The sequence below is a fragment of the Hemitrygon akajei genome, chromosome 2 (assembly GCF_048418815.1).
Source record: "Hemitrygon akajei chromosome 2, sHemAka1.3, whole genome shotgun sequence".
NCBI lineage: Eukaryota > Metazoa > Chordata > Chondrichthyes > Myliobatiformes > Dasyatidae > Hemitrygon > Hemitrygon akajei.
This window is the reverse complement of record NC_133125.1, coordinates 161,419,441-161,563,619: the sequence shown is the minus strand read 5'-3', so window position 1 is coordinate 161,563,619 and position 144,179 is coordinate 161,419,441. Positions and strand designations below refer to the sequence as shown.

The window sequence follows — 144,179 nt, the reverse complement described above, 5'->3', positions numbered from 1 at the left end:
TTCTTGTATATATATATATATTGTACTGCCTAATACTCTTTTAATTTTAGTAAACTCTTTAAAGTGTATGTCATACCGGTATTTGTTGTGAGTTTGATACTGCCGGCGGGGGCGCGAGGCATAAACTCGATTCTCACAGCACCTGCGTGAACGGGAGGCGGGGTTGGTGTGTGGCTGGATTTCTTTTTCCCCTAGACATATACCAGCCTGTTGGGTAAGTGTTACATTTGTGGGGTGCTCGTCCGGGATTGGATTGTCAGGGGGCTGTGGAATCGCGCAGGTAGTGAGGGAAATGGAGAGAGAGAAAATTGTTCGCTGGTGCCGATTTGAAGGTGTACCGGTACAGTACGCATGCGTAGTGAGCGGAGTGGATTTTCGAGTTTCGGGAGATGCGGTAGTGCAGGGGTTAAGTTTGGTGAAGGGTATGGGGCAGGTAGAATTGGTAGCTAGACGGTGTGGTAAAGTGATGGAGTCTAGTTGGGTGTTGGTTAGTACGAGTGCTGACGTCAGGACGTTGGAACTGCCGGCGACGGTCAGTGTACCGGGGGAGGAGGGGCCGTGGGGGCTCCACACCCTCTCCGAGGATGAGGATGAGGAGACATTGGAGGAGGAGCTAGAGCTAGAGGAAAACCCCGGAGAGGTGGCAGGCACTAGCAAAGGGAGGAGGGAGGAGGGGGTCGTGACTAGGCCCCGCTCCCCAGGTAGGGTGGAAGCCTCCGAGCTGGCAGCTGCACTTAACTCCCTGGTGGGGGTGGCCGAGAGGCCACGGCTGAAGCTGGGGGTGTACTCCGGAGCCAAGCCTACGCCGGACGGGGAGGTGGACTATGAGACCTGGATCGAGCATACGTCTTTGATGTTAGAGAAGTGGCCAGGCTCGGAGGAGGAGAAGAGGCAGCGATTGGTGGGAAGTTTGAGGGGTTTAGCAGCCAAAACAGTTCGGGAGTTGAAAGCTGAAAAGTCTGGGGCCTCAGTGGAGGAATGTATAGAAGTTTTGGAGGGAGCGTTTGGGTTGTCAGGGGAACCCTGGCTGCTTTTAGCAGAGTTCCAACGCCTGGAACAATGGAGAGGGGAAAAGCTCTCCGAGTACATATTTAGGATGGAGGGGATGCTCTCGGGGCTGCGGCGCCGGGGGGTAGTGAAGGCACCGGACGTGGCTAGCGTGAGGATGAGTCAGTTATTCAGTGGCTCTCTGGAGGAGGACAAGGTGGCGTGGACTATCCGGCAGGCTTATAGGAAAGGCCCCCCTCCATCGTTCGGGCAACTGATTAGAGAGGTGCGGGAGGAGGAGAGAGCGTTGGGGCGGAAAAGGGGCGCGGGCCTACGGGAGCGACCCTCGGTGATACAGGAAGTGGTGGCTGGGTGGAGGAATGACAACCCACTGAGGGGTAGAGAATCCCCTCTGGAGGGGAGGGACAGGGGAGGTACCCACTCTCAGGGGCGACCAGTGCCGTGGGTTGGGAGTGGGAGTCGTCCTGAGAGAGGAGGGGCAGCAGGCAGCGTGTGCTTTAACTGTGGGAAAGTGGGGCATTTCAGGCAGGACTGTGGGCGGCCGAGGGTGTGCTATAGTTGTGGAGAGGAGGGACACTTTAGGTGGGATTGTGAGAGACAAGCAGTTCCGCGGAGGACAAGCCCCCCAGCGACTAAGAAGGGGGAGGTGTCGGGAAACTTAGGAGAGGCTCAGTGAGGGAACGGACTGGAACCTCTGGAGGAACACGTTCCCAGAGATCAGCCAGGGGACCACCGGGTGCCCACCCCTCTATTCCAGATGGGCTGGTAGGACCCCGTGCCAGTGTGGGTCTACGGATAGAGGGAGTTTACGCAAAAGCCGTTCTGGATACGGGATCGCAGGTGACCTTATTGTACCGGTCTTTCTACAACCAATATCTAAAGCATTTGCCCATAACCCCATTTGACGCCCTGCAGATTTGGGGTGTGAGCGAGGGTGACTACCCGTACGATGGGTACCTATCGGTGAGATTGGAGTTCTCGGAGGGCCAATGTGGGAGTGTCCGAAGCTATTGAGACGTTGGTGTTGGTGTGTCCTGACCCGGTGGAAACTGGTGGTGCTGCCCTCCTGGTGGGGACTAATTCCTCCGTTGTGCGACGGCTCCTGGGAGCTTGTAAGGAGAAAGCGGGGGAAGACTTTCTGGAGACCCTCTCGGTGCATCCAGTGTTTCGAGCAGTGTTCGAAGAAGGGGTTGCCTCACTAGGACTGGACCCGGAGTGTAAACGCGGGACGGTGTGGTGTACGCAGGTGAGACCCAAGGTGATCCGACCCGGGGAGGTAGCACTAGTGATGGGGACCCCCAGATTCCCAGGAGTGCCGACGGGCGAAGCCCTGTTAGTAGACGCCCCGGACGATCTTGAAGGGGAGACACGATTTCCGGCGGGGGCGCTGGTGAGGCCCGAAGTGCAGAGACCAGGGGTGGTACATGCGAGGCGTATAGCTATAAGTGTCAGGAACACCACGGCAAGAGAAATCACCTTTAAGAGGGGAATGCCGCTGGCACATCTGTTCCCGGTGACGGTAATGTCTAGCGCACCGGTGAGGACCCCTAACGTGGAGGGATCGGAGCATCAAAGGAAGCTGACCGCTGAAGACTTTAACTTCGGGGATTCCCCTGTGTCGCCGGAGTGGAAACACAGGCTAGTGGAGAAGATGCTGAAGATGGAAGCTGTTTTTACTCAGGGCGAGTTTGATGTTGGCTGCTCCAAAAGCACTCGCCACACCATCCGGGTGACGGAGGACATCCCGTTTCGAGAGAGATCCCGGCGGCTGGCTCCGTCAGATGTTGAGGACGTGCGGCAGCACTTGTGCATGTTGAAGGAAGCCGGAATCATAGCTGAGTCCCGAAGTCCTTATGCGTCCCCAATAGTGGTGGCACGGATGAAGAATGGGCGAGTGCGCATGTGTGTTGACTACAGGACGTTGAATCGGCGAACTGTCCCTGATCAATATACCGTCCCAAGAGTGGAGGATGCGCTGGCCTGCCTGAGTGGTGCGAAGTGGTTCAGTGTGCTGGATTTAAGAAGTGGGTATTACCAGATCCCAATGAGTGCGGCCGATAAAGAGAAGACCGCTTTTATCTGCCCGCTGGGGTTCTTTCAGTTCGAACGAATGCCCCAAGGCATATCGGGAGCCCCAGCCACCTTCCAGAGGCTCATGGAGAGAACTGTGGGGGATATGAATCTGTTAGAGGTGCTGGTGTACCTGGACGATTTGATAGTGTTTGGATCGACTCTGGAGGAACATGAGGAGAGGCTGTTGAAGGTGTTGGGCCGGCTTAATGAAGAAGGGTTGAAGCTTTCCCTGGACAAATGCCAGTTCTGCAAGTCGTCGGTTAACTACGTTGGTCATATCATTTCGCGAGAGGGAGTGGCTACTGATCCAACCAAGATAGAGGCCGTGACCACCTGGCCGAGACCCCAGAAAGTGGGTGCTCTGCGCTCATTTTTGGGGTTCTGTGGGTATTACCGGCGATTTGTGAAAGGATACGCCAAAGTGTGTCATCCGTTGACTCAGCTGTTGTGTGGCTATCCCCCGGTGGGAAAGAAACGGACGGGGGACCAGAGGCAGGACGCTGGAGGATACTGGAACCCGGCGGAACCTTTTGGCTCGAGATGGGATGATCAATGTGAAGAGGCGTTCCAATTTTTGAAAAGGGCACTGACCCAGGCCCCGGTGTTGGCTTTTGCCGATCCCCAGAAGCCATATGTGCTGCACACGGATGCCAGTCGAGAGGGTCTCGGGGCTGTTCTGTACCAGGAGCATGGCAAAGCATTGAGACCGGTAGCCTTTGTCAGCCGAAGCTTGTCGCCATCGGAGAGAAACTATCCCACTCACAAGTTGGAGTTTCTGGCGCTGAAGTGGGCGGTGGTGGACAAGTTGGGCGATTACCTGTACGGAGCCAAGTTTGAGGTGCGAACGGATAACAATCCGCTCACTTATATTTTGACTTCGGCAAAGCTGGATGCCACAGGACATCGGTGGCTGGCGGCCTTGTCGGTATATGATTTCAGCCTGAGGTACCGGCCCGGAAGCAAGAATGTCGATGCGGATGCTTTGTCTCGTCGGGAGCCGGGGGAACAGGAGAGGGATGAGGAGTGGGAGAGTGTCCCTGCCCCTGGAGTGAAGGCGATGTGCCAGTTTGCTATCACCGTGAAGGCCGAGGGAAGAGGGAGGCTGGAACGAGCCGTGGACCATTTGGGGGGTTTTGACGACGCCATACCCCTAGCTTACTGTGACCTGACCGCACTACGGACTAAACAGTTGCCGGAACTGAGTCCGGGGGAAGTGGCAGCTGCTCAGCAAAATGACCCGGGCATTGGCACAGTGTGGAGAGCAGTCGAGAGGGGGGATGGGGCGTTGGCTGAGAAGGCGAAACACCCATTCGTGCCCCTGTTGTTGAAGGAGTGGTCTCGGTTGAAGTTAAAGAATAAAATCTTGTACCGGGTAACGGCGCCTCCGGACCAACCCCACTGTTGGCAACTGGTTCTGCCGGAGGAGTATCGGCAGGTTGTACTCCAGGCCCTACATGATGATTCTGGACACTTGGGGGTGGAAAAGACCTATGGATTACTCAAAGCCCGGTTCTACTGGCCCCGGATGAGGGGGGAAGTCGAAGAATACTGTAGGGGCTGCAGTCGTTGCATCCGGAGGAAGACCCTGCCCGCGTTGGCGGCTCCACTGTCGCACTTGCAGAGTGCGGGACCTCTGGACCTGGTATGTATGGATTTTCTGTCGATTGAACCTGACACCAGCAACACCGCGAATGTCTTAGTTATCACCGATCATTACACTCGCTATGCTCAGGCATTTCCCACTAAGGATCAGAAGGCGACGACAGTGGCGAAGGTGTTATGGGAGAAGTATTTTGTTCATTACGGCCTTCCCAGGCGAATCCATAGCGATCAGGGGCGGGACTTTGAGAGCCGCCTTATCCATGAATTACTGACTATGCTTGGGGTTGAGAAATCCAGGACTACCCCGTATCACCCATAGGGAGATCCGCAGCCAGAGAGGTTCAACCGGACCCTGTTGGATATGCTCAGGACGCTGGAGATTGGGCAGAAAAGCAGGTGGAGTCGTCATATTGGACAATTGGTTCACTGTTACAATTGTACTCGCAATGATGCTACAGGATATTCGCCCTATTATCTAATGTTCGGGCGGGAAGCGAGGTTGCCCATTGACTTGTGTTTTGGGGGTGAAGTGGGTGAATTACCCGGGAAGTCCCATCTAAAGTATGTGTCTGACATGAAGAGGGAGTTACAGCGGGCGTACGAGTTGGCCGAGGCGGCGGCTACCAAACAAAACCAGAGGAATAAGATGCGGTATGATCGAAAGGTGAAGTTTGCTCAATTATTGCCGGGCGACCGGGTCCTTTTACGGAATTTGGGACTCCCTGGTAAGCACAAGTTGGCAGACCGATGGGCGGCCAGCCCCTGTGTAATAGAGAGCCAGATGCCGAACCTGCCAGTTTACCGGGTGAAACCTGAGGATGGGAAAGGGCCTATCAAGGTACTCCATCGGAATCACCTGCTGCCGCTGGGTCAAGCAGTGCAGGTGGATACGGAGCCAGAGTGGGAGGTTACGCCCAGTACAAGGACTCTGCGCGGGTGCAGAGAGAGGGAAGAGACCGCTGCTGAAGAGCGGGGACGGGTCCCTCGCCCGGAAATGGCTACTGATTCGGAAGAGGACGACTCAGATGAGTGGCCCCTGTTCCCATTCGCTGGTGTTCCAGTACCAGGAGAGGAGGCTCCTGGCCCTTCCCATACTGAATTGGGTGAGAGGAGGGAAGGTCTTGAGGGCCAGATGGAGAGGCAGCCAACAGTGGTGGGAGAGAGGGTGGAGCCTGAGCGTGAGCCGGAGAGATCTCAGGTGAGGGAGGACCCCCGTGAGGAAGGGGGTGAGGGTCTGTCAGGAAGACCTGGGGTGTCCGAGACAGTGGGTTCGCAGGTGGAGAGGGAGCCCAGGGGGGCAGAAGGGGTATGGAGATCTCAGAGGATTAGGCGCCCCCCAGAGAGGTTGACATATGTGGTACCAGGAGAACCGAGTGTGATTTCTACTGCTCTGGGTAGTTATGTCACTGCTTTCTGCACCTGGGTTGGGTTTTGGGTGTTGCAAGAAGCTTTGGGGAACTCTAGTAATGCCATGAGGGCATGACATTTGCTGGTGGGGAGAGAATGTACAATGTCCTGTGTATGTTACTAAAAAGGGCTTCTTTGGTTTGTTACGAGTAGGAATGCTTCTTTGTCTGTTAAAAGTTTCTCTCGCCGTTGTTTCACTTTAGAATGGCTGATATGGTAATTGTATTCACTTGTTAATCAATGGGGAATGTTATTGTGTTTTGTGAGGCTGGGACCTTGGGGGAGGGGTTGCGCGGGCTTGAGGAGTCCGGAGGGAGACGCCGAGGAAGGAGGACGTGCGCTCGGGAGACCACCGGGGAGTCCGAAGTGGGAGTTTCGGGAGGACGACCACCTAGGAGTCGAATGGTTCGCTGGATGAGCTCTACCGATGTGCACTAAACTGACTGAACTTTGATAAGTTGGCGCCTTTTGTTTTTTCTTGTGTATATATATATATATATTGTACTGCCTAATACTCTTTTAATTTTAGTAAACTCTTTAAAGTGTATGTCATACCGGTATTTGTTGTGAGTTTGATACTGCCGGCGGGGGCGCGAGGCATAAACTCGATTCTCACAGCACCTGCGTGAACGGGAGGCGGGGTTGGTGTGTGGCTGGATTTCTTTTTCCCCTAGACATATACCAGCCTGTTGGGTAAGTGTTACACAGTGAAACTTGAACCAGAGTCACCCGAACTGTAATGTGTTGTGCTAGCCTTTGCACCACCCCAAAGCAGGAGGGCAAAGAGTGGGTGTGAGATAGATCTGGCAAGTAAGGTTAAGGAAAATTCCCGAGTTCATTAGAGATAGGGAAAAAGTCGCTGCCCTTAGAGATTAGCAGGCTGCAGGAAACAGTTGGTATTTTTAACCAATACTTCCTGTTGGTATTTACTGAAGAGAATATCATGATTGCTTAAGAGATAAGGGATAAAAGTGAACATGTTCTGGAGAAAATTTATATTTCCAATGAAGAGGTATTTGAAGCCTTGTAGAGCTTTAATGTAGATAAATCCTCGGGGTCTGTCCGAGTATATCCTCAGACTTCACAGGAAGCAAAAGAAGAAATTTTGGAAGCCCATACAGAGATGTTTGCTTGATTATTAGCCATCAGTGCAATTCCAAAATGACTGGGAGGTGGCTAATGCCATTCCACTGTTTAAGAAGTGTAGCAAGGCGAAGCTGGGGAATTATAGTCTTGTCAGCCTGACATCAATAGTGGAGAAGACTTCTGAGGTTCAGGATCTCCCAGGATTTGGGTGGACAGAGTCCAAACGAGGAGGGGTCAACATGGCTTTGTGAGTGGCAAGTTGTATTTGACAAATATACAACTCTGTATACAGAGTTACAAATATATTTGACAGAGTTCCATGAAGAAGTAACCAAAATGTATATGAGAGTAGGGCAGTGGATATTATCTACTTTGACCTTTGCAAAAGCTTCAAACTCCTGCATGGTGGGCACATCTGGAAGGTATGTGCCATGGAATCTGGGGAGAGCTAGTTGGGTGGATTCACAATTTGTTTGGAGGTGCTTAAAGGTCATCTTGGAATGGAGACCAGTGAGTAGTGGTGTGCTCTAGGGGTCAGTATGGGAAACGTCATTATTTGAGAATGATTTGTATGTGAATACACAAGGCTTGGTCAACAGATATGCAGATGACACAAAATGAGGAGATGTTGATAGTGAAGAAGGTTATCGTGGATTACACAGTGATGTCGATCATTTGGGGAAGTGGGGCGCAAAGTGGTAAATAGATTTCAAGCAGATAAGTATAAGGTATTGGATACATTTTGGAAAGTCAAACCAGGGTGGGTCTGTTACTCTGAATTGTTCGGCACAAGGGAAGGTAATGGAACAGAGAGACCTCGGAGTGCAAGTACATCATTCACTGAAAGTGGTCTCACAGGTAGACAGGGTAGTGAAAAGGGTATTTAGCATGCTGACCATCTTCAGTCAGGACATTTTGAGTAGAGGAGTTGGGACATTATGCTGCAGTTGTATAAGTCATTGGTAAGGCCACACTTGGAGTGCTGTGTACAGTTTTGTTCAGCCTGTTATAGGAAAGATGTAATTAAACTAAAACAAGTGTAGAAAAGATTTACGAGGATATTGCCAAGACTAGAGTTATAGGGAGAGGTTGGCCAGGCTAAGTCTTTATGGATTGGAACATGGGGAATGAGGCCTTATAGAAATGATTAAAATAATGAGACACATAGACAAGGTGGATGGAATCAGCCTTCCCCAGGGAGGGGAGCTGAAAACTAGGGGGCAGAGATTTAGGGTGAGAGGGGAAAGATTTAACAGAGATCTGAGGAGCAACTTTTTCACACAGAGGTTGGTGAGTAGATGGAATGTACTGCCAGAGGAAGTGGTTGTGGGAAGTACAATCTTTCCATGTGGGAAATACTTGGATCGGTACATTCAGGGACAGTGCTTGGAGGGATATGGGACAAATACAGTAAATTGTTACGAGCTGGGAGAACAATGTGGTCAGCATGGACTGGTTGGGCTGAAGGGCCTGTACCCGTGCTGTATTCTCTATGATTCTACATTGCAACTTTACAAACACTGGATAGGCCACACTGGGAGTACTGTGTGTAGTTCTGGTCACAACACTACAGGAAGGATGTGGTTGCACTGGAGAGAGTACAGAGGAGATTTGCCAGGATGTTGCTGGATTGGAGGAGTTTGGTTCTGGGGAGAGATTGCATCGGCTGGGCTTGGTTTCCCTGGAGTGAAGGCAGCTGAGGAGTGACCTTTATAAGTATACAAGGTTGTGAACGGCATAGATGGGGTAGAGAGAGAAAATCATTTCCCATGGTATGGCAGGGGTATCAAAAACAACTTTTGGGTTTAAGGTGAGAGGAAGGAGTTTTGAAGGAGATGTGTGGGATTAGTTTTTTTAAACAGAGAGTGATTGATATCTGGAACACTCTGACACAGGAGGTCATGTTATGTTTAATATTACAAGAAGGATTTAGAAAGGCATTTAAATAGACATGGTTTAGAAGGGTATGGACATCATGTGGACAAATGGGATTGGAGTCAATGGGCAAAATACACACCATGATGAGATGGGCCAAATGGCCTGTCTCTATGCTGTACAAATCTGTGACTCAGCTGTGAATAAATGGTAGGTTAAAATAGCAACGAGACTCAGCGGGAGACGCTCATGGAGTGAGTACTGTTTCAGATCCGCTCCATAATCTTTACTTATTGTAACCTTTGATCACCCTTATTCAACTTATTGTTACCTACACCAAAAGACTTTTGCTACTTTCTCGGGCTTATTGTTAAGATTTTATCGTGAATTTTGGAAGATATGCAAACAGAAATGGCTCTTAGATCCAAAGGACGAGAACCGGGGCGAAACCCGAACGGTAATGGAAAGAAGTCAGCTCAACCTCAACGCACTGAGTTAACTTATGAACTGCTTATGGAGCTTTTGGATAAAAAATTTGAGGAACAACGTCAGGCTCTTCAACGAGACATAAAGGTTTTTCAAGATTATATGGTTAAGACGGATTCAGTAATTAACCAGCAGCAAGCGCTTATCTCATTGCTGCAAGAGGAAGCGCGGAAACGAGATTCGACAATTGAAAAATTGCAACAGGATTTAATTTCGACTATTAAATTGGTGGAGACACTTAAAGCCAAGAGTGTCGATTTGGAGAATCGGTCCAGAAGACAGAACCTATGCATACTTGGTCTCCCAGACGGCATAGAACAAGGCGATCCTTCGAAATACTTTGCTCAATTTCTAAAAGATGCGTTTCCGTCGGTTTTTCCAGTAAACCCTCCGCTACTTGACCGAGCACATAGAATTTGGAGTCGATCACCGACGGTTTCAGATAAGCCCCCGGTGGTAATCGTCCGATTTCATTACGTACACGATAAAGAACAACTCATTCGTGAAGCTCGAAGGGCTGGGATGATTAAATTTCGTGATTATTGTTTTCGCTTGGTCCAGGATTTTAGCCCAGAAATCATGAGAAAAAGGCTGCTTTTTAAACCTCTGATGTCTGAATGTTATGAGAAAAATCTAAAACCTGCGCTCTTATACCCGGCGAAGCTCAGGATCTCCCCCCCGAATGCTCCGCGTAAAGTATTTTTGTCTACCTTTGAAGCGAAAAAGTATTTGGAAGAGAACTTCCCTACTGATACAGTTACTACTCTCCAGTAAATGAGTGATTCTGATCGTGAAAGATGGTTTTTGATTTTTTAAATCAGGGTTAGTCTCTGGTTATTGGTGTAGGTTTATCCTATACTTCATATTTAAGTTAAAGTGTGTTTTCGTTATATTAATCGCTCTGTCTTATACACTTTAACTACTATACTATATTTTTGTCTACTATTTTTGTTCCCTTGAAGGTATATTTTTAACCTTTCGAAGTGAATTTTTTGTTTAATATCAAGATAATGGTTTTTTGTAAAGTATTGGTTTAGTTTAAGATGGCGTTATTGCTTCTTTTTTCGTCTTCTTCCTATAATGCATCGCTTATCATTGTTTAAATACTTCTTGATTTGTTTGGGTTATAACCCGATTTATAAACTTTTAATGATTTTATTCCCTTTTTCTTTACAACTCAGCATATTAAGAAGCGTAGTTTTTAGTATTGTGATCATAATTCTTAAAGTTCGGGTGGTTTTTTATATATATCCGTTAATCACGGAGTGATCTGCCGCTGATATGGGGTTAGAGTTAGTTTCATTTTTTCTTTTTTCTAGCCATATTTTGGCTTTTTTTCCTTTTCATATGGGGGTGGAGGTTGGTCTGTTCTCTTTTTTAATTTCTTTCTTATCAATTTGTTTTAGTTTTTTTACTTGGGCTGTTCATGAACTACAAATATGTCTACGATGTTGTCACTTCCGGGTCCGCTCTTTATTTTTGTCCCTCTTCCGGATGCATGAGTTTATAACATGGTTAACCCTTTATATACCAAAGGGATGACTTTGGAAACATGGTTCAAACCATTAACTTTGTGTCTTGGAATACTAATGGATTAAACCATCCGATTAAACGAAAGAAGATTTTCAAAGTATTCCAAAGACTTAATGCTCATATTATTTTTGTACAAGAAACTCATGTGAGGAAGGAGGACAAATATCGCTTTTTTAGGTCTTGGCGGGGTCAACAATATCATTCGAATTCGAATGCCAAAGTTAAGGGAGTTTCAATTTTTATTGACTCCTCTATTACATTTGTTCAACACGATATTCTTTCGGATCCGAATGGTAGATTTTTGTTAATTACGGGTTTACTCGGTAATAAAAAGGTTGCTATGGTTAATGCTTATGCCCCAAATGTGGATTGTCCTGACTTTTTTAAGTCCTTATTTACTTCTTTACCTAATTTAAATGAATATAAATTAATAATGGGTGGTGACTTTAATTGTTGTTTAATTCCTTTGATGGACAAATCTACAACTATTCAGACTCTACCCAATAAGTCGGCCACTTGTATTAACTCCTTTTTGACTGATAATGGAGTTTTTGATATTTGGAGATTTCGTCATCCTAATGACAAAGAGTTTTCTTTTTTCTCACATGTTTATCACTCCTATTCGAGAATTGATTATTTTTTTATTGACTCTTGTTTTATTCCATCGGTAATTGGTTGTAATTATGATATTATAGCTATTTCTGACCATGCTCCTTTAAAACTTTCTATTAATTTTACGGATACAGCTTTAAATGCTAGACAATGGCGATTTGACTCTACCTTATTGCAAGAACCGGACTTTATTAAATTTATGAAGGAACAGATTGATTTCTTCTTTTCAACTAATTCCACGGAGGATATCACATGCGGAACACTTTGGGACACTTTAAAAGCGTATATACGTGGACAGATTATCTCGTATTCTGCTGGTCTGAGAAAACGTATTAAGAAGGAAACTCTTTTACTGGTTGATAAAATTAAAGAGATTGACAAGAAATATTCGACTACTCCTAGCATGGAACTTTATAAACAAAGGGTTGAACTTCAAATGGAACATAGTTTATTACTTACATCTCCGATAGAAAATCAATTAATGAAAACCAAATCTGATTTCTATATACATAGTGATAAATCAGGAAAACTGTTAGCTAGTCAGCTGAAGAATGTTTCAGTTAAACGCCAGATTACTAAGGTTCGACAGCAGAATGGGGATTTGACAGTTAACCATGATGACATAAATAAGTCTTTTCAAGACTTTTATACCTCCCTGTATAAATCTGAATTCCCTCAGGATCATAATACCATGTGTGATTTTCTCGGGAAATTGAATTTTCCAAAACTATCATCTGATGATATTTCAGTAATAGATACTCCGTTTACAGATGCGGAAATTAAAGGGGTTATTTCCTCAATGAACTCTGGGAAAGCACCAGGTCCAGATGGGTTTACAGTAGAATTTTTTAAATGTTTTTCTGATACTCTATCTCCTTGGATATGCAAGGTGTTTGAAGAAGCAATTAGATTGGGGAAGTTGCCACAATCTTTTTATAGAGCTTCCATTTCTTTAATACTGAAGAAAGATAAAGACCCTACTGATTGTGCATCCTACAGACCAATATCTTTATTGAATGTGGATTCTAAGATTTTTTCCAAGTTGCTGGCTTCTAGGTTGGAGAAGGTATTACCCCAAATTATTTCGGAAGATCAAACCGGTTTTATTAAAAATCGCTATTCTTTTTTCAATGTTAGGAGATTATTGAATATTGTTTATACTCCTTCACATAATACTTCAGAATGTGTTATATCATTAGATGCGGAAAAAGCATTTGATAGAGTTGAATGGCCCTACTTATTTTATGTGTTGGAGAAGTTTAATTTTAGTCCGACCTTCATTTCTTGGATTAAACTGATATATCAAACTCCAGTAGCCTCGGTGTTTACTAATAATCAAAGATCTCCATTTTTTCATTTATTTCGGGGCACTAGACAAGGTTGTCCTCTTAGTCCATTACTATTTAACATCGCCTTAGAACCTTTGGCAATTGCCATCAGAGAATCACATGATATTTTGGGTATTAATCGTGGAACAGATATTCATAAGGTATCTTTATATGCAGACGATTTATTATTATTCATCTCTAATCCTGAAAAATCTATTCCAGCAGTCTTATCATTGTTGGCTCAATTTAGTGAGTTTTCTGGGTATAAGTTAAATCTTAATAAGAGTGAATTGTTTCCTTTGAATAAACAGGTCCCAAATTATGGTATTTTACCTTTTAAATTAGCTAACGATTCTTTTACTTATTTAGGGATTAAAATTACCAAAAACCATAAAGAATTATTTCGGTTAAATTTTTTACCCTTAATTGATCAGATTAAAGGTTTGTTTACTAAGTGGTCACCATTATCTTTATCTCTGATAGGTAGGATTAATGCTATTAAGATGGTTATTTTACCTAAATTTTTATATGTTTTTCAAGCGGTACCAATTTTTATTCCGAAATCCTTTTTTACTAATGTTGATTCAAAAATTTCTTCATATATATGGCAGAATAAAAATCCCAGGTTAGGTAAAATATACTTACAGAAGACAAAGAAGGATGGTGGGTTGGCATTACCCAATTTCAGATTTTATTATTGGGCAGTTAATATTAGATATTTGATATGTTGGTTGAAAGAATGGGAGGGTCCTTTTGGCCCTCATTGGGTGAGTTTGGAAACCAAATCGGTTTCTGCTTATGCTCTGGGTTCTATCTTAGGGACATCTCTCCCTTTTGCTCTTTCTAAATTGCCGAAGCGAATTGACAACCCGATAGTTAAATATACCTTACGTATATGGTTTCAATTTCGGAAATTTTTCGGGTTGACTCAATTCATGTTAAATAGTCCTATTGTATCTAATTGTTTTTTCCACCCCTCAATTATAGATCATGCTTTTTTGGCTTGGAAAACTAAGGGATTATTAAGATTTTCCGACTTATTTTTGGACAACTGTTTTATGTCCTTTGAGCAACTAGCTAATAAATATAATTTGCCTAGATCTCATTTTTTTAGATACTTACAGGTTAGGCATTTTTTAAGTACGGTACTTCCTTCGTTCCCAAATTCTCTGTCTTCAGATACTTTGGAAAGTTTGTTTGAACTAAACCCTTTTCAAAAAGGGCTTATATCAAAACTTTATAATATAATTATGAAGATACGTTCAGTGCCCTTTGATAAGACCAAAAATGATTGGGAAAGAGAACTTAATCTTATTATTCCTATTGAGAATTGGGATAGAATTCTTAAATTAGTTAATACATCATCTATATGTGCCAAACATTCATTATTACAATTTAAGGTTGTACATAGGGCCCATATGTCCAAGGATAAATTAGCTCAATTTTTATTCTCATATAAACCCTATTTGTGACAGATGTCATTTAGAAATCGCTTCTTTAACTCATATGTTTTGGTCATGTCCACTTTTGAGAAAATATTGGAAAGATATTTTTGATATTATTTCGGCGGTATTGAACATTGATTTACAACCCCATCCTATTACCGCAATTTTTGGTTTACCGATGATGGACTTACTTCACTTATCTCCGTCCGCCTGTCGAATGATTGCTTTTCTCACTTTGATGGCTAGAAGATCTATTCTGTTGAATTGGAAGGAAATTAATCCTCCCACGGTATTTCATTGGCTTTCTCAAACTATGTTATGTTTAAATTTAGAAAAAATTAGAAGTGCTGTATTTGATACTTCTATTAAATTTGAAAAGATATGGAGACCATTTATTCAATATTTTCATATGATGTAATGGCCCTGTGCCGGGCTTATTGGTTTTTTTTCAGCTTTAATCGTATGTATGTTGAGAGGATCGGAGTTGACGTCATTGATGTTTATGTATACTCGTGAGATACTATGAACAGCCCTTTTTTTTTCTCTTTTTAAAAGTTTTTTTTTATTTTTTTTTCTTTTTGTTTTTTTTTCTTTTTCTTGATACTAGATTAGTAGATTAGCTAACTTCCTTAGATAGATTTTTTTTTTCTCTTTTTTACATTATATATTATGAAATATCTAAACTTACCTTGTTCATATATATACTATACGGTTTATGTTTTGGGAAACTTACTTATGCTCTATTCATTGTTTATGTAATACTTTATGTATAATGGGAGTCTATATATTTGTAATCCCTTACCATTATTTGAATTGTATCTCATTCATAATATTTTAAATATTAATAAAAAGATTGAAAGAGAGAGAGAGTAAAATAGCAACAAATTATCTTCAACAATGTATATCATTCATGTAGAATTTTTAAGGGATTATTTCATTCATTACAGGCAGAAACAAAGGAACTAATGAGAACAACCATGCTGAAATAGAACAGGTATTTTGTTCATATAAATTCCTGCAGTTTTCTTGTGTTTAAACAGTTTGTAAATTCACTGTTATTTCTCCCTCTCTCAATTCACACATGTATAAACTCATTGGAATCTTCCTGCTGTATTTATAACGCCACTCTCTCTCATTTATTGACACATGGGTTAGCGGGAATCATGACCTCTGTTACTGTCGATAATATCTGGTTAAATTTAATTTAATGGACAGTATCTCTCAGTGTTACATTACATTCTTGTTTGGACGCTATTATGGATATTTACCATTTCTCCCAGTCTGTGTCTGGTTCTGCAGAAAGTGGTTGTCTCTGTCTGACCCCTTTGTAACATCAGTTATGTCCAATTAGTCACCTCTGCCTCTCCCTCGTCCCACTCCTCCCCTGCCCTCTTACACCCCCTCCCCCCACTCTGCCTGTCACTCTGTCCCATCTTCATCTCAGTGAGCAAAGTGAAGATTTGTCATCATCTATAACAAACACGTTCCATCCATTTTAGGATCGTGGAGAAATGCAGGAATTACAAACTCTCAGCCCAGGTCATGAAGCTGAAGCTGAAAATCATCCGGTCAGTTAGAAGGGACACGGCAGCCTTCAGTTCCAGAGGTGACTGTGAGGGCAGGTTCTGTGTCCCTGCTGTAGACTGGAGCCTGGAAAATCCTTCCCTCCAACAGTGGGGAACATGGTGCTCTGCAGCTGTAACTTGTCTCACCCTGAGTGAGAACAACACTGCACTCATTTCAGCTCTCAGCTTCCGGTGAGAAATTTAATCCTTGATAATCTGGCAAAATTCTCACTGGCACCGGAGTCCCCTGTTTGTGTGCCTGCTGCATGATTTGTTATCCTGTTACAAATCAGTACCATGAAATAACAGACAGAATACCACATACAGGTGTCAGGCACACAGCACGAAAACACTCTCCTGTCCTTGGACAGCTCACATTCTAAAGCACCCGATATCTCCAACCGTAACCCAAGCACTGCTTCTACAGAACGACCATTATATTAGCAGTGAAACCTTTCCCAGGGTGTTACATTATTTATATATATTTACTGTAATTCATGGTTTTTTCTATTATTGCATGGTATTGCTGCTGCAAAGGCAACAAATTTCACAACTGGGTTGAATCGGTGGTGGGGGGGGGGGGGGGGGGGGCATTTGCTGGGTTGAGTGGTTCAAAGAGCCAAAGGGCCTATTGCTGTATCTCAGTGAATAAATAACATGTAATGCTGAGGCTTCATAAGGCATTGGTCAGATTGCACTTGTACTATTCTGAGCAGTTTTGGACCCCTTATTTAAAGAAGGATGAGCTGGTATTGGAGAGGTTCCTGAGGAGCATCACGAGAATTATCCCAGGAATGAAAGGGTCAATGTATGAGGAGTGTTTGATGGCTCAGGGCTGTACTCATTGGAGTTTAGAAGAACGGTGGGGGGTGTGTCTCATTGAAACCTTTCAAATATTGAAAAGCCAAAATAGAATGGATGTGGAGAGGATGTTTCCAAGAGTGGTGGAGTCTAGGAATGGAGGGCACAGCCTCAGATACAAGGACACCCCTTTAGAACAGAGATGAGGAGGAACTTCTTAAGCCAGAGGGTGGTGAGTCTGTGGAATTCATTGCCACAGATGTTATTGAGGCCAAGTCATTGTGTAGTTCTAAAACAAAGGTTGATAGATTCTTGATTTGTAAGGGTGTCAAAGGTTACAGGGAGGAGGCAAGAGGATGGGGTTCAGAGGGCTATCGAATCAGGCATGATAGAATGGTGGAGCAAACCTGATGGGCTGAGTAGCCTAACTCTGTTCCTATGTCTTCAATCGGTACAAATGTATACAATATACGTCTCAAAATTCTTTTTCTTCACCAGCCTCCATGAAAACAGAGCAGTGCCCCAAAGAATGAATGACAGTTCAATGTTAGAACCCCAAGCCCCCCAGGTTCCCCCTCCCACACACAAGCAGCAGCAAGGCAATGACCAAACCCCTCCCTCACCAGCAAAAAAGCATCAGCGCCCTCCACTGAGCACTTCGTATGCAGCAAAGCATCAATAAAGAAACAGACTTGCAGTATTCCAAAGACTTCTCATTCAGCCAGTAATTTGACGTAGCACATGCTCTCTCTCTTTCTAATAAGATGTTAAAAGTCTGTTGCATTGCTTTTTCCGAGCTCTGCGCCGAGAGAATCATCCCCGGAGAGTCTCAGTCTCTGGACATAGCCAGCAGCTGACCCACGGCTCCTGATGTTCCGTGTTCTCTTGCAACACCTCAGTCAGGGGTACTGGCTTTGAATCAGCCCATCTCCAAAGCTACAAAAATCCACATGCTGAAGGCATGCTAGTCCTCTAGGCCGTGTCCTTGGGATATCAAAAAGTGGCTGATCGTGAAGCCCTGAGAGCGGGTCCCATTCCCACTAAGAATAGAAGTCAGAGTGTAACTCCAAGTCAGGGTCCTGCCTCAATGACTACCGTCTCGTTGCACTTACACCCATCATCATGAAGTGTTTTGAGAGGCTTGTCATGAGGCACATCAAGATCCTGCTGCCCCCCTCACTGGACCCCCTGCAGTTTGCGTACTGTCCCAACCACTCAACAGACGACGCCATTGCCACCACCCTCCACCTGGCCCTAACCCACCCAGACAAAAAGGACACGTACGTTCGAATGCTGTTCATAGACTTCAGTTCAGCATTCAACACAATCACCCCTCAGAAACTGATTGGAAAGCTGAGCCTACTGGGCCTGAACACCTCCCTCTGCAATTGGATCCTAGACTTCCTGACTGGGAGACCTCAGTCAGTCCGGATCGGGAGCAGCATCTCCAACACCATCACACTGAGCACGGGGGCCCCCCAGGGCTGTGTGCTCAGTCCACTGCTGTTCACTCTGCTGACTCACGACTGTGCTGCAACACACAGCTTGTCCCACATCATTAGGTTCGCCGATGACACGACCGTGGTGGGTCTCATCAGCAAGAATGACGAGTCAGCTTACAGAGAGGAAGTGCAGCGGCTAACGGACCTGTGCAGAGCCAACAACCTGTCTCTGAATGTGAACAAAAGAGATGGTTGTTGACTTCGGGAGGGCACGAAGCGACCACTCCCCGCTGAACATTGACGGCTCCTCAGTAGAGATCGTTAAGAGCACCAAATTTCTTGGTGTTCACCTGGCGGAGAATCTCACCTGGTCCCTCAACACCATTGGTTCAATGGAGAATTTGGGGGCTGCTCCCATGGAGAGAGAAGATTAAGAAAGAATTTGATGGAGATGTTCTAACTCTCAAAGGATTTCATGTGAAGTAACAGTATTTAGGAAAAATGAAGTTTCCAGGTCAAGAGGTAAGAGTAGGTGAAAAGGACAAATTGGAAAGTGTTACCAAGCACAAATGGGAAAGAACAAATTTCATAATTGTAGCTCTTTCCCAACTTCCCAAAGCACCTTCCTCTATGGCTCATCAATGGGTCAGAGGCCTTCACGGTGCATCAACTGCTGGACGTTCGTCACCGGGGCCATGGACTCCAGTACCTTGTGGACTGGGAGGGCTACAGTCCTGAGGAGAGGTGGTGGTCCCCACCCATAACATCCTGGATCCCTCTCTCATCAGGGACTTTCATCGCTGCACCCAGCTCTACATGCTGTGATGCCAGGTGGTGTCTGTAGAGGGGGCTGCTGTCAGTATCTCCAGTTGAACTTTGTCTTTTTGTGCGTTTTCCCATGGTCATCAATCTGTGGTTTTGTATTGCCATGTGCTCTTATTTGTTTTCATGCCCCATGTGCTCGTCCCCACTCCTGCTCTACTCCAGCCCTTGTATTACTGAGTACTCCACCTCTTGCCTGTTTCTCATTATTACCTGTTTTGCTGCCACTTCTGTCTCATTGTGTTCCACCTACCAAATGCCTCTCTGTTTATTGCTCAGTGTATTTTAGTCCTGTGTTTTCACCTGTTTTTTGCCAGATTGTGCCAGTGAATTTTGCTGAGCCTTCCCAGCAATTGTCCCTGAACTCTGTTTGTCTGAATATTGACACTGCCTGTTTCCTGATTCTGGATTTCTCTGGATGCTTTGATCTTGGCCTGAACTTTGATGCCAACTTTGTTTGCACCTCAGGATTTGTTACTCAATTAATATCACTGTGAGCACAGTAATGTGTCTGCGATTGGATCCCTGCTCCAGCACCTTGACATGCCCTTTGTTTCTTTGAAATTCAACATAGTGAATCAATAAATTCTTCAATTATAAACAGTATAAATGCCAGTTCTAAAATCTGCAAACAAATAGAACACAGAAACCCAACAGCACAATGTAGGCCCTTGGGCCCACAAAGCTGTGCCAAACATGCCCTTAACTTAGAAACTACCTAGAGATACCAATTGCCCTCCATTTTCTTTTTTTTTCCTGAAGCTCCATGTGCCTATCCAGGAGTCTTGTAAAAGACCCTATCATACCTGCCTCCACCACTGTCGCCAGCAGCCCATTCCTCACACTCACCGCTCTCCATGAAAAAAATACTTACCCCTGACATCTCCTCAGTACCTATTTCCAAGCACCTTAAAACTGTGCCCTCTTGTGCTAACTATTTCAGCCTTGGGAATAAGCCTCTGACTATCCACACGGTCAATGCCTCTCATCATCCTATACACCTCTATCAGGTCACCTCTCATCCTCTGTTGCTGCAAGGAGAAAAGGCCAAGTTCACTCAACCCATTCTCATAAGGCATGCTCCCCAATCCAGGCAACATCCTTGTAAATCTCAGCTGCACCCTTTCTATGGCTTCCACATCCTTCCTGTATTGAGGTGACCAGAACTGAGCACAGTACTCCAAGTGGGGTCTGACCAGGGTCCTATATAGCTGCAACATTACCTGTCGGCTCCTAAATTCAATTCTACAATTGATGAAGGCCAATGCACTGTATGCCTTCTAAACCACAGGGTCAACCTGCACAGCTGCTTTGAGTGTCCTATGGATTTGGACCCCGAGATCCCTCTGATCCTCCACACTGCCAAGAGTCTTACCATTAATACTATATTCTGCCATAATTTTTGACTTACCAAAATGAACCACCTCACACTTATCTGGGTTGAACTCCATCTGCCACCTCTCAGCCCAGTTTTGCATCCTAGCAATGTCTTGTTGTAACTCTGATAGTGCTCCACACGATCCACAACACCACCAACCTTTGTGTTATCAGCAAATTTACTAACCCATCCCTCCTCTTCCTCATCCAGATCATTTATAAAAATCATGAAGAGTAGGGGTCCAAGAACAAATCCCTGAGGCACACCACTGGTCAACGACCTCCATGCAGAGTATGACCCGTCTGCAGCCACTCTTTGCCTTCTGTGGGCAAGGCAGTTCTGGATCCACAAAGCAATGTCACTTTGAATCCCATGCCGCTTTACTTTCTCAATAAGCCTTGCATGGGTTACCTTGTCAAATACCTTGCTGAAATCCATATACACTACATCTATTGCTCTACCTTCATCAATGTGTTTAGTCATTTCCTCACAAAATTTAATCAAGCTCATAAGGCACAACCTGCCTTTCACAAAGCCATGCTGACTATTCCTAATCATATTATGCCTCTCCAAATGTTCATAAATCCTGCCTCTCAGGATCTTCTCCATCAAATTACCAACCGCACTGAAGTAAAACTCACTGGTCTATAATTTTCTGGGTTATCTCTACTCACCTTATTGAATAAAGGAATAATATCCGCAACCCTCCAATCCTCCGGAATCTCTCCTGTCCCCATTGATAATGCAAATATCATTGCCAGAGGTTCAGCAATCTCCTCACTAGCCTTCCACTGTAGACCGAGGTACATTTCATCTGGGCCCGGTGACTTATCCAACCTGATGCTTTCTAAAAGCTCCAGCACATCCTCTTCCGTAATATCTACATGCTCAAGCATTTCAGTCCACTGTACGTCATCCCTACAATCACCAAGATCCTTTTCCATAGTGAATACTGAAGCAAAGTATTCATGAAGTAACCCTGCAATCCCCTCTGGTTCCATACACATTTTTCCACTGTCACACTAAATTGGTCCTATTCTCTCACGCCTTATACTCTTGATCTTCACTTCCTTGTTGAATACCCTGGGGTTTTCCTTAAGCCTGTCTGCCAAGGTCTTCTCATGGCCCCTTCTGGCTCTCCTAATTTCATTCTTAAGCTCCTTCCTGCTAGCCTTATAATCTTCTAGATCTATATCATTACCTAGTATTTTGAATCTTTCATAAGCTCTTCTTTCCTTCTTGCCTAGGTTTTCAACAGCCTTTGTACACCACGGTTCCTGTTCTCTACCATCCTTTCCATGTCTCATTGGAATATACCTATGCAGAACCCCACACAAATAATCCATGAACATTTGCCACACTTTTTCCATGTTTCCTTGGGAACATTTGTTTCCAACTTATGCTTCCAAGTTCCTGCCTGATAGCCTCGTAGTTCGCCTTACTCCAATTAAATTTCAAACTCGTCTGTTCATATCCCTCTCCAAAGCTATGGTAAAGGAGATAGAATTATGATCAGTATCTCCAAAATGTTCCCCCACAGAGATATGACACCTGACCAAGTTCATTTACCAATACCGGATCAAGTACAGCCTCTGCCTGACGAAGGATCTCGGCCCGAAACGTTGACAGTGCTTCTCCTTTTAGATGCTGCCTGACCTGATGTGTTGCACCAGCATTTTGTGTGTGTTGTTTGCAGGAAACAATGTTGTGATAGTAGGGAATTTTAATTTTCCACATATTGATTGGGACTCCCATACTGTTAAAGATCTAGATGGTTGAGAGTTTGTAAAATATGCTCAGGAAACTTTTCTAGATCAATATATAGAGGTATCGACTACAGAGGTTGCAATATTAGATTTCCTATCAGGAAACAAGTTAGGACAGCTGACAGAAGTGTGTTTAGGGGAACACTTTGGTTCCAGTGATCATAACACCATTAGTTTCAACTTGATCATGGATAGATAGATCTGGTCCTCGGGCTGAGGTTCTAAACTGGCAAAAAGGCTGATTTTGAAGAAATGAGAAAGGTTCTAAAAAGTGTGGATTGGGACAGGTTGTTCTCTGGCAAGGACGTCGTTGGTAAATGGGAGCCCTTCAAAGGAGAAATTTTGAGAGTGCAGACTTTGTATGTTCTTGTAAGGATTAAACGCAAAGTGAATAACAATAAGGAACCTTAGTTCTCTAGGGATATTGGAACCCTAATAAAGAAGAGAGAGATGTATGACATGTATTAGGAAACGGGAGCAAATAAGGTGTTTGAGGAGTATAAAAATTGCAAAAAAAAAATTAAGAAATCAGGAGGGCTAAAAGACATGAGGTAGCTTTGCCAGTCAAGGTGAAGGATAATCCAAAGAACTTCTACAGGTATATTAATAGCAAAAGGATAGTACGGGATAAAATTGGTCCTCTTGAAGATCAGAGTGGTCGGCTATGTATGGAACCAAAAGAAATGGGGGAGATCTTAAATGACTTTTTTGTGTCTATATTTCCTAATGAAACTAGCATGGAGTCAATGGAAATAAGGCAAACAAGTAGTGAGGTCATGGAACCTATACAGATTGAAGAGGAGGAGATGCTTGCTATCTTGAAGCACATCAGAGCAGATAAATCCACAGGACTTGACAGGGTATTCCCTCGGACCTTGAAGGAGACTAGTGTAGAAATTGCAGGGGCCCTGGCAGATATATTTAAAATGTCAGTATCTATGGGTGAGGTGCAGGAGGATAGTTCATGTTGTTATGTTATTTGTAAAAGGCTTTAAAAGTAATCCAGGAAATTATAGGCTGGCATGTTTGACATCAGTAGTAGGCAAACTACTGGAAGGAGTACTAAGAGATAGGATCTATAAGCATTTAGATAGACAGGGACTTATTAGGGAGAGTCAACACAGCTTTGTGCGTGGTAGGTCATGTTTAACCAATCTATTATAGTTTTGAGGAGGTTACATGGAAAGTGCATGAAGGGAAGGCTGTGGATGTTGTCTACATTAATTTCAATAAGGCCTTTGACAAGGTCCCACATGGGAGGTTAGTTAGGGAGATTTGGTCGCTAGGTGTATGTGTTGAGGTAGTAAATTGGATTAGAAATTGGCTGAATGGGAGAAGCCAGTGAGTGGTAGTGGAGGATTGCTTCTCCGAGTGGAGGCCTGTGACTAGTGGTGTGCCACAGGGATCAGTGCTGGGTCCATTGTCATTTGTCATCTATATCAATGATCTGGATGATAATGTGGCAAATTGGATCAGCAAATTTGCTGATGATACAAAGATTGGAGGTGTAGTGGACAGTGAGGAAGGTTTTCAAAGCTTGCAGAGGGATCTGGACCAGCTGGAAAAATGACAAATGGAGTTTAATACAGACAAGTGAGGTATTGCACTTTGGAAGGAAAAACCAAGGTAGAAAATGCAAGGTAAATGGTAGGGCACTGAGGAGTGCTGTAGAACAGAGGGATCTAGGAATACAGACACAAAACTCCCTATAAGTGGCAGCACAGGTAGATGGGGTAGAAAAGAGAACTTTTGGTACATTGGCCTTTATAAATCAAAGTATTGAGTACGAGAGTTGGAATGTTATGGTGAGGTTGTATAAGGCATTGGTGAGGCCGAATTTGGAGTATTGTGTGCAATTTTGGTCACCTAATTACAGGAAGGATATTAATAAGGTGGAAAGAATGCAGAGAAGGTTTACAAGAATATTACCATGACTTGAGAAACTGAGTTACAGAGAAAGCGTAGAAGAATGAGAGGAGACTTGATAGGAGGTATATAAAATTAAGATGGGTATAGATACAGTGAATGCAAGCAGTCTTTTTTCACTGAGGCTATTTGAGAGAAAAAAAAACACAGGACATGGGTTAAGGATGAAGGGGAAAAGTTTAAAGGGAACATGGGGGGGCTTCTTCAGAGTGGTGGGAGTGTGGAATGAGCTGCCAGATGCAGTGGTAAATGCAGGCTCACTTTTAACCTTTAAGAAAAACTTGGACAGGTACATGGATGAGAGGTGTATGGAGGGATATGGTCCAGGTGCAGATCAGTAGGACGAGGCAGAAAAATGGTTCGGCACAGCCAAGAAGGGCCAAAAGGCCTGTTTCTGTGCTGTAATGTTCTATGGAGCCCATTTTGCCATGCCACCTGTCTGCAGTCACCTCCATCCCCTGGGGAGGCTACCGTGACCTCACCTGTCTTGGAACCCCTCGACTTGTCTGGAGTCCTCGCAGAATACCATGACCTGGGACAGGTATTCAGCAAACAACCCGCTCTTCCCCTGCCTCTGCACCGCCCATATGATTGTACTATTGACCTTCTCCCCAGGGCCTCGTTACCCACCAGTCATCTTTATAACTTATCCCAACCAGAGAGAGAGGCCATAGAATACATTAGTGAGTCCCTCGCGGCAGGCATTATTCGACCTTCATCCTCCCCGGCGGACGCCAGTTTCTTCTTTGCAGAGAAGGATGGGTCGCTTTGTCCCTGTATTGATTACCAAGGCCTAAACAATATAACAGTTAAAAATAAGTACCCACTACCAGTCATTAACTCTGCATTTGAACCACTTCACAGAGCCATCATTTTCTCGAAGTTGGACCTTCGTAGCGCCTACCATCTAGTCAGGATGAGGGAGGGAGATTAATTGCTTCATGTTCGTCTACCTATATATCTTAATATTTTCTAGCAGCCCCCGGAAACACATTCACCATGTCAGTCTAGTCCTCCAGAGACTGTGGGAGAACAAGTTATTTGTGAAGGCGGAGAAATGCGAGTTCCACGTCCCTTTGGTCACCTTCCTGGGCTACATCATCGAGAGCGGGCAGGTGAGGGCAGATTCTGAGAAGATCCGGACGGTGGAAGAATAGCCCAGACCCATGACCCACAAGCAACTTCAGCAGTTTTTGGGGTTTGCAAAATTTTTATTGTCCATTTATCAGGGATTACAGTTGGGTGGTGGCACCCCTTACCCAACTTACCTCGCCTGCCCTGCAACACCTTTTTGCTGGGACCCCGAGGCTGATTCGGCATTCACTGACCTGAAGAGGTGGTTCACAACCATTCCCATCCTGGTCCAACCGGACCCCGACTGTCAATTCAGTGTTGAGATTGACACCTCCGACTCCAGGGTAGGAGCAGTCCTGTCCCAACGATCAAGTGTGGACATAAAGCTTCATCGCTGTGCCTTCTTTTCTCGCCGACTGTCCCCCACTGAGTGGAATTACGATGTGGAGAATCGAGAACTACCTGCAGTCAAGCCAGCATTGGAGGAGTGGAGACATTGGCTAGAGGAGACAGAACATCTGTTCATTGTTTAGACTGATCATAAGAACCTGGGATAAATTCAGACTGCCATATATTTGAACTCCCGCCAGGCCCGTTGGGCATTATTTTTTTTGGACGGTTCAAATTTTCCCTCACATTCCATCCAGGGTCCAAGAATGGGAAGCCGGACACGCTATCCCGCTAATACAACTCCAAGGAGGACACTTTCAGCCCAGAGACTATCCCCCCACCATCCTGTGTGGTGGCAACCCTCACTTGGGAGATTGAGTCCATAGTAAAGGAAGCCCAACTGGATGGCCCTGACCCCGGCAATGGACCCGCCGATCGCCTTTTTGTGCCTGATTCCGTCAGATCTCAGGTTCTCCGGTAGAGGCACACATCTCGGTTCGCCTACCACCCCAGGAGTGATCGGATACTGGCGCCCCTGAAAAGACACTTTTGGTGGCCTTCCGTGGAGGTGGATATCCGTTCCTATGTCTCTGCATGTTCCGTCTGTGCCCGTGGAAAAGCCTCCTGTGGGATTGCTTCATCTCCTACCTCTCCCTGGTCATCCTTAGTCACACATCACCCTAGATTTCGTCACCGGTCTACCCCCTTCACATGGAAACACTACCGTGGTAGACTGGTTCTCCAAGAGGGTGCACTTTGTAGCCTTCCCTAAACACCCTTCTGCTCAGGAAGCCGCAGACCTTCTCATCCACCACATCTTCTGCCTCCACGGAATCCCCGCGGACATCGTCTCTGATCAAGGTCCCCAATTCATCTCGTAGGTATGGAAGGCCTTCGGTCAAGCTTTGGGTGCCTCGGTCAACCTGTCATCCAGCTTCCACCCCCCAGACGAACAGGCAAACGGAAAGGGTCAACCAGAACTTGGAGGCGACACTACGTTGTATAACAACCAACAACCCGTCTACCTGGAGTGATCACCCCACATGGGTTGAGTACGCCCATAACTCTCTGGTTAGTACTGCCATTGGGAGGTCTCCCTTGAGTGCTCCCTTGGGTACCAACCCCCGCTGTTCCCTGCGCAAGAGGAGATTGCGTTGCCGTCTGTTCAGGCCCATATCAATCGGTGCCGCAAGGTTTGGGAGGACACACACACTGCCCTGCTCTGATCAGCCGATCACAATAGGAGGATTGCTGATCGACACTGGACTCCTGTGCATGAGTATCGACCTGAGCAGAAGGTGTGGCTTTTATCTAGACATCCCTCTCAAAAACGAGCCCAAGAAACTCGCCCCTTTGCTTCCAGGGACCTTTTGAGGTCGAAAGTATCATCAACTGCACAGCAGTTCGACTTAAACTACCAAGATCTCTGCACGTCCACCCTACTTTCCATATCTCCCAATTAAAACCACTTTCCGTCAGCCCCTTGTGTCCTCCGACCGAAACCACTCCACCTGCCTGGATCATCGACAACCATCCAACATACACCTTCGGGCAGCTACTAGATGCGCGCCGTTGGTGCAGGGGCCTCCAACACCTGATCGACTGGGAAGGGTACGGCCCAGAGGAGCGTTCCTGGGTTTCCCGCTGCTTCATCCTGGACCCCCCCCCCCCCCAATCCAAGACTTCCATATGGACCATCTGGGCAAGCCTGGAGGATCACATTTAGGGAGGGGGGGGGGGGGGTTACTACCACGGTCCTGTCTGGCAATTCCCCATCTTGCTATTACCTCCTTAATTGGGCCTTATTCCCCTCCTCTGATTTCCAATCATTCCCAGTTCCACCAATTACATCACACTTGGTTCCCACTAGTGAACAAAGGATAAAATAATGGAGACGGTGATGATCTTTCCACTCCACTGAGGTGAAAGGCCTGAAGACAAAAACTGTAATAAAGGAAGAATGAAGCCACTAACTAAAGGTCAATCAACCAAACTGTCTCATCTGTTGAGGAAATGTACTGACCACGCTTTAGCTGATTATGGGCTATCACATCACCCACCTCCTCTTAAGCAACAAAGATCCAAACCTGTTGAGTGGGTCCTCGGAAAATGACCTCCCTGTTTGATAAAGCTGATGGCTCAGAGCTCCAGTGACCAAGATTCAAACCTGAACTCTGGTACTATCTGTCATTGTCCCGTCTGGCAATTCCCCCATCCTGCTATTGCCTCCTTAATTGGGCCTTAATCCCCTCGTCTGATTTCCAATCATTCCCAGTTCCACTAATTACAGCACACCTGGTTCCTATTAGCGAACACAGGCTAAAACTCGGGCATCAGAGCCATGCTTAGCCAGTTTGTTGGTCAACTCCAGTGTGAGTAAACCTCATTTCCTGGATACTCTATGTAATCCTTGTCTCCGTGTAAAGACTCTCCTGGATACTGGTTCCCCGTTCACGACGGTAATAACGCCTCACGTCTCAGCCTCCGCGCCCGTGTCCTGCAGTTGGGTTCGTCCACAGCCTCATTCTTGCAACACAGATTCTGTAGACAATCCCTCCTTTTCAGCAGCATCTCTTATCAACAGTGCATCGCACCCACCTCTTTTGCCTCCCTCCCTTATCCTTTCTGAAACATCTAAAGCCTGGCACTCGAAGTAACCATTCCTGCCCTTGAGCCATCTAAGTCTCTGTAATGGCCATCATAGCTCCAAGTACTGATCCATGCTCTACACTCATACACTTTGTTCATAATAATCCTCACATTAAAATAGACACATCTCAAACCATCGGTCTGAGCGCATCCCCTCTGTCACCTGCCTATCCTCCCTCTTGCACTGTCTACAAGCTTTCTCTATTTGTGAGCCAGCTGCCTCTTTCTCTGTCTCTTCAGTTCAGTTCCCACCCCCCAGTAATTCAGGTTTAAATCCTCCCCAATAGCCTTTGCAAACTTCCCAGCCAGGATATTGGTCTGCCTGGGATTCAAGTGCAACCTGTCCTTTTTCTATAGGTCATGCCTGCCCCAAAAGAGGTCCCAATGATCCAGAAATCTGAATTCCTGCCCCCTGCTCCAATCCCTCAGCCACGCATTTATCCTCCTATATTCCTATACTCACTGTCGGTTAGTACAGGCAGTAGTCCCATGATTACTACCTTTGAGGTTCTGTTTCTCAACTTCTTTCCTAACTCCCCATAGTCTGTTTTCAGGACCTCCTCCCTTTTCCTACTTATTTGTATCAACGACATATGTACTACGACATCTGGCTGTTCTCCTTCCCACTTCAGGATATTGTGGACGTGATCAGAAACATTTTGGACCCTGGCACCTGTGAGGCAAGCTACCATCCATGTTTCTTTCCTGCGACCACAGTGTCACCTGTCTAAACCCTAACTATCGAGTCCCCTATTACTGCTGCCATCATCTTCCTTTCCCTACCCTTCTGAGCCACATGGACAGACTCTGTGCCAGAGGCACGACCACTGTTGCTTCCCCCATTACAAACTTCATGTTGTCAACAGCGTCCTCATCAGAAACTGGGAAAGGAAATGTGATCGTGAAATTCTTTTTCCCCTTTTTATTTTTACTGAACACAAACAAAAACACTAAACATATACTAACAAAGCCAGGGAATCACACATAAGCAGCAACAAATATGTAACTATTAACTTTAAATACACAAATAAACAAGAAAATCCACTCTAAATACTGTTGGACAGAAGGAACTATATCAAAAAGGGAGTCACAAAGCAGAAACATTTACAGAGATAACCCAAAACATTGACAGATTTGTACAGTCCTTATAGCTTTCTGGTTATGAGAAGTTTTCAGAGTATTAATATAGAGTTTGAAGTCAGACATAAAAAATATAAATGAAGTTTGTTTATTTCTGTATTTGCATTTATGGATATAAAATTTGCTGTAAATTAACAAAAGATTTATGATAAATAAATGATCCCTATGAGATTTGGTATTATTAGTAAACCCAAATAAGACATTTTCAAAACAAAAAGTAAAATCCACATTAATATATTGATCTACAAATTGACAAAGATCAACCCAAAATGTTTTAACATGTTCACAATCCCAAAACAGATGAAATAAATCCTCTGGGTAAAAACCACAAAAACAGTTAGTTTCAATATCAGAATTAAACCTTGTCAAATAAACATTGGTTGGATAATATCTATGTCTAATTTTAAATGAAATTTCTTTGAATTTATTCCTCAATAAAAATTGATTAAATAAGCCCCAAATATTCCTCCACCTCAAATTCCCCAAGCGACTATTCCAAAAACTAACAGCTGTAATAGAATAGAATGGAATAGAAGTAACGTCTTTTTGAAACAAACTTCTAATACCTTTTTTTTTTATAAAAAAGATGGATGAAAGCAAATCTTTCCCACAGCTGTACTGGATGGATCCAAGTTGGGTAATTCAACTACCAAATATGATGCATTTCTGAACAACATAAATACACCAGAGGGAATTGCATCCATCCATAATGAGTGCCAATTCTTTTGGAGTCACAGGAAATTCAAAGGTGGATAAAAACTCAGTACTGTATAACTCAATAAAGTACCGCTTGAATTAAATAACTGTTAACTAAAATATTATTGTTAAACCAATCTTCATAAAACAAAGATTCATTCTTATAAGTTATGTTGTGGTTATTCCAGCTAAAGTAACTATGTGGAGAAAAATTGTGTTTGTAAATCAAAGACCAAGATAAAAGTATCTTTTTATGAAACTGAGATAAACAGAGGAACTTTGTCTATTTTGTAATTACATAAAAGAAAAAAATTTCAATCCACCAACCTGGATACAATCCTGGAAAGACCTTCTGCTTTACAAAGCAAAACCGGGCCTCTCAAAGTCCCTTTGAAGCCACTGGTGTAATCTTATTTTTGGTTTTGACTAAGAGGTTGAAAATTATCCACACACCTTAAGTATTTGTTTTTAACAATAGTTATCCCAAATATGTAACTTTGTCTTTTACTGGAATATTATTAATTATAGATTGAGTGCAACCTTAAGGGGAAACAATTCACATTTGTAAATATTTAAATAGAGGCCTGAGGCCTTGCAAAAAAACAGAAATACAGTTTAAAGCCAATGAGATTTCCAAAAACTTCATTTAAGAAGAGTCGTATCATCTGCAACCTGACTAATCAGAAAATTGGAATTTGCACAAGAAATGCCTTTTAAAGGACAAGACTTGGTGGAATAGGTGAGCAGCTGAACACATAAAAAGGAATAAATAGGTGAGATAGGAAAACCTTGTCTCACCCCCCTATTCAAATCAAACCTCGGTGAAGTCCCCAACTTCAACTTTATAGAACTATTAGCATGTGTACAAAGCCTTAACAGCCTTACAAAATAATGGACCAAATCCAAATTTACCAAGAGCAGAGAAGACAAACTGATGCTCAATAGTATCCAAAGCTTTGTAGAAACCTAAAAACTGTATAAAACTATCATTTTGAACAAGATGAGAATAATCAATACAAGATCTAAAACTAATCTGATATTAGAGATATAAAAACCCTTCATGAAACCTGACTGTGTTTTATCAATAATAAAACTACTTTCATTCTGTTAGCAAAGATTTGGGCCAGAATTTTATAATCACTATTGAGAAGGCAAATAGGACGCCAATTATCAATAATTAACATCTTTTCTTGGTTTAGGAATTAAAGTAATAAGGCCCTGTGAAGAAAATTTTTATTAATACATTCTAAAAACAATTTTAGTAAAAAGGGAGCTAGGGTATCCAAAAATATTTTATAAAATTCTGCAGTCAGACTGACCACACCTGGTAACTTATTACTTTTTAAATTTAAAATGACAGCCTTAACCACTCAAGGTAATAAGAGCATCACACAGGTCTTTCTGATCATTGGAAGGTTCCTAAGAATATTAATATCATTCATGAAATGCAGTGTAGATGCTTCACAATATTTTCAGCTATAGTTTACTATAAAAAGCAGAACAATATTTTGCTATTTTTTTGGGGTCCTCTGTAATCACACCATCAATATTAAGCTGATTAACTTCCCATGAGGCGGTGCGGCACGGCAGCAGCGGCCTTTCAGACCTGGTGTTACTTTAATTTAATTTTTCTATTGTAAGTTTGATACACAATTTTTTGTGCTTGCTGAGGGGGAACAGGCCTACAATCTTCGGACTTGCCTGATGTTGGGAGCCGGAGATGGAGACGTTGAAAGCGATGTGCGAGGAAGCAGAAGCGAGGCAAACGGTCAGGGGTCCATGCCAGGCTAAAAGCAAACCCTAGTCGGCCGGCTCTCCCGTCCATTCTGCTCTCCAATGTCCGCTCCCTGGACAATAAAATGGACTACATCCGACTCCAACGTAATACTTGGCGGGAGCATAGAGTTTGCTCCGCGTTTGTCCTCACAGAGACGTGGCTCACTGATGGGATTTCGGATGCTGCCATCCAGCTAGACGGGCGCGCTTTGTTTCGTTCGGACAGAGATGCAGTTGTCTCCGGTAAGACTTGCGGTGGCGGTGTCTGTGTTTACATCGACACAGAATGGTGTAAGAACTCTGTGCTGGTTTCCAGACACTGCTCATCGTTAGTGGAGTTTGTGGCAGTTCGATGCAGACCATTTTACTTGCCACGGGAATTCACCTCTGTCCTTATATTCGGTGTCTACATTTCCCCCAGCGCTAATGCTAAGGAGGCGCTCTGTGAACTGTACGGGGCTATTAGCAAACTGCAGAACGCACATCCTGATGGTCTGTTTATTGTCGCCGGTGATTTTAACCACGCGAACCTTAAGTCAGTGCTCCCCAAATTCCATCAGTATGTGGACATCGCAACGAGGGGGGAGAACGTGTTGGACCTGGTTTACACAAACATCCCCGACGCGTACCGGGCAGAGCCTCGTCCTCACCTCGGATACTCAAACCACATCTCTGTTATGCTAATCCCAGCATACAGACCGCTCGTCAGGCGCTCCAGACCAGTTCAGAAGCAGGTGAAAACCTGGACAGCAGAAGCCATCTCTGCTCTTCAAGACTGCTTTGAGCACACTGACTGGCACATGTTCAGGGAGGCTGCAACCAATGGCGACTCTACCAACTTAGAGGAGTACACAGCATCAGTGATCAGCTACATCAGCAAGTGCATTGATGATGTTACTCTGTCCAAAACCATCACTATACGTGACAACCAGAAGCCATGGATGACTGCGGAGGTGCCTGCGCTGCTGAGGTCCCGCGACTCCGCCTTCAGAGCAGGCGACAAGGCAGCTCTAACAACAGCAAGGGCCAAACTGTCCCGAGCCATCAGAGGGGCAAAGCGTGCACATGCCCAGCTAATCCACAGTTATTTCCAGGACAGCGGCGACACGCGGCGCATGTGGTAGGGCATCCAGGACATCACCAATTACAAGACAATATCACCTGACTGTGCAGGTGATGCCTCCCTCCCAAATGCGCTGAATAACTTCTACGCCCGGTTTGAGGTGGAAAATCACGTGGTGGTGAGGAAGTCCACCCCTCCTGCGAATGACCAGGTGCTGTGTCTCTCCGTGGCCAACGTGAGAAGAACCCTGTGCAGGGTCAATCCATGGAAGGCTGCTGGACCAGACAACATCCCTGGTAGAGTGCTCAGAGGATGTGCAGACCAGCTAGCAGATGTTCTCACTGACATCTTCAACATCTCCCTGAGCAGCGCCACCATTCCAACGTGCTTCAAGGCTGCCACCATCGTCCCCGTGATGAAGGAGTCTTCAGTGTTCTGCCTCAATGACTACCGTCCCGTTGCACTTACATCCATCATCATGAAGTGTTTCGAGAGGCTCGTCATGAGGCATATCAAGACCCTGCTGCCCCCCTCACTGGACCCCCTGCAGTTTGCGTACCGTCCCAACTGCTCAACAGATGACGCCATTGCCACCACACTCCACCTGGACAAAAAAGACACATACGTTAGGATGCTGTTCATAGACTTTAGTTCAGCATTCAACACAATCATCCCTCAGAAACTGATTGGAAAGCTGAGCCTACTGGGCCTGAACACCTCCCTCGGCAACTGGATCCTAGACTTCCTGACTGGGAGACCTCAGTCAGTCCGGATCGGGAGCAGCATCTCCAACATCATCACACTGAGCACGGGGGCCCCCCAGGGCTGTGTGCTCAGTCCACTGCTGTTCACTCTGCTGACCCATGACTATGCTGCAACACACAGCTCGAACCACATCATCAAGTTCGCCAATGACACCACCGTGGTGAGTCTCATCAGCAAGAACAATGAGTCAGCTTACAGAGAGAAGGTGCAGCGGCTAACGGACTGGTGCAGAGCCAACAACCTGTCTCTTAATGAGAGCAAAAGAGATGGTTGTTGACTTCAGGAGGGCACGGAGCGACCACTCCCTGCTGAACATCGACGGCTCCTCGGTAGAGATTGTAAAGAGCACCAAATTTCTTGGTGTTCACCTGACGGAGAATCTCACCTGGTCCCTCAACACCAGCTCCATAGCAAAGAAAGCCCAGCAGCGTCTCTACTTTTTGCGAAGGCCGAGGAAAGTCCATCTCCCACCCCCCATCCTCATCACATTCTATAGGGGTTGTATTGAGAGCATCCAGAGCAGCTGCATCACTTCCTTGTTTTTGAAATTGCACCATCTCGGATCGCAAGGCCCTGCAGCAGATAGTGAAGTCAGGTGAGAAGATCATCGGGGTCTCTCTTCCCGCCATTACGGACATTTACACTACACGCTGCATCCAAAAAGGAAACAGCATTATGAAGGACCCCATGCACCCCTCATACAATCTCTTCTCCCTCCTGCCGTCTGAGAAAAGGCTCTGAAGCATTTGGGCTCTTACGACCAGACTACATAACAGTTTCTTCCCCCAAGCTATCAGACTCCTCAATACCCGAAGCCTGGACTGACACCTTGCCCTATTGTCCTGTTTATTATTTATTGTAATGCCTGCACTGTTTTTGTGCACTTTATGCAGTCCAGTGTAGGTCTGTAGTCTAGTATAGCTTTCTCTGTGTTTTTTGTATTACGTAGTTCAGTCTAGTTTTTTGTACTGTCAAGTAAACCATGGTCCTGAAAAACATTCTCATTTTTACTATGCACTGTACCAGCAGTTATGGTCGAAATGACAATAAAAGTTGACTTGACTTGAATGGAATTGAATTGGGCACGCTGCTTTTCTAAATGAAAGAAATAAGCTGTACTCTGTTCACCCTCTTCCAACCATTGTTTTCTAGATCTCACATATTCACCTACTGCCTTTATAAGATAAAGATGGTTTAACTTATCCTTTAGCAAAGCCAGCTCCTCTCTATCTTTCCCTGAAAGGATATCTGGAAACAATTCACATAAATTTACAATATTTGAGATCAATGATTGTGCTTCCAATTTTCTTTCCTTTACTAAATCACTACTGTATTTCCTAAAGAATTTGGCAGATTCAAATTTAAAAAGTTCCCATTTTGTAGAAATTATTCTCTACCATCGCTTTGTCAAAAGTAGGTTGCCAGCTTTTTAAATGTGCAAATAGACAACTTCATGCCCCAAAAATGGAATTAATTTTCAATAAGATTTAAAATTGGATTCAGCTGAACATAATGCAATTTGTATATGGATAGCTTTATGATCCATTAAAGGTGAGGGAAAAAAATTAAAAGTGACATTATTATTTCTTAAGGTATCAGATAGTAACCAGTAATCTAGTCTAGACATGCATGTAATAGATTTATTAGTCCAAGTATAGTTTCTAACTCTAGGAAAGTGCTCTCTCCAAATATCTATGATATTAAACTTCTGAACAAAGCTAAAGTTATAATAAGTAGAGTGTTGCGTTGGTGGCCATCAATCAATATTTTCATCTAATACCATATTAAAAGTCTCCTCCTATAACAATAAATACATAAGGAAATTTAGAGAGCCAATAGTCAAAACGTTTTCCAAAATCTCAAGTAATCTATCATTATCATTTCTAATATTATAACCATAAATATTAGCAATCAGAGACATTTTACCACAATATTGAACAATAAGAACCAGAAAATCTGCCTGAGAGTGTAAAACATCTCCTTTAAAGTTAAACATCAGAATAAGAACACCTGCAGAATGTTCAGAACCATGTGAAAACCAAACATCGTCCCCCCACTGGGATTTCCACAGTTTAGTGTCTTCAGTCCCAGTGTGTGACTCCTGGATTAAAAATAAATCCACATGTTTATGCTGCTTTAAGAATAAAGCCTTATGTTTAACAGTGTCCAAGTCCCCTAGCATTAAGAGAAAAAAGTGAAAAAGACAGTCTTATGAGAGACACTGTGTGTGTGTGTGTGTGTGTGTGTGTCACATACACACACACACACACACACAAAGAATTCTTCATCTCTAATAATGAAAATAAATACTATCCCAGTCCTATATAAACAAAGGCCAGACTCAAATATTAGTAGAGGTAGATCAGGTCCCACACCAACATGTTACCATTCTGCTCGTATCTCTTTTCCATCACTGAAAGCTCGGGTCCCAGTAAAGAAAGCACACTTTCCATCTTTTCTAGGAGCCTTGCCCAGCGGCCACAGCTTCTGTCGGGCCAACCAGCAGCTGCAGTCAGGTCCTTGGCGATCCTCAGGCTCTGCGAGATCAAGTATTCATTTTTTCTTCGTGGTTCTGTTTGAAAAATCGAACAATGGTCACCTAAGGCTTCTTACCCCCTTTTATTCGACCGAGACGATGTACAACATCCATGTGTAGCAGAATCTCCTCCTTGGCCTCCGGAATTACTGCTTGATATATTTGAGTTACTTTATTCTTAATATTTTCATCCGTTTGCTCTGGAATGCCATGGATTCTCAGATTCCTTCTCTGTTTGCCCATCTTTATTTCTCATTGATACTATTTTGTTTCTTTGTATCTACTGTGAATACCGTCAAGGAAATGAATCTCAAGGTAGAACATTGTGACATAGAACACAGAACATAGAAATTTACAGCACTTTACAGGCCCTTCAGCCCACAATGTTGTGCCAACCATGCAACCTACTCTAGAACCTATCTAGAATTTCCCTAGTGCATAGCCCACTATTTTTCTAAGCTCCATGTACCCATCTAAGAGTCTCTTAAGAGACCCTGTTGTATCCGTTTCCACTATCGCTGCTGGCAGTGCCATCCGTGCACCCACCAGTGAAAAACTGGCCCCTGACAACCCCTCAGTACCTATTTCCAAATACCTTAAAACTATGCCACCTCATGTTACCCACTTCAACCCTGGGGAAAAGCCTCTGGCTATCCACACGATCAATGACCCTCATCATTTTATACACCTCTATCAAGTCACCTCTCATCCTCCATTACTCCAAGGAGAAAAAGCCAAGTTCACTCAACCTATTCTATTGCGGTACACCCTCCAATCCAGGCAACATCCTTGTAAGTATATGTACTTTGATAATATAGAAACTTGGAAATTCAACTTACCATTGGGTGTGGTGTTTAATGTCTCAGACAGGCTTGTGAACAAGTTTACAGCTCATTGGAATTGTGAGGAATGAGGATTCACAAATGATATTCAGAATCATCTCTGACCTCTGTTAACTAACTCTTAATCTACATAAAATAAAGAAATTGATGTTTAATACACAAGGGAAAACCCAGGGGATTGCAAATATTTGGAATTCGCTGTTTCTTACATTAAACATTGAGAATTTTCTCGATATTAAAGGGAAGCAAGCGATTTGTGGGCCACGGGTACAACAGGCATGGTCTAACGGAATGACAGAGCAGCATCGAAATATTATTTATCGCGAATATACAGAATATCATCCCAATTAGAGTGAATTCAGTAACTTTCAGTTTCACATTTAACGTGAACCACACTGCGAGTTTGATAGTCACCACTTCCTGTTGCTGTTGGTTCCTTCCTCCGGGGTCCAGTCCGCTCGGTGCTCGCCAGTCAGTGTCCCGGTCCAGGCGGGCTGAGGATCCCGGCGAGTCCGAGGTGCCGGTCGGCGGAACCTGAGACTCCGGGACCATCACTCAACACACTGGGAGTTTCGGCACTCGGACATGTTGTCACTCGTTCTCCAGTTCGTGCTTGCTGCGGCTCACGCGAAAGGTAAAGGTGAGGGGCCGGGGCGGTTCACAGAGACCCGGAAAACCGGGGACTCGGCAGCGATTCGCTGATCCCCCCACTCGGTACCGCGCTCCCCTCCCCCAGGGCAAATTTAAATCGGCAATCGTCGGCGCCGCGCGCATGCTCCAGATCGAAGGCGGCTGCCTTCGTGTTGTCACGTGACCTCGGAGAGAGCGAGAGAGAGAGAGAGAGAGAGAGAGAGAGAGAGAGAGAGAGAGAGAGAGGGGGGAGAGAGAGGGGGGAGAGAGAGGGAGGGAGGGAGGGGGGGGGGAGAGGGAGGAGGGAGGGAGGGGGGGGGGAGAGGGAGGGAGGGAGAGGGAGGGAGGGAGGGGGGGGGAGAGGGAGGGAGGGGGGGGGGAGAGGGAGGGAGGGGGGGGGAGAGGGAGGGAGGGGGGGGGGAGAGGGGAGGGAGGGAGGGTGGGGGGAGAGGGAGGGAGGGAGGGGGGGGGGAGAGGGAGGGAGGGGGGGGGGGGAGGGAGGGGAGGGAGGGGGGGGGGAGAGGGAGGGAGGGGGGGGGGGGAGAGGGAGGGAGGGAGGGGGGGGAGAGAGAGGGAGGGAGGGAGGGAGGGAGGGAGGGGGGGGAGAGGGAGGGAGGGAGGGGGGGGAGAGGGAGGGAGGGAGGGGGGGGGAGAGGGAGGGAGGGAGGGGGGGGGAGAGGGAGGGAGGGAGGGAGGGGTGGAGAGGGAGGAGAGAGGAGGGAAGAGAGAGAGAGAGAGATTTGGTTTATCGCCTCCTCTTATGCCACAATGAGACCATTCAGGGTGGAGAATAAACCTCATATTCTGTCTGGATAGTCTCCTGCTCCTCCCCTTTCTCCCATGGTCCACTCTCCTTTCCTATCAGTTTCCTTCTTCATCCCTTTAGCTTTTCCACACACCTGGTTTACCTGTCACCTTCTAGGTAGTCCTCCTTCCCCTCCCCCCCCTTATAATTCTGGTATGTTTCCCCTTCCTTTCCAGCCCTGAAGAAGAGTCTCAGCCTGAGACGGTGACTCTTTATTTTCCACGGCTGTGGCATTCCTCCAGCATTTTGTGTGTGTTGCTCTGGATTTCCAGCCTCTGCAGAATCTCTTGTGTGTATAGATTGAGGTGTGTGTCTGCAGAGAAGGAATGGGTGGGAGCTGAGTGTGTGGATGAAGATAAGAAATTGCAAAAAGCTGAAAACATTCACGAGGACGTGAAAAGATAAGGGAGTTGGAATTGGCCACTCAGCCCTTCAGTCTTGCCCTGTTATTCAGTATACACTGGAAATGCTGGAGGAACTCAGCATCTCAGCCCTCTATGGCAGGAATAGACAGCTGACATTTCAGGCCAAGGTCCTTAATCAGGACTGGAAAGGAAGGGGAAAGAGTACAACCTGGCAGGTGATTGGTGAAGCCACATGAACAGGAAGGGGGATCAAGTGAGAAGCTGGGAGGGGATAGGTGAAGGCAGGTAAGAGGGAAGGTGGATGGATGAAGGGGGATGAAGTGAGCTGGGAAGTAATAGGTGGAAGTGGTAAAGGACTAAAGAAGAAGGAATATGAGAGGACAGTGGACCATGGGAGGAAGAGCACCAGAGGGAGGTAATGGGCAGGTCAGGAGCAGATCAGGGGTAAGACGAAGCCAGAATGGGGAATGGAAAAATGGAGAAGGTGGTGAAACTACTGTAAGTTGAAGAAATTGATGTTCATGCTGCCAGGTTGGAGGTTACCCAGATGGAATGTCAGGTGCTGCTCCTACAACCTCACAGTGGTCTTGTCATGGCAGTAGAGGAAAGCATGGACCATTCATTTCAATTCCATTTCCCATTCTCATTCCGATATGTCAGTCCATGGCCTCTCCTGCTGCAAGGAGGTCAAACTCAGGTTGGAAGATCAACACTTTATATTCTGTCTGGATAGCCTTCAGCCTGATGGCATGAACATTGATTTCTCGAACTACCAGTAATGCCCCCCCCCCCCCCCTCACCATCTCCATTCTCATTTTCCTCTTTGACCTCATCTCCGTACCTGCCCATCATCTCCCTCTGGTGTTTTCCCTCCCTCCCCTTCTTCAATGGCCTTCTGTCCTCTCCAATCAGATTTCCCCTTCTCCAGTCCTTTAAGCCCTTCATCAATTGACTTTATTTCACCAGCTCTTTACTTCACCCCTTCCCCCACCCCCATGTCACCTCTCACCTACCACCTTGTAGTTCTTCCTCCCCTCACCCAACTTTCTTACTCTGACTTCTCATCTCTTTTTCCAGTGCTGATGAAGGGTTTTGGCCTGAAATGATGACTGTTTACCCTTTTCCACAGATGTTGCCTGGCCTGCTGAGCTCCCCCAGCATTTTGTGTGTATTAAGTAAAAATTACCGACCTCCATCTGCTGTGAGTTATGGTCAGGAATGTGTTTCTAGAAGAGTGTGAATGTTCTGTTTGATCTACACATGCCCTTAATATTAAGTTGGTAGAGTTGAAGAGCTGAACTGATTAATGATCTCAGAAGGGACCCTTGATTGGCATTTTGGGTGGCATTTACAGTAGAGGTACACCATTTCTGGGTGTTCTTTCTTATGACTAGCTGAGAAGTTCTCAGTGAAACAGCATATGCAGGCAAACCAGGTGGGCCATGGCCGGCTCTCCATTGCCACATCTTTTTTAATGATGCATTGGCTCATAATGAACGTCCATCTTGTACAGTGTGATCCTTTTCAGTGTTTGAAAACGATTCTGAGCTGATTTGGCTGGTTTGAGGAGAAGCTTTGTTAAGAAATCACTCCAGGAAAGTCCTGAAAAATATAGGCAAAGAGGAGATGTGAGTAAATTAAGGCTGAGGGTCGAAGACTGTTAAGTACCTTGAGCATTCAGTCAAGCTGACAGCCATTTTCTGAGAACTCAAATATAATCACTATAAAAGATCCCTCTTCTGTACATTTTCTTTCTTACATTTATTTCTTAGCCATCAGCTCTCTTATCTCAGTCATTATACTTGTAATAGTATCCAGAATCAGGTTTAATATCTCCAGTATATGTCGTGAAATTTGTTAATTTTGCAGCAGCAGTACAATGCAATACATGATAAATATAGAAATAATCTGTAAAATATGGTAAGTATATCGATGTCTATTAAAGAGTTAAGTTAAAATAAGTAGTGCAAAAAACAAAATATGGAAGTAGTGAGGTGGTGTTCATGGGTTCAATGTCCATCGAGAAATTGGATTGCAGAGGGGAAGAAGCTGTTCCTGAATTGTTGAGTGTGTGCCTTCATGGTTCTGTACCTCCGTCCTGATGGTAACAATGAGAAGAGGGCATGTCCTGGGTGGCAGGGATCCTTAATGATGGATGCCACCTTTTTGAGGCTCTGCACCTTGTAGATGTCTTGGATACTACAGAGGCTCAACCCATGAAGGAGTTGACTAATTTTACAATTTTCTGCAACTCCCCCCCCCCCCCCACCATACTAGATGGTGATGCAGCCTGTCAAAATGCTCTCCAGGATACATCTGCAGTAGTTGTTGAATGTTTTAGGTGACAAACCAAATGTCCTCAACCTTGCTAATGAAATGCAGTCACTGTCTTGCCTTTTTTATAGCTGCATCAAAAACAGGTTAGGTCCTCACCCAGGAACTTGAAATTGCTCACTCTCTCCACTTCTGACCCTTCTATGAGGATTGATTTGTGTTCCCTCATTTTACCCTTCATGAAGTCCAAATCAGCTCTTTGGTCTTGCTAACATTGAGTGCAAGGTTGCTGCTATGACACCACTCAATCATCTGCTATGTCTCGCTACTGTACACCTTTTCTTGACCATCTGGGATTCTGCCAACAGTGGCTGTATCATCAGCAAATGTACAGATAGCACTTGAGCAATGCCGAGCCACACTGTCATGGGTGTAGAGAGAATAGAGCAGTGAGCTAAGCACACATCCCTAAGGTGTACCAGTGTTGATTGTCTGTGAGGTGGAGATGTTATTTCCAATCTGCCACAGATTGTGGTCTTCCAATTAGGAAGTGGAGGGTTCACCCTTTTGAAAGACAGCCTGACGTCAGCCTCTGTCTCGAGACAGAGATCACAGGGTCACTGGATGCTGCAGGGATCCTCATAGCTATAGTTTTATTCTCCCTTTCAATGCAAGCATAAAAGCCATTGAGCTCATTTAGTGGTGAAGCATCACGACCATTGGGTTTTTGCTTTGTAGGAATTAATATCCAGCAAACCCTGCCAGAGTTGGTGTGCAGCCGACGTTGCCTCCATCTCTTTCAGTATTGTTTCTTAGCTCTTGAAAAGGCCCTCCGCAAGTCATACCTGCACAGACCTGGGTCACCAGACCTAAATGCCACTGATCTAGCCCTCAGCTGACTACGAAACTCTTGGTTCATCCACAGCTTTTGGTTTGGGAACATACAGTAAATTTTCGTAGGCACACAATCATCCACACAGGATTTAAAGAAGTTGATGACAACCGTGGCATACTCATCGGGACTCGAAGATGACTCCCTGAATACTGTTCAGACCACCAATTCAAAACAGTCCTGTAAGCGCTCCTCTGCCTTCCCAGTTCATACTTTCTTGGTCTTCACTACTGGTGCTGAAGTCTTCAGTGGCTGCCAATACTCGGGGCAGAAGTACAGCCAGGTGATCTGACTTACCGAAGTGCGGGTGTGCAATATCACAGCAGGCATTCTTGATGGTGGTGTAATAGTGGTCTGGTGTTATTTCCTCAGGTACAGCAAGTGAATTGTTGATAATAATTTTGTAGTGACTTTATCAAACTGGCCTGGTTAAAATCTCCCAGAATGATAGGGAAGGTACCAGGATGTGCTGCTCATGCATGTTGATTACATCACTAAGTTCGTCAATGTCTGTTTGACATTGGCCTGAGGTGGAATGTATATTGCTAACAAAATGATCGCTGAAATCTCTGTGCATGTAAAATGGACGACACTTCATTGCGAAGTATTCCAGGTCTGGTGAACAGGATTAGGTCATCACTAACACATTTGTACACGACGGGGAGTTGATCATTCCTCCTCTGCTTCAGGCCTGTCCTGATGTTGTATCGAGACCCGCTTATACGAATCGCTGTGTCCAGTACGGAAGGAGTTAACCAAGATTACGTAACCGAAGGATGCAAACGACGCTAATGACCCTCTGATACAGCACCCTAACTCTGAGATCTTAAATTTTGTTTGCCAGCAGAATCATTGGTATCTGAAGCAGAAAACCTCTTTTTTGTGTGAATCGCACTATTAAGACTGTGTGGCGATCCCGTTTCCATCGGCTTCTTAAAAGGACAGTCCGCTGGCCACAATTCGATCTAGTACTGTTGAGTTTGAGCAGTGGTAGATTATTCAGTCGCATTAAAACATCTTTATTGACTGTACATATCTTAGATCAGTGTTGTTACTTGTCATTACTAATTGTTTTATTTACCATTTCCACAATTTGGGTAATTTTCATTACACTCTCAAAGGTTAGATTTATTTCTGATTAAAAACTGCCCCTGACTGTGGTTATTATTGATTCCACATGCTGATCTCACCCTTAGCATCTTTGACAGTGTGTTGCTATTATCACAGTCTCGTGGTAACATCATCCACTTGGGGACAGTCTTAGTGAATCAAACTTCAAATTTGCAGGATCTCATTTGGCTTTGGATCACAATCACAGCAATTCTTCAACATATCCAACAATTCTTTAATTTATTTTATTACAGAGTTTCTCCAGCCTCAGTGATCTCTCATTAAAATATAATGGAAGAGTTTCATCTACAACAGAATCAAGATCTGTTTGTTTTCATCATTGAAGTTGTTTATAGCAAAGAAATGCAACAGTTCATCTCAATATTCCTGCTCTGTATGAAACGAGAGTTGAAAGTTGCATTTGGTTCTGTTGTTGTGTCTGTTTCCCTTTCACACTTATTTAATGCAGAAACTTGTTGGGTTTTCTTTCTCTCCCTTGTTTTCTTCTTGGAAAAGAGCTTTGTCTTTAGTCCTGTCTAATTTTGGGCACAATTTGTCTTTCTGATAGTGTGTTATATCTTAAAATACTGAGAGGATACTGAGTTAGGAGATTTGTTTTTATTTTCCCACAGAGAATAATTAATATCAGGAATGTGCTGCTAGATAAGGTGTTGGAGGCAGAAACAGTAATAATATCTAAGGCACCTTGACAGGTACTTAAATGAGCAAGGGGTATGAAATTAATACAGGAACGTCAGATTAAATATAATAGTATCAATAGGTCTGATGTTTGACAGAGATTCAGTAGGCTCAAAGGCCTGTTTCTATGCTTTCACAACCCTGACTCTAAATGTTGCAGTTTCAGAAATAATATGCATTTGGAGGTCCACTAGTGGTAGAAAGGTGGTAAAATGGGCTAACAAACCTATTAATAATGTAAGGAGGATCCCAGGATTTATATGTAAAATACAAAAGCAAAGAAGTTATGTTAAGCCAAAGTAAAATTTCAGGCCAGCTGGAGTATTATGTCCAATTGTGAGCTCAATTGAAAGGATGTGAAGGCTTTGGAGAGGGATACAGAGGAGATTTATCAGAATAGTTCCATGGATGAGGATTACTAATCCACATTCAGAGAAAAGAAAATAGGCTTTGCAATTTGGCACAGAGATGTTCACCTAAATTTCTGGTAGAGATTGCTAGGGAATTGTCAGCCATAGAATATCTTTTTGGATTTACTGAGTAGGATTAGTGGGTAATAATACAGACAAGAACCAACCAGTCTAACCAAACAAAATACACTTGAATGTAAATTAACAGCAGTAATCAGTTTTGAATTAAGAGATTTCTGCAAAGCTGGAGCTGCTGTTCCATAGCAGGGAGCTGGCTTTTCAAGATTGATTCTATTACGGTTATTATTCTGTTATGGATTTATTGAGCATGCCCTCTAGAAAATTAAACCCAGAATTGTATAGGGTGACAGATATGTACTTTGCTAATAAATTTACTTTAATCTTTTAATTTTGAAGATATAGTTTGTGAAGTGATGTGGCTATGGGACAATCTTGTCTGCATCAGCCATGCATAACAGCCAAGGTCTTTGTCAAACAAGGCAGATACGGCTTGATATTTTCCACCCTTCTTGTAGAGATCAAGGAGGACTGCCGGATCAGACTAAATTTTGTCACTGAACTTATAACCATGGTCATATGGTTATTTCCATCAGCAATAACCAGGATATTTGTGCACCAAGAGCCAGTCCTCAAAACACTAATCTTGGGCATCTGGTTCTCTGTCCACAGAAGCTTTGAGGCAATTTTGTGAATTAGTTTGTCCCAACAAGGTGTTTGAATCTTCAGAGGTGTCTTATCAATTATTCTGTGAATATGTATTCCACTGCCAAAGGGAACCATTTATCAGAAACAAAATAACGAAGTAAACAATGTTATTGTAACGATTTGGAAATTGTATTAAATCATCCGCTGTTACCTTTGAACTTAAGGGTAGAAGAATGTGATAGACTTTGAGTTTGGGAGACTCCACCTAGAGATTTTCCAAGAGAATGCCCGTTTGTCATCATCAGTAATGACTTTTATATCCAACAGCTTCATCTGGTTTAGTCACAGTCACAGCAGAGGTGTTTACTTTTAGCAGAAACTGATTGGGGAAAACAGAATCTTGATCCATGTGTAGTGTGAATGAAAGCAGGAAGAAGGGTAGTTCTTGCTGTTACTCATTTGTATTTAAACTCCCCTGTCCTTTTTGCACTTGCTCACATAATTTTCTGAATGAAATGGATAGGATCAATTACTGAACAAGTAGTTGGTCTTACCCATATCATTTAGAGAAAACATGTTGTAGCCATGTGCCTGAGTTCCAGTAAGTAATCCCATAATATGTAATGGACTGCATGCTTATGTCCTGTAATTGTCTCATTTCTTGCTCTGGTTTTGTGTTTTTCTACCTCTATAGTTTAAATGATTGTTTTCTTTTTTTCTAATCAGCTGAAAGGGAAGAAGTGGTTGGTGTCCTTGGTTCATCAGTTTTACTGGATCCTGAAATCACCGTTGATTCCAGCAAGAATGAAATCCTTTGGACTTTCAAAGCCAGCAACAAAAGCCATGATGTTATTTTGGATCACATCCCAGGTGTCGCCACATTGGAACCAAGTGAACAGTTCAAGGACCGTTTACAATTCAATGCTGCTAATGGGGCACTGATGATAAATCATTTGGAAGCCAGTGATGAAGGAAATTACACTTATTCTGTGGATAGCAAAGAGTTGAAAATAATACAACTGCTTGTCATTGGTAAGAAATTTTGCTTATTTATGATGAAGCATGTGAAATGCTGCAGAATGTGCCAGAATCTGTATTTGTTGTTTCCACTAAAGGCTAAGTGGAAACCTCAGCTGGTAAAATAAACTCTGTAATATTAGGTATTGAATGCAGCATGTCATCAATCTCCGTGGTTCTCATCTTTCTACCATCTTATGGAGGAATCCACAGGATTTGATTGAACGCCCATAGCTACACTTGTGAGATAGAGATTGTTGAAGAGATAGTGGAGAGGGAGGGGTTGGACAGAGGGAATTTCTGAAAGAGTGAGGCCGGAGTTGCCTTTGTGATAAAATGTTGATGATGTCATTTGATGAAAGGTTCAAGAGGGTAGTTGAGAGAGAGAAACAAGCAAAGGAATAGAAAATCTGTGAAATACTTGGGAAAGGAAGTTTCCAGTGTGTTAGGCCATGTTGGTATATAAAGAATGATTAAGCCTATATTATGGATGGAAATTCTACAGTGGATGTAGCTCACCTACATTAGAACTGTCATAGTTAGCTTGTATACTTCCTTCACTGAGTGCAAAAGTTAATCAGAGAAATAGTTATGGAACTCCAGTACTTTCTTTGCCACCATTCCTGGTATTACCTGAAAAGATTTATTTGTTGTGTGTAATGAAAATCTACAGAGAATTGAGTCATTTGTGTCAAAGCAAATCAACAAGGATTGTACTGGCGGCCAACAAATGTCAGCATACTTCTGGCACTAATATACATGCCCACAACTCACTGTCCTTTGTCATATATCTTCAGAATATGAGAGGAAACACATGCAGTCACAGGGAGATTGTACAAACTCCTTATGGACAGCATGGGAATTGAACCCCATTCTTGCAGCGGAGACTGTGTTACGCTAACCACTATGCTACTGTGCCACACTTTAAATTCTACAACTGCCAAGTCAGGTTCCAATCTATTAGTTCAGGCTTCTAGATATCAATTCAATAGCAATTCAAGATGGTTTAATTTTTATTTTAAAAATTCTCTTTAGTCTTCTTTCTGAAGTTAACTAATGATCTATTTCTACATTTTTGCCCCTCTTGCTTCTTTTTGTTCAAAGCTCAAAGTGAATATATTATTAAATTACATTTATGTCACCATTTACATAGGACCATAAGATATAAGAGCAGAATTAGGCCATTTGCCCCATCAAATCTGCCCTGTCATTCAATCATAGCTGATCCTTTTTTTCCCTTCTTCAGCCCCACTCCCCGGCTGCCTCCCCATAGCCTTTGGTGCGGTGTCCAATCAAAAACCTATCAAGCTGTGTCTTAAGTACATACAGCAACCTGGCCTTCACATTTGCCTGTGGTAACAAATTCCACAAATTCACTGCCCCATGGCTACAGAAATTTCTCCACATCTCTTTAATATGGATGCCCCTCTAGCCTGAGGCTGTGCCTCTACTCCCCCACCATGGGAAACATCCTTTCCAGATCTATTCTATCTAGGCATTTCAACATTCAAAAGTTTTCAATGAAATCCCCCCTCAACTTTCTAAATTCCAGTGAGTACAGACCCAGAGCCATTATATGTTCCTCATTTGATAAACCTTTCATTCCCAGAATCATCTTGTGAACTTCTAAACCATCTCCAATATCAGCACACCTTTTCTTGAGGCGCCCAAAACTCAAAGTGAAGCCTCACCAGTGCCCTTTAAAGCCTCAGCATTCCCTTCTCTTGTGTTCTAGTCCTCTTGAAATGAATGTTAACATTGGATTTGCCTTCCCCACCACAGACTCAACCTGCAAGTTAACCTTCAGGGTATTCTGCACAAAGAGTCCCAAGTCCCTCTGCATCTCAGATTCCTGTATTTTCTCCCCGTTTAGAAAATAGTCCGCACATTTCTACTACCAAAGTGCATCACCATGCATTTCCAACATTGTATTTCATTTGCCATTTTCTTGCCTATTCTCCTAAACTGTCTAAGTCCTTCTGCATCCTACCCTAACTACGTCAAAGCTACCTGCCCTCCACCAATCTTTCGTATCATCTGTAAACTTGGCAACAAAGCCATCTATTCCATCATCTAAATCATTGATATACAGCATAAAAAGAAGTGGTCCCAACACTGACCCATGCAGAACACCATTTGTCACTAGCATCCAAACAGAAAAGGATCCTTTTATTTCCACTCACTGCCTCCTACAAATCAGCCAGTGCTTTAACCATGCCAGTAACTTTTGTGTAATACCATGGGCTCTTAACTTGGTAAGGAGTCTCATGTGCGGCATCTTGTCAAGGGCTTTCTGAAAGTCCAAATATACAACTTCCACTGCATCCCCTTTATCTATCCTACTTGCATTCTCCTCAATGAATTCCAACGGATTAATCAGGCAAGATTTTTCCTTAAGGAAACCATGCTGACTTTGTCCTATGTTGTCCCATGTCACCAAGAACTCCATAATCTCATCCTTAACAATTGTCTCCAACACTTTCTAACCACTGAGGTCAAGCTAACTGGTCTATAATTTCCTTTCTTCTGCCTCCCTCCTTTGTTAAAGAGTGGGGTGACTTCTACAATTTTCCAGTCCTCTGGAACCTTGCCACAGTCCAAAGATTTTTGAAAAGCCTTTACAATCTCTGATGCTATCTCTTTCTGAACCCTAGGATGCAGTTCATCTGGTCTGGGTGACTTATGTATCCTTAAGTCTTTCAGATTTTTGAGCACCTTCTCCCTTGTAATAGTAACTGCACTCACTCCTTTTCCCTCACACCCTTCAACTTCCGGCACACAGCTTGTGTCTTCCACAGTGAGGACTGATGCAAAATACTCATTTAGTTCATCCGCCATCTTCTTGTACCTCACTATTATTTCTATGGCCTCATTTTCGACAGTTCTGAAGTTCATATTCTTTTGGTATTCTCAATGAATCCATAATAGAATAATAGCTATAATAAAATCAGTGAATGACCACGCCAACTGGGTGTTCAACCAGTGTGCAAAAGACAACAAACTGTGCAAATACAAAAAGAAAACAAATAATAATAATAAATGCATAACCAATAAATATCAGGAATACAAGATGAAGTGTCTTTCAAAGTTAATCCATGGGTTGTGGGAGTATTTCAATGATGGGGCAAGTGAAGCTATTCCTTTTGGTTCAAGAGCCTGATGGATGTGGGATAATAACTATTCTTGAACCTGGTGGTGTGAGTCCTGAGGCTCCTGTACCATCTTCCTGATGGCAGCAGTGAGAAGAGAGTATGGCCTGGGTGGTGAGGGCCCCTGATGATGGATGCTGCTTTCCTGCAACAACACTCCATGTGGATGTGCTCAGTGGTGGAGAGGGCATCACTGGCATAACTAACTGAAAGTTGTGTCACAGGTTGATAGGTGGTTAAATAAAGCTTCTGGTAATTTGCCCTTCTTAAATTGAAGTATTGAGTATAGGAGATGGGATGTTATGTTGAAGTTGTATAAGATATTAGTGAGGCCTAATTTGGAGTATTGTGTGTAGTTTGGTCAACTACCTACTGGAAAGATGTAAGTGAAGTTAAAAGAGTACAGAGAAAATTTACAAGGATGTTAATGGAGGACCTGAGTTATAAGGAAAGATTGAATAGGTTAGAACTTTATTTCTTGGAGGGTAGAAGATTGAGGGAAGGTATGAATGTATAAAAAATTATGAGGGGTACAGATAGGGAAAACAGACTTTTTCCGCTGAGCTTGGGTGGGACTACAACTAGATGTCATAGGTTAGGGGTGAAAGGTAAAAATCTTAACAGGAGCATGAGGGGAAACTTCATCATTCAGAGGTTCGTAAGAGTATGGAATGAGCTACCAGCACAAATGGTGCACGCAGGCTCGATTTCAACATTTAAGCGAAGTTTGGAAAGGTACATGGATGATAGTGGTATGGAAAGCTACGGTCTGGGTGTTGGTCAATGGGACTAGGCAGCTTAAATGGTTCAGCATCGACCACATGGGCCAAAGGGCCTGTTTGTGTGCTGTATTTTCCTATGATTCTGTGACTCTATTCCATCCTTCTAATGTGCCAATCATCTCAGCTATATTCCATTTCATCTGATGTTCCAGGTCTAGACAAAGTGCCTCCAGAAAGTGGGAATAAAGTGTATCCAAAATTGACCTCATCCTGATGGTTGTTTTTGTGTGTGGCTATATCAAGCTGTGCATAGAATCAGAGTATGCAAATACTACTTGCCCCAGTTTTACAAAGGATGGTCTTGTCCTTGGTGCTGCACAATGTTCTATTCATTTGGACTTTGACACACCACTGTATCTCTCATATATTAGAACAACTCTGCAGAGAAACAGTTGAATGTTAATCTATTTGATTCTATTCAGTATGGAACAATAAGGACACAATATATTCTGTGGGATGCAGGTTATCAAACATTTGGCAGAATGTGTCATTGCTAGAATTTGCAAACAAGTACCAACAGTTTGTTGGGTTAACAGTGAAAGGGTCCTCCTCCATTCACGCTGCCCTCAAGACAGATGTGATGATATGACACAATTGTCCATCACTTTGTGAGCCGTGTGTTCACAAAGAAGGTCTGTTAAAGGATGCAAGGGTCCTTGTCAAGGTTTGTCTCAAACATCTGCTTATCAGAGGACTCTGAACTATGGGCTGATCCCCAGGTACATGTAAGAAGACATAGATCAGCTCTGTCTGAAACCGAAGGGATTCAGCCGGAAATGTCGACTATGCTTTCTTTCCTATTGATACTGCCTGGCCTGCTGGGTTGCAGAAGCATTTTGTGTGTGTTACATGAATAGCATTGGTGATTTGTGTTAGAATGTGTCAAGTTAATTAATCTGTTGAGCTAATAACACTAGAATATGCTGACTTAATTAGAATACGCTAATATAATTATTGTATTACCTGTATATGTTTTCTGGAATTATGTTTATTTTTAGAAAAAGTAACTCAGAGTTCTCAGCAGACATTCTGAAGTTGAGTTATCAGAGAGTGATCAAAAGATTTTTGGGACGGACAGCAGAGTTCAGATATGGGATTTTAAAGGCCAAGAGCACAGAGAAAAACTGGAAAGGAAATAAAGTTTAGGAATGCCTAGGAGGCCAGAATGGAAGAAATTGGAGTTCATGGGTTTCTGAGTGCAGAAAAAGGGAGAAATGAAAATGAGATGATGAATTGAATTTTTTGAAGCCACTACACATCCAAACTAGGAACCAATGTAGTGTAATAAGCATTGAGACCTGGCCAGTTCAGGTATAACATTAGAGTCTTGGGTCAGCTTAAGTTGATGAAGGGTTTGAGGTAGAGGTTAAGGAGGAATGCATTTTAACAGAAACAGAAGCAGGGAAGTTGCATAAATCCAATTAGTTCTCAACTGGAGTATTGTCCAGTACTAGGCATTGTACTCTGAGGGCAACACACACAAAATGCTGGAAGATCTCAGCAAGTCAGGCAGCATCTATGGAAATGAGTAGATGGTCTGTTTCGGGCTAAGACCCTTCTATAGGCGTTCCTGCTGAGTTACTCCAGCATTCTGTGTGTGTTGCTTTGAATTTCCAGCATCTGCAGAATTTCTTGTGTTTATATGTTGTACTCTGGAAGCTGTGTTCATGCCTTTGAGAAGGTGTCCAATGGATTTACCAGAATTTGGTCCAGTTTTATCTGAATTTAGCAGAGAACATGAAAAGGATAATTAATGGAGAGTTTCTGAATTTATGTGATATTCATTGCTTAAGGGAAAAGTGCTTCCACAGGTAGGGAATTTAACTTTCAGTAAGCTTGGAGACTTTTCTTGGACGTTCCTTGTGTTTTAAGTGTTTCCTTAGTGGGCTGCTTAAGGAACAGGAGACATGATGGCTGCCAGGACTTAAGAACTTTTTTTAAAGCTATTATTAATGCTTTTTGAGTTAGTGATTTAGATGCATATCATATTATTACTGAGTTAAGTATTGAATGTAATGAGTTTTTTTTTTGCTACAACAAGTGTATGGGACATTGGAAAAATGTTGAATTTCCCCATGGGGATGAATAAAGTATCTATCTATCTATCTATCTATCTATCTATCAAAAGACTAAGGTTATGAGATGAGTTCACAGAAGAAAGACTTTAGGCTTTCTGAACAGATTACAAAGGTAAAAAGTTATGCTGAGCTTATATGAGGGCTGGAGTATTCTATCTAATTCTCGGCTCTGCAGTATCGGAGTGAAGGCTTTGGGGAGGATGTAGAGGGAATGCACCAGAACTGGTACATGGCAACAGGAGCTGAGATTGTTAGTTTGTTGCAGTAAGGGTTGAGAGAAGATTTTATAGACATACTCACAATCAGCAGTATCTGTCTGGAGCAATCTGAATCTTAAACCAGCTCAAAGGATCAGAAAAAGCACAGACATGAGTCCACTTTCTGTTTTAACTTCTCTGACCCTTTACACACATTGGGACTATTTAGTCTGATTGAATTAATATCACAAATTTAAGCATTGTGTCAGACCATGAAATCTCTCTGAACAGTTCTACAATATCTCTTTATATAACATGTACTTAATTATTTTTATTGTCTAATTTGCTGCTCCATTTCTATGTTTCACTACTGCCATAGAGAATTTTCTTTATATCTTAATCAGATAAAATGGAAGAAGTGATTGGTATCCTTGGTTCATCTGTTTTGCTGGATCCTAAAATCAAAGTTGATCCCAACAAGAATGATGTTCTTTGGACTTTCATCGGCAGTAATAAAAGCCTTGAGATTGTCTTGGATCACATCCCAGGTCTCACCATGGAACCAAGTGAACAGTTCAAGAACCGTTCGCAGTTTTTTGCTTCTTCTGGTGGACTGATGATAAACAGTTTAAAAGCCAGTGACCAAGGAGATTATACCTTCACTGTGGATGGACGAGAGCTCAAAGTTATACAATTGTTTCTTCATGGTGAGTAGTTCCACTTGTTGTTGATGCAGCATATGAGTTGCTTGCGATGGAATCTGTGGTTGTTGTTTCCGTTAAAGACGAAATGAGAAGGCACGCCTTGTCTACTAAGTGCTGCAACATTCAATGTTGAATGCAGTCATTCAGTCAGTTGGTAAGGCTATGATGCATATATCATCTCATAGAGGAGTTCATTAGGATTGTGATGAAAGATTTTGTGAGATGGAAGAAGTTACGAAGAGAATTGGGAGGGAGGAATAGAACAGACACAAAACCTTTAGTATGGTGAGATCAGTCCATGATGTGGTCAGTTTCATGGCTTAGTGAGGGAATTTATAGAGGGAGCACAAAGGAACATGAAAGTAGAACTGTAGGAAATTTCCAGCACATCAGCACATGCTTAGAAGAGAAATAAAGTCTGAACCAGTGAGTAGCTTTGGCTGGAACTCAACTAAATTTCCTTAAGCCTTTGTGCTCTTTCTGGCAATTTCACCTGTACTGAGTTGATTATACAAATCTAGTTATGTGGAGTTCAGTCCTAAATAGTTTCACAATATCTATCATGCAGAATATGTTCATTCATGTAGTTTTCACATGGTACTCCATTTCAGTGTTCAGCTGCCACCATGAGCTAAATGAGTGCACTTTTTTTTATTTGGTTAACAGAAAAAATGAAAGAAGTGATTGGTATCCTTAACTCATCAGTTTTACTGGATCCCGAGCTCGAAGTTGATCCCAGCAAGAATGAAATTGTTTGGACTTTCATCGGAAACAGCATTTTACATCATGTCCCAGATCAGAAGACAACAGAATATAGTGAACAGTTTGAGTCCCGTTTAAAATTTAATACTTCCAATGGGGTTTTGACTGTAAATGGATTAACACCTGGTGATCAAGGAAATTACAGCTTTATTGTGAATGAACAAGAGATGAAAATATTACAACTGCTGATCTTTGGTAGGTAATCATTACATTGTTTGATATGATTGGTGAAACAGTGAGCATCAAATCTGCCATAGTATTATTGGTGGTCATTTCTTTTGAAGGTTAAGTAGAGCACACAATGTGATAAGTAGTAAAATTCTTGACATTCAACTACAAGAGTTCAGTTAACACCCATCCCATGGAGATGGGTGGGAGAATTCAGTGTCTGTCAAACCCAAGAGTTGGAATTTCATGTTGTGGAGGGTGGTGTGGTGGGAACCATCAGCAGCAGTCTCTGAAGTTAGCCAATGATCAAAAACACGGACTGTTCTTGGCCCTCTCATTTCCCTTTACATCTGCAGGCTACTCTTTTTCTATTCTGCATGATCTTGGCTTTATCACAATTAATGTGAAAGTTGATTATAAGACCATAAGACATACATTGGGAGCAGAATTAGACAATTCAGCCCATCAGGTTTGCTTTGTCATTCCATCATGCCTCATTTATTATCCCTGTCAAATTAATTTTCCTTCCTTCACACCGTAACCATTGACTCCCTGATTAATCAAGAACCTTTTAACCTCTGATTTGAATATACTCAATGACTTGGCCTCCATAGCCACCTGTGATAATGAATTCCTTAAATTCACTACCCACTGGCTAAAGAAATTCCTCCTTTTCTCTGTTCTAAATGGACATCTGTCTATTCTAAGGCTGTGCTCTTTGGTCCTAGAAAACATCTTCCTCACATCCACTCTTCAATATTCAGTATTCAATAGTCTTCAATGAGATCCCCCCTCATTCTTCCAAACTCCATTGAGAACAGGCCCAGAGCCATCAAACACAACTCTATACCCCTTCATTCCTGGAATAAAAGTTCAATGTAAATTTATTATCAAAGCACATATATGTATTCATGTACAAACTTGAGAATCATTTTCTTGTGGGCATATGTAGTAATCCAAGAACCATAATAGAATCCAAGAAAGACTGCACTCAACAGGACGGTCTAACAACCAATGATGAAAAAACAACAAACTGTGCAAAAAGAAAAGAAAAAAGATATAATAATAATAAATAAATAAGCAATAAATATCGAGAACATGATATGTACAGTCCTTGAAAGTTGAGTCCATAGGTTGTAGAAAAGGTTCAGTGATGGGGCAAGTGATGCTAGGTGAAATTGTTCCTAATGACTCAAGTAGATGCTGCCTGGCCTGCTGCATTCACCAGCATGTTTTGTGTGTGTTGCTTGAATTTCCAGCATCTGCAGATTTCTTTGTCTTTGCTGATTCAAGAGCCTAATGGTTGAGGTTTAGTAATTGTTCCTGAATTTGGTGGTGAGAGTCCTCAGGCTCCTGTACCACCTTTCTGATGGCACAGCAGCAATAGGAGAGCATGACGTGGGGTCCTTGATGTTAGATGCTGCTTCCCTGGGACTGTACTCTATGTAGATGTCCTCAATGGTAGGGAGGTCTTTACCTGTGATAGCTGGGTCGTATCCACTATATGCGGACTTTCTGTTCAAGGGCATTGGTGTTTCCATATCAGGCTGCGATTGAACTGGTCAATATACTCCCCATCACAGAAGGATTGTTGTAGATGGTTTGTATTCTGCATGGAGGACAGTGACCATTGGTGTTCCATAGGCATCTGTTCTGGGGCCCCTCCTCTTTGTGATTTTTGTAAATGACCTCGATGAGGAAATAGAAGGGTGAGTTAGTAAGTTTGCTGATGACACAAAGGTTAGGGGTGTTGTGGTGGATAGTCTGGAGCGTTGTTAGAGGTTACAGCGGGACATTGATAGGATGCAGAACTGGGCTGAGAAGTGGCGGATGGGGTTCAACCCAGATAAGTGTGAAGTGGTTCATTTCAGTGGGTCAAATTTGAAGACAGAATATAATATTAATGGTAAGACTCTTGACAGTGTGAAGGATCAGCAAGGTCTTGGGGTTTACATCCATAGGACACTCAAAAATGCAGTGCAGGTGAAGGTGTATGATGTGATGGCTTTCATCAACCGTGGGATTGAGTTCAAGAGCTATGAAGTAATGTTAAAGCTATATCAGACCTTTCTTGGAGTACTGTGTTCATTTCTGGTCACCTCATTACAGGAAGGATGTGAATATTACAGAGAGGGTGCAGAGGAGATTTACAAGGATGTTGGAGATCATTCCTTATGAGAATAGGTGAAGCCATAGGTGTAAAGTGAGTAGCGTAGGGGTCTAAATGCACATCATGAGATGCAGCTGTGCTGACAGAGATTGCGTAGGAGATGTTGTTGCCAATCCAAACTGACTGGGGTCTGTAAATGAGGAAATTGAGAATCCTATTGCACAAGGAACTATTGATGCCATGATCTCGAAGCTTATTGATTAGTTTTGAAGGGATTGAATGCCGAACCGTAGTGGATAATGAGTATCCTGATGTATGCATCATTGCAGTGTAGATGTTCCCGGTTGAGTGATGAGCCAACTACTCACAGTGCTCCAGGTGCAATCTGAACAATGCCTTATGAAGCCTCAGCTTTGCATCCTTGTTCTTATATTCTGATCTCTCAAAATGAATGCCAACATTGCAGTTGTCTTCCTTACCACTGACTCAACCTGCGAGTTAATCTTTAGCGAATCATGCACAAGGACTCCCAAGTTCCTTTGCATCTCCGGTTTCTGAATTTCCTTTCCCATTTAGAAAGCAGTCTACACCTTTATTTCTTCTATCAAAGTTCATGAACATACACTTCCCTACACTATATTTCATTTGCCACTTCTTTACCCATTCTCCCTTTCTGTATAAGTTCTTCCACAGACTCCCTGCTGCCACAACGCTACTTGCCTCTCCACCTGTCTTCGTATCATCTGCAAACTTCACCACAGAGCCATCAATTCCATCTCCAAATCATTCATGTATAAAGAGAAAAGTAACAGTCTTAAAACTGATCCCTGTGGAACATGTCTAGTCACTGGCAGGCAACCAGAAATGGCCTCTTTACTTCCTGCCTGTCAGTGAAGTATCCATGCTCCATGATCTTCTATCCATGCTCGTATCTTTCCTGCAATACCATGGGCTCTTGTCTTGTTAAGCAGCCTCATGTGTGGCACCTTGTTAAAAGCCCTCTGGAAATCCAAGTAAATAACGTCTACTGACTCTCCATTGTCTATCATATATGTTATTACCTCAAAAAAATTCCCACAAATTTTCAGGTAAGATTTTTCCTTAAGGAAGCTATGCTGACTTTGACCTATTTTATCACGTGTCTCCAAATACCCCGAAGCTTCATTTGTAATAATGGACTCCAACATCAATCCAACCATAGAAATCAGGATATCTGGAGTATAATTTTCTTTCTTCTGCCTCCCTCCCTTCTTAAAGAGTAAAGTGACATTTATAAATTTCCAGCCCTCCAGAATCACTCTAGGATCCAGTGATTCTTGAACGATCATTACTAATGCCTCCACAATCTCTTCAGCTATCTCTTTCAGAACCCTGAGGTGTAGTCCATCTGTTCCAGCCAATTTATCTACCTTCAGACCTTTAGGTTTCCCAAATACCTTCTCCTTAGTAATAGCAACATGACATTCCTGAATTCCTGGCACACTGCTTGTGTCTTCCACAGTGAAGACTGACATAAAATACTGATTTAGTTCCTCTGCCATTTCTTTGTCCTCCATTACTACCTCTCCAGCATCATTTTTCAGTGGTCATACAGCCACTCTCAGCCCTCTTTTACTCTTTATATATTTTTGAAAACTTATTGTATCCTCTTTTATACATATTATTGGCAAGCTTACCTTCACATTTAATCTTTTCTCTCTTTATGGCTTTTTAGTTGCCTTCTTTTGGTCTTCAAAAGCTTCCCAATCATCTATTTTTCCACTAATTTTTGTTATATTGAAAAACTTTGCCCTCTCTTTTACTTTTCTGCTGTCTCTGACTTCCTATGTCAGCTGCATTTGCTTCATTCTCCCCTTAGAATACTTCCTCTTCTTTGGGATGAATCTAACCTGCGGCTTCTGAATTGCTCCCAAAACATCCAGCCATTGCTGCTCTGTCATCATTCTTATATATGTCCTCTTGCAATCAACTTTAGCTAGCTTCTCTCTCATGCCTCTATAATTCCTTTTACTCAACTGTAAAACTGCTACATCGGACTTTGGCTTACCCCTCTCAAATTCTATCATATTATGATCGTTGCTTCCTAAGTGTTCCTTTTCCTTAAGATCCTTAATCAAATTTTGTTTGTTATACAACACCCAGTCCAGAATTGCCTTTCCCCTCGTGAGCTCAACCACAAGCTACTCTAAAGAGCCATCAGTAGACTGTCTACAATTTCCTTCTCTTAGGATTCAGCACCAACCTGATTTTCCCAATCTACTTGCATTTGGAAATCCCCCAGTGCTATTGTAACATTGTCCTTTTCACATGCCTTTTCATTTTTTCTGTTGAAATTTGGCTACTATTTGGAAGTCTGTATATAACTCCCATCAGGGTCTTTTAAGCCTTGCAATTTCTGAACTCAGCCCATAAAGATTCTCCATCTTCAGATCCTATGTCAGCTCTTTTCTAAAGATTTAATTTCTTTTTTTTTAACAAGCACAGTCACCCCACTGTCACTGCCTGCCTGCCTGTCCTTTTGATACAATGTGTATCTGATGCACCATCAATAACTCTTGGAGACGTGAGGCGAGATATAGGATTTTATTGGCTGGAAGAAAGAACAAGCAGCAATTGACCACCACACTGCATCCTGGAGACTGAGGCCGGGGCGGTGAACCCAATTGCCTTTATACCGGGGTCCGTGGGAGGAGCCACAGGAGCAGTCAGCAGGGGGGGCGTGTCCAGACAGGGATATGTAGTTCACCACAGTATCCTTGGATGTTAAGCTGCATATTATGTTCTTCTTTCAGCCATGACGCAGTGATTCCGACAATGTTGTACCTGCTAATCTCTAATCGCCGTACAACATCATCTACCTTATTCCATATATTACGTGCATTCAAGTATAACATTTTCAGTTCTGTATTCATAACCCTTTTTGTTCTTGCGTCCATGTTACAATATAATTTAAGAATATGGTCAAAAGTTCGGATTGTTGGGCTTCCTAAGTCATCTTAAGAGTTATATGAGTAAGGTTGTTCAGGGAGTAAATTCCAGAGCTTGTAAGTGGAACTAACAATATTGGATCCAATAATTGGGAATTTGCAAGATGCCAGAATGGAGGAAGCTGAAGTTATGAGAGTTGTGTGTCCTGAGTACAATGCAGCAAAAGGGAGAAATAAAGCCTTGTGGTAGTTTAAGGAAAAAATGTAGAATTGAGAACTGTTAAGGCAGTGCTGGAGCCATTGTTGGTGACTGGAACCCAACCTGTTTGGATATTCAATTAGGTCTGCTCCAATTGATGCAAGGTTTGAGGTGGGAGGAGAGCAAGGAAAAAAACTTTAACAGCAAACAGAAGCAAGGTTCCAGAAAACTATTAGTTGCAATACACCTTATGCTGGAGAACTTATTTGAGACAAAAAATAAATTTCTTGACATATGCCGGTGATTTTAAAACTGATTCTAACTCTGACATTGCAATCTTAGGAAGTTTTTGAAGCTTTTAGGAGGGTGCAGAAGGGGTTGACCAGAATTAGAACAATTATTCAGGGCTTGTCATGCCACCTGGGTCTCTAGTTGTGTGGCCTCACTCACAGTGCTGCTTATAAATGTGAATTAATTTTTAATATCATAATTTTTAAAGCTGGAAGCAGATTGGATTCTAATAATCAACAAGGAACTGGAGAAAAATGTCCAATTGATGGTTAGGGAAATAAGAAGGGTGTGTTAGAGCCATAATGGCAAGTTGAACTGAATGACTTTTGCTCGTGATGTGTGATTCCTTTATCAGTTATCTTGTCATCTTCAGACTTAGATATTTATCACCTCAGCTGGACTCTCACTTCTTCCCACATGCTGTCCATCTTTCATGATTATTAGCTCCATGAGTTTCTTTAAGTCCCTTTCAGTGAATCTTGAAGTTCACTCATCTCCCTTTTCTGGAATGGCTGCAGCCATATTGACCCTATTAAAGTTGTGGAAGATTCTAGAATGAGGGGTCATCATTTAAAAATAAATACCCATTTAGGATAGACATAGAGACATAGAAAACCTACAGCACAATACAGGCCCTTCGGCCCACAAAGCTCTGCCGAACATGTCCTTACCTTAGAACTACCTAGGCTTACCCATAGCCCTCTATTTTTCTAAGCTCCATGTACCCATCCAAGAGTCTCTTAAAAGACCCTATTGTTTCCACCTCCACCACCGCTGCTGACAGCCCATTGTGGCAAACGTTTTTCTTAGGTGCTTTTCATTGCCTTTTTGAAGAAGGAAATTTGGAGTAATTGAATACTCTTAAGGTAATGAATAAGCAAGGGGGCAAAGAGCTACCTGGGGGTCAATAGGTATGTGGAGATTGGGCTCCAGTAAACCATAATCTTGTTAAACGGGCAAGGAGGGTTGAGTGGTTTGGTTTTGCTCTTAATTCCTAAGTTTGTCTGTAGCTTTGGTTTGTATGAACTTACTGTATAATGCAAGTCCTTTCAAACACATTTGATTCAATATCATGCAGCAGGATTTCATTCAGTATTGTTCTAGTCCAGTAACAATGTTTTCCCCTTTAGAAAAGCTGTCAAACGCATCGATATTCATAGACTCCTACAGTTCCCTGGGATTCACTGTCCAGCTAACCTGTGATGTTGATGGAGATGCTGATGAATTTCAATGGCAAAAAGATGGAGGGGAAATCTCCCAGCGACACCGACTAACAGATGGGAACATGACCCTTGTTATCCAACATGCTTTAGTTAGTGACTGTGGAAGCTATACCTGTGTCGCCAAAAATCCCATCAGCTCCATCAGGGGAAATCGCAGCATAATTCTCATTGGTAAGCTTTGTTTCTGAATATTTTGAGGGTAGTCTTTGGGAACAAATGCAATTGGTGGGCTTTTGAATGTAAACTATGTAAATCAGCACCACAACAGAGATGGGAAAAGCTGAATTAATAAAGTTCATTTAATTTAGCACAGAAGAAGTCATTCAGCTCACCAGGAATGTACTATTCAATATAAAAAGCAATCCATCTAGTTTCACTCTTTATCCTCTCCCCACAATACTGCTTTTTTTTCAGATTCTTGTCCTGCCATCTATCAACATTACATTTTAATCTACTTTCATTACCTCCATCGGTGAATTCTAAATCAGATCCACAAGCTGTGTACAGTATATTTTAAAAATGGCCTCATGTTCCTTTTATTGTTCTTTGCTGGTCATCTTCATTGCTGACCCCTCTACCATTGGAATCATTCTCTGTCTATCGAATGTATATGTATCCTTTGTTATTTTAAATATCTCTGTCAGGCTTTCTGATAACTTCTTCTGGAAAAGAACTCCAGGTTTATCCATTTCTGGCCAGCACAACAATTCAGTGGCTTTTTACAAGGGCAAGTTGAGCCATATGGTGCTGCTCTGAAGTCACAGATTGGCAAAACTGGCCATGGGTTAGTACATTCCTTTTCCTGCAGCAACAAAGCATTTGCTGGAGGAACTCAATGGGTTGCGGATGTATGTTTGCGCAGAGAGGAGAATGGTAAATGGTAGGGAAGATATTGTTGACATTTGTGTTGAAATGCTGTACCTGTTTCAACCTGAAACATCAGCAGTTCCTTTCTCCACATAGATGCTGTCTAACTTGCTGAGTTCCTCCAGCAGATTCTAGCATTGCCAATCTCTTGTGTCTACCTGTCCTGTAGTAGCTGACCAGGACAGTTTAGTTGCTGCAACATCTGGCAATTTTAATGGTCTTGTATTGTTACATTTTTATTCATTTGAATTTATTTTTAATTACAGGCCTTTCCAATAATGATGCAATAGTTGTATTTGTGTTGACTGCAGGACTGGTGATATGTTCAGCATCCCTTCATCCAGCCATGTTGCTGGACGACTGGAAATTAAAAACACAAGGTATTTGCTATTATACCATTGATTAAATTAGTAATATGGTTTATTATTGTCACATACATCAATATACAATGAAAATCTTGGTTTTTCATGCCATCTGTACAGATAATTTCATCACGTATGTACCTCAAAGTAGTTAGTCCAAGGGAAAATCAATAACAGAAAGCATAATACTGTGTTACAGTTACTGAAAAGTGCAGGCAGGCAGACAATGCAAGGCCATGATGATGTAGATAATGAGGTAGATTGTGAGGTGGATTGAGGTCAAGAATCCATTTTATCCTACAAGAAATCTGTTCAATATTCTCATAGCAGTGGAATTGAAGCTGTCCTTCAGAATGGCAGTATGTGTTTTCAGGCTTTTGAAAGAAGAGAGAAAGGAGAAGAGAAAATGTCCAGGGTGGGAGGGGTCTTTGATTATGTTGGCTGCTTTGTTGAGGCAACAAAAAGTGAAAATAGAGTCTACGGAAGGGAGGTTTGTTTCTGTGATGTGCTGAGCAGAGCAGCTGACATACCAAGCCTTAATAAACCCAGATAGGATGTTTCCAATGATGCATTGATAAAAATTGTTGTGAGTCAAAGGGAACATGCCAAATTTCTTTAGACTCTTGAGGAAGTAAAGATATTGATGAGGTTTCTTGGCCTTGGTGTCAATGTGGTCTGATCAGGGCAAGCAAGAGATGATGTGTACACCTGGGAGCTTGAAGTTCTTAACCCTCTCGATGCTAACACTGTTGATGTACATACCCCCTCCACCCTCATTCCTGAAGTAAATGACCATCTCTTTTGTTTTGCTGATGGTGAAGGAAAGATTGTTGTCATGACAGCATGCCACTTAGTTATCTCCTTCCTGTACTCCAGCTCACTTGAGATTTGTCCCACTACAGTTGTATCATCTCAAGTTTGTAGATGGAGTGAGAGCAAAGCCTGGCCATGCAATCTCAAGTGTATAATTTTCTCCTCTGAGTGAAGTTTTGAATTCTAACATTGAATTTTTGAGAAAAAGGAGGTGATGGGTGCTACAGGGAAGCAGTGCCACCCAAGCTGCAGGAGGCAAGTAGCTGGGTGACTGTCAGGAGAAGGAAGGAAAATAGCCAGATAGTGTAGAGTACCCTTGCGGCCCGATAGACAGTGAATATGGCAGAAACATAGTCCGTTGGATGGATTGAAATGTGTTTAATTTAATACAAGAAGTATCAGGAACAAGGGCAATGAACTGAGAGCATGAAAACTACAACATTGTAGCCATTACAGAGACTTGGTTGTCACAAGGAAAGGTATGTCTGCTGGATGTTCCAGGTTTAGATATTTCAAAAGAGACAAGGAAGAAGGTAAAAGAAGTGGGATTGTGCCATTGCTAATCAAGGATATTATTACAGCTGCAGAAAAAGTCATAGAAAGATCTTCTATTAATGCAGTGTGGGTGGAAGTTAGAAAAAGGAAGGTAACAATCATTCTAGTGGGAGTATTCTGCAGACCCTCCAATAGCATTAAGGACACGGAGGAGTTGATTTTGGAAAGATGCAAAAATAATAGGGTTGTTTCATGGAAGACTTCATTTTTTTTATATTGATTGGCATGTTCTTAGTGCAGGGAAACTAGATGGGCTAGAACTTGTTAGGTGAGTCCAGGAAGGGTTCCTGGCACAATGCACTCAGTGGCCACTTTATTAGGTACACCTGTACACCTCCTTGTTAATGCAAATATCTAATTAGCCAATCATGCAATAGCAACTCAATGCATAAAAGCAGGCAAATATGGTCAAGAGGTTCAGTAGTTGTTCAGACAAAACATGAGAATGGGGAAGAAATATGATCTAAGTAAATTTGACTGATTGTTGGTGCCAGATAGGATGGTCTGATTATGTCAGAAACTGCTGAACTCTTGTCTCTAGAACACGATAGTCTCTAGAATTTATAGAGAATGGTGAAAAAAAAAACATTAAAAATACATCCAGTGAGTGGGGCAGCTTTGTGGCCAAAAATGACTTGTTGAAGTGAGAGGTTAGAAGAGAATGTCCAGACTGGTTCAGACTGACAGCAAGGCCACAGTGTTTCAATAACCACAGTTGTGTGCAGAAGAGTGCACAACATGTCAAACCTTGAAGTGGGTGGTCACAGCAGCAGAAGACCATGGGCATACCCTCTGTGGCCACTTTGTTAGGTACAGGAGGCACTTAATAAAGTGGCCACTAAGTGTATGTGCAGAAACTAACCATACTGGATCTGGTAATAGACCGTGAACCTGGTGAGCTGACAGATCCTTTGGTGGAGATAGTGACCACAACTTTGTGACTTTTAACATGGACTTGCAAAAGGATGGGAGCAGATGGTGTAGGAGAGTATTAAATCAGGGATGGGCTATTTATGATGAGGTAGGAACTTAAGAATGTGAATTGGGAAGAGATGTTCTCAGGGAAATGTACAACAGAAATACGGAGGTTATTTAGTGAAAACTTGCATGTATTTCTAGGTAGGTTTGTCCCATTGAGGCAGGGAAAGGATGGTAGGGAGAAGGAAGCACGACTGAAAAGACAGGTAGAACATTTGGTCAAAAGGATCATACTTAAGGTTTCTGAAGGCTAGTTCCAACAGGGGACTTGAGAGTTATAACGTAGCCTGGAAAGAACTGAACAATGGTTTTACAAGAGCTAGAAGAGGACACAAGAAGGCCTTTATGAGTAGGGCTAAGGAAACCCCAAGGCATTCTACATGTACATGGAGAACAGGAGGATGACTAGAGGGCAGGACCAATCACGGATAAAAGAGGAAATATGTACCTGGAGTTGGAGGAGGTAGGGGAAAAGTATTTAGTGTCAGTATTCACCAGTGAGAGGGACCTTGATGAATGTGCGGTCAGCATAGAATAGGCTAATATGCTGGAACACGTCAATGTTAAGAAAGAGGATGTACTGGAGTTTTTGAAAAACATTAGGATAGATGAAACCCGGTAGCCAGACAGGATATATCCCAGTTTACCTCAAGAAGTGAGGGAAAAGTTTGCTGCACCTTTGTGATGATCTTTGCATCCTCAATGGCTTTTGGAGTAGTATCAGAAATTGGAGGATGGCAAATATTATTTCCTTGTTCAAGAAAAGTAATGGGGTAATCCTCCATTCATTGACCAGTGAATCTTACTTCAGTGGCAGGCAAACTATCAGAGAGGATTTTTAGAGACGGGCTTTGTGAGGGGCAGATCATGCCTCACTTTTTTGAGGAAATAACAAACAAATTGATGAAGATAGAGCAGTGGATGTGAGTATAGACTTTACTAAGGTGTTCCCAATGCTGGTCTTCCTTAGAAAGCCAGGAGGCATGGGAGTCAGGGAAATTCATCTGCATGGATTTGGAGGTGGCTTGCCCACAGAAAGCAGAAAGAGAGATGGCAGATGGAGTTCAATCTGGAAATGTGAACTCTTTGTAAGGTTGAACTTGAAGGCAGAATACAGGTTATTGGCAGGATTCTTAGCAGTATGGAATAACAGAGATACAGTATCCTGGATGACAGTCAGAAAGGGGAAAAGGGTTAAACAGCTTGTGGAGAGTACCCCTGCGGTCATCCCCCTCAACAACAGGTATACTGTTCAGGAGAGATGACCTAGCAGAGGAAGGTCAGGTCTCTGGCCCTGTCTGGCTCTGTGACTCAGAATGAAAGGGAGGAGAAGAGGTGAGTTGTGGTGATATGGGGTTTGCTAGTTTGTTAGGAGGTTTTGTGGACGAGATTCCCAGGTGCTATGTTGCTTCCCGAGTGCCAGGGTCTTGGACATCTTGGATCGAGTCCTTGGTGTTCTTAAGTGGGTGGGTGAGCAGCCAGAGGTTGTGATCCATGTAAGAACCAATGACAGACTGAAGATAGGAAGACTGAAGAGATTCTGCAAAGTGAGTTCAGGGAGTTAGGTTAAGTTAAAGCACAGGACCTCCAGTGCTGATCGCAGGATTGCTACCTGTGCCATGCGCTAAGGTCAAAAACTGGAAGATTATATTATTTAACACATGGCTAAGGAGTTAATGTAGGAGAAAGGGTATCAGATCGATCCAGGGTTTTTAGTTCAGGAAGACTTTGACTGTCTTCTGGGGGACAACATTGTTGATGCAGGGGAGCGGTAGTGATAGGGGACTCCATATTCAGAGGAACAGATTCAGCGGATGTGAATGGAACAGCCGCATGGTATGTTGCCCTCTGGGTGCCAGGGTCAGATGTCTCGGATCGTGTCCACAGTATTTTGGAGAGGAGGGAGAGCAGCCAGATATCTTGGTACAGATCGATACCGATGACATTGGAAAGAAAAGCTCGACCTGAAGAGAGAATTTAGAGAGCTAGGCAGAAAGTTGAGAAGCAGGGTAGTAATTTCTGGATTGCTACCTGTGCCATGTGCCAGTGAGGGTAGAAAGAAGATAATTTGGTAGATGAACACATGGCTGAAGGAGCAGGGCTTCAGGTTCTTGAATCATTGGGATCTCTTCTGCGGGAGGTATGGCCGATACAAAAGGGATGAACCCAAGGGGGACCAATACACATCTGGGCAGGTTTGTTAGAGCTGCTGGGGAGGTTTTAAACTCATTTTGCAGGATGATGGGAGCAGTAGTGAAGGGACTCAGGTCAGGACAGTTGGTAGAAAATCAAAGATAGCATGCAGTCAGACTCTCAGGAAAGGCAGGCAGATGACAGGACAAAATTGCAGCCAGCAAAATGAGAATCAGTGCATTAGGGATTCAGAACCAAACTGAGTAGCAAACACAGTTCTGAAAGTGTAATATCTTAATACATGGGACAGAAGAAATAAGGTGGTTGATCTTGACACATTATTACAGATTATCGGCTATGATGTTGTGGCCATCACTGAATTGTGGCTGCAGGGTGGTTGTAGTTAAGAGCTGAATGTCTAAGGGTACATATTGTATCAGAGGGACAGGAAGGTAGGCAGAAAGGTTGGCATGGCTCTGCTTGTGAAGAATGGTATTAAATCAGCAGAAAGATGTGACATAGGATCAAAGATGTTGAATCCTTGTGGGTTGAGTTAAGAAACTGCAAGGGTAAAAGGACCCTGATAGCAGTTATATATAGGCCTCCCAACATTAGCTGGGATGTGGACCACAGATTACAATGGGAAATAGAAAAAGCGTGTTAAAAGGGCAATGTTATGATAGTCGTGGGAGATTTTTATCATGCAGGTCAATTGGGAAAATCAGGTTGGTAATGGATCTCAAGAGAGTGAATTTGTTGAATTAGGTATTCAAGATGGCTTTTTAGAGCAGCTTGTCATTGAGCCTACTGGGGATCATCTATACAGTACTGGATTGGTTGTAATGTAATGAACTGGAGGTGATTAGGGAACTTAAGGTAAAAGAACCCTTCGGAGACAGTGATCACAATATGATTGAGTTCAACTTAAAATTTGATAGGGAGAAAGTAAAGTCTGACATAGAAGTATTTCAGTGGAGTAAAGGGAATTGCAGTAGTATGAGAGAGGAGCTGGCCAACGTAAATTGGAAGGAGATGCTGGCAGGGATGGGAGTAGAATAGCAATGGCTTGGATGTCTGGGAAGAATGAGGAAGGTGCAGGATAGATGTATTCCAAAAACAAAAATACTCAAATGGCAGAACAGTACAACTCTGGCTGACAAGGGAAGTCAAAGCTCATGTAAAAGCAAAAGAGAGGGCAGACAACAAAGCAAAAATTAGCTGGAAGATGAAGTATTGTGAAGCTTTTATAAACCTACAGAAAGCAACTAAAAAAATCATTATGAGGGAAAAGATGAAATTGGAAAGCAGGTAAAAAACAAGACGTACAAAAAAGCTGGATGAACTCAGCAGGTTGGGCAGCATCCACTGAAAGGAGCAGTCAACGTTTCAGGGCGAGACCCTTTGTCAGGACTCAGCTAGAAAACAAGATCAAAGTGGATAGTAAAAGCTTTTTCAAGTATATGAAAAATAAAAGAGAGATGAGAATGGATATAGGACCACTAGAAAATTAGGCCGGAGAAATAACAAGGGACAAGGAGATGGCAGATGAAATAAATGAGTATTTTGCATCAGTCTTCACTCTGGAAGACACTAGCTGTGTGCTAGATGTTGTAGTGGGTGTGAAGGAAGAGAAGTGGGTGCAGTTCCTATTACAAGAAGGAAGGTGCTCAAAATGCTGAAACATGTAAAGGTAAATAAATCACCCGGACCAAATGAACTGCACCCTAGAGTTCTGAAAGAGGTTGCGGAAGAGATTGTGGAGGCATTAGTAATGATCATTCAAATATTAATGGACTCTGGCATTTTTCCAGAGGACTGAAAAATTGTAAATGTCGCTCCACTCTTTAAGAAAGGAAGGAGGCAGCAAAAAGGAAATAATAGACCAGTTAGCCTGATCTCAGTGGTTGGGAAGATGTTGGAGTCAGTTGTTCAGGATGAGGTTTTGGAGGGCTCGATGACACAGGCCAAGATAGGACAAAGTCAGCATGGTTTCCTTCAGGGAAAATCTTGCCTGATGAACCTGTTAGAATCCTTCGAAATTCTGTTGGAATTCAATTGGAATTACAAGTAGGATAGATAAAGGGGATGCCATGGATGTTGTATATTTGGATTTTCTGAAGGCCTTTGACTAGGTACCACACATGAGGCTGCTTACCAAGTTAAGAGCCCATGGTATTACAGGAAAGTTATTAATATGGTTAGAGCATTGGCTGATTCATAGGAGCAGTGAGTGGGAATAAAGGAATCCCTTTCTGGTTGGCTGCCAGTGACTAGTGGTGTTCCGCAGGGTCAGTGTTGGGACTGCTTTTTATGCTGCATATCAATGAGATAGATGATGAAATAGATGGCTTTGTTGCCAAGTTTACAGATGATACCAAGATAGATGGAGGGGCTGGTGGTGTTGAGGAAACAGGATGCTGCCGAAAGACATCAACAGGTTAGGAGAATGGGCAATAAAGTGGCAAATAAAAAACAATGAAGAAATAAATGCGCAGATTATTTTTAAACGGAGAGAAAATCCAAAAATCTGATATGCAAAGGGACTTGAGAATCTGTGTGCAGAACACCCTAAAGGTTAACTTGCAGTCTGAGTCAGTGGTGAGGAATGGAAATGCAATGTTAGGATTCATTTCAAGAGGTCCAGAATACACGAACGGGGATGTGATGCTGAGCCTTTACAAGGCACTGGTCAGGCCACACCCTGAGTATTGTGAACAGTTTTGGGCTCCTCATCTCAGAAAAGATGTGTTGGTGTTGAAGAGGGTTCAGAGGACGTTCACAGGGATGATTCTGGGAATGAAAGGGTTATCATATGAGTAACATTTGATGGCTCTGGGCCTGTACTCGCTGGAAGGATGAGGGAGGATCTCATAGAAACCTTTCAATGTTGAAATGTTGGAAGACCTAGACAGTGTAGATGTGGAAGGGATGAATCCCATGGTGGGGGAGTCTAGGACAAGAGGGCACAGTCTCAGGATAGAGGGGTGTCCATTTAAAACACAGATGTGGAGAATTTTCTTTAGCCAAAGGGTGGTGAATTTGTGGAATTTATTACCATAGGCAGACATGATCCCAGCTCTCTTCTAATGTCAGACACATACTTCAGATAAGTCTTCGGTGATAAGTCACCCTCGTCAGTCCCAAAACAAAGGTCAATGGGCAACCTTGCCACGCACGCAAATATAAGGTAATATGGCGAGTACACAGTAGCTTAATTCTGAGTACAGTTGTAACTGTGAACCAGATGTCCGATATGTTGACTCCACTTGCTCTTCTTGATGACCTCCAGGGTCCCAGCATGTCTAGCAAGGTCCAATTAAACCTCTTGGGCTGGGGATCACCCTGTGGATGATAGGGCATGGTCCTTGACTCTCAACTCCAAGCATGCCCAGTAACTCAAGGGTGAGTCTGCTCGTGAACTCCTGTCCCTGGTCAGTATTTATCCACCTGGGGGGCTGTAATAAATGAAATACTCCTCCCATAACACTTTGGCCACTGTGGACACCCTCTGGTACTTGATAGGAAAAGCCTAAACGTATATGGTGTAGCGGTCCTTGATGATTAAGGCATTTGCCGAGTTGCTGGCATCGGGTTCTATTGACAGGAAATCCATACACACCAAGTCCAGGGGCCCCACATTCTGCAAGTGGGACAAGGGAGTGCCAGCGTAGACAGCGTCTCTGGGTTTGGCATCGTTACACAGGCTGTCTGTGTCCTTTAGGAACAATTTTAAAATACTCTTATTTGTATGTAAGGTTCTGAATAATCTAGCGTCTCCAAAATTTTAGAGAGCCTATCCCCTTACATCCCTAATCATAATCTTAGATCCATGAATATTGGTGTGCTTAGTGTTCCAAGAGCCAAGCATACAGCATAAGAACAGGTGATGCGGCCTTTTGCTCTTATGCACCAAAAATCTGAATACTCCACTGACTGAAATACACCAGGCTAGTGGAACATTTCAAAATAGTTGTAGAAACCTACTTTCTTAATTTGGCCCACTTATGGGATTTCTTAATGCCTGTTGATGTTGATCATATTTATATAATAAGGTATATTTGATTACATCTTGTACTATATAATGTTTGTCTTTACTAATGATTTTTAATTCTGTCTCATATTTGTATAACTATATTGATTTATCTTTACATATTGAGCCTGCATCTTAATGTATAAAAGGTGCGATATAAATAAAGTTAATATTATTATATTAGTAATTTCTCCAGACAGAAACATGCCAACTTCTGATAGGAACCTGCCTTTTCAAATAAACATAAATCCCCTCCCTCAGAATCTTCTCTAACAATTTCACTCCCACTGATGTAAGGCTCACTATCCTGTTGTTTCCAGGCTATCTGTACTACCCTTTTTGAACAGGGCCTCAATGTCAGCTATCGTCTGAACTTCTGGTACTTCACACATGGTTAGTGAAGATGCAAATATCTTTATTAGAACCCAAGAATCTCCTCCTTTGCTTTCTTTTGTATGCAGGGATAGATCCCATCCAGCCCTGGGGACTTACTCAATTTGATGTGCTCCAATAGTCTTAGCACTTCCTGTTTCTTGATACAGATATACTCCAGAATAGCTGAAAACCTCTTCCTGAACTCTCCTGTCTCCCCGTCCTTCTCCCTGGTGAACACAAATGAGAAATATTCTATTAGTATTACATTCATAAACCCTCACTCCACATATATGTATATTACTCCTCTGGTCCCTGAGCTGACATAGCCATTCCTTAATTATGTTAGTGTCTAACATAACAAAAGGTTATAGGTTTCTCCTTGACCCTAGTTGCTAAGGTCAATTCATCTCTCCTTTTTGCCCTCCCAATTTCTTAAAGTTTTACCCTGCACACCCTATAAACTGGTGAATACTAATAATAATTTCCAATATCTTTCTTCTTTTCACCGATCAAACCATCAATATCCTTCATTAAACAAAGTTTGCTGAACTTACCATTTTTTGTTTCTTACCCTCATGGATATGCTAACTCTGAATTCCGACTGTTGTGCTTTTAAATGCATTGCAAGCAGCTGCTGTCAATCTTTCTCTAACAGTCCTATCACAGTAGGCATCTGACTTCTCCAGGTTAGGGATTTTTTTTATTGGATCTGGAATGGGGATACAAAGCTGCTAACTCACAGAGGATCAGAGGTGGAGAGGGTTGGTAACTTTAAATTCCTGGGTGTCACTATCTGAGAGCCTGTTTTGGGACCATCAAATGAGCACAATTGAAAAGGAAAAGCAGTAGGGCCTTTGCTTCCTCAGGATTCTGCAGAGATTTGGAACGTCATCAAAAACCTTGGCAAACTTCAATAGATGTATGGCAGAAAGTGTACTGACTGGCTGCATTATGGCCTGGTATGTGAGCACCAATGCCTTTGAGTTGAAAATCCTACAAGAGGCCCAGTGTGTCATGGATAAAACCTTCCCAATCACTGAGCACATCTACATGAAACGTTGTGGTAGAAAAGGAGCATCCATCATCAAAGATCCTCACCATCCAGGCCATGCTCTTTTCTTGCTGCTGCCATCAGTTTGAGGGTACAAGAGCCTAAGGACTTGCACCACCAGGTTCAAGAACAGTTACTATGACTCAACTATCAGGCTCTTGAACAAAAAGGGATTCTTGAACACGCTTTCTATTTCTGGTGTTCCCGCAACTGAAGGTCTCACTTTAAGGAATCTTTATCTTGTTATTTCATGCTCATTATTTATTGCTATTTATTTATATTTTTGTTTGTACAGTTTGTAGTTCTTTGACCCTGTTTACTAAGTATGCCCACAGGAGAAAGAATCTCAGAGTTGTAAGTGGTGACATGTATGTACTCTGATAATAAATTTTACTTTGACTTTACTTACACTCTGAGGAATAAAGTCTTAGCCTGTTCAACTTCTCCATGTAACTGAACCCTCAAGATCTGGCATCGTACATGCTTTCCAGTTTAATAAAATCTTTCCTCTGGTAGTGCAACCAAAACTGGATGTAATACCCTAAGTGTGGTTTCACTTGCATTCTGTACATCTGCACTATGACCTTACAACATTTATATTTAGGCCAACATGCCAAATCCTCTTCATCACTTTTTCTGTACTGTGGTAGGATTGGAAATCAAGAGATTCAAGCATCAAATTGAGGTCAAGATGGTGCCAGCCATCTACGGCGACATCCTGCAGACAGCTCAAAAAATTACTTCTTCTTTTGAGCATGCTTCCTCTCCTGAACTGCATGTGATTTCAGCCTGTAATTTCCATATTGATTATGCGTTTTGGGACAATTGAGTGATCTGGCTCTTTTGCTGTATCCAGAGGAGTTCAGTGAGATTGAGAGCGGAGTGGCAGAACGTGAACCCATGGCCAGCCCCATTACTCCTTGGTGATTAAAGCGTTGAGCAAGATTGAAATTAACGAAGGCAAGAGCAGAAGGCGAGCAGGTTTTCAGTATCATCTGCCTGTGTTTGACCAATCTCCCTCTCCCTCTTGGTGTTGCTGAAGGAAGCTGCAGGATTCTTGGGTCCAGTGTTGCAAGGTTTGATCAACACAGCTCATGACTGTGGGTCTCTTTTAGGGGTTTCCACAGTTTGATGTTCAGTATCAGCAACTGCAGATTTGTTTTTGGAGGACTCTGCTGGTCATGTTACATGTGTTGCTAGCCTCTGGTTACTCCTTTTTTGCTGTTTGGTTGAATTGTCCAGGGCGCTCCAGTGTGGACTGGCTCTGTGGCCTGCAGTCAGTGACTCAGTGCTGAACTGAACTGAGCTGAACTGACCTAAACTGAACACTCCTAAACTGTTTTGAAGGTGCTGCAGTTTGATGTTTAATATTCTGTGAGTTATCCACCGAACTTTTTTATTGTTTACGTGATTTGTTATTTTATTCACACATTGAGTGTTTGATGTTTTCTTTGAACAGGCTCCAAGGTTTCTTTGTTTCATTGCTGCCTGAATCTCAGGGTTGTATACTGTATACGTACTTTGATAATAAACGTACTTGGAATCTTCAATCTTTGAAGGTTGGCTGATGATTTAGGAGATGCATTGTGCTTAATGATTTTGGACAGGAACGAGAGACTGAGCAGGCAGTGCTTTGCAAGGAGAGTGATATTTTGTTATTTTATGTGTGCAGATGTGATCATGAGAGATTTGAAAACAGGATGAACAATGGCAGAGGAGGGGTTAATATTAACATTATGTTTTAGAAGTGTGCGATGTACACACAGTTGGTAATAAATGGGATCACAGGTGGGGTGGAGATAGAGAATAAGTTTTGTGAATAAGTTGAACTTAGAACAGAGACAAGTTGGGATACACAGAGAGAAGCAGTTTAAACTCCAGGGCAGCAATTGTAGGAGACGTTGGTCCACTGGTCAAAAGGAAGCCAGATGGACAGCCACATCAAGCTGTGTTTCCTGGACATTTTATAAAGTTGATTTAGAGAGGCAGCAGGGAATTAAGGGTTATCTCGGCATTCCTGGACAATCTTTGGAGTAGGACTGATGATGATAAATGGGCACAGCTATATTTTTAACCCAGGATATTCTTCACCAAGGATGTTTCCTTCACTTTACATGGTTAAATATTTAACAACTGTAGGGGTTTAGAAGGAGGGTCAGCCATTGGGAGCAATTGGGATGAGAGAGTAAGTTATAATAGGAGAAGGCATTCAGTAATATTGAAGAGGGTGCGACTACACTTCAGAATTTGAGTTCTCTGAACGTCCTTCAGTCCAATACTCTGGAGTCCAGTCCTTTTCTGAACTGTTTTGGTTGCCTCATGTTTAGGACATAATATCGCCGGCACCCTAACTTTAGTTCTATTTCCATTATCTTGATTAAGAAATGCATTTGATAAACATGTTAAATCATTTGTAGCTGTTGTAATGAATGCCACAAAGTAGTATGGTAGTACAGCAGATGGTACTTCTGCTAACCCCTCCAACAGTCTAGGTTTAACCTTACCCTTTGGTCCTGTCTGTGTGAAGTTTACACATTTCCTTGTGACCCTGTGGGTTTTCCCTAGGTGTGCCAGTTTCCTTTATCATACCAAAGATATTCAACAAACTTAACTAGCTTGCATTAAGTTACTGTAAATGTTGGCAAGTGGCAAAAACAATCAAAAAAGAGAGGGAATAAACCATAGGATAAATAAGGAGCTTGTGGGGCCATGGAATTGCTTTCTGATGGGCAGAACAATCTCCTGGTTATAATAAATTTTTAAATGAATTTTGAATAGTTTTTATGTTCTTCTCTCCACAGGAGTTCTCGGAATTACATTTTATTTTCTGAGCATTGCTGTCTGTCACACTGTGGCTGATGTGGCTTTCTTAGCTGTTGTATTCTACTGGTCATATGCTCAAGGTAAGTGCATATGTTTTCTTGCCCATTGTGAAGATGATCACTGTGGCATTCTTCAGTGTGGTTATATTGGAATGAGTATCTCAGTCAGTACATTGTAAACTGCTTTGCCCTATTGTCCTGTTTATTATTTATTGTAATGCTTGCACTGTTTTGTGCACTTTATGCAGTCCTGGGTAGGTCTGTAGTCTAGTGTGTTTTTTTTTCTGTGTTTGTTTTTTACATAGTTCAGTCTAGTTTTTGTACTGTGTCGTGTAACACTATGGTCCTGAAAAAAACGTCTCATTTTTACTATGTACTGTACCAGCAGTTTTGGTTGAAATGACAATAAAAAGTGACTTGACTTCTTCAATGGCTTCAATGACTTTAATGGCTGAATGTCAGGAATTCGGTTCCTGTGACATTCAGCACTTTTCAACCCAGAATAGAAAGATTAAGGACAACTTCATAATTGTGCGTGGACTCCAGAAGGCATTTAATAAAGTTGTTCATCATTTGAAATTTTCAGAATTGAAAGCGTGAAAGTGGTGTGGAACTACCCCTGAAATTGCCTTTTGTGAGAGCTCTGCATAGAACCTAAAATGTAAAGCAGTAAACAATAGACTCTTGAGCCAACAAGATATATGCCAATCCTGATGCCAATCCAATCTAATGCCATCTGTATGCAGATGGTCTATGTAGCTCCATTCCCTGCTTGTTCATGTGTTTGTCTAAATATCTCTTAAATGAGTGTCTTGCTTGCACTACTTCCCTTGGATATGCATTCCAGGCACCTGCCACTCAGTGTAAATCAAAAACTTACCTCATTAATATCCTTTGAACTTTCCCCTTCTCACCTTCAATCTATGCTCTCTAGTATTTGACATTTCCACCCTGGGGAGAAATGGCCTGACTGTCTATCCTATGTATTTCTCTGATTTCAATCAGGTCACCCTTCAGCCTCCCACACTTCAGAGAAAACAATCCCACTTTGTCCAATAACTTCTTATGGCCAGTGTTATCTAATTTTGGCAACCTCCTGTTAGTCTCTTCTGCACACTTTCCGAAACTTCCACATCTTTCCTAAAATGTAGTGACCACATTACTCCAAATGATGCCTAACTAAAGTTTTATACAGCTGCAACGCGTCTTCCTGACTTTAGAGAACAACACTGCAATTGATGAAGACAAGTATGCCTTTGTTACCACCCTGATACTTATATTGTCCCTTTTGGGAGCTGTGGATTTGCACCTCCAAGATGCCTCATGGCGACTCCTGGCCTGGCCTCCTTTACTGCCATGATGAGGCCACTCGCAGGTTGTACGAACAACACCTTATTTTCTTTCTGGGTAGCCTCCAATCTGATGGCATGAACATCCATTTTTCCAACCTGGTTACTTTCCCCCTCCCCCTTCCCTCTTTTTCAATCCCCCATTTTGGTCCCTCCCTTACCTCTCCTCTTCTCAGCTGCTGAAGATGTTCTATAGGTCAGTTGTTGAGAGCGCCCTCTTCTTTGTGGTGGCGTGTTGGGGAGGAAGCATTAAGAAGAAGGACGCCTCACGTCTTAATAAGCTGGTATGGAAGGCGGGCTCTGTCGTGGGCAAAGTACTGGAGAGTTTAACATCGGTAGCTGAGCGAAGGGCGCTGAGTAGGCTACGGTCAATTATGGAAAACCCTGAACATCCTCTACATAGCACCATCCAGAGACAGAGAAGCAGCTTCAGCGACAGGTTACTATCGATGCAATGCTCCTCAGACAGGATGAAGAGGTCAATACTCCCCAATGCCATTAGGCTTTACAATTCAACTGCCAGGACTTAAGAACTTTTTTTTTAAAGCTATTATTAATGCTTTTTGAGTTAGTGATTTAGATGCATATCATATTATTACTGAGTTAAGTATTGTGTGTAATTAGTTTTTGCTACTACAAGTGTATGGGACATTGGAAAAAATGTTGAATTTCCCCATGGGGATGAATAAAGTATCTATCTATCTATCTATCTATCACATGCCCCCAGTGGCCCTCCTCCTTCTCTTTCTTCCATGGTACACTCTCATCTCCTATCAAATTCCTTCTCCTCCAATCCTTTTTCATTTGTCACCTATTACCTCCCAGCTTCTTACTTCATCGCATCCCTCACCCACCTGTCTTCATCAATCACCTTCTAACTTGTACTTCCCGATGAAGGGTCTCGGCCCGAAACGTCGACAGGGCTTCTCCTTATAGATGCTGCCTGGCCTGCTGTGTTCCACCAGCATTTTGTGTGTGTTGTTTGAATTTCTAGCATCTTCAGATTTCCTCGTGTTTACTCCTTCCCCTCCCCTGGATTTCCAGCATCTGCAAAATCTCTTGAGTCTATACATCAGTGCTCCATTTGCTGCTTACTTTCCTCATACATTACATTTGATCTCCCAAATGCAATACCTCACATTTGCCTCGTGATTAAATGTCATTCTGCCATATTTCCAACTAGTCTATATCTTGCCAGATCCTTTGAGAATTTTCCTCACTTTCCACAAATCCACCAACTTTTGTATCATCTGCAAACTTGCTAATGAGCCTGCATGTATTTTGTCTAAATTATTTGCATATACCAAAAACACTGATTCCTGTGGAACACCTCTGGTCACAGACTTCCAGAGTAACACCCATCTACCACTAACCCTTGGCTTCTATTTTTAATTCAGTCTACCAAGTCATTGTGATAGAGTAATACAGCATGGAAATGAGTCTTTTGGTCCCACTTGTCCATGCCAACCCTGGTACCCGCCAACCTAGTCTCATTTGCCTGCAGATGGCCTATATTCTTCTAAACCCCTCCTATCCATGTACTTATCAAAATCTATTTTAAAAGTTGTTATTTTATCTGCCTCAGGCACTTTCTATGGTGACACATTCTGTATACACATCACCTCTGCATGAAGATATTTGCTCCTCTGGTCTAGAAACATAGAAAATCTACGGCACAATACAGGCCCTTTGGCCCACAAAGCTGTGCCAAACATCTCCCTACCTAGGCTTTACCCATAGTAGTATTTTTCTCCTCCAAGTAGCCATCCAGGAGTCTCTTAAAAGACCCAATCATTTCTGCCTCCACCACCGTTGCTGGCAGCCCATTCCACGCACTCACAACTCTCTGCGTAAAAAACGTACTCCTGACATATCCTCTGTACTTACTTCCAAGCACGTTAAAACTATGTCCTCTCGTGCTAGCCATTTCAGTCCTGAGGAAAAACCTCTGACTTGCCACATGCTCAATGCCTCTCATTATCTTCTACACCTCTATCAGGTCACCTCCTATCCTCCGTCACTCCAAGGAGAAAGGGCCGATTTCACTCAACCTATTCTCATAAGGCATGCTCCCCAATCCAGGCAACATCCTTGTAAATCTCCTCTGCACCCTTTCTATTGTTTCCACATCCTTCCTGTAGTGAGGTGACCAGAATTGAGCACAGTACTCCAAGTGGGGTCTGACCAGAGTCCTATATAGTTGCAACATAAATCTCGGCTTTTAAACTCAATTCCACGATTGATGAAGGCCAATGCACCGTATGCCTTCTTAACCACAGAGTCAACCTGCGTAGCAGCTTTGAGTGTCTGATGGACTCGGACTCCAAGATCCCTCAGATCCTCCATACTGCCAAGAGTCTTACCATTAATGCTATATTCTGCCCTCATATTTGATCTACCAAAATGAACCACCACACACTTATCTGGGTTGATCTCCATCTGCCACTTCTCAGCCCAGTTTTGCATCATATCAATGTCCCGTGTAGTCTCTGACAGTCCTACACACTATCTACAACACCCCAACCTTAGTGTCATCAGCAGATTTACTAACCCACTTCCTCATCCAGGTCATTTATAAAAATCACAAAGAGTAGGTATCCCAGAACAGATCCCTGAGTCACACCACTGCTCACCATCCTCCATGCAGAATATGACCCGTCTACAACCACTTCTGTGGGCAAGCCAGTTCTGGATCCACAAATCAATGTCCCCTTGGATCTCATGCCTCCTTATTTTCTCAGTAAGCCTTTCGTGGGGTACCTTGTCAAATTCCTTGCTGAAATCCAAGAACACTATATCTACTGCTCTTCCTTCATCAATATGTTTAGTCACACCCTCAAAATATTCAATCAGGCTCGTAAGGTACGACCTGCCTTTGACAAAGCCATGCTGACTATTCGTAATCATATTATACCTCTCCAAATGTTCATTAATCCTGCCTCTCAGGATTTTCTCCATTAACTTGCCAACCACTGAAGTAAGACTCACTGGCCGATAATTTCCTGGGCTATTACTACTCCCTTTCATGAATAAGGGAACAACATCTGCAACCCTCCAATCCTCTGGAACCTCGCCCGTCCTCATTGATGATGCAAATATCATTGCCAGATGCTCAGCAATCTCCTCCCTCGCTTCCCACAGTAGCCTGGGGTACATCCTGTCTGGTCCCGGTGACTTATCCAACTCGATGCTTTCCAAAAGCTCCAGCACATCCTCTTCCTTAATATCTACATGATCAAGCTTTGATCTCTTTTAAATCTTTCATCTCCCATTTTAAACTTGTGTTTTAAACCCTTAAATCTTTATTCTGCTCTAACTCCATACATAAATTTGCAGACGTGACCACTGTAATGGGCTGTATCTCAAATAACAAAGAGTCAGTGTACAGGAACATTTGCAATATGGTGTCAGAAAGCAACTTTGCCCTCAATAGATAGATAGATAGATAGATAGATACTTTATTCATCCCCATGGGGAAATTCAACATTTTTTTCCAATGTCCCATACACTTGTTGTAGCAAAAAAAAACTCATTACATACAATACTTAACTCAGTAATAATATGATATGCATCTAAATCACTAACTCAAAAAGTTAAAAAAAGTTCTTAAGTCCTGGCAGTTGAATTGTAAAGCCTAATGGCATTGGGGAGTATTGACCTCTTCATCCTGTCTGAGGAGCATTGCATCGACAGTAACCTGTCACTGAAACTGCTTCTCTGTCTCTGGATGGTGCTATGTAGAGGATGTTCAGGGTTTTCCATAATTGACCGTAGCCTACTCAGCGCCCTTCGCTCAGCTACCGATGTTAAACTCTCCAGTACTTTGCCCACGACAGAGCCCGCCCTCCTTACCAGCTTATTAAGACGTGAGGCGTCCTTCTTCTTAATGCTTCCTCCCCAACACGCCACCACAAAGAAGAGGGCGCTCTCAACAACTGACCTATAGAACATCTTCAGCATCTCACTGCAGACATTGAATGACGCCAACCTTCTAAGGAAGTACAGTCGACTCTGTGCCTTCCTGCACAAGGCATCTGTGTTGGCAGTCCAGTCTAGCTTCTCGTCTAACTGTACTCCCAGATACTTGTAGGTCTTAACCTGCTCCACACATTCTCCATTAATGATCACTGGCTCCATATGAGGCCTAGATCTCCTAAAGTCCACCACCATCTCCTTGGTCTTGGTGATATTGAGACGCAGGTAGTTTGAGTTGCACCATATCACAAAGTCCTGTATCAGTTTCCTATACTCCTCCTCCTGTCCATTCCTGACACACCCCACTATGGCCGTGTCATCAGCGAACTTCTGCACATGGCAGGACTCCGAGCTATATTGGAAGTCTGATGTGTACAGGGTGAACAGGACCGGAGAGAGTACGGTTCCCTGTGGCGCTCCTGTGCTGCTGACCACCGTGTCAGACCTACAGTCTCCCAACCGCACATACTGAGGTCTATCTGTCAAGTAGTCCACTATCCAATCCACCATGTGAGAGTCTACTCCCATCTCCGTTAGTTTGTGCTTTAAGATCTTGGGCTGGATGGTGTTAAAGGCACTAGAGAAGTCAAGGAATGTAATCCTCACAGCACAACTGACCCCATCTAGGTGAGAGAGTGATTTGTGCAGCAAATACGTGATAGCATCCTCCACTCCCACCTTCTCCTTATACGCAAACTGAAGCGGATCCCGGGCGTGCCTGGTTTGTGGCCTCAGATTCTGTATTATCAGCCGCTCCATGGTCTTGATCACGTGCAACGTCAAGGCAACAGGTCTGAAGTCATTCAACTCCTTTGGTTGTGGTTTCTTCGGTACCGGGACAATACAGGATGTTTTCCACTGTCTGGGTACTCTTCTCTGATCTAGACTCATGTTGAAGATGCGCTGTAGTGGTTCTCCCAGTTCAGTCGCACAGGCCCTCAGTAATCGTGGGGAAACTCCATCCGGTCCAGCCGCCTTGCTGGTACAGATCTTCCTCAGTTTACCTTCCACCTGTGCAGCCGTAAACCTGGGCGTGGGCCAGGTCTCCTGTGAGTGGCTATTTTCCTGTGAGGGAAGTAAGCCTGGTGTGGAGTTCTGCGGTGAGGGTGAGATTGTGCTGTCGAACCTATTGAAGAAGTTGTTCAGCTGGTTCGCTTTCTCCACATCTCCACTTATGTTTGCCCCCCGCTTTGCACCGCATCCGGTGATGATCTTCATCCCATCCCACACCTCCTTCATGCTTTTGTCAGCAAAGCAAAAGATCTGTTCATTTTCTTCAGGAAGGGTAGTGTTGCACATGTTCCTATCTACATCAACTGTGTTGAGGTTGAGAGAACTGAGAGTTTCAAATTTCTAGAACAGAACATCACCAGTCTGTCCTGGTCCAGCCACATGGACACGATGGCTAAGAAAGCTTACCAACCCCAAATTCCTCAGGACACTAACAAACTTTTGCATCTCCCCATTGAATTTAATAACCATAGAAAACATCCTATCTGGATAGATCACAGCTTGGTATGGCAACTATTCTGATTGCAAGAAATTGCAGAGTTGTGGACACAGCTCGGCACATCACAGAAATCAGCTTCCCCTCGATAGAGTCTCTACACTTATCACTGCCTCGGTAAGGCAGTTCACATAAAATAAATAACCCATCCAGGTTCCCTCCATACAGGCTTAATAGTGGAACATGCTGCATGTATAATAATAGTCATGGTGCCAGCTCACATACATACCAGGATGAAGTTCAGGTGCTCACCAGAAGGGAAGTCAGCCTTCCCATTGAGACACAACTATCTCTTCTGTAGCATATCACTGACTCATGGAAATCAGCCAACGCTACCCTCTGCCATAGGAATGGGGAAGATTAGGTGACAAAGTAATTAAATTGAGCCAACAGGGAATTAACAATAGACAATAGACAATAGGTGCAGAAGTAGACCATTCGGCTCTTCGAGCCTGCACCACCATTCTGAGATCATGGCTGATCATCTACTATCAATACCCGGTTCCTGCCTTGTCCCCATATCCCTTGATTCCCCTATCTATAAGATACCTATCTAGCTCCTTCTTGAAAGCATCCTCCATTGCCTTCCGAGGCAGTGCATTCCAGACCCCCACAACTCTCTGGGAGTAGAAGTTTTTCCTTAACTCTGTCCTAAATGACCTACCCCTTATTCTCAAACCATGCCGTCTGGTACTGGACTCTCCCAGCATCTGGAACATATTTCCTGCCTCTATCTTGTACAATCCCTTAATAATCTTATATGTTTCAATCAGATCCCCTCTCAATCTCCTTAATTCCAGCGTGTACAAGCCCAGTCTCTCTAACCTCTCTGCGTAAGACAGTCCGGACATCCCAGGAATTAACCTCGTGAATCTATGCTGCACTTTCTCTACAGCCAGGATGTCCTTCCTTAACCCTGGAGACCAAAACTATATACAATACTCCAGGTGTGGTGTCACCAGGGCCCTGTACAAATGCAAAAGGATTTCCTTGCTCTTGTACTCAATTCCCTTTGTAATAAAGGCCAACATTCCATTAGCCTTCTTCACTGCCTGCTGCACTTGCTCATTCACCTTCAGTGACTGATGAACAAGGACTCCTAGATCTCTTTGTATTTCTCCCTTACCTAACTCTACACCGTTCAGATAATAATCTGCCTTCCTGTTCTTACTCCCAAAGTGGATAACCTCACACTTATTCACATTAAACGTCATCTGCCAAGTATCTGCCCACTCACTCAGCCTATCCAAGTCACCCTGAATTCTCCCAACATCCTCATCACATGTCACACTGCCACCCAGCTTAGTATCATCAGCAAACTTGTTGATGTTATTCTCAATGGCTTCATCTAAATCGTTGATGTAAATCGTAAACAGCTGTGGTCCCAATACCGAGCTCTGTGGCACCCCACTAGTCACCACCTGCCATTCCAAGAAACACCCATTCACCGCTACCCTTTGCTTTCTATCTGCCAACCAGTTTTCTATCCATGTCAATATCTTCCCCCCAATGCCATGAGCTCTGGTTTTCCCCACCAATCTCCTATGTGGGACCTTATCAAATGCCTTCTGAAAATCGACACTACATCCACTGGATCTCCCTTGTCTAACTTCGTGGTTACATCCTCGAAAAACTCCAATAGATTAGTCAAGCATGATTTGCCCTTGGTAAATCCATGCTGGCTCAGCCCAATCCTATCACTGCTATCTAGATATGCCACAATTTCATCTTTAATAATGGGCTCTAGCATTTTCCCCACTACCGATGTTAGGCTGACAGGACGATAGTTCTCTGTTTTCTCCCTCCCTCCTTTCTTAAAAAGTGTGATAACATTAGTGAAGGCAACCCCAGTGAAGAGTTGACAGCTAGCTCCAGTTATGAATAACAGACATGATAGAGCCTGATGAGATTGAGGGTGTGAGATTCAACAACTTTCTTGTGAAGTTTTAAGGGTTTCTCTGAAAATGATGGTGTGGATGTTGGGAAAAGCAACCTGTGGATCAACTTCTGGATCCCTGGCAGCTGTGTAATGCATTCCCCAAGATCTGGCTTTTTCCATTCCAGAAGAAGCAACCAGTGCAGAATATAATTAGCGGGTGATATAGAAACATAGAAACATAGAAAACCTACAGCACAATACAGGCCCTTTGGCCCACAAGGTTGTGATGAACATGTCCCTACCTTAGAAATTACCAGGTCTACCCACAGCTCTCTTTTTTTCAAAGCTCCATGTACCTATCCAAAAGTCTCTTCAACGATCGTATCTGCCTCCACCATCGTTGCCGGAAGCCCATTCCACGCGCTCAACATTCTCTGTGTAAGAAACTTACCCTGACATCTCCTCTGTACCTACTCCCAAGCATCTTAGACCTGTGCCCTCTCGTGGCAGCCATTTCAGCCCTGGGAAAAAGCCTCTGACTATCCACACAATCAATGCCTCCCATCATCTTATACACCTCTATCAGGTCATCTCTCATCCTCCGTCACTCCAAGGAGAAAAAGCCGAGTTCACTCAACCTGTTTTCATAAGGCATTCTCCCCAATCCAGGCAACATCCTTGTAAATCTCCTCTGCACCCTTTCTATGGTTTCCACATCCTTCCTGTAGTGAGGTGACCAGAACTGAGCACAGTACTCCAAGTGGGGTCTGACCAGGGTCCTGCAACATTCCCTCTTGGCTCCTAAATTCAAATCCACGATTGATGAAGGCCAATACACCATATGTCTTCTTAACCACAGCATCAACCTGTGCAGCTGCTTTGAGTTTCCTATGGACTTGGACCCCAAGATCCCTCTGACCCTCCACACTGCCAAGAGTCTTACCATTAATACTATATTCTGCCATCATATTTGACCAACCAAAATGAACCACTTCACACTTATCCGGGTTGAACTCCATCTGCTATTTCTCAACCCAGTTTTGCATCCTATCAATGTCCTGCTGTAATCTCTGACAGTCCTCCACACTATCCACAACACCTCCAGCCTTTGTGTCATCAGCAAACTTACTAACCCATCCCTCCACTTCCTCATCCAGGTCATTTATAAAAATCACAAACAGTAAGGGTCCCTGAGGCACACCACTGGTCACCGACCTCCATGCAGAATATGTCCATCTACAACCACTCTTTGCCTTCTGTGGGCAAACCAGTTCTGGATCCACAAATCAATGCCCCCTTGGATCCCATACCTCCTTACTTTCTCAACAAGCCTTGCATGGGGTACCTTATCAAATTCCTTGCTGAAATCCAAAAACACTACATCTACTGCTCTTCCTTCATCAATGTGTTTAGTCACATCCTCAAAAAATTAAATCAGGCTCGTAAGGCATGACCTGCCATTGACAAAGCCATGCTGACTATTCCTAATCATATTATAGCTCTTCAAATGTTCATAAATCCTGGTCCCAGTATCTTCTCCATCAAATTAACCAACCACTGAAGTAAGACTCACTGGTCTATAATTTCCTGGGCTATCTCTACTCCCTTTCTTGAATAGGAATTCGCAACCCTCCAATCTTCCGGAACCTCTCCGGTCCTCATTGATGATGCAAAGATTATTGTCAGAGGCTCAGCAATCTGTTCCCATGCCTCCTGCAGTAGCCTGGGGTACATCTCATTCAGTCCTGACGACTGATCCAACTTGATGCTTTTCAAAAGCTCCAGCACATCCTCTTTCTTAATATCTACATGCTCAAGCTTTTCATTCCGCTGTAAGTCATTACTACAATCACGAGATCCTTTTCCATAGTGAAAACTGAAGTGAAGTATTCATTAAGTACCTGTGCTATTTTCTCCAGTTCCATACACACTTTCCCATTGTCACACTTGATAGGTCCTATTCTTTCACATTTTATCCTCTTGCTCTTCACATACTTGTAGGAAAACCTTGGGGTTTTCCTTAATCCTGCCCTCCAAGGCCTTCTCATGGCCCCTTCTGGCTCTCCTAATTTCCTTCTTCCATTCCTTCTTGTTAGCTTTATAATCTTCTAGATCTCTAACATTACCTAGCTCTTTCAACCTTTTGCAAGCTTTTCTTTTCTTCTTGACTAGGTTTACTACAGCCTTTGTACTCCACGGTTCCTGTACCCTATCATAACTTCCCTGTCTCATTGGAATGTACCTATGCAGAACTCCTCACAAAAATGTTCCACCCTGAACTTTTGCCACATTTCCTCCATACCTTTCCCTGAGATCACCTGTTCCCAATTTAAGCTTCCAAATTCCTGCCTGATATCCTCATAATTCCCCTTACTCCAATTAATTGCTTTTCTAACTTGTCTGTTCCTATCTCTCTCCAATGCTATTGTAAAGGAGATAGAATTATGATCACTATCTCCAAAATGCTATGCCACTGAGAGATCTGACACCTGACCAGGTTCATTTCTGAATACCAAATCAAGTACAGTCTCTCCTCTTGTAGGCTTACCTACATATTGTGTCAAGAAACCTTTGTGAACACACCTAACAAACCACCCCATCTAAACCCCTTGCTCTAGGGAGATGCCAATCGGTATTTGGGAAATTAAAGTCTCCCACCATGACAACTCTGTTATTATTACACCTTTCCAGAATCTGTTTCCCCATCTGCTCCTCGATATCCCTGTTACTATTGGGCAGCCTATAAAAAACACCCAGTAGTGTTATTGACCCCTTCCTGTTCCGAACTTCCACCCACAGAGACTCTGTAGCCAATCCCGCCATGATGTCCACCTTTTCTGTAGCCGTGACACTATCTTTGATCAACAGTGCCACGCCCCCACCTCTTTTGCCTCCCCCGTCCTTTCTGAAACATCTAAAAACTGGCACATGAAGTAACCATTCCTGTCCCTGAACCATCCAAGTCTCTGTAATGACCACCACATCATATCTCCAGGTACTGATCCACGCTCTAAGCTCATCCGTTTTGATCCCAGTACTCCTTGCGTTAAAATAGACACATCTCAAACCGTCGGTCTGAGCGCGTCCCTTCTTTTTCTCCTGCCTGTCCTCCCTCACACACTGTCTCCAAGCTTTCTCTTCTCCAGACTCTTCATTTCGGACTCCCAACAATTCTAGTATAAACTCTCCCCAGTAGCCTTAGCAAACCTCCCGCCAGGATATTGGTCCCCCTGGGATTCAAGTGCAACCCGTCCTTTTTGTACAGGTCACACCTGCCCCAAAAGAGGTCCCAATGATCGAGGAATCTGAATCCCTGCCCCCTGCTCCAATCCCTCAGCCTATTTATCCTCCACCTCATTCTATTCCTACTCTCGCTGTCACATGGCACAGGCAGTAATTCCGAAATTACTACCTTTGCGGTCCTGCTTCTCAACTTCCTTCCTAACTCCCTGTAGTCTGTTTTCAGGACCTCATCCCTTTTCCTACCTATGCCATTGGTACCAATACCTCTACCTCTGGCTCTTCTTCCTCCCACCGCAGGATATCGTGGACGCGACCTGAAACATCCCGGACCCTGTCACCTAGGAGGCAATCTACCATTCGAGTTTCTTTCCTGCATCCACAGAATCGCCTGTCTGACCCCCTCACTATATAGTCCCCTATCACTACTGCCTTTCTCTTCCTTTAACTTCCCTTCTGAGCAACAGTGCCGGACTCTGTGCCAGGGGCACAGCCACTTTTGCTTCCCTTAGGTTGGCTGTCCCCCCCAAACAATACCCAAACAGGAGTACTTATTGTTAAGGGGTACAGCCACAGGAGTACTCTCTAGTACCTGACTCTTCCCCTTCCCTCTCCTGACTGTTACCCACTTGTCAGTCTCCCGTGGCCCAGGTGTGACCACTTGCCTATAACTCCTTTCTATCACCTCCTCGCTCTCCCTGACCAGACGAAGGTCGTCAAACTGCAACTCCTGTTCCCTAACATGGTCCCTTAGGAGCTGCAGCTCAACACACTAGGTGCAGACGTGGCCGTCTGGGATGCCGGGAGACTCCAGGACTTCCCACATCTGACAGCGAGCACAGAACACCGGCACCGCCGATATGGTAAGATTGGATTCGGGATCTGTGGTGAAGATGGAATAGAACCCATGAATCCTCTATTCTTGGGCAGCATATCAATTCAGTGCTCTGTTAACCCACCTCAAAAGGCAGGTAGTTGATGCAGGAATGATGTGTTAGGTTGCCACGTTCCCCTCCCTGCAGGAGATAAGTGGAGCTCTTTTCTTGCAACAATTATAGTTTCCATGATTAGCTCTCTGGATTTATTTCTTATTGCAGGCCTTTCACCGCTGGTTGTTGTCACGAGCAGTACATTAATCACAGGACTGCTGCTCTCTTCACTGAACATTAATACATTTATTTATCTGCCCTGGACCAGGACATCAAACCAAGGTATCTGTTATTGATTATTTTACACTTGGTATAAAATCAGTATATTTGTGACTACTTCCCATATGGACAGATTTATCAGCCCCACACCTACCATCTCAGTTCTGGCTCCCCCAGTCCTCGTGACCTGGTGGGTGCACTCGTCCTACAGTGTTGTCCAATAGTGACGTGGTGCTTTGTATCAACACAAAACATATGGAGTGATTTTGCAGTTGACTCAGACCTGACTTCAAAGGGATCTTTGGGAAAAGAGACCCTGCGAATGACTGTCTCAGTTCATATGTGTTTGACATGTTGTGTTGAGCTTCACAGTATTACCAAATCAGTTCAGAACTGAGGACCGAGGGGAAGCTTCCCCTTGATCCTGATGACAGCAAGACGGGCGAGGGTTAGTTGGTTTCCTTTGTGCCTGATTGGGATGGTTGCAGTTTCCATTGGATATTTGCAATAACTTTATTTCTATTGTAGCAACTTTAAATCCCATAGCTTTTACCACTCCCATTCCCATTCTGATATGTCTATCCATGGCCTCCTCTACTGTCAAGATGAAGCCACACTCAGGTTGGAGGAACAACACCTTATATACCGGCTGGGTAGCCTCCAACCTGATGGCATGAACATTGACCTCTCTAACTTCCGTTAATGCCCCTCCTCCCCTTCATACCCTATCCCTGATATATTTAGATTTCCCCCCCTCCTTTTTTTTCTCTCTTTCTGCCCATTACTCTGTCTGTTTCCATCTCCCTCTGGTGCTCCCCTCCCTCTTTCTTTCTCTGTAGGCCTCCCGTCCCATGTTCCTTTCCCTTCTCCAGCTCTGTATCCCTTTTGCCAATCACCTTTCCAGCTCTCAGCTTCACCCTACCCCCTCCGGTCTTCTCCTATCATTTCGCATTTTCCCCTCCCCCTCCTACTTTCAAATCTCTCACTATCTTTCCTTTCAGTTAGTCCTGACGAAGGGTCTCGGCCCAAAACATTGACAGTGCTTCTCCTTATAGATGCTGCCTGGCCTACTACGTTCCACCAACATTTTGTGTGTGTTGCTTGAATTTTCAGCATCTGCAGATTTCCTCATGTTAGCTTTTACCACACCCAAGTTCCTTCCTATATTATAAACCATTCTCAATTTGAAATATTGTTATTTCCTTATATCCTACTGATTAAGTCCGCTTTGAGAATAACTTCACCACACAGCTCTGGGGCACTTGAGTTTAGAGTTCAATCCCAGCTCCTTCTGTAAGGAGTCATATGTACTACCTATGAAATGCATGGGTTTTCTCTGGATGCACCAGTTTCCTCCCACAGATCAAAGATATACCATTTAGTAAGTTAATTGGTCATTGTAAATTGTCCCGTGATTGGGTTAGGGTTAAATCGAGGGTTGTCAGGGTTTGCTGAGCGGTGTAGCTCGAAGGGCTGGAAGGGCCTATTTCTGCTCTGTCTCTCTAAATTAATTAAAACAATAAACATTGGCCTCACGGAAGAATGCCTGGTAGCCAAGAAAAAGACAGGAGGCATAAATGTGTCTTTTTTCAGTTTGGTAAGCTATAACAAGTAAAACAGAAAACGCTGGAAATACTCAGAGGTTGGGCTGTATCTATGGTAAGAGAAACAGAGTACAAGGCTCTGTAAGAGGTATCTGAAGTGATTGTGGAGGCAATAATAGTGACCTATTAAGAATCATTTGATTCTGGGGTGGTTTTTGAGAACTTGAAAATTGCAAATGCCACTCTGCTTTTTGGAAGGAAATAAGGCAGGAGAAAGGAAGTTATAGGCCAGCTAGCTTGACTTGAGTGGTGAGGAAGATGTTGCAGTCTATTATTGAGGTTTTGGGCAACTTGGAGGCACATGAAAGTCAGCATGCTTTCCTTCAGTTGGAATCTTGCCTGACAAGTCTGTTGGAATGCTATGAGGAAATAGAAGGCAGGATAGACAGAGGATGTCAGTGGATGTTGTTTACTTGGATTTTCAGAAGGCCTTTAACAAGGTGCCCCACATGAAGCTGCTTAACAAGTAAAAGCCCATGGTATTAAAGGAAAATTTCTGGCATAGATAGAAGATTGGCTGACTGGCAGGAGGCAACGAGTAGGAATAAATGGAGCTTTTCTGGTTGGCTTCTGGTGACTAATGGTGTTCCAGAGGGGTTCATGTACTGACTACTTCTTTTCAGATTATATGTCAATTGATTTTGATAGTGGAATTGATGGATTTGTGGCCAACACGAGGAAATCTACAGATGCTGGAAATTCAAGCAACACACACAAAATGCTGGTGGAACACAGCAGGCCAGGCAACGTCTATAAGGAGAAGCACTGTCGACATTTCAGGCCGAGACCCTTCGTCAGGACTAACTGAAAGGAAAGATAGTAAGAGATTTGAAAGTAGGAGGGGGAGGGAAAAATACGAAAAAACGCATTTGAGGCCAGGTAGTTTTGAGGAATAAGTGAATCTGCATAAAGATTTAGATTGAATATGAGAATGGGCGAAGATGTGGCAGATGGAATATAGTGTATGGTCGTGCACTTTGGTAGAAGGAATGAAGGTGTAGACTACTTGCTAAACAGGAAGAAAATTCAAAAATCTGAGGTGCAAAGTGACTTGGGAGTTCTTGTGCTGGACTCTGTAAAGGTTAACATACAGGTTGAGTCTGCGGTAAGGCAGGCATGTTAGCATTCATTTTGAGAGGACTAGAATATAAATGCTGACGCTTTATAAGGCATTGTTCAGATTGCATTTGGAAATTTTTGAGTATTTTTGGCCTCCTTATCCAAGAAAAGATGTGTTGGCATTGGAGTGGGTCCAGATAATGTTCATGAGAATTATTCCAGGAATGTAAGTTTTAATATTTGATAGCTCTGAGCCTGTGCTGACTGGAGTTTAGAAGAATGAAGGGGCATCGCATTGAAACCTATCAAATATTGGAAGGCCTTTAAAGTGTGGATGTGGAGAAGATGTTTTCTACAGTTAGGAAGTCCAGGACTAGAGGGCACAACTCAGAATAGAGAGATGACCATTTAGTTCAGAGATGAGGAGGTGGGGAATTCATTCCTACAGATGACTGTGAAGGCCAAGTCATTGGGTATATTTAAAGCAGACGTTGATAGGTTCTTGATTAGTTATGGCATCAAAAGGTACAGGGAGAAGACAGGAGAATTTGATTGAGAGAGTTTATACTAAATCAGCTGTGGCGGAATGGCAGAGAAGATTCGATGGGCTGAATGGCCTAATTCTGCTCCTTTATCTTATGGTTACAGTCAGAACACTGCCTGATGCCTGTAAGCTTCTGGGTGCAACGGTATTCCAATCCTTAGTGTGGGCTTATCAATCAGACAGCTTAATGTGAATGCTGGAATTGGTTGCTGCAGCACTAACAAGATAATATCAATTGAGGCCTTCTTTAGGATAGTCCACAGAGCTAATTTTCAGTGGGCATCACCTTATCAACTGGATGTAAGCACGCGGAAGCTGCTGTGTACCTGCCTTTTTCACACCAACAGCCAGCAGATAAAGTATTAACCAAGTTACAAAACAGTGACTTTTGTCTGTCTTTCGGCACAGACAATTATGGCTGTGTGTGAACTAGTTCTTTGAAGCCCTTTCAGTCCAATATTCTGTCATCTGGTTCATTTCTGAGCTGGTTGGATTGCCCATCTTTAGGACCCTCAGTATCACTGCGAACACGACAGATCCTGAGCCGAGCTCTGTTACGGGAAACATTTTTCAGTTGATGCAAATGTTAAATGATTTCTATGCATCTATTAATATGCATTTCAAATAATGTTCACTTTTTGTTTACAAGAAATAATCCGGAGAATCAAAATCTGGTTCAATTGGCTGTCCATCAGTAAAGTGGTCCTTGTATTTTGCATCATGATGGTCGGAGTTCTCTACGGTATAGTTACAGGTATGTGCTCAAATAATGTTCTGAACTTCAGAAATTATCAACTCAGTACACCACAGAGTGATTAGAAGGAATGAGCATCTCAGTCTGTGCATTGTAAGTTGCTTTACCCAAACTGCCAGTCCTTAGGCCCAGGGCAGAACAAGGATACCTGTTGAAGGTTTTGGTTTTAATGGCTGAATTTAAGGGGAATGGTTCAGAACTGCCAGTCATACGCAGCTCGATTTAGCTCAATGTATATGCTGGTAATGGAAGACCAGATTATGTTCCTGAACTTCTCGAAGGCATTTGATAATTCACTCACAGGCTGATGCTCAACCTATTATTTTGATCTGGGTACAGTCTAGGAAGAACTTGCAGTGATTTATTTGGCAGAATGTTGCCTTGCAACAATCTGATTTAGGACTGCAAGTTTTCACTAGGTTTACTCAGATGATGCAATTAAAGTCACATAACAAGTTTCTTAATGATACAAAGTTAAATAACATTTCAAGTGGCATGGCTGTCAACAAACAAAAAGTCATAGAAAAATAATAAATGATGTAAATAAAATAAAAGTTCTTATATTTAGATTTCAGTGCAGGCCAACAAGAAGGCACTTGGATTTAAAAAGGACAGAATAGTTGGTGAATAATAGTTGGAGAGATTCTCTGTGTTCATTGAAAAATTTAGTGCCATAAGTGTACAGAAATTTTAAGCAGTTAATGGAATATTGACCTTTCAATCCAGAAATGATGTGCAAATATCTGACAAGAAACAGTATTCTCTCCTCTAACATACCATTGACCACATCACAAATGTCAGCCAGAACTGCCATCTAGCAAAAGAATGAAAGAAATTAGTAGACAATTAGATGAAAATGAGTCAGAAAGAAATTGTCCCAAATTAACATTCTGGCTTTATTATAAATGATAACTGTGGTGGATCCTGATTGATTGAGAGTGGGAGATTTATGGACTTCTCATTGAATTGTGAGGACCTCTCCATAACTGACTGTTGTGAATGTTGTGAGAAGCATACCGTGGATTATCTCTTGGATGCCTTGCAGCACCTTAGGGAATTCCTCAAGATCTGGCTATCTAGAAAAAGCAACTAACTACATCTCAGAGATGTAGTTCTGTGGATCTTCTTCTATCTTAGAGATGGTATATATAATTATCTGGATAGATAGGGTCTGATTAGGAACAGTCAACATGGATTTGTGCGTGGAAGGTCATGTTTGACAAATCTTATTGAATTTTTTGAAGAGGTTACCAGGAAAGTTGATGAGGGTTAAGCAGTGGATGTTGTCTATATGGACTTCAGTAAGGCCTTTGACAAGGTTCCGCACGGAAGGTTAGTTAGGAAGGTTCAATTGTTAGGTATTAATATTGAAGTAGTAAAATGGATTCAACAGTGGCTGGATGGGAAATGCCAGAGAGCAGTGGTGGATAACTGTTTGTCAGGTTGGAGGCCGGTGACTAGTGGTGTGCCTCAGGGATCTGTACTGGGTCCAGAGTTGTTTGTCATATACATTAATGATCTGGAGGATGGGGTGGTAAATTGGATTAGTAAATATGCAGATGATACTAAGGTAGGTGGCGATGTGGATAATGAAGTAAGTTTTCAAAGATTGCAGAGAGATTTAGGCCAGTTGGAAGAGTGGGCTGAGTGATGGCAGATGGTGTTTAATGCTGATAAGTGTGAGGTGCTACATTTTGGTAGGAATAATCCATATAGGACACACATGGTAAATGGTAGGGCATTGAAGAATGCAGTAGAACAGAGTGATCTAGGGATAATGGTGCATAGTTCCCTGAAGGTAGAAACTCATGTGGATAGGGTGGTGAAGAAAGCTTTTGGTATGTTGGCCTTTATAAATCAGAGCATTAAGTATAGGAGTTGGGATGTAATGTTAAAATTGTACAAGGCATTGTTAAGGCCGAATTTGGAGTATTGTGTACAGTTCTGGTCACCGAATTGTAGGAAAGATGTCAACAAAATAGAGAGAGTACAGAGAAAATTTACTAGAATGTTACCTGGGTTTCAGCACCTAAGTTACAGGGAAAGTTTGAACAAGTTAGGTCTTTATTCTTTGGAGCATAGAAGGTTGAGGGGGGACTGCAGGGAAGAAGTCATCTCTCTGACAAAGGAGCTGGTTGTGGATTACAGGAAGAATGGAGACAGGACAACTTCTATTGACATCAATGGATCTGGGGTTGAGAGGGTAAACAGCTTTAAGTTCCTCGGCATCCACAGCACCGAGGATCTCACGTGGTCTGTACACACCAGCTGTGTGGTGAAAAAGGCACAACAGCACTCCTTTTACCTCAGACTTAAGGAAGTTCGGTATGGGCCCCCAAATCACTGCCTAGTATTGGAACTGTACCTCCCTTAATCGCAGGACTCTGCAGAGAGTAGTGCGGACAGCTCAACACATCTGTAGTTGTGAACTTCCCATGATTCAGGACATTTACAAGGACAGGTGTGTTAAGAGGGCCCGTAGGATCATTGGGGACCTGAGTCACTCCAACCACAATCTACTCCAGCTGCTACCGTTTGGAAAATCGTACCGCAACATAAAAGCCAGGACCAACAGGCTCCAGGACAGCTTCTTCCACCAGGCCATCAGACTGATGAACTCACACTGTTTTGAGTGTACTCTATATCATACTGACTGTTCTATTTATTATAAATTACTATGATTGCACATTGCACATTTAGTCGGAGATGTAACATAAAGATGTTCAATCCTCATCTATGTGAAGGATGTGAAATATAAGGTCAAGTCAAGTCAGCGGGTCAGGTAGCATCTGTGGAGGCAAAGGGACAGTCAATGTTTCAAGCCCAGACCTTGTATCAGGACTGAGAGTGTAAAGGGTAGATAACCAGTATAAATAGGAGGGATAGAGATGAGTGATAGGTGGATCCAGTTGAGGTGGGCTTGAAGTGCAGATAGAGTCAGTTTGGGTAGGGTTAATACCTTTCAAGCATTAGGCTCTTGAACAAGATGCGATAACTACATTCATCCTACTTCTGGTGTTCCCACACTGATGGTCTCACTATTTATTGCTGTTTATTTATATTTGCATTTGCATAGTTTGTTGTCCATTGATCCTGTTTACAGTTACTGTTCTATAGATGTGCTAAGTATGCCTGCAGAAGAAATCTCAGGGTTGTATGTGGTGACATATATTTACTCTGATAATAAATTTTACTTTGAACTTTTAGCGAAGGGTGGACACAGGGTCATGGGTCCTTTCTCACATACCCTTCTTTACAACCTCCCTATCCACTAGCTCCCTGTTACCTGGTTTGATTTTCCTTCCCCATATGGTTTCATCTGTTATTTTATCCACATATTCAACTAATCAGGCTCCTTGATCCGATTTGTTCATTATCCACTCCTAATATGGTTCTACTTAATTCCTTTCTATTTTGTCAGATTACATAATCCACAGCTTTTTGTTGTTTTCACCTACCACCTTCCAGCCTTTGTCACTATCCCCACTGTTCCCTCCCACACCTGGACTCACTTATCACTTTCCAGCTCCTGCTTCACCTTTCCTTTCACTTCTTTATACTGGCTATCTTCCTGTTGCACTCTCAGTCCTGATGCAGGGTCTCATTCCAAAATAATGTCTATTCCTTTGCCCCAAAGGATGCGCCCTGTCCCATGGAGAGTTTCTCCCGTATCTTGTTTTGTTCCAGACTCCAGCATCTGCAATCTCTTTTGTGTCCCCAAAAGTTAGGAAGACTGGACAGGGATTGGCACTGCCTGTTCCCTGCAGGAGATAGTGGAAAAGTTTGATTGTTGCAACATTCAGCAGCCTGCATGGCATTTCTCTGGTGTGCGTTACATGTTTGCTTATTTAAATTTATTTTACATTGCAGGCTTTTCTAAGAAGGACAATGCATCTGCTGCTGTGGGGATTGTAGCACTGCTGGGAATAGTATTGATCAGTTTGTGCATCTTTATTTGCTGGAAGAATAACACAGACCAAGGTATCTATCATTGTCTAAATTATTTGGGTATAAACTGCATGTGCCTCCAAATAAACTGTGACTTAATTTAACAAAAACATGATGGAAAGTAAAAATGTGAATGATCATCACAATTGCATCACTGTGGGATGCAATTCTCCCGTGTTTTTACCCATTTATGAAGTGCTGCTTTGCAGAATCAGGTTTAATATGACTGGCATATATTGTGGAAATTGACATTTTGTAGCAGCAATGCATAATTTAAGAAATGATAAATTACAGTGAGAAATAAAAAAAAAGTAAGTAGTACAAAAGGAGAGCAAAAAACTGAGGTACTATCCATGTGTTCGGTGACTGTTCAGAAATCTGATGGTGGAGGAGAAGAAGCTGTTCCTGAAATGCTGACTGTATGTCTTTAGGCTCCTGTACCTCCTTGATGGCAACAATGAGAAGAGCACTGGGTGATGGGGTTCCTTAATGATGGATGCTGCCTTCTGCAGTCATTGCCTTTTGAAGGTGTCTTTGACGCATTGCACATGATGGAACTGGCTCACTTTACAAATTAATGCAGCTTTTTCTGATCCTGTTCAGTGGCTCCTCTGTAGCAGTGGTTCCTGATGCAACCAGTTAGCATGCTATCCACAGTCCACCTGTGGAAATTTGCGAGCATCTTTGATAATATACCAAGTCTCCTCAACTCTGAATAAAATACTGCATTCTTTGTAATTGCATCCAGGATGTTGGACCCAGGATAGATAGATCTTCAGCGATGTTGACACACAGGAACCTGAAACTGCTTACCTTTTCCACTAATGATCCCTTGATGGGAACTGGAGTATGTTGCCTCAGCTTCTCTTTCCTGAAGACCACAATAATTCCTTGGTGTTACTGACGTGACTGCAAGGTTTTTACTGTAACACCACACAACCAATTGATCTATCTCACTCCTGCATGCTTCTTCATCACCATCTAAACTTCTTCCAATAATAGTTGTATCATCAGCAAATTCATAGATGGCATTTGACCTGTGCCTAGCCACATAGTTATGGGTGTAGAGAGAATAGAATAGTGGGCTAAGCTCATATGCTTGAGGTGTACCAGTGTTGATCGTCAGTGAGGAGATGTTATTTCTGTTCTGTACTGATAGTGTGAATGATCCAGTCACAGAGGGTGGTACAGAGGAGAGAAGATCTGCAGATGCTGGAAATCCAAGCAACACACACAAAATGCTGGAGGACCTCAGCAGGCCAAGCAGCATCTGTGGAAAAGATTATAGTCAACATTTCGGGCTGAGACCCTTCACCAGTCCTGATAAAGGGTTGGCCTTTATGTTGGCCCGGAACATCGACTGTACTCTTTTCCAATGATGCTACTTGGCCTGCTGAGTTCCACCAGCATTTTGTGTGTGTTGCATGGTACAGAGGCCTAGATTTTGGAATTTGTTGATTAAAACTGAAGGTATAATAGGTCAAATATGATGGCAGAATATAGTATTAATGGTTAGAACCTTGGCAGTGTGGAGGATCAGACTCTGTGGTTGAGAAGATCCTCAAGCATGGAACTGAATGTAGGAGCCGAGAGGTGATGTTGCAGCTATATAGGACCCTGGTCAGACCCCACTTGGAGTACTGTGCTCAGTTCTGGTCGCCTCACTACAGGAAGGATGTGGAAGCCATAGAAAGGGCGCAGAGGAGAGCTACAAGGATGTTGCCTGGATTACAGAGCATGCCTTATGAGAATAGGTTGAATGAATTCGGCCTTTTCTCCTTGGAGCGACGGAGGATGAGAGGTGACCTGATAGAGGTGTATAAGATGATGAGAGGCATTGATCGTGTGGATGGTTCCAGGGCTGATGGCTGCCACAAGAGGGCACATGTTTAAGGTGCTTGGGAATAGGTATAGAGGAGATGTCAGGGGTAAGTTTTTACTCAGAGAGTGGTGAGTGAGTGAAATGGGCTGCCGGCAACAGTGGTGGAGGCGAATAAGATAGGGTCTTTTAAGAAACTTTTGGATAGGTACATCGAGTTTAAAAAAATAGAGGGCTAGGGGTAACCTTAGTAATTTCTAATGTAGGGACATGTTCGGCACAACTTTGTGAGCCAAAGGGCCTGTATTGTGCTGTAGGTTTTAGTGAGTATACTGCGTCCGGTGCTTCCGGTGTGGCTTTCTATAAATTGGTGAGACCTGACGCCGACTGGGAGACCATTTTGCTGAACACCTACACTCTGTCCGCCAGAGAAAGCAGGATCTCCCAGTGGCCATACGTTTTAATTCCACGTCCCATTCCCATTCTGGTATGGCAATCCATGGCCTCCTCTAATGTCCTCAACTCAGGTTGGAGAAACAATGCCTTATATTCCGTCTGGGTAGCCTCCAACCTGATGGCATGAACACTGATTTCTCCAACTTCTGTTAATGCCCCTCCTCCCCTTCTTACCCCATCCCTCATTTATTTATTTATTCATTCTTTCATTCACTCCCCCCTTTTTTTCCTCTCTTTTCTCTCTCTGTCTCTCTCACAATCACTCCTTGCCTGCTCTCCATCTCCCTCTGGTGCTCCCCTCCCCCTTTCTTTCTCCCTAGACCTCCGGTCCCATAATCCTCCCCCTTCTCCAGCTCTGTATCCCTTTTGCCAATCGACTTTCCAGCTCTTAGCTTCATCCCTCCCCTTCCTGTCTTCTATCATTTTGGATCTCCCTCTCCCCCTCCCATTTTCAAATCTCTTTCTATCTCTTCTTTCAGTTAGTCCTGACAAAGGGTCTCAGCCCAAAACATCGACTGTACTTCTTCCTATAGATGTGGCTTGGCCTGCTGCGTTCCACCAGTATTTTGTGTCTTTTGCTTGAATTTACAGCATCTGCAGATTTTCTCGTGTTTGCGTCCTTTTATTCCCACTCACTGCCTCCAACCAATCAGCCAATACTTTAACCATGTCAGTTACTTTCCTGTAATACCATAGGTTCTTAACTTGGTAAGCAGCCTCATGTGTGACACCTTGTCAAAGGCCTTCTGAAAATTCAAATATACAACATCCACTGCGTCACCTTTATCTATCCTACTTGTAATCTCCTCCAAGAATTCCAACAGGTTCGTCAGGCAGGATTATCCCTGAAGGAAATCACGCTGAATTTGTCCTGTCTTGTCCTGTGTCGCCAAGTACTCCATCACTTCATCCTTAACAATTGACTCCAACATCTTCCCACTAAGGTCAGGTTAACTGGTCTATAATTTTCTTTCTGCTACCTTCCTCATTTTTTAAAGAGTGGAGTGACATTTGCCATTTTCCAGCCTTCTGGCACCTTTCCAGAGTCCAATGAATTTGGAAAAATCATTTATAATGCCACCTCAATCTCTAACACTACCTCTTTCAGATCCCTAGGGTGCAGTTCATCTGGTCCGGTTGTCTTATGTACCTTTAGATCTTTCAGCTTTTGAAAGACCTTGAACAACTTCTCTCTTGTGATAGGAACTGCACCCACGTCTCTTCCTTCACACACTACAACATCAGACATACTGCTAGTGTCTTCCACAGTGAAGACTGATGCAAAATACTCATTTAGTTCATCAGCCATCTCCTTGTCCCCTGTCATAATTATCCTGCCTCATTTACTAGTGGTCCTATATCCACTCTCATTTCTCTTTTATTTTTAACATACTTTTACTATCCACTTTGATATTATTTGTTAGCTTGTGTAAGCCGCAGGCTCACTCAGCTCGCGATCGTCCAGGGGAAGCAGCCTTCAGCCCCGCCAAACTGGGTCATCAAGTTTGTGTGGATGCTGTGTAATGTACCCCAGTCAAACCCACAGTGCAAAATATCAGACAGTACACCATATGCGATTTAAATGATTACACTTTATAATTCTTACTTTGACTATGTGGTCAGTAGAGAAACCAAACATAAAAGAACAGGGCGGCACTCTTATTAAAATTAACAGTTTGTGCACAAATCACTGGAGCTCACAGAACAAGATCTTCTTTCCACCCTTTGATCTCCTCCCAACCCCGCAGGATCCCAAACCCCTGCTTGGAGTCCGCTCTGCCGGCCAGCCTCCAGCATCTCTTCGTGCGTGTCTCCTCTCTTCATCCCCATCGGCGCGATGGGCCAAAGCCCGTGCAAACCAACAGCTCTCAGATACACAGGAAAGAGTAACATCTCTCCCATTGGTTACCAACTGAATTCCAAAGTCCCATTATCTCTAGTTATAACCTAAAACGTGCTGCTACAAAGAACCCATTACCTCAGCAGTTAATGTTATAGAGAAGCCATTTTGTTAGCCTTAGCAGTTAACATGAAAAATAAACCCTTACACTTTCTTTCATGTTTCATCTTTTCCCTTCTAATGATTTTTAGTTGCTCCCTGTGGGTTTTTAAAAACTTCCCAATCCTCTTTTTTCCCACTAATTTTTGCTTTGTTGTATGGCCCTATTTTTGCTTTTACAATGGCTTTGACTTCCCTTGTCAGCCTTGGTTGTACAATTTTACCATTTGACTATTTCTTCATTTTTTGGAATACATGCATCCTGCACCTTCCTCATTTTTCCCAGAAACATACGCTTCCAATTTACTTTGATCTCACATGGTCTGTACACACTGGCTGTGTGGTGAAAAAGGCACAACAGCGCCTCTTTCACCTCATACAGTTGAGGAATTTTGGTATGGGCCCCCAAATCCCAAGAACTTTCGACAGGGGCACAATCGAGAGCATCCTGACTGGCCGCATCACTGCTTGGGATGGGAACTGTGCCTCCCTCAATCGCAGGACTCTGCAGAGAGTGGTGCGGACAGCCCAGTGCATCTGTAGGTGTGAACCTCCCATGATTCAGGACATTTACAAGGACAGTTGTGTAAAAAGGGCCCGTAGGATCATTGGGGACCCAAGTCACCCCAACCACAATCTGTTCCAGCTGCTACCATCTGGGAAGCAGTACCGCAGCATAAAAGCCAGGACCAACAGGCTCCGCCAGGTCATCAGACTGATGAATTCACACTGACTTCAGAGCACTCTATATTACATTGACTGTTCTATTTATTATAAATTACTATGATTACACATTGCACATTTAGTCAGAGATGTAACATAAAGATTTTTACTCATGTATGTGAAGGATGTAAGAAATGAAGTCAATTCAATTCAATTCATACCACTGTAATTTCCTTTACTTCACTGAAATACTGCTACATCAGACTTCACTTTCTCCCTATCAAATTTCAAGTTGATCTCAATCATATTGTGATCACTGGTTTTGAAGGTTTTTTTTACCTTAAGCTCTGTAATCGCATCAGGTTCATTACATAACACACAATCCAGCATTGCTGATCTCCCAGTAGGCTCAAGACAAACTGCTCTAAAAAGCCATCTCTTATCATTCAACAAAGTCACACTCTTGAGATCCATTACCAACCTGTTTTTCCCCATTTGACCTGCATTTTAAAATCCCTCATGACTATAATAACATTGCCCTTTAGACATACCTTTTCTATTTCCTGTTGTAATCTGTGATCCACCTCCTAGCCACTGTTGGGAGGCCTGTATATAACTGCCATCAACATCCTTTTACCTTTGCAGTTTCTTAACTCAACCCACAAGGATTCAACATCTTCTGATCTTATGTTACATCTTTCTACTGATTTGATGCCATTCTTTACCAGTAGAGCCACACCACCCCCTCTGCCTACCTTCCCCTTCCTCCGATATAAAGTGTAACCTTGGATATTCAGCTCCCAACTACAACCATCCTTCAGCCATGATTCAGTGATGGCCACAACATCATACCTGGTAATCTGTAATAGTGCAACAAGATCATGCACCTTATTTCTTATACTACGCGCATTTAGATACAGCACCTTGAGTATCGCATTTGCTATCCTTTCTAATTCTGCATCCCTAATGATTTAATACTCAGACTGTTGGCTGTAACTAAGTCCCATCACCTACCTGCCCTTCCAGACAGTCTGACTGCATGCTATCTTTACTTTTTTACCATCTATCCTATCCTGAGTCCCTTCACTCCAGTGCGCACCCCCTGTCAAATTAGCTTAAATCCTCCCCAACAGCTCTAACAAACCTGCCCGCGAGATTATTGGTCCCCCTTAGGTTCAGGTGCAACCCATCACCTTTGAACAGGTCATACCTTCCCCAGAAGAGATCCCAATGATCCAAGAACCTGAAGCCCTGCTCCCTGCATCAGCTTCTCAGCCACGCATTTAACTGCCAAATCATCCTGTTTCTGCCCTCACTGGCATGTGGCACAGGCAGCAATCCAGAAATTACTACCCTGGGGGTACTGCTTCTGAGCTTTCTACCTAGCTCTCTAAATTCTCTTTTCAGGACCTGATTGCTTTTCCTTCCTATGTCATTGGTACCAATATATGCCAAGACATGCAGCTGCTCCCCCTCTGTCTCCAGAATTTTATGGACGTGATGTATGACATCCCTGACCCTGTCACCTGAGAGGCAACATGCCTTCCGGGTGTCCCATTCACATTCACGGAATCTCCTGTCTGTTGAGTTCCCTATCACTACTGCTCCCTTCTTCTCTCTCTTTCCTTCTGCATCGTGGATCCATGCTCAGTGCCTATAACCCAGTCGCCATGGCATTCTCCCAGGAGGTCATTACTCACAAAAGTATCCAAAGTGGTATACTTGTTCTTGAGGGGAATGGCCACTGGGGTGCTCTCCTCTAACTGCCTATTTCCATTTCTCCTGACGGTCACCCAGCTACTCACCTCCTGCAACTTCGGGGTGACTACTTCCCTGTAACTTTGATCAGTTCTCTCCTCACTCTACCATACAAGCTGAAGGTCATCCAGTTACTGCTCCAGATCTCTAATGTGGTCTTCAAGGAGCTGCAGCTGGATGCACTTCATGCAGATGTAGTTCCCTGGGAGACTCTGGGTCTCCCCGTTCTCCAATATCCCGCACGAAGAGCACACCACAGCTATTTAAATGGTACAGTAAGAGAGAGAAAAAAAAACAAAAAAGGAAACCTTAACAGATGCTTTACACAGAGCCGATGACTGTTCCAAGCCGAAGCCTCTTTTGAACCAAAGCCTGTTGCTTCTACTCTTGCAGCTGGCCTATTCCCGACAATGGCTGCTCCGCTTATCTCTTCCGTAGTTTTATTTAGTATTGCCAGGTGTTCGAGAAATCGACGTTCGTACTCTCAGGTTGGTGGCTACCCAAATGGAACACAACCTGAGTTTTTCCTCCCACCTGAGTGTGATCTCATCACAACAGTAGAGGAGGCCATGGATTGACATCAGAATGGGAATAGGATTAAAATGGGTGGTTACTGGGAGATCCCACTTCTTGTGCCAGACTGAGTGTAGGTACTTGGTGAGGGTGTCTCTCAATCTATGTCGGGGCTCTCCAATATACTGAAGGCCACACCAGGAGCACCATGCATTGCCTCACCCGGGGGCCTGAATGGTAGTGGGGGAGGAGGTGAAGGGGCAGGTGTCGCACTTGATGTGCTTGCATGGTTAAGTGTTAGGGAGATCAGTGGAGAGGGACGAATGGACAAAGGAGTTGCATAGGGAGCAATCCCTGTGGAAAGAAGAAAGTGGGGAGGGGAGGGGAAGGTATGCTGGGTGGTGGCTTCCCTTCCTCCTCCATCAATACTGCCATCTACTGCATCTCTTCCATTACACGCACATCTGCTCTCTCCCCAACCTCCTGCCGCCCTACCAGGGATATGGTTCCACTTGTCCTCACCTACCACCTCAGCAGCCTCTACGTTCAACACACAATGCTTCACAACTTCCACAATCTCCAACAGGATCCCAGCATCAAGCTTGTGTTTATGATGACATGAACATCGATTTCTCGAATTTCTGATAATGCCCACCTCTCCTTCACCATTCCCCATTCCCTTTTCCCTTTTCCACCTTATCTCCTTGTCTGCCAATCTCCTCCCTCTGGTACTTCACCCACTTTTCTTTCTTCCGTGGCCATCAGTCCTCTCCTAAGAGACTCCCCCTTCTCCAGCCCTGTATCTCTTTCAACAATCAACTTCCCATCTCTTTACTTCATCCCTACCGCTCCTGGTTTCACCTATCACCATGTTTCTCTCTCTCTCTCTCTCCCGCTCCCCTACCTTTTAAATCTACTCCTCATCTTTTTTTCTCCAGTCTTTCCGAAGAGTCTCATCCTGAAATATGGACTGGCCTGCTGAGTTTCTCCAACATTTTGTATGTGCTGTTTTTCCTCTTTTAAAACCATTCTGTTATTGATTTACTTCTGTCTTTCGGATCATTGTCTTGTTGCATTATCCAACTTCTATTAAGCTTCAGGTGACAGACTGCTACCATGACATTCTAGTGTAAAATGTCTTGATACAATTTTCAATTCATTGTTCCTTCAATGATTGCAAGCTGCCAGTCCCTGAGGCAGCAAAGCAGCTCCAAACCATGATGCTCCTTCCACCATGCTTCACAGTTGCGATGAGGTTCTGGTGTTGTGTGCAGTGACATTTTTCCTTCAGACGTAGCAATGTGCATTTCTGCCAATAAGTTCAGCTGTTGTTTCATCTGCCCACAGAACATTGTCCCAGAAGCATTGTAGAATATCTAAGTGGTCTTTTGTAAACTTGAGATGTGCAGCAATTTTTTTTGGAGAGCAGTAGTTTCCTCCATGGTGTCCTTCCATGAACGCCATTCAGTGTTTTTCTTATCACCATCATCAGCAATCACTCACAGTAGAGTATGATTCTTCGCCTGGTGGTTGATCTGGTCACTTGTGGTTCTTGAGGTGACTGAAGAGGCCAATCCATGACCCACAAGTCCTATTGCAGTGTTGGCAGATGTAGGTCATTGGGGTGGTGGTGGATATTGCTGGGTGTGCCTTTCTCAGTCTCTCCTTACATTGAAGCCACTTAGTCTCAGTGGCACAGTGGAGGTATTCTTCGAGCTGTGCAGTCCTTCTTATAGACAGTCCTTCTCCACCTTTTCCTGTCCTGTGCTAATTTCTCCCATTCATTCATGTTGATGTGGCACTTCCTCAGATGGGTCTTGATATTCTCCTTGAACCATTTTTTTGTGCCCTCCAAGAGTGCACTTCGCATCTTTGAATTGGCTGAACAGGACTTGTTTAGGGATGCAAGAGTCAGGCATGTGGATGATGTGGCCAACCCATCGCAATTGATGTTGAGTCATGATTGTGGCTATGGAGTTAATGTTAGCTTCCATCTGGATACTGGAGTTAGTACACTTGTTCCCCAGCTAACTCTTAGAATCTTTCTGAGGCATCTTTGATGGAAAGTTTCTAAGGATTTTATGAGCCTGCTGCATGTTGTCCATGATTCCACTCATATAGCAAGGAGGGGAGGACTGTAGCTTTATAGACCAGAAGCTTAGTGTTGGTCTTAATATCCTGATCTTCAAATCCCCATTTCTCAGCCTGGCAAAAGTTCCACTCACACAGCCTGTTCTGCAATTTATTTCGAGATGAATGTTGACTCGAAGAAAGAAGTCTGCCAAGATATGGGAAATGATCAGTGCTCTCCAGAGGGATGTCGTCAACTTGGAGGGTTGGAGGTTTAGGAGTTTGATCTGGAGCATGTTGGTGGAAGACTTGGGTTTTCTTGATGTTTAGATTAAGTCATAGGAGCATGCATGCTCTGGCAAAAGCATCCATTATGCACTGCAAATCCACCTCAGAGTGAGCTACAAAGGCATTGTCATCTGCATATTGACGCACTATGATGGAAGTAATTGACACCTTGCTCTTTGCCTTGAACCTGTTAAGGTTAAAGAGCCCCCCCATCTGTCTATAGAGGATCTGGACCCCTTCTGGGAAGTTTTGGCTTGTGAGGTGAAGAATAGTTGCAATTAAAACAACAAACAGTTGTTCCCCATTTGATCCCAGTTTCAACTTTAAAAGGTGCTGTTCCAGAGTTCTGATGACTGTTACACCCATATCATTGGCTAAGAGCTGTGGATCTTGAGACATTTCTCCAGGCACCTGATTTTGGATAGTACCTGCCAAAGGGCAGGACGATTGACAGAGTCAAATGCATTTGTATGGTTTATGAAGCCCATATAAAGTAGGAGATTTTGTTCCCAGGTTTCTCCTGCAATTGACATGCTGTGAAAAACATTCTCTGGCTGGACGGAAGCCACACTGAGACTCAGGTAGGAGATCCAAGCATCAAGGATGATGGTCCTCAGAATGGTCCAGTGTGCTTCAATGTCCTCTGGATACTGCTTTGGAAGCCTGGAAATGTTGTACCTTCACTATGTCTTTTAGGCTCTTAATGTTGAATCTTGGACGGCTCAGCTTCTTTTGCACTCTACTCTTCCACATGATGTTGATGGTAATTTTTGAGCAAATAAGCTGAAGGTCTTTCTAGCCATCATCAGCACTGATCATGGCTCTTGTATTCTCTATGTCTCTGTGATCCCTTCTCTGAACAATGGCATAATCTACAAGATGCCAAGTCTTTGAACGGGGATGTATCCACAAAGTTTTACCTTGTATCTCTGTCGGAACAGGGTGTTGGCGATGGTCAGATCATGTTCAGCACACTTGGAGAAGAAGAGCAATCCACTGGAGATGATGTTGCCAACACCTTTCTTCCCAGTTGTGCCTTCCTAGGAGTTGCTGCCCCTGTCTACTCTAGCATTGGAGTCTCCAAGGAGAATGATCTTATCTTCCTCGGGAATATCTGATAGTATGCGGTCGAGGTCAGTGCAGAAGGTCTTCTTAACATCGTCTGCTGAATCTAGGGTTGGAGCGTAGGCACTCACAGCTCTACCTATTTGGTTGTTAGCAAGCTTAAGGTGCATAGTCATGAGGCATTTATTGATGCCAACTGGCAATTTGGAGAGTTGACTGATGATGCTGTTCTTCATGGTGAATTCAACTCCATAAATTCTGGATTCATCTGCTGATTTCCCCTTCCAGAAACGGTGTATCCATCCTTCTCCTCTGTCAATTTTCCTTCCTTGGCCAATCGCGTTTCAGAGAGGGCAGCAAGGTCAATTTGGAATCTTCTCAGCTCTCTTGAGATGATCGCACTATTTCTTTCAGGATGATGGCTTGTTTCACTGTGCATAAGTGCCCGCACATTCCAGGCTCCGAAATTAATTTGCTTTTGTTTCAGACCGCAGTTTGGTGATCCCACTGGATGTGGTAACCCGGTTAGGAGAGAGGAGGCAGGCTTTTTTTTTGCAGGTTGAGGGTGGGGTGGGCTGATTGGGTCCTGAATAGTACTGCTCACTCATGGGTGCAGTTGCCGAAAAGCTCTACCTGCCTCAGTACAAGAGCAAGACGACCTCATCTAACACCCACTGCCTGTGTGTCAGCTTGTGGCTAAGAGCTCCCAGACTTCACTGTCCTGTGCCTGTCACTACTTCCTGATCACCACAGAGCTTTGTCTAAGTTGGCCAATCAGATTACCAAACCAGGAGAAATGCCTGTGCAAGAGGTCTTTTAACATGGGGAGACTGGGTAGTCTTCATAGGTCCATGATTCCAAAGACGAATTTACCATCATCTTCCGTCTGCTCCACCGCTGAGGTCTTGGTTGGACCATGCTTCATTGGATCCTCCCCCTTGACCTTACTGCCATGGGTGACCCTACCAGGAGCTAAGCTCCAGACGGCACCGCTTTCAGGATCACACAAGCCTCTCCAGCACAACAAGGTGGTGGTACCCTGGCAAAATATTTTTAGTGGACACATGATCAGAAGCTTTAGTAAGTTCCAGAGATTTCTGGAGGTCTTTCGCTGCTACTCTGTTGTACTTTTTCACCTCCTTCAGCATTGTACATTGTGCTCTTTGAGTGATTATTGCAGGATGCCCATTCCTTGTAGAGTAGCACAGTACTGTACTGAATTTCCTCCACTTGTAGACGATTTCACTTACTGTGGACTGATGAATACTCAGGACTTTAGCAATTCTTCTTCTAAGGTCCTCTGAAAGTTGTTTTGATCGATAATTGGTGCATGCAAACAGATCTTTCTTGAAAAGAGCAGGCTCTGTTGGTAATCTGACTTTGTGTGACTTTTTTATAGGGCAGGACAGCTGTACAACCTACACCTCCAATCTAATTCTATTGATTGGATCAGCTGGCTCCAAATAGCTTTTGTAGAAGGCATTACCCCTGAGGTTTACGTACTTCTTCCAACAAATACATGTAATAGTGGATCATTTTTCTCAATAAATAAATGAACAACTATAATGTTTTTGTGCTATTTATTTAATTGGGTTATCTTTATCCAGTTTTTGGACCTACGTGAAGATCTGATCACACTTTAGGTCATATCTATGTAGAAATAGAGAAAATTGTACAGAGTTCACAAACTTTCTAGCCACCTCTGGAGGTGTTTTTCAGTCAGCAAACCTCAGCAAATAGTGTGCTACATCAACCGTCTCTGTGGCCTCATTTTTGTGATATATTATCCACCTTGTTGAGCAATCTATGTTGATGTTGTAGGGATTCCTTAATTTCATCAGACAGAATTCACCCAGACTGTTAAGGTGTTAAGGGTTGAGTTTGCTGTGTATGTTACATTGTACGTTATTACATTTTGGGGGTTGTTTTTTTTCTTATATACAAACACACACACACACACACGCCATTTGTTGGTTTTTGGAATAAAGTGTGCCTTAGAAGTAATTACACTCATGTCGATTTTTGTCAACATGCCTACAATATATGATGTTTGGCTTACACTGAACATAGCATTTAGTCTGATTGCCAAAACGCTCAGTTTTGGTTTCATCAGATCGTAGAACCTTCTTCCAGCTGACTTCAAAGTCTTCCACATGTCCTCTGGCAAACTCTAGACAAGATTTCATATGAGGTTTTTTTTCAACAGTGGCTTTCTCTTTGCCACTGTCTCATAAAGCTGCGGCTGGTGCAGCACCCGGGCAGCAGTTGTATACGCAGTCTCTCCCATCTCAGCTACTGAAGCTTGTAACTCCACCAGAGTTGTTGTCGGTCTCTCGGTGGCCTCCCTCACTAGACCCCTTTTTCCACAGTCACTCAGTTTTTGAGGATTGCCCGCTCTGGTCAGATATACAGCTGTGCCATATTCTTTCCATTTCTTAATGATTGATTTAACTGTATTCAGTGACTTGGAGATTCTCTCGTATCCTTCTCCTGACTTGTGCTTTTCAATAACCTTTTCATGGAGTTGCTTGGAGTGTTCTTTTGTCGACATGGTGTAGTTTTTGCCAGGACACTAACTCACCAACAGTTGAACCTTCCAGATACAGGTGTATTACAGGTGTATTTTTACTACAATCAATTGTAACACCTTCACTGCACACAGGTGATCTCCATGTAACTAATTATGTGACTTCCAAAACCAATGGGCTGCATCAGTGACTTTGCAGAGATCTGTTTTCACTTTGAACTGGAAGTCTTTTTTCTGTTGATCCATGTCAAAAATGGCAAATTAAATCCACTGTGATTCAATGTTGTAAAATGTTAAAAGAGGAAAACTTTTTCTGGGGGGGAGGGTAAATACTTTTTATAGGTACTGTATATGTACTTTGATAATAAAGTTACTTTGATCAAGGTAGATCAATTGAATGTTGGGAAGGGTGTGAAGCTTGCAAAGACAGGCCGTCAATTGCAACCATTCATGGCTTTCTGAAAAATTATTCAGAAATGTCATGGATCAATATCTTTAATTGGATTCTGCATAATATTTGAATATACCGGTTGCTGAGAATAGGGCATAATATGATTAGTAGGAAGCAGCCGGATCTGATGTTCATTTATTAAAACACTATTTCCATGCTAAGGCCTCTTAAACTTGAATGAATGGAAATAGAAAATCTTCCATGGAAGGGGAGAATTTGGGTGAGAGAGCAACACTGGTAATGGGGTCAAATGCTATGGAAGAGGGTTTGAAAATTCTGTGATGGCATGAAGAGAGGATCTGTTCCAAGGCTGGAATTGGAGAGGGTGAAATAATGAGTGGGGAAAAAGAGTAGACCTCCAGTTTCTTAAGAGCAATTCAACAGTAAATGCAGTAAGAGAGGTGACCTCAGACTGGATGATGGTGGATTCTTTCAACTGGTTCAATGGGTTTACTGGGCAATCTCCAATTTTTACCAAATTGAACAGCACAGCGTTCAGATAGGGCTTCTCTAAATTGGACAGCCCAGCATTTGCACAGGTCAGTCTGCACCTTTGCACAGTTAGGTTTTCATCTGGGACTAGAACACTGTCTGAGCATCTGAACACAATGATGTTCCAATTCTTTGCATCAGGACAGGCTTTACTAGGAGTTGAACAGAATAACTTAATTAATAGAGCATAGAGAAGTAAATCATAGAAATATTATGCCAAACCAGATATACTGGTAATCAACTGGCCAAGTAATTTAACCGCTCTGTCTATACAATGCCCACGTCCTTCCATTTTCCTCATATTCATGTGTCTATCTAAATGTCTCTGATGCATCTGCCTCTGCCATCAGCCCAGGCAGCACATTTCAGGCATTCACCACTTTCTGTGTAAAAAAACAAAATTGCCCTTCACTTCTCCTTTGAAATTGCCCCCTGTTAACTTAAATGATGCCCTCTGGTTTTAGACACTTCAACCGTGAAAAAAAAACTCTGGGATTGCTTATTGTTACCACCAGGAATATCATTTCAGTTGCTGCCCTCATGGTATTCAGGATAATGCAGAGCTGTTTTACTATGGATTCATACCTCGTCCTTTAGACAAGTAAACAGTCAGAGTGACATCGAAGTGTAAAGGACTTCTACTGTGCTGTACGATTCTATGTTCTACTAACTGCAGTATGTCTGCCATTTTCATATTTGTGACCTGTAGACAGAAATTTTACAAGTTACCAAATGAAATATGCTTGCAAGAATAACCACAAAGTGCTTTATGTTTCTCCCTGGTCTCTGCACCTGCAGCGATTAGGAGGTAGCTCTCCGAACCTCCTTCAGTTCAGTGCTCAGTTGCCAGGTTCATCTCTAACTTGCATTGCCTGATGTTTTGCTGAATATTGCCATTAACTTGACCAACTTCAGTTGCATCTTGTCTTTTAATGCAAGTATTTAATCATTTATGTAGATCTGTTATTCGGGGCTTCAGATGTTTTATTTTAATTTCTAAGGAACTAATTGGATACCCAAAAGGATCTTGAAGTTGCGGCCCATCTGTATCACTTGCATAAACTTTATAGTCTTCATTGTCATCGCTGGTGATGTTTTGTCTTCAGGTATGTATTTGAATTTTATTCTGGAATGAAATAAATATCTCAGTTGGAACATTGTAAATTGATTGAGATAGATCACCAGCATCTGTAGTCCTCAATACTACAGCCCACTTCCAGGAGCAGGTAAACCTAATAGAGATGTAAACTTTAATGGCTGAATGTCAGTTACACTGTTAGTATGTCTCCCATCCTCAGCACAGTTCATAGGACATAGAACATTACAGCACAGTCTAGGTCCTTCTGTCCACGATGTTGTGCTGACCGCTTATCCTACTGTAAGATCAATCTAACCCTTCCCTCCCATGGAGCTTCCACTTTTCTATCATCCATGTGCCTATCTAAAAGTATCTTAAATGTCGCTAACGTATCTGCTTCTACCTCCACCCTTTGAAGCACATTCCATGCACCCACCACTCTGTGTAAACTTAGCTCTAACACCGCCACCCTCTATAATTTCCTCCAATCACCTTAAAATTATGCACCTTGTATTATCCTTTCCCACCCTGGAAATAAGTATCTGGCTGTCACCTGATCCATGCCTCTTATTATCTTGTCCTCCTCTATCAAGTAGCCTCTCATCCTCCTTCATTCCAAAGAGAAAAGCCCAAGCTCTCTCATACTTTCCTCATAAGGTATGCTCTCCAATTCACTCTGCACCCTCTCTAAAGCTTCCATATCCTTCCTATAAGGAGGCGACCAAAACTCATTAGTGTGGTCCAATCAGGGTTTTATAGAGCTGCAAAATGACTTTGCAGCTCTTGAACTCAATCCCGATTAATCAGTTCAACACACTATCTGTTCTCTCAACAACCCTATCACTTGCACTGCAACTTTGAGGGATCTATGGATGTTGACCTCAAGATCCCTCTGTCCCTCCAGACTGCTAAGAATCCTGCAATCAATCCTGTATTCTGCCTTCAGATTTGACTTTCCAAAGTGAATCATTTCACACTTTCTGTGGTTGAACTCCATCTGCCATTTCTCAGCCCAGATCTGCATCTTGTCAATGTCTTTCAAGGCTCAAGGAATGGATCCTTACTGTAGTGCAATGTGGGAAAATCTGTAGTCTGTCAGGTTGATAAGATTTGCTTGAGGGTGTCCTGTGAGGATTTGAAATTGGGGGTAACTTTCCACCATATTGACTCAAGTGATGTGATTTTTAAAAGTCACATACACCAGAATTCACAGCAACACAAAGATTGTTGGCTATTAAGCATTGTGGATGGCAGAATTAAGTCACAAATATAAAGTAGTGAAGTAAGAAAATTGCTGATAAACAGATTTCAAATGTATGTTCATTCACCTTGGACCTAAAAAGGACAGGTCATCCATCTTTCACACTTCAGCTCTCATCCTCTTTGTCCTGGACAGAGCAAGAACAAACTTCCCTAGTTCTCATCTTCTGTCCACCGACTTCCACATTTGACGGATCATCTGTTGCAGAGTGCAACAGCTCCAACAAGATCCCACCACCTAACATACAGTATGTACCCCTCTCTTTCTATCAGCATTTTGAAGGGATCACTCGACTACTTCCTTTGTGACTCCCTGGTCAGCTCTTCCTATCCACATCAACCACTGTCCAGAGACTCAAATAATCTTCCCAAGTGAAGCCATAGTTGACTTGTACTTCTTCCAATCTGGTGTTCAGACTGTGGTCTCTTTTAAACTGAAGAAACCAATCAGAGATAATCCTTTTGTTCTACCAATCTATCTCCTTCCCTGTTACTTGTTTCTGTCTTTACAGTTCTGACAAGTGTCTTAGTTCTGAAGTGCTAACTTAGCTTCTCTGTCCACAGATGCTGCCAGGTCAGCTAGGAATCTCTAGCTTTTCTCTTTCTATTAACAGCACACGGTAGTTTATAAATGGTAACTAGCTAGAAGCAGCAGAGGTCCAGTACCTGTCAGTGGTGGTGGGAAGGGTTCTGGCTTCATCAATCAATTATAAAGTAATGGATTGGTGATCATCAAAATAGATGAGGGGGCATGTTGGAATAATTATACTTGTACTCTGTAAATTATACAGATGGATTGATTGTGGGCAAAATCTTAGTAAATGGTGTCTATTATGGAAACGTATGAAGCCCTATAAGAGGAATCAAAAGGCAAATTACTATCTAAATGGAGATGGATTTTAAATGAATGAAGTACAGAGGAATATAGGTGATCTTATGCATGAATCACAAAAAGTTAGCAGGTGCATGTAGCAAGTAGCATTTTGGTCTTTATTGCAAAGGGGTTTCAGGTTAGAAACAGGGAAATATTGTGAGAATTGTTGTTGGTGAGGCCACAGCAGGAATACTGTGCATAGATTACTTATTTAAGAAAGAGCATACTAACATTAGAGACAGTCCAAAAGAGATTCACTAAGCAAAATACTAGGATGAGAGGGTGGTTTTATAATGAGTGGCTAAAGAAGTTGGATTTGTACTCTTTGAAGTTTAGAAAAATGAGTGGTGATCTTATTGAAATATTTAAGAACCTGCGATAGCATGATATGTTAGACATTTGAGATGTTTCCACTAGTGGGAGGGTCTTTAATGAGAATACATGTTACACTATAACAGTGTGTGTATTTAAAAGTAGCATGAGAATTCTTCCATGCAGAGGGTAGAAAATCTCTGGAATTCTTTTTAGCGTACAGAGTTGTGGATGGTATATCACTGAAATTATTTATAGAAGTGGTAGATAAGTTGAGGGCTATGTTGACATGACAGAAAAGTGGAGTTGCTTGCTTGACTGAATGTATTTTTGATTACAGCTCTTTCATTGGATGGCAATGCAGCTGTTGCTCTGTTAATCACAGGATTGATGTTGCCATTAATGTTTCTTATTCCATTGATGTATCTGCTTCTGACGCCAAATTTAAACAAAGGTATGTCTCATTTAATTCCAGCTCCTCTCCAAGTAAATTTGTTACTTTTTTCCCTCTTTGTTTATGTGAAAATGAAGAATGGAATAATCATAGCCTTACTGCCCACTCGTCCATGTCCCTGTGACCAGTGCCCTGCATTTCTGACCAGTTGAAGTGGTGCTCACAATGATACTGACCATCAGGAACTATTCTGGAGATACCTGTAACTTGACTCCAGAGGGGTCTTTAGGAGAAGCCGTCTTGGGTGAAGGTGATCTCTGTTTTTCCTTGATTGACATATTGTGCAGTCATTCATGTTGTGACAATGACATACTGTAGAGATAAAGAATGAGAGATAGATAACCCTAGAGCTTTCCTTCATTCTGGTTTGAAGCAGGTCTGGACAGACACTCTTTATGACCTGGTAGCCATTCCTCTCTAATATTTGGCACAGTATTTTCAGTCCATGACTTTTCCTAAGGGCAGCTTAACACAAGGAAATACCAGTACTTCACCATAAATTGACCTTTTGAAGGAATTTGTCTGTTTAACCTGCACCCTGAATCTGCTTTCATGTGGGGCCCAGTCACGCTCTTAATTATATCTCAGATTGGGACAGCACACAAAGAAAATCTCTTCTACAACAGTGATGAGTTTTTCTGAACAAGTTGGTTTATTCAGGCCTGTTACAGTTTACAGTGGAGAGCATGTTGAGTGAGAGGTGAACAATATTCAACTGATCCAAAAAAACTTCCAACAACTTATAGTATACATGTTGGAGCAGATGCATACAGATTTTACAATTTCTTTGTAGTACTTGACCTTTATTTAACTGCCTGACAAATAGGACTTTGCCTTCCTTTATCACACAGTCATTTTCTTCATTCTCCCTGAAATTGGGTGCTCTAATTTATGGTTTTGTCCTTCTGTCACGTCTCAGTTCTGATTAGCTCTCCTGCTCCTAAGCTCTATTCCACCCTCTATTCGTTTATATCTGCTCTAGTTAGCTATGCCTTGTAATCTAAACACTTCCTTGATTTAAGTAGTACCCTGTTTCTTTTAAGTGACCATTCAGCCACCTCCATTGACCTATTAAAAGAAAAACACACCTGCTGAAAGAGAGTTGTCGCATGAATTTTGTGGTGAGGATTTCCTTGGACCTGGTTCACTGTTTAGCAGTGGAGTTTCTGGACAGCCTCTGTTCTTACCTGCATTGAATATTGCAACATTCGGACTGCACTGTCTGCACCCACGTCTGGTTAAGCTTACTTCCTGATCCAAAAGACTGTCTGATATCCATGAGTATTTGGGCATAGTGACATTTCAATCCTTGATCATAGAATTGACTTCACAGTCAGTTATTGTCACCATAGGCAAGGCAATGGGAGTTGCAGTATTTGATCATTAGGATAATACAGCTGAGCTAATATTTGGTCGTTCATACAAGGGGAACTACAATATATTTGTTGTTTCCAGCATGCTTCGTCACTGGATAAGAAATTAATAAATTTATCATTGTAAATAGTTTCTCTGTGATGTTTTTGTCTCCCCCTTGGCTTTTCAGCAGCTGCCAATGTAAATGAGCTCCCCAAACTTGGTCTGGCATCTTATCTTTTCTGAGCTGATTGGGAGTTTAATATCTCCAGCAGCCTGAGCAACCCTGATCCCTTCTCTGTTGCACCATGAACATTGATACATTAAATTGCTTCTGTAGATCTGTTACTATGGATTTCAACTTTTACTTTCATTGTTTTGTTTTCCTTTTCTCATTTTTCAGTTGCAGCTTTGAGAGTCAGAAGATGGTTGTCTATCTATAACCCTATTTTCCTTTTTGTCGGCTTCATTACTATGATTTCCTGGATGGTGATTACAGGTATGAGCTCAAATGTTATTGTATATTTGCATGAAAAAGATGAACTTAGAGATATTTAAAGCATCCTTAGCCACAGGTGAAGTGCCAGGGAATTGGATGATAGCTAACCTTGTTCCGTTGTTCAAGAAAGGCTTTAAGAATAAGCCAGGAAATTATAGGCTGGTGAGCCTGACCTCAGTAGTGGACAACAAATTGGAAGGTATTCTAAGGAACCAGATATATAAGTAAGAGATAGGTAGGGACTGATGAGGGGTAGTCATCATGGCTTTGTACATGGTGGGTCATGTCTTACCAATCTTATAGGGTTCTTTTAGGAAGTTACCAGGAATGTTGATAATGACAAGACTGTGGATGTTTACATGAACCTTATCAAGGACCTTGACAAGGACCCGTATGGGAGGTTGGTCAAGAAGGTTCAGTTGATTGGCATTCAGGTTGATGTAGTAAATTGGATTAGTCATTGGATAAGCCAGAGAATGGTAGTACTGTAGATGGTTGCTGCTCTGACTGCAGGCCTGTGACTAGGTTACATAAGTTTGGACTTTATTCCCTGGAGCTCGAAGAATGCAAGGAGATTTGATAGAGGTAGAAAAAATTATGAAGGGTATACATAGAGTAAATGCAAGCAGTCTTTTTCCACTGAGGTTAGGTGAGACTGGAACTACAGGTCATGGGTTAAGGCTCAAACATGACATGTTTAAGGGGAGCACGAGGCAGAATTTCTTCACTCAGAGGACGGTAAGAGTGGGAAATGATCTGCCAGTAGAAGTAAGTGGTGGATGAAGGTTCAATTTCAATATTTAAGAGATATTTCAATAGGTACATGGATGGGAGAGGTAAGAAGAACTGTGATCCAGATGCAAGTCGATAGGACTAGGCAGATTAATTGTTTGGCATGGGTAGATGGGTTGAAGGATCTATTCTGTTTTCTGACTCTACAACAGTAAGGTGGTGAAAGTGAATGTGAAATTCTTTTCTTACTGGTGAAATTCACTGCTGTCCTATTTGAAGGAATTGACAGGTTTTGCAAACGTCATTTTTAGTGACCATCACCAGCTGATGGAGGTACAGCTTTCTATTCTCTCATCATCTTGATTTATTCCAGATTTTGTGATTCATATTTATTTTTTCTTGCAGGCTTTACACGAGAAGACATTGTAATTGTTACGTCGTCGGTTATGGGATTGGTACTTTCTGCAGCAAATGCTATTACATTTCTCTTTTGGACATGGAAAGAATTCCCAGGTACCTGTTATTGTAATCCGCACCTTAGCATAAATGCACATGTATCTCCAAGTGACCAACATTAACAGAACCAAATAAGAGAATGAAACACGACCAATCCACACCACCCCCACACACCTGTCCCAACACCACCTCCCAACACAGCTGTTCCAACAACACCCCCCCACTGCTGACCCAACACTACCCCTCATTCATCCATTAATCCTCTCTCTATCTCATTAACAGCCCCTGCAGTGGGATATAATTCATCTACATCTTGCCTAGTTGTGAATTTGTGCTTTGCAATTACACAATCACCTGTATTGAGTTTAGTTGATTACAGAGTGGTATTTTTACAAACATGGAAACATAGAAAAACCCACAGCACAATACAGGCCCTTCAGCCCACAATACTGTATCAAACATGTACTTACCTTAGAAATTATCTAGGGTTACCCATAGCCCTCTATTTTTCTAAGCTCCATGTACCTATCCAGGAGTCTCTTAAAAGACTCTATTATATCCACCTCCACCACCATTGCCGGCAGCCCATTCCACGCACTCACCACTCTTTGGAAATAAAGGGAAGACAGGCAATAGCAATGGGCTCCTCCTCATTGTTAGGTTTTCTAGTTTGTCTATATTTTCACAGTTTCTGGAAGGATCAGCAGAATCCTTTAAATATACTGGATTGATACCATCCACAAACCTGCAAGGAAATTCAAGTCACAGCTTATGCAGGTCAAAGGTGTCTTCGGACTCGGGGTCAGCTGGCACTTACAGGATTCCCTGTGAATGCAGAGCAGCGTATATCAGCTAGATGGGATGCATGATGGAAACACGTATCGAGGAACAAAGGAGGTGTATCTGTTCGGGTTACCCGGAGAAATCAGCGGCAGCAGAACATTCATTCGCAATGGCAGTAGGATTGACTATGACTGCACAAAACTACTGTGCCACACCAATGGCTTTTGAGAATGCCAGGTGAAGGAAGCAATTGAAATAAAACGAGAGGAAAAGAATTTTAACAAAGATGAAAGTCGCGCTCTACATAAGAACTAGAATTTGATTGTAAACAAAGTGGCAGAGCAGAAACCTGATTGGATGAGGACTAACCAATCAGGAGGGACGGAATGCAGGGGTATAAATACCACCTGACTAAACATGCCCAGGCATTATCCCTGAAGAAGTTGGCAGAGTTTGTCAATGAAATATTGGTTGTAATCGATACCTGTACCTGGATTGAAGCCCAAGAAGAGTTTATTTGTCATATACGCTGGAAAAGCGCTAGTTCCTTCCTAATAGGCAGCAGATCAGCAGATCCTAATGAGCAAATTAATAGAAGCTTACCAGCAGAATATTCAAATGATGGAGCATGGTGTTAATGAATGATTGAGGGCTCCAATAATGCATACGCAGATCAGGGTAAACAGATAAATCTTGTAGAGATGGAATTTGGTTTAGTGACAGAGTGAGTATGTGAATACACACTCTGCTCTGGGTTTAAGCACAATCCCCCATTTGTCTAACTCAGTTTTGGACTATTTCCTGATGTAAAACTGAGCTTGAAGAGGAAATAGGACAGAAGTGTACAGAACAGTAAGGAGCATGTGAGGGTTAACTGCAAAGACACCAGAATGATCTCGGTCACAACCATTCATGGGTTTGTTGCACTCATAGAAGTCTTCGGGAGAATGGATTAGTGAGGCATTGGTGAACTGGGCAATCTTTATACCTGAACAGTCTTTGAACAAACATTTTTGACAATGAAGAGCAAGATCTGTGGTGTATCTGGATCTCACAATGGTTAATTGATTTTCCACTCAGAACACATACTTATCTAATCTCTTAGATGTGTGGGAGTGGAGACAATGGATTCAGTGATATTGGAGGGGACACAAGTTCTGAGACATGAATTGCATAGCTTGTAATTTGAAAATATAGTGAGAGGGTATGTGAAATAGAATACATTCCACAAGTGGGACTTGGATGGGGTGCAAAGAAAAACGGAGCAGCAGTACCACTTTCTCGAAAGTGATGGATGACAAGCAATACCTTACTGGATCCGCAGCAACATCTGAATGAATAATGTCAGATGCTTGGTAAGGGAGAGATGTCTCTTTCATCTGGAGGTGATCAATTCTTTGGATCCAGTTCACCAGTTACCAATGGATTTACTGAGAATTGTCTGTCTTTATATACTTTTAAATGCCAAATCATTTTTACATTTCAGCCTGCTCCTTGTATAGTTAAGCTTCACTTTGTCTCATGCTGGTGAGCATTTCAGTGCATTGATGTTCCAATATTCAGCTTCTGAACAATATTGAAAGCCAAACAGTATAGTTATACTCCAAAGGCAGGGATTGATTATTGTCAAGACTGGCAAGACCATATCAATTGATCATAGACAATAGGTTCTTATTTAATTTGCTGGATATGTACATAGAGAAGCATCAGTGTAGTGGCATGCCCATCTGACTGGACTGCAGATAATCAAATGTGTTTCCAGAGGCAACAACAAGCTAGTTTTAGTCTCATCCAGCATCTTCACACCTGCCCGTGTCATTGAGCTCTCTATACCTTCTTCATTCCCGTGCCCTGACATCTGGCCCATCTGTGAGATGGTTGGGTTGCATCATATTGAGGAGGTTCGACACCAACCTGACCAGCTGAGGCCCATTTCCACAACATGCAACACTTCGTTTATTAATCCTGTATTGAATCATTTGTGTCAACCTGTTATTTCAGCTTTCCTATAGCTTTAATGTTGTTTATTTCTCCACATGGAATCTAGGAGACAAATGCTGGAGGTGGTCCCTGAATATTTGTAACGTTGTGTCTCTTGTCAGCATCCTCATTGCCTTCATTTGCTGGATTGTATTCAAAGGTAAGGGCAAAGATATTCCTTATTAACATGAAAATGGTAAATTTGCTGTGGCGTACAATGCTGGACTGAATGAGCATCACAGTCAGTACATTGTAGGCTGTTTTTTTCTGGGACAACTACACCTACAGTGTAATAGTTTATGAAATATCAGATTGTGTGTCGGGACTTTTAGAAGCCATTTGATGAAATCCATCATGTTCAATTTCACAAAATGGAAGGCATTGATAATTGGGTCAATGAATGAACAAATAAGTCACTCGCAGGAGGTGGAGAATAAGGATAACTTGCACGGACACGAGTTGGCAGGATGTGAGTAATGGTGTCCTGCAGGAATTTCTGGGTCTGTAACTTTTAACTTTCTATGAAGTCCACCTCAAGACTTCCTTGACCAACCTGATTCACTCAATCAATGTGGAAGATAAAATCCCCCATGACAACTGCTGTTCCATTCTTACCAGCCTCAGTTATTTCTTGGTTAATTGCCTCTGCCACTGCAACATTTTTATTAGGTGGCCTACAGACAACACCCACCAGATTTTTTCCCTGTACTATTCTTAATCTCTACCCAGATGGACTCCACATTCTGATCCATAGCTCTTATATCATCTCCCACAGTTGCCCTGATCTCATCCCTAATCAAGTACGCCACTGTACCCCCTCTGCCTTCCTGCCTTTCATTCCGTATTACCTGATACCCTTGGATACTTACATCCCACTCATCTCCACCTTGAACCAGGTTTCTGTAATGTCCACTAAATCATATGCCTTGGTACTGATCAAGTTCACTAACCTTGTTTCTAATACTACAGCCATTTAGATCAAGAGCCTTTATACTCATTGTCCTTTTAGAATCTAGTGACCTGTGCGATCTTTGCTTTTTACTTTCTTGCACTCTACTCTTTATTTTTTCTTCATTTACTCTAGCTTTGCTCTCTGCATCACTTCCCTCTTCTTCCCTGTGTGGGTTCCCATCTATATGCTCAAGCTTTTCAGTCCTCTGTAAGTTATCCATACAATTGCCAAGATCCTTTTCCGTAGTGAATACTGAAGCAAAGTATTCATTAAGTACCTCTGCTATCTCTTCTGGTTCCATATACACTTTTCCACTGTCGCACTTGATTGGTCTTATTTGCTCACGTCTTATCCTCTTGATCTTCACATACTTGGGGTTTTCTTTAATTCTGTCCACCAAGGCCTTCTCATGGCCCCTTCTGGCTCTCCTAATTTTATTCTTAAGCTCATTCCTGCTAGCTTTATATCATTACCTAGTTTTTTGAACCTTTGGTTAGCTTTTCTTTTCTTCTTGACTAGATTTTCAACAGCCTTTGTACACCACATTTCCTGTACCTGACCATCCATTCCTTGTTTCATTGGAACATATTTATACAGAACTCCACGGAAACATCCTCTGAACATTTGTCACATTTCTGCCGTACATTTCCCTGAGGACATCTCTTCCCAATTAATGCTTCCAAGTTCCTGTCTGATAGCCTCATATTTCTCCTTACCCCAAATAAATGCTTTCCTAACTTGTCTGTTCCTGTCCCTCTCCAATGCTATGGTAAAGGAGATAGAATTCTGATCACTATCTCCAAAGTGCTCTCCCACTGAGAGATCTGACACCTGACCAGGTTCATTTCCCAATACCAGATCAAGTCCAGCCTCTCCTCTTGTAGGCTTATCTACATATTGTATCAAGAAACCTTCCTGAACACACCTAACAAACTCCACCCCATCTGAACCCCTTGCTCTAGGGAGGTGTCAATCAACATTTGGGAAATTGAAATCTCCCACCACCACGACCCTGTTATTATTACACCCTTCCAGAATCTGTCTCCCTTTCAGCTCCTTGATGTCCCTGTTACTATTGGGTGGTCTATAAAAAACACCCAGTAGAGCTATTGACCCCTTCCTGTTCCTAACTTCCACCCACAGAGACTCAGTAGACAATCCCTCTATGGCTTACTCTGTTTCTGTAGCTGTGACACTATCTCTGATCAGCAGTGCCACACACCCACCTCTTTTGCCTCCCTCCCTGTCCTTTCTGAAATATCTAAAGCCTGGCACTGTAAGTAAGCATTCCTGCCCCAGAGCCATCCAAGTCTGTGTAATGGCCATAACATCATAGCTCCAAGTATTGATCCACGCTCTAAGCTCATCCGCTTTGTTGATACAGTAATGTTTATCAGCCATATAATAAAGGCAAAAAGAAAGAGATGCAGCTTTGTGTAAAGTAAAACTAGAATTCATGTAATGTCATCATTGGGGGAGGGAGACAGGAAGGCTCTGCTTCATCTTCTGTAGTGCTGGACATTGGCTGGTTCTGTCCCTTTATCACTGCAGGACAATGATGGAGGGAGAGAGTATCTCCAAGGTCTGACTGTCTTAGAACTTTGGTAATGTTGTGCTATGCCAAAACTGGCTGAGCAAAGCTATTGTAGAACTAATGGATATATAAACTTTGGTTTAATGTATTTTTAAAAAACTATATTACGTCATTGGATTTTTACACGGATAGATGGTGATTGGAGTCATGGAATTAGACAGCACGGAAACAGGTTCTTGACTCAATTTTTTCATGCCAGTCAAGGTGCCTCCCTAAGTTAAGTCCATAACCTCCAAACCATGAACCTGTTCCAGAGTCACTTAAAGGTTGATAAATTTTAGACTTCCCTGCCCTGATAAAGACTGTGACCATCCACCTCTTCTATGTTAATAATGATTCTTATAAACTTCTACAAGCCTCCATTACACCAGGGAAAAGTGAAAAGGGTGGTGATTTTCAGAGGATAAAAATTAGCTTTATTTGTCACATGCAGATTGAAACATCAAACCATGTGAAATGTGTCATTTGCATCATTGCTGGAGTGTGCTAGGGGCAGTCTGCAGGTGTCACCATGATTCTAGCACCAAGACACTGTGCCTGCAACTCACAACCCCTGAATGTATGTCTTCTGAATGTGGGAGGAAACCCATGTGGTCAGAAGGAGAATGTGCAAACTCTCTACAGACAGAAGTGGGAATTGAACCCCAATCAGTGATTGTTGGTGCTGTAAAGTGATTATGCTAACCACTGTGCTATCATTCTATCCTGCTATCCTCTCTGAAGGAAATTGTAGAGGTGAATACAATGACAACTTTAAAAACTCATTTGGACAGGTCCACGGATAGGAATGGTTTGGAAGGATAAGTTGACGACGTGACTTATTTTATCTTATGTAAAATATTGTTTAACGATCCAATTTTTGTGTTTTATATAGTATTAAATTCCCTTAAACGCGATGGGTGCAGGAAGGTTTCATATAATTTACTCAGTGAATTCTCCATTGTATATTATAGGTGAACGTTGTGACAGCAACATTCCAATCTGGATCCTTCTCATCGTCTCAATGCCCGGATGTGTAATAACATTATTCAGGACATTTCTAGTTTGGCACTGTAAGTATCAAAATCATTAAAGCAGTTACTAAGAGATCCAGTTTCAGTAAAAACCTGACCCTTAGTTTTGCCATTACTATAACTTCTGAAAGGGAGCAATTTCAAGGAAATCTTCAGAGTACAAGAGCAAGGCGCTCATACTAAAACTAAGCTATCCATTTAAGCTTGAACTTGAGAGCTTTGTGCAATTTTGGCCACAAGGCTGAATGAAGGATGGAATTTCACTAGAGCTGGTGCAGAAGAGTGTTGCAGCTCTGGGGAGATGCTGATTATGCTGGCTTTGTGTTTTTTTTAAAGAGTGGTGAAGACTGAGGATACAAAATCAAAGGACCATAGATAGGGAAGATGGTAAATTCCTCTTAGCTGAGGTGCCTATAACCAGAGCGCATAGCATTAATATAAGGAATAGGAAGTTTAGATGGGATTTGAATGGAAGTCACTCACCTGGAGAGAGCTTAAATTCTGGAACACACTGTTGGAGGTGATGCTTGAGGCAGGTCATCTCACAGCATTTAAGTCGTACTTAATGGAACTTTGAACATCAAGGTTTTGGAGGATTTGGACTAAGTACTTGAAAAGAGAACTTAATTCGAATAAGTTTAATATCATCATATTTACCGAAGTACAGTGAAAAACTTGGTATTGTATCATCCATACAGATCATTTCATTTCATCAGTGCATTGAGATAATACAAGGGAAGACAGACAGACAGACATACTTTATTGATCCCGAGGGAAATTGGGTTTCATTACAGCCGCACCAAAAATAGTGAAGAAATATAGCAATATAAAACCATAAATAATTAAATAATAATAAGTTAATCATGCCAAGTGGAAATAAGTCCATGACCAGCCTATTGGCTCAGGGTGTCTGACACTCCGAGGGAGGAGTTATAAAGTTTGATGGCCACAGGCAGGAATGACTTCCTATGACGCTCAGTGTTACATCTCGGTGGAATGAGTCTCTGGCTGAATGTACTCCTGTGCCTAACCAGTACATTATGGAGTGGATGGGAGTCATTGTCCAAGATGGCATGCAACTTGGACAGCATCCTCTATTCAGACACCACCGTCAGAAAGTCCAGTTCCACCCCCACAACATCACTGGCCTTACGAATGAGTTTGTTGATTCTGTTGGTGTCTGCTACCCTCAGTCTGCTGCCCCAGCACACAACAGCAAACATGATAGCACTGGCCACCACAGCCTTGTAGAACATCCTCAGTGTCATCCAGCAGATGTTAAAGGACCTCGGTCTCCTCAGGAAATAAAGACAGCTCTGCCCCTTCTTATAGACAGCCTCAGTGTTCTTTGACCAGTCCAGTTTATTGTCCACTCGTATCCCCAGGTATTTGTAATCCTCCACCATGTCCACATTGACCCCTTGGATGGAAACAGGGGTCACTGGTGCCTTAGCCCTCCTCAGGTCCACCACCAGCTCCTTAGTCTTTTTCACATTAAGCTGCAGATGATTCTGCTCACACCATGTGACAAAGTTTCCCACCCTAGCCCTGTACTCAGTCTCATCTCCCTTGCTGATGCATCCAACTATGGCAGAATCATCAGAAAACTTCTGAAGAATGGCAAGACATTGACAGAATGCAGAATGAGGTGTCACAGTTACAGAGAAAATGCAATGCAGGCAAACAATAAAATACAAGGCCACAATGAGGTAAATTGTGAAGTCAAGAGTCCATCTCATTGTACTAGGGGACTGTTGAGAGTCATGTAACAACAGGGTAGAAGCTGTCCTTGAGCCGGACGGTGCATGTTTTCAAGCTTTATTATCTTCTGCCTCTCAACCTCGCACTCATCTCTGGATGCTAAGGATTCCCATGTTAGAATACTGTTAATTGACTACCAATCTGCCTTCAATACTATTCATCCAAATAAACTCATCTCCAAACTCCTAGACCTAGGATACAACACCTTTCTTTTCAACTGGATCCTTGACTTCCTGACCAACTAACACAATCAGTATAGCAACATCTCTGCCACGATTATCCTGAACACTGGTACCCCTCAGAGTTGTGTCCTCAACCCCTATACACTCACAACTGTCTGGCCACTGTAACACCATCTGCAATTTTGCAGATGACACCACCGTAGTAAATCGAATCTCAAATAATGATGATTTGGAATGCAAGGAGATAGAGAGCCTAGTGGCTTGGTGTCAAGACAACAACATTTCCCTCATTATCAGCCAAAGAGAAGAGGTGGTCAGTGACTTCAGAGAGTGGGGTAGAGCACACATTCCTGTTTCCACCAGCTGTTTGGTATGGGCCTAATTCTGTGTTACTCCAAACCCATTGTCCTTTCTGTCCCTGAACTGGCTACTGTCACAAAGGAAGATTATTGTATTCCACTGGATTCCACATGCAGCTAGCAACATCTCCAGCATGTGTTCTAGTGGATACTGAAACACCTACTGGAATGCAGATGGCCTGAATTTCCTGGCTGATCTTCAGTGATTCCCAATCCACCTGCACCTGAATCCACACAGAACACAACGATCAAGCACAGACATAGTGAGATTCCCTGGTTCAGAAATCTGCGCTTGGATCCTGTGCCAGGACCACCCTGATACAGGATCCCTCAGCCCATACATTGGAAAAATGAATGCATAGCTGTAGGAGGTACGAGGAGGCTGTAGCTTAAAGGCTTATATTAAGTTTTTGGTAAAAGTTCATTTTAAAATAATTTAAATTTTGATAGTTAAAATGTTTGATTCATTATTGGTTTTGCTCTCTGAAGATTACAATGGGTTTTGTTATGCTATACCACTTTCCAATTTCTGTCTTTGTATACTGTACAGTATACTCCTACACCCCAGCACCCGCACAAACCTGCCCATGTTTCTCACCTCCAGCTCTGATCATACATCCGCTCTTGTTTCCAATCCATGGCTCTGTTGGATGTGTCACCTGTGTCCCAAATGCCCAGAGGCCCACCCCTTTGAGTGCCAAGAACAGAGACAGAGAGGCAGTCAATGGCTGATGGAAGGAACACTTTGAAGACCTCCTCAACCACAGTTATGTTCTGCCCTGGACGCCATCATGTAGAAACCTCTCCAACCAAAATTTGCTGTGATAACTAATTGGCAAAAAGATCAGGACTCAAAATTATGAGCCTTATGAGCAGATGACATAGCCAGTAAAATTATGAAATTCATTGGTAAAGAGCTTCAGTCATAAATCCCTATTGTCATTGTTCATACCTGGGGAGATGAGGGTATGTCAGGGGATATTGAGATACTGTGTTTATGTCATCCTCAGGAAAGGAAACGAGTCTGATTGTGGTAACTGCAGAGGGATTTCCAAGCTGTCTGGCAGTAGACCATCAGACATAGGAGCATAATTAGGCCATTTGGCCCATCGAGCCTGCTCCACCATTCCCTGACAACAGATTCATTATCCCTCTCAACCCCATTCTCCTTCCTTCTCCCTGCAACCTTTGACATTCTTACTAATCAAGAACCTATCAACCTCAGCTTTACATATACTCAATGACTTGGCCTCCACAGCCATATGTGACAATGAATTCCACAGATTCACCAGCCAATAACTAAATAAATTCCCCCTCATCTCTGTTTAAAGGGATGTCCTTCTATTCTGAGTTCATGCTCTCTGGTCCTCGACTCCCCCACAATAGGAAACATCCCTCTCCACATCTATTCTATCTAGGCCTTTCAAAATACGATAGGTTTAAATGAGATTCACCCCTACCCCTCAGTACATGGCCAGAGACATCAAATGCTTTCCATGCATTAACACTCATCTCTGGAGCATCAAGACAGTAAGGACACCTGTGTTAGACTATTGCTTATTGACTATCACTCTGTCTTCAATGCTATCATTCCAAGCAAACTCATCTCCAAACTCCTAGACCTAGGACCTCCCTTTTCAAATGGATTGTTTACTTCCGGACCAATAGATCACCATCCGTAAGGATAGGCAGCAATACCTTTGTTGGGATTATCTTCAACCACAAAGCTACAGCTTTAGCTCCCTACCGTACTTTCTGTACACTCACGATTGCATGGCAGATACTGCTCATTTGCAGATGACACCATCGTAAAATAACAAATCTCCAATAATGATAATCTGCAGTACAGAAAGGGGCTAGAGAGCCTGGTGCCATGAGGTCATGACAATGATCTTTCCCTCAATGTCAGTAAAACACAAGAGCCTCAGGAAGGAGGGTGGTGCATATGCTCCTGTTTACGTCAACCGTACTGAGATCAAGAGGGTTCAGAACTTCAAATTCCTAGCAGTGAATATCACCAATAGCATTTCCTGTTCCAACCACATAGAAAGACCAGCCATGAAAGCTCACCAACATCTGTATTTCGTCAAGAGGCTAAAGAAATTTGGTATATCCCCTTTGACTCTCACCAATTTTTATTGAAGCACCATAGAAAACAGCCTGTCCAGATGCATCAAGCTTGGTATGGCAATGGCTCTGCACAAGACTGCAAGAAACTGCCTATAGTTATGGACCCAACTCAACACATAACAGAAATCAACTTCCCCTCCATGGACCCTGTCTATACTTTTTACTGCCTCGGTAAAGCTGCCACTGTAATCAAAGACTCCAGCCACCCCTGCCATTCCCTCTTCTCTCATTGTGCAGAAAATATGGAGGTCTGAACACACATACCACCAGATTCAAGGACAGCTTCTATCCCATTAATGTAAGACTTGTATGATAAGATGGACTCTTGAACTCTTGAACCAATCTACCTCGTTATAGCTCTACTCCTTATTGTCTGCCTGCACTGCACTTTCTCGGAAACACTATTCTGCATTCTGTTGTCACTTTCCCCTTGTACTACCTCAACACAATGACCTGATCAAATGATCTTCATGATGTCATGCAAATCAAGTTTGACACTGTGCCTCAGTACACATTATCGTAATAAGCCATTTAAAATAACTTCCCATGGGAGTGGAGCTGGTCTTCAGAACTAATAGGAAACTTCAAACTCCAGCAACTACACAAAACCATGGTCACCCAAATGCCAGTAGCCAAGCTTCAGTGACATTTGCTTGCACTTGAAGACTAAGATCCAAAACATATGAGATGAGCCTCACAATGAGCACACGTAAGAGTAAGGCCCTCGACCAACCTATCCTCACCACACCACACATTCCACTCACAATAATTGCACAGAGGAAAACCAGAAAGCCTGGACCACCATCTCAGGAGCCACTTAAAGTGAAGGCAGACATCAACGATGAAATACAGACAGATAGACAGACAGACATACCTTTATTGATCCCGAGGGAAATTGGGTTTCGTTACAGCCGCACCAACCAAGAATAGTGTAGAAATATAGCAATATAAAACCATAAATAATTAAATAATAATAAGTTAATCATGCCAAGTGGAAATAAGTCCAGGACCAGCCTATTGACTCAGGGTGTCTGACACTCCGAGGGAGGAGTTGTAAGGTTTGATGGTCACAGGCAGGAATGACATCCTATGATGCTCAGTGTTGCATCTCGGTGGAATGAGTCTCTGGCTGAATGTACTCCTGTGCCTGACCAGTACATTATGGAGTGGATAGATAGATAGATAGATACTTTATTCATCCCCATGGGGAAATTCAACTTTTTTTCCAATGTCCCATACACATGTTGTAGCAAAACTAATTACATACAATACTTAACTCAGTAAAGAATATGATATGCATCTAAATCACTATCTCAAAAAGCATTAATAATAGCTTTTAAAAAGTTCTTAAGTCCTGGCGGTAGAATTGTAAAGCCTAATGGCATTGGGGAGTATTGACCTCTTCATCCTGTCTGAGGAGCATTGCATCGATAGTAACCTGTCGCTGAAACTGCTTCTCTGTCTCTGGATGGTGCTATGGGAGCCATTGTCCAAGATGGCATGCAACTTGGACAGCATCCTCTTTTCAGACACCACCGTCAGAGATTCCAGTTCCACCCCAACAACATCACTAGCCTTACAAATGAGTTTGTTGACTCTCTTGGAGTCTGCTACCCTCAGCCTTCAAATTCACCACTGCCTTCAATTTCTCAGCACAGCCTTTGATCCATTTGGAAATAGGATAGATAAATTTAACAACATGGATCCTGTAGTCTATTGGACAGAGCTGATCCTTGTTTTTTTATATGTTTCTGTGAGCTTCCTACAGCAGGCATCTCAAAGCACTGACAAAGGGACCACTGATACTAGATTTGCAAAATTCCCCAAATTCAACCAGCATGATTATTCTCCCCCAAGTCATTATCCCTAACATTGAGATTTGAATTAGATTGGCCACAACATTCACATGCTTGACTCTAAATTCCTGAAACAATATACTGAGCTCAATTATTAGAGAAGATAAGCAGGTGGTCATGGACAAAGATTCAAGGATGTAGCCAAAGCTTCTTTGAAGACCAGCATTTCACCTGATTCATGGAAATCTGGCCCAAGACTATTCAAAGAAGGAGTATTCATGATGGTAAAAAGAATGTCTTTGCCATGAACTGGAAGCTGACAGTATTATGCCTTATAGGAAGAAAATAAGCTCCTAATTACCTCTCTATTAGTCCATCAGCTATTTCTTCCACTTCAGGCCTCTATTCCAATGTTGACCTCATCAGACACCTCACAACCTCAAAAAGCAGAACAGAAGGAAGTCCTCCTCCATGCCAAGTGTCTGCCTTCAAAGATATGTTGTTCACCCTCAGGCTCTGGGACTATGGCAGTTTCTGAGCAATGAATTGACTTTCTAAACCTGGAGAAAATACAGGCAGAGAAAGTGTGAGTGTAGGCTAAACACCCCATGAGAAAAATCATGTCTCTGCCATTACTGGATAGTCAGAATCCAAAGGTACTGAAGGTGAAGTTGCTGGTTACTTTGTCATTTTATATCCAGGAATTCCAGCATTCCCACAGGCAGAGATCCTGTAGCAGTAGTCCATTGAGGGGCAGGGTCTGGGTCAGGAAAAGAAAATTCTGGGGCAATATCAGGATGTTTTTCACCAAACAAAGGTTGGACAATCATTGGAAGCCTTACCAGGTTTGAAAGCGTAGTTTAGGCCCAGTCCCACATCCATGGAAGGTACTGCTGAATATTCCAGTGATGGAGCAGGGACAGCAAGGAAGAAGGGTTCTCGGATTCACCTCACCCAATGGGAGAAGATGTGGGCAACTTAGAAATCATTTGCTGCTGGATTGCCTGTCCATTTATTTTAAATGTTTGAAAAAATTATGGAATATTGTGTGGAATGTTTGATTGATGAGGTTCCAACTGGGAACATGGATTCGAGAAACAGTTGCCACCCAGTGACAGTCTCAGGCCAAGGGAGCAGAATTTCCTGATTTGCTCTGTGTGAAACACCTTGCTGGTTACTGTGGGACTCTATGGATTAAGTAGCTTTAAGTAAGTTGATGGTTTAACTCTTTCCCACTGTCTGATCCTGGACCTTCCCCAACAAGTTAACCAGAGATACCGTCAGTGCTTAGTGTTCAGACAAACTATGAGGAAATAATGTACCGAAATAGGTTAAAATCATTGCATTTTAGAGGCTGGATGTGAAGCATAATCTCTGATAAGAATGTTTACTAATTGTCTAAGTTCATAAAGAATTATTTTATTCATTATAGGCAAAAGCAAAGAAACTAACACAGACAACAGTGCTGAAGGAGAACAGGTATTTTGTTCCTGCTGTGTTTTTGGTTTCTAGAGGCTAAGTTAATAAGCTTATAAATCCATTGCTATCTCACCCTCTCCACTGCTCTCAGACATACAGACTCATTGGAAACTTCCTGGTGTGTTTCTAATGGCACTGTCAGTCAGGTGTTGACACACGTGGTCCAGAGGGTATCTTGTTCTCTGTAATGTGCATGATATATGGTCAGGTTTAACATCGTGTACAGTTTCTCTTACTGTTTTGTTACTTCCATATCTGTATTTTGATTATCACTACAGGTCTCTGTATCTGGTCCTGCAGCACTTTGTCCATCTGCATTGCACCTTCTCGGCATCTCCAACATTATATTCTGCATTCTGTTTCCCTTTTTACTATCCCAATGTAATTGTGTAGGGAATAACTGTCAGCATGCAAATCGAAACTTTTTGCTGTATTTTGGTACAGGTAACAATAATAAATCAATATCAGTACATTGGTCTTTTCAATTTCCATAGGGTCTTTAAGATGCAATAGGGTTTTTTAAGGACTCTTAGATAGGTATGTGGAGCTTAGAAAAATAGAGGGCTATGTGGTAGGGAAATTCTAGGCAGTATCTAGAGTTATATGGTCAGCAGAAGATTGTGGGCTGAAGGGCCTGTAATGTGCTGTAGATTTCTATGTCCTATGTTCTATGTTCTCTCTCCTGTTGAGGTATTTGTTGTTTGAATGTGAAGATTTGTCATCACATATAACAAATGCACTGTGTTTATTTTGTCCATTTCAGGATAGCAGAGAAATGAATGAATTACAAAATATGAACACACGTCTTGAAGCTGAACCTCGATAAGAAGGAACACAACACCCATCAGTTTCACTGTGAGGGCAGGTTCTGTGTCCCTGCTGTAGACTGGAGCCTGGAAAATCCTTCCCTCCAACAGTGGGGAACATGGTGCTCTGCAGCTGTAACTTGTCTCACCCTGAGTGAGAACAACACTGCACTCATTTCAGCTTTTGGCTCCTGGTGAGAAATTGGATTCTTTGTGTTCCAACAAAATTGTCATCAGCATTGGAATCATTGTTACACATCAATGATGGCCATTTTCTTCTCTAATTTGCAAATATATGCCATTCCTTCTTGACCAACCTGAGAGGGGTTATAGGGTCATACAACACAGAATGGGCCCTTCAGCCTGCTAGGTCCATTCCAAGCTTTATGTCTGTCTGTACTAATCCAATTTGTGTCATTCTGGGGGTCAATGTCAAATTTGACCTCTCTTTCTCTAGTTTGAATTGTTTGCTGTACATCAAAATGAAGATTGCATAGATTCTACCCCAGGTTTGTGTTGAATACCAGACTAGCCAAGCGCCCTCCAGCACTGAGTGTTCTGTGGAGAATCCTGCCTTTGGCCAAGTTTCAGCTGTGTATTGGAAAGTGCACATTTTGAAACCAGACTCAAAAAAAGCAAAATTTGAGCCCAGTAAAAACTTTCCCTGTTAAAAAAATTAAAACTGCACTGTTACGTACTCGTGACACATGACAGTGGTACCCTTGTCACGTGACTGGGGTTGAAGTTATACTGGACTTGAGGTAATGGTCTTGTGATGGTGGAGTGACGTCATTTTCCCACCAGTAGAGATCATGTGACAGTTTTTTTTTACAGGGTATAAAAGGAGGACCCCTCCCTGTGAGGAGGGGCAGTTCGTGGCTGGATTTGCCATGTTGACTTCATGCCACTGTGTGATTTAATGTGATGACGCAGTTTAGTTGAAAGATGAAGTTTTATCTAATGCCTAAAGTTTAAAAGGTCCTTGCCAGCAGTTTCTTTACAAATACTGCTAGTTGAGAATCAGTGGAGAGTGAAGATCGGAGTTCGGGAGTTAAAGATCGAGGAGAATCGATTTTGACGGTGAAACGGGTTCGACCTTATTTGATCCTTATTCGGAATGAATTTGTTGACTGTTCTCGTGTTAATCTCTGGGAAATACCAGAAAAGATTGAGGACAGTGTGATAAAGGAAAGGTCAGTGCCTTTAAGCCGTTTCGTTTCGTAAAATTCTTCGTGGGAAGAGTTCGACTTTGGAAACTGAAGCAAAACGACGTGAAAGAGAATTTAAATCGTCTTATAAAGTCTCTCCCTTAAATGGACTGTGAGCATTTTGATCTTTTGGCAATACTACTTTAAAGAACTGTTCTTGCAACATCGCTTTAAGGACTGTAAGCTTCATTGCTTTAAGGACTGTTTAAGCTGCCGCACAGCAGCTGATTTCCGGTTACGTTAGTGATTTGTTTACTTTTGGGGGTTTTGTTTTCAGTGTTTAATAAAAGTGTTATTTGTTATAAAATCCCTTGCCTAACTCATATATTTATTGTTGCCTGAATCCGTAACAGCACTGACTGACACATTAGTGGTATCTTTAGAAATCCCATGTGAAGCCTCATGGAACCATATTGTTCAGTTTTCTGTGTTACAATGCACTGTCAGTACTTTTCCCCAATACCAGCTCCAGATACTTGTTGCAGTGAGCAGCTAGCACTGAAAAAAGCCCTGTATATGTCCTTAAAATATTGTATTCAAAGGCTTTTGTGGGATATTTTAATCCTATATGTATATTTGTCTTTTAATCAAATTGCCTGATGTAAATAAACCACCCCTGTTTTGCTGTTGGTGATAATTCCTTAATGGGGTCAGCTACTCTTCGAGCCTGGTGATATCACAGCTGGTGCATGGTCTGAAAGCTGTGCCTGTGGCCTGAGGGTAGAACACTCGTCTCTGAATCAAGAGGTTGTGAGTTCATGTCTCCCTTTGGTCTATTGCCACACAGAGGACCAGAAAGAAAGTGGGTCTGAGCCACTGATTGAGAACCTTCCCTCTGTCTCCACAAGGCAGGAGACAAGTGCAGCAGTGGTGAAGGAGGGATAAAATAAACCAGCACATGAAGATCTGTTTCACCCTCCTCCTGAGATCCCAGAATCAGAACCGAGTCTTTAGCCAGTTCCACTTCTTCTCTGGGATGTCAGGAGTGCAATGGATACAGTGAAATCCTCTGAGGGCATTGGGTAACTTGTACTGAAGCTCTTGAAGTGCACAACCATCAGTGACTGCAGCTAAGCTGTCTCAGTATAGCCACTGTCTATCTATCAGCCAGTGTGAATGGGATTTCCCAATCCTCTAAGACATAGAAAGCATCTGATTGGGATTGTAAGAAAGTAAGATTGTAACTGTAAGAAACTGCAGAGAGTTGTGGACCCAGGCCGGCTCATCAATAAAATCATCTTCCACTCCATGAACTCTGACTACACTTGGTGCTGCCTCAGAAAAGCAGCCAAAATAACCAACTACTCTATCCACATTCTCTGCTCTCCATTCTCCTATTAGGATGCAATGGGTAGAACTGTGGCCTGATATTGGAAAGGCACATCAAACTCCCAGTGCTGACAGACACACTGAAGCTTAATGCAGCTGACAGGTTCCTGTGGGTAGAGACCTCAGTTCACAGCATCTCCCGGCCTTCTCACCACCAGACACCAAGTTATCCCAGTGTAACAAACTGTGAAACCCATCACTTAGTGACTGGAATTCAGAAACTGGTGGGATATTGGTATACTGTGAATATTGTGGGGAAAATGCAATCATGTTTAATGTAGAGAATAAAGGCAAATCAATTTGTTACTATATAAATATAATTGTGTATATTGCATTAAACATGCATAAAATTATAATTAATACAGTATTATGGAATGTATAGTAGACAATAGAAGCATGTGTAATAGGTAGAGATTTTAAAAAAACTGAGCCCTCCCCACCTCCACCTCCCTACTCCCCCATATTCATTTTCACATTGAATCTAACCCATTATCTGTTCTGTTCCGTGCAGAGACCAACTTCATGTCGCATGTTCAGTTCTACTCGCTATCAATTCCCTGCCTTAGTGATAAGTGGGAGGATTTTAAAATTCTGTCTTGAATCTGACTGGTTCAGGTTTATTAAACACATGCAAATTGGAGATGCTCTGCCACCGGGAGACTAATGGAGAATTTTCAAGGTAGTTTTATCCAGAAAGCAATCACAATCCAGAAGAGATGACTGGTTTGGAAATCAAGAGAATTATGAGAAGGATGTCTTACAGACATTGGTTCTGTCAACAGCTAATATCCACTCACTACCAGTGGAGACATGAGAATTGACTGCAATCACTGGTGTTCAAAAGGCTGAAGAAACATTTGGGGAAGGGTGTAGGAAAAGCAGCAGTGGCAAGAGCAGGATAGGAATGTGGTAGTGCAGGAAATTTCATGATAGATGGTGTCCTCCATAGGCAAGAACAAGAACCCCTCAAAAAGTGCCAGAGAAAAGAAAGTTTCTGATGGTGAAAGTGGTTGGAAGATTAAATGAGGTAGAAGTACACCATTTTGGAACAAATGATATGAGTGGGAAAAAAGAAGGTCCAGCTGAAAGAGTAGCTGAAATTTAAATTGAAAAGAAGGACCTTCAGAGAATTAAACAGTATTAGAGATTGGTATGGAAATGGCATGAGGAGAATTTATGCCCTAAGGGACAGGTGGGGGAATTGGAGCTATTTTAATTCACTCAATGTAACTACCAATGGGTTTCTTAACAATCTTCATAAAGGCTAATAAAAAGATGCAAGGTTTAAGAATGGCCATTGTGTGAGTGGTTAGGCTTCAGTTCAATGGGCTTAGGCAAGCACAAATGGTGGTTCTAAGTAAATTTCTTACTTAGGTTCTAACTAAACTTACTCTTTATTTGTCTGTTAGTACATAGTGCACTGAGAATGGGTCTAGAGATAGTGGTATGTTCTTTGTGTGAGATGTGGGAACTCTGGGAGACCTCAGTCTCCCTGATAATGAAACCTGCATGATGAGCATCAAGCTGCAGCTACTTAGACCCTGTGTTAAGGAACTGGAGCTGCAGTTTGATAACCTTCAGCTCAGAATGAGGAGGTGTTAGATGGGAACTAGAGGGAGATAGCCACCCCTAAATTGCAGGAGTCAAGTAATTAGGTGAGTATCAGGATAGGGAAAGGGAAGAGGCAGCCAGTGCAGAGTACCCCATGACCATTTCCCTCAATAAGTATTCCATTTTGGATGCTGTTGTGGGGATTAACAACCTATCATGGAACCAGGTCTCTGCAACTGAGTTTGGCCGTGTGGCTCAGAAGGGAATGGGGTGCAGGAAGAAGAGGACTGCACTAGTTATAGGGATTCCATGATTAGAGGACAGGACATATGATTATGTGGACGTGAAAGAGACATCCAGATGGTATGTTGCCTCATAAGAACCAAGGTCAGGGATATCTTGGATTGGGTCCACAGCATTCTGAAGGGGGGAGGGTGAATAGCTAGAAGTCATGGTGCATATTGGTACCAATGATATGAGTAGAAAAAGAGAGGAGGTTCAGAAGAAAGCATATAGGGAATTGGGTAGAAAATTGAAAATCAGGAATTCCAGGGCAGTAATCTCTGGATTGCTGCTGTGCCAGAGGCCAGTGAGAATAAGAATAGGATGATTTGGCAGCTGAATGCTAGGCTGAGGAATTAGTGCAGGTAGCAGAGTTTCAGAATTCTGGATCATTGGGATCTCTTCTGGGGAATGTATGAACTGTTCAAAAAGGATGGGTTACACCTGAATCACGTAGACTATTTTCTAAATGGGGAGAAAATTTCAGAAGTCAGAGGTGCAAAGAGGCTTAGGAGTCCTTGTGTTGGATTCCCCAAAAGATTAATTTGCTGGTTCATTTGGTAGTAAGGAAGACAAATACATTGATGACATATATTTTGAGAAGACTAGAATATGTGAGCAAGGATTTAATCTGTGGCTTTATAAGGCATTGGTTGAACCACATGGAGTATTGTGTGCAGTTCTGGGCATTTATCAAAGAAAAGATGTGCTGCCATTGGAGTGGGTGCAGAGGAGGATGATGAGAATTATTCCAGAATGAAAGGGCTAACAAATAAGGAGTGTATGATGGCTCTGGGCCTGTTTAGAAGAATAAGGTGGGATTTCATAGAAACCTATCAAATATTGAAAGAGAACACTGGCAGGGATGATGGCAGAGCAGCAAAGGATGGAATTTCTGGAAGCATTTTGGAAGGCACAAGATATATACAAACATTTGTACATCCCTAAGGGGAAGAAGTATTCTACAGGAAAGATGACATAACCCTGGCTAACAAGAGAAATCAAAGCAAACATAAAAGCCAAAGAGAAGGCATACAATATAGCAAAAATTAGTGAGAAGTTAAGAGGATTGAGAGCTTTTAAAAACCATTAGAAAGCAACTAAAAAACTAAAAAGTCTTTGAGAAGGTAAAGATGGAATACAAAAGTAAGCCAGCCAATGATATTAAAGAAGATACCAAAGTTTCTTAAGCTACTTCAAGTGTAAAAGAGAGGCAAGAGTGGATATTGGATAGCTGGAAAACAATGCTGGAGAGGTAGTAATGGGTGGGGTGGGGGACGACAAGGAAACAGCGGATGGACTGAATAAGTAGCATCAATCTTCGCTGTGGAAGACAGTAGCAGTATGGTGGAAGTTCCAGGTGTCAGGGCTCATGAAGTGTGTAATGTTACCATGACTAGAGGGAAGGTTCTTGGGAGATTGAAGGTAGATGAGTCACCTGGACCAAATGGTGTATACCCCAGGGTTTTGAACAAGGTGAATGAAATGTTCATGGAGGCATTGGCGATGATCTTTCATGGATCACTAGATTCTGTAATGGTTCCAGAAGACTGGAAAAATGCAAATGTCATTCCAGTCTTCGAGAAGGAAGAGAGACAGAAGAAAGGAAATGACAGGGCAATTAGTCTGATCTCAGTGGTTGGCAGGACATTGGAATCGATTATTAAGGATGAGTTCTTAGGGTACTTGGCGGTACATGATAAAATAGACCATAGTCAGCATGGTTTCCTCATGGGAAAATCTTGCCTGACAAATCTGTTGGAATTCTATGAAGAAATAAAAAGCAGGATAGACAAGGGAAAATTGGTTGATGTTGTGTACTTGGATTTTCAGAAGGCCTTTGCCACACATGAGACTGCTTAACAAGTTGTGAGCCCATGGTACTACAGGAAAAGTTTTGGCATGGATAAAGCAGTGGCTGACAGACAAGAGGCAAGGAATGTGAATAAAGGGTTGACTGCTGGTGATGAGGGGTCTGTGTTGGAACCAATTCTTTTTATGTTATATATCAATGATTTGGTTGATCATGTTGAGGGCTTTGTTCCAAAGTTTGCAGATGATATGAAGATAAGTGGAGGGGCAGTTTGTTTTGAGGAAGTAGAGAAGCTACAGAAAGATGTAGACAAGTTAGGACAGGGGTTCCCAACCTTTTTTGCACTGCGGACTGGTTTAATATTGACAATATTCTTGTGGACTGGCTGACGTGGGGGCGAGCGGTGTGTTAATAACGACCGGAATGTAGGTGGTAAGTCAAGTATAAGTCACTTACAAGCCGCTAATACACTCAATTTTGTTTCTAAAAGGGTTTATCTAACAAATTTAATATTGAACATACAGTGTGTATTTTCCTCGTATGAACATATAAAATCATTGCAACGCACCAATATCGCTGAATCAGTGGGAGCCCTGAGCAAGATGGTCCCATCAAGGGATGAAAGGAGACAGCGATACTCGAAGGGGGTTCCTTATGTCCAGTCTATTCAGCAATTTAGTTTTCATTGCAGAAAACCCCGCTTCGCAGAGATATGATGTTAGAAATGGAAGCAATGTTTTCAGTGCTTTCATGGCTATCTCAGGATATTCAGCTTTGACTTCGATCCAGAATGCCAGCAGATATGTTATTTCAAACATACTTTTCAGCCCACCGTCATTTGCAAGCTCGAGGAGTTGATCTTCTTCCCACGCTGACATGGATGATACACTGGGGACATTCACAAATGGGTCATGGACCCATTCCTTTGCACGTCTTGGGTCATTTGCGGTTGGGAAGTAACACTGGAATTCTGTCGACAGCGAAGATAGGTGATCGCGCACCAGCTGTGAGAAGGACGGTGCAAATCCCAGCTAATGTTGGGAACTTGTCAAATATGCCCCTGTCCACTCACCGTCCTCATAGCTCCAGTTTGACTTTGAAAGCAGACACTTTATCTGCCAATTTGAAGACAATTGTCATTCTCCGCTGAAGAGACAAATTGACTTCACTGAGCAGGTTGAAGATGTCACACAAATAATCGAATTTTGCTATCCACTCCTCGTCAAGTGGTGACTCGTTAAGCTGTTCCGACAGCTGTGCTTCGATGTCCTCTGCTATGTCATCGATTCTCCTTGAAACTATGGCAGCTGGAAGAGAAACCTGTGCCATCTTGTTAGCTGCAGCTTCTCCCAAAAGTTCACGGCACATGTCCTTGACAGCAGGCAGAATCAATTCTTCACAACAGTGAAAGGATTCTTAGCCTTAGCAATACAGCTAGTCACTAAGTACGACACCCTCAGAGCAGTAGCATTTGTGAAGGTGGTGGCTCTCAGCACTTGCTTCTGTCCCGCTTGCTCATGTTTTTTCCACTCAAAAAACTCAACAAGTTTGTCTTTAAGTGCAGGGTGCTTGGACTCAAGGTGCCGAAGCAGTTTTGAGGGCTTTATTCCCTCATTAGTCAGCTTGTCTCCACATATCACACACAGGGGGCTTGGAGCGTGCGAGTCACCGGTCGCATTAAAGCCATATTTTATATACGACTCGTATTTTCTGTTGAAGGAAGCTTTCTTTTTTTTTACGGTCTCGGCCTCAGCTGTCTCTGCGTTATCATCATCGTTAGGCCCTTTATGTCCCTACCACTTCTCCCAAAGAAACTCAAGCGACGTTTGCTTTTTACTCATTGAGTAGTTGTAGGTTAATGACCGACTGATGACCTCATGTGCATTCAAGTTCAACAGTGGGCATGTGAGCGAATGAGGAAAGGTGCAGCTGACATATTATATCATTTCATATAACCAAATCATATCATTCCCTCGCGGCCCGGTAGCACATGCTTTGCAGCCCAGTACTGATCCGCGGCCCGGTGGTTGGGGTCCACTGGGTTAGGAGAATGGGCAAAAAATGGCAGATGGAACACAGTGTCAGGAAGTGTGTGGTCATGTACTTGGGTAGAAGAAATGAAAGATTTAACTGTTTTCTAAATGGAGAAAAAACACAGAAAAACTAAGGTGCAAGGAATTGGGACTTGGGAATCCTTGTGCAAGATTCCTTAAAGGTTAATTTGCAGGTTGGGTCTGTGGTGAGGAAGGCAAATGCAATGTTACCATTCATTTTAAGAGGACTAGAATATAAAAGCAATGTAATGTAGAGATTTTACAAAGCACAGGCAAGGTCTCACTTAGAGTTTTGTAAGCAGTTTTGGGCACCCTATCTTAGAAAGAATGTGCTGAGACTGGAGGGAGTTCAAAGGAGGTTCACAAGAATAATTCCAGGATTGAAAGGCTTGTTCAATGAAGAGCATTTGATGGTTCAGGGGCTATATTCAATGAACTTGAGAAGAATGAGTGATGTCTTTATTGAAACCTATCAAATGGTCAAAGGCCTTGATATAGTGGATGTGGAGATGATGTTTCCTGTGGTAGGAGAGTCTAAGACCAGAGGACACTGCCAGAGAAAAGAGGGGGATGCTTTTGGAATGGAGATGAGGAGGAATTTCTTTAGCCAGAGAATGGTGAATCTGTAGAATTCTTAGCCACAGGCAACTGTGGCAGCCAAGTGTCTGTATATTTAAGGCAGAGGTTGATAGATTCTTGATTGGTCAGGGCGTGAAGGGATATGGGGAGAAGGCCGGAGATTGGGGCTGAGAGAAAAATTGGGTCTGCCATGAATAATTGCTGGAGCAGACTCGATGTGCTAAATGGCCTAATTCTGCTCCTATATCTGATGACCTTCTTTTACCCCTCCTGATTTCCTTCTTTAGTGTTCTTTTGCATTGCTTATACTCCTCAAGTACTTCATTTGCTCTTCCTGCTATGCACCTTCTTTTTCTTAGCCAATGTCTCAACGTCCCTTGATATTACCAAGGTTCCCAAACCTGGTATCCTTGCCTTTTATTCTTGCAGGAACATTCAAACATTGGACTCTCAAAGTTTCACTTTTGAATGTCTCCCACTTACCAAGTACACCTTTGCCAGAAATCAATCTGCCCCTGTCCATATTTGCCACATACTTTCTAATACCAGCAAAATTGGCCTTTCTCAAACTTAGAATCTTAACCCAAGGACCAAACCTATCCTTTTCCATAATTACCTTGAAACTAATCATATTATGATCACTAGATATAAGGTGTTCCCCTACACAAGCTTCTGTCACCAGCCTTGTCTCAATCTATAATAGTAGATCTAGTGCCACATCCTCTCCAGTTGGCATGTCTATAGATTCATTCAGGAAACTTCCCCGAACACACTTGATAAACATTATCCCATCTATTTACAGTATGGAAATTCCAGTCAATACGTGGCAAGTTAAAATCACAACCTTATGTTTCTTGCAAGTCTGCCAATTCTCTACAAATTTCCTCCTGTAAATCCTGCAATCTGTTGGTGGTCTATAATATAATCCCATTATTGTGGCCATACCTTTTCTTCCTCAGTTCTACCCATAGGGCCTCACTGGACAAGGTCGCCAGTCTATACTGTTGTGACATTTTCCCTCACTAGTAAAGCCACCCCCTCCCACTTTACTCTCTCTCCTGCTCTATCACGTCTAAAACAATGGAACCCGGAACAATGAGTTTTTCCCTCCTGCAACCAAGTCTCAGTAATGGCTACAAAGTCATAATTCCACATGTTGATCAGCGTTTCTTACAATACTCCTTGAATTTAAATATAAGCAGCTCAGAACATTCGTCCCACCCTGCTCAACCTTTTGATTCTTGATAAGCATATGTAGGCTTAACAACATCTTTCTCCACAATCACTCCATGATCTGTTCTGGTGCTGCGGTTCCCATCCCCCCCTGCAACTCTAGTTTAACCCCTCCTGTGCAGCCCTATCAAACCTTCCTGCGAGGATATTAATCCCCCTCTAGTGCAGGGGAAAACCGTTCCTCCTGTACAGGTCCAACCTTCCCCAGAAAAGAGCCCAATTTCCCAAAAGGTCAGCACGAAATTGATATAGAGAAAATAAAATGAGTGTAAATCAGCATGAGGCACAACAGACTGTCTCGCTAATTGTTAAGGAAAAGAGTCGAGGACAAAAACACATACACACACACACCTTTTACTTTGATGTAGCCACTTTATTAAGTACAGGAGCAGAACCCCGGTGGGGTCTTCTGCTGCTATAGCCCATCCACTTTAAGTTACGGCATGTTGTGCATTCAGAGGTGCTCTTCTGCACAGTACTGTTGTAACGTGAGGTTATTTGTGTCACTGTCACCTTCCTGTCAGCTTGAACCAGTCTGGCCATTCTACTCTGACTTCTCTCATTAACAAGACATTTCAACCAGAACCTCTGCTAGATGTTTGATTTTTCTTCCCACCATTCTCAGTAAACTCTAGAAACTTTGTGAGTGAAAATCCCAGGAGATCTACAGTTTCTGAGATATTCGAACCACCCTGCCTGGCACCAACAATCATTCCATTGTGGAAGTTACTTTGATCACATTTCTTCCCCGTTCTGATGTTTGGTCTGAACAACAACTGGACCTCTTGACCATATCTACATGTTTTTATATGTTGAGCAGCTGCCACAGGATTGGCTGAGTAGATATTTGCATTAAAGATCAGGTGTACAGGTGTATCTAATGCAGTGGCCACATGAGGAAGCAGAAAATGCACAAAGATTCAATCAAAGGCTTTGTATCCATCTACATGAAAGAGAAGAATCCTTGAAATAGCAAACTGATGGAGAAATAGGTACAAATATTCAAGAAGATAATGAGACAAGAACTTGTCAAAACCCAGTAAGTCCACGACCTATAACCAAAAGTGTGAAAGAGCTGGATAACTGAGACAATGGGTCCTCTGGGTATCTTCTTAAAAAAAAAAATTCTAATATGTCCTCGCAGATGGTAGTAAGCAAATATGGCCCATTTAGGAAAGGAGCAACACAGAAATCCTGCACAAGGACTCCCAAGTTCCTTTGCACCTCAGTTTTTTGTATTTTCTCTCCATTTGGAAAATAGTCAAACCTTTAGTAAACACAAAGTACACTGCAGATGCTGTGGTCAAATCAACACGTAGAAACAAGCTGGATGAACTCAGCAGGTCGGGCAGCATCCGTTGAAAGGAGCAGTCAATGTTTTGGGCCGAGACCCTTCAGCAGGACTGAAGAAGGAGAGGGCAGGGGCACTATATGGAAGCTGGGGGGAGGGGGAAGGTACAGGTGAAAAACCAATCAGAGGAAAGATCAAGGGGTAGGGGAGGGGAAGCAGGGAGTGGATAGGCAGGAAAGATGAAGAAAGAATGTAAGGGGAAAGCACTGTGGGTAGTAGAAGAAGGCAGAATCATGAGAGAGGTGATAGGCAGCTAGAAGAAGAGGCAGAGTGAAAGTGGAATAGGGGAAGGGAGAGAGAGGGAATTACCAGAAGTTGGAGAATTCAATGTTCATACCAAGGGGCTGGAGACTACCCAGACGGTATATGAGGTGTTACTCCTCCAACCTGAGATTGGCTTCATCATGGCAGTAGAGGAGGCCATGTATGGACATATCCAAATGGGAATGTGAAGGAGAGTTGAAGTGGGTGGCAACCGGGAGATCCTGTCTGTTGTGGCAGACAGAGCGGAGGTGCTCGACGAAGCGGTCCCCCAATCTGCGTCGGGTCTCGCCGATGTAGAGGAGGGCGCACCTTGAGCACCGGATGCAATAGATTAAACCTTTCACTTCTTCTACCAAAGTGCATGACCATACACTTTCCAACACTATATTCCATCTGCCATTCCTTTGCCTATTCTCCAAATTTGTCTGTCCTTTAGCCTCTCTACTTCAGGCCCCTCCATCTATCTACATACCAGCTGCAAACTATGCAACAAAGCCCTCAATACCATCAACCAAATCATTGACATATAACATAAAAAGAATCAGTCCCAACACAGACCCCTTGTTATCAGCAGACAACCCTTTATTCACATTCCTTGCCTCCTGCCAATCAGCCACTGCTTTATCCATACGAGAACTTTTCCTGGAGGACCATGGGCTCGGAGCTTGTTAAGCAGTCTCATGTGTGGCATCTTGTCAAAGGTCTTCTGGAAATCCAAGTACACAACATCAACTGATCCTCCTTTCTCTATCCTGCTTATTATTTCTTCAAAGAGTTCAAACAGATTTGTCAGGGAACATTTTCCCTTGAGGAACCCATGCTGACTACAGCCTCTTTTATCATTTGAATTTGAATTGGCTTTATTTCTTACATCCTTCACATACATGAGAGTAAAAATCTTTATGTTATGTCTCCATCTGAATGTGAAATTTATAGTAATTTCTAATAAATAGTATGTATAACAGGACAGTCAATATCACTTAGAAATACAATTGTGTCAGCATGAATTAATCATTCTGATGGC

The 144,179-nt window shown here is 42.9% G+C and overlaps 1 protein-coding gene and 1 long non-coding RNA gene across 10 annotated transcripts; one reads left to right on the top strand and one right to left on the bottom strand.

Annotated features, from left to right (window-relative positions):
- Positions 1–29,190: 29,190 nt before the first annotated feature.
- On the bottom strand, positions 29,191–37,634 carry LOC140717386 (uncharacterized). Of its 2 annotated transcripts, XR_012096528.1 has the most exons (4): positions 37,501–37,634; positions 37,084–37,212; positions 34,094–36,280; positions 29,191–33,547 (listed from the first exon to the last, which is right to left on the bottom strand). It is a non-coding gene; the product is annotated as an uncharacterized lncRNA (long non-coding RNA). The 2 variants fall into 2 exon arrangements; XR_012096527.1 differs by having other exon boundaries at positions 29,191–36,280.
- On the top strand, positions 37,519–133,328 carry LOC140717349 (uncharacterized). 8 transcript variants are annotated; one of them, XM_073030894.1, is made up of 19 exons: positions 38,737–39,384; positions 40,016–40,087; positions 45,664–45,969; positions 52,565–52,867; positions 53,531–53,821; positions 60,452–60,715; positions 61,678–61,791; positions 74,510–74,611; positions 87,578–87,691; positions 91,485–91,589; positions 95,460–95,570; positions 110,640–110,744; positions 113,503–113,616; positions 115,373–115,468; positions 116,606–116,713; positions 119,487–119,579; positions 122,919–123,017; positions 130,639–130,685; positions 131,449–133,328. In XM_073030894.1, the coding sequence occupies exons 3-19, from the start codon at positions 45,879–45,881 to the stop codon at positions 131,509–131,511; spliced, it is 2,220 nt and encodes a 739-aa protein (XP_072886995.1). In that variant the 5' UTR covers positions 38,737–39,384; positions 40,016–40,087; positions 45,664–45,878; the 3' UTR covers positions 131,512–133,328. The 8 variants fall into 8 exon arrangements, with proteins under 8 accessions (XP_072887014.1, XP_072886963.1, XP_072886954.1 ...); XM_073030886.1 differs by having other exon boundaries at positions 38,737–39,583; XM_073030862.1 differs by lacking the exons at positions 38,737–39,384; positions 40,016–40,087 and adding an exon at positions 37,521–37,720 and having other exon boundaries at positions 115,379–115,468.
- The last annotated feature ends 10,851 nt before the right edge of the window (positions 133,329–144,179 follow it).

Bases quoted from the DNA above. Each gene is read 5' to 3' on its own strand.
- LOC140717349 (XM_073030853.1), top strand. From the start codon at position 37,672: ATGTTGTCACTCGTTCTCCAGTTCGTGCTTGCTGCGGCTCACGCGAAA. The intron at 95,571-110,639 runs GTATCTATCATT...TTAATTTCTAAG, and splicing joins GAAGAATAACACAGACCAAG to GAACTAATTGGATACCCAAA. The intron at 115,469-116,605 runs GTATGAGCTCAA...TTTTTCTTGCAG, and splicing joins TTCCTGGATGGTGATTACAG to GCTTTACACGAGAAGACATT.